General features: G+C 41.7%; 2 protein-coding genes, 2 long non-coding RNA genes and 1 pseudogene across 11 annotated transcripts; 2 read left to right on the top strand and 3 right to left on the bottom strand.

Annotated features, from left to right (window-relative positions):
* Positions 1-36,700: 36,700 nt before the first annotated feature.
* Positions 36,701-79,990, bottom strand: BTNL9 (butyrophilin like 9). Its single transcript, XM_072840367.1, has 11 exons — positions 79,755-79,990; positions 75,122-75,256; positions 73,233-73,580; positions 71,679-71,960; positions 65,150-65,278; positions 64,899-64,931; positions 64,581-64,601; positions 46,464-46,484; positions 46,205-46,231; positions 43,471-43,497; positions 36,701-42,451 (listed from the first exon to the last, which is right to left on the bottom strand). Exons 2-11 carry the CDS (start codon positions 75,231-75,233, stop codon positions 41,826-41,828), a joined length of 1,626 nt encoding a protein of 541 aa, XP_072696468.1. The 5' UTR covers positions 75,234-75,256; positions 79,755-79,990; the 3' UTR covers positions 36,701-41,825.
* Positions 79,991-88,752: 8,762 nt separating this feature from the next.
* On the bottom strand, positions 88,753-89,502 carry LOC140641076 (10 kDa heat shock protein, mitochondrial pseudogene; annotated as a pseudogene).
* An 842-nt stretch (positions 89,503-90,344) lies between these two features.
* On the bottom strand, positions 90,345-108,771 carry LOC140641078 (uncharacterized). Of its 2 annotated transcripts, none has more exons than XR_012037607.1 (3): positions 108,366-108,771; positions 96,071-96,157; positions 90,345-93,079 (listed from the first exon to the last, which is right to left on the bottom strand). It is a non-coding gene; the product is annotated as an uncharacterized lncRNA (long non-coding RNA). The 2 variants fall into 2 exon arrangements; XR_012037606.1 differs by lacking the exon at positions 108,366-108,771 and adding an exon at positions 96,903-98,586.
* LOC140641080 (uncharacterized) lies at positions 98,720-104,586 on the top strand. Its single transcript, XR_012037608.1, has 4 exons — positions 98,720-98,807; positions 99,401-99,474; positions 103,386-103,489; positions 104,361-104,586. It is a non-coding gene; the product is annotated as an uncharacterized lncRNA (long non-coding RNA).
* Positions 108,772-116,375: 7,604 nt separating the features above from the next.
* On the top strand, positions 116,376-139,207 carry ZFP62 (ZFP62 zinc finger protein). 7 transcript variants are annotated; one of them, XM_072840356.1, is made up of 3 exons: positions 116,378-116,803; positions 118,688-118,784; positions 135,364-139,207. In XM_072840356.1, exons 1-3 carry the CDS (start codon positions 116,498-116,500, stop codon positions 138,141-138,143), a joined length of 3,183 nt encoding a protein of 1,060 aa, XP_072696457.1. In that variant the 5' UTR covers positions 116,378-116,497; the 3' UTR covers positions 138,144-139,207. The 7 variants fall into 7 exon arrangements, with proteins under 7 accessions (XP_072696456.1, XP_072696457.1, XP_072696458.1 ...); XM_072840355.1 differs by lacking the exon at positions 118,688-118,784 and having other exon boundaries at positions 116,376-117,041; XM_072840357.1 differs by lacking the exon at positions 118,688-118,784 and having other exon boundaries at positions 116,379-116,807.
* Positions 139,208-144,179: the final 4,972 nt, after the last annotated feature.

Genomic DNA, 144,179 nt, shown 5'->3' with positions numbered 1-144,179 from the left:
ATCAAGTGGGGGAGGGGCCCCGTGAGGAATCAGGCTAAAGCCAGGCAGCAAAAGCTCCGAGACAGGAAAGCCCAGCCCCAGAGAAGCAGGAACTTTAAAAAGTCTGCATAGGATTCTTCCTGGATGGAAAGGCACCTGGCAGGGAAATCCAGCAGAATCGCAGGAGAAGGCAGTGGAGCCTCCAGTTTCCCGGAGTCACTAACAGAGGAAGTGCACCCCAGGGGAGAGCAAGCCACACACCCGGGCCCAACAGGGAACCCGGGAGAAGCCTGTTGGTCAGGCGGGGGATCCAGGTGGAGGTGTCTGTCCCCTGGTGCCTTTGGGAACCACGCCCCCGGAGCGCAATTCCAGCAGTGCAGACCCTGGATCCCAGGGTGCCAGTGGACACAGCCCATGATCCTGCACTCTCCCCGGGACAGGTGGAGGAGGGGAGGGCACAGGATAGCGAGGACTCTCCTGCCACTGGGCACCCCCAATCTGTGCAGATCAGTGCCCCCTGCCCCTGGAGCACCTAGGCCAGTGCGAACTGGGGGACTGTGGTAGTTACTGTGGGGAGCTTACTCCAGAGCTGGAGACCTGGCCACCCTCAGTGTTGTTGTTCCTCCTTGTTTCACCTTGTGCCTAGTGGGTGGGGGGCAGGGCTGTCAGGGAACAGGGGCCTCACGGGGTAAACAGCTCCCACTGAGCCCAGGAGGGGGCGGGGCAGCTCTCCCAGGTGCACACACCTGAGAATCAGCAAAACAGGCCCTTCCCCCCAGAAGACCAGCTGGGAGGACAGGGGAAGAGCAAGATCTTGACCAAGAAGAGCTGGAAACTTCCAGGGGAAGTTGAGGGATTTACAGTATATAGAACCAGAGGGTACCCCTCCTATTTTTTCTTCCTTTTTCCATTATAACTCGTTTTTATATCAGACTGTAAATTTCAAATTTTTTTCTCTTTTCCCACCTTAACTACAATATTTTACCACCTCTTCATTTTCAACATTCTCCCTTTTTGACTCTCATATTTCTACAATTACAGGTTCTAGATATATGTTCCACTTCTAGATTCCCTTCAACATACTCAACTTAATTTTGGGAGATATACAAGATATGTTTTTTGTTTTGTTTTGTTTTGTTTTGTTCTTGTTTTGTTTTCTCTGCAAATGAAGCAGTTCTACAGTGGCGAAAGTTAATACATTCTAAAACATGACCAACATGTACCTGGAACCAAGTGGTATACCATGCTGGTTTATTCTGTGACATTGCTCAATCCCATTCTGCCCCTGCTTTTATTTCATTTATGTTTTGGTGGTCAATGTTGGGGCCTTCTACAAGTATTTCTGGTTTATATAAATTTCAGACTGAGCATCTTCTAACATATAGAACTTACTATACGCAGAACCATACTCACCCTCTAGAACCACTCAGGTAGGCTACATTCTCCCTCCACTATGCTTTGTCACCACCACCAACTCCCAGTCCTCCCCTTTTATTTCTTCTCCTTTTTTTCTCTCTTCTTTGGGATTCTTGGCCTTTTATTTTTTACTACTCGGTTTTAAATTTTGTTTTTCACTTTAGTGGTCCTTTTGTTTTATTTTGTTCTAATCTTTGTTTTCATTTTATAGTCTCTGAACTCATCAGAATCATCTAGGGCGAAATTCACGTAGATCATGGTTGATATTCTTGACTCTTCCCACTCATACAGCCACTCTGCACTGAACAAAATGACTAGAACGAAGAACTCACCACAAAAGAAAGAAGCAGAAACAGTAGTCTCTGCCACAGAGTTACAGAATTTGGATTACAATTCAATGTTAGAAAGCCAATTCAGAAGCACAATTATAAAGCTACTGGTGGCTCTGGAAAAAAGCATAAAGGACTCAAGAGACTTCATGACTGCAGAATTTAGATCTAATCAGGCTAAAATTAAAAATCAATTAAATGAGATGCAATCCAAACTGGAGGTCCTAACGGCAAATGTTAATGAGGGAGAAGAAAGAGTAAGTGACATAGAAGACAAGTTGATGGCAAGGAAGGAAGCTGAGGAAAAAAGAGAAAAACAGCTAAAAGACCATGAGGAAAGGTTAAAGGAAATAAATGACAGCCTCAGAAGGAAAAATTTACATTTAATTGAGGTTCCAGAGGATGCCGAGAGGGACAGAGGACGAGAAAACATATTTGAAGAAATCATAGCTGAGAACTTCCCTAATTTGGGGAGGGAAACAGGCATTCAGATCCAGGAGATAGAGAGATCCCTCCCTAAAATCATTAAAAACCATTCAACACCCTGACATTTAATAGTGAAACTTGCAAATTCCAAAGATAAAGAGAAAATTCTTAAAGCAGCAAGAGACAAGAAATCCCAAACTTATATGGGGAGAAACATTAGATTAATAGCAGACCTCTCCACAGAGACCTGGCAGGCCAGAAAAGGCTGGCAGGATATATTCAGGGTCCTAAATGAGAAGAACATGCAACCTTTATCCAGCAAGGATCTTATTCAGAATAGGAGAGATAAAGAGCTTCCAAGATATGCAGAAAGTTAAAGAATATGTGATCACCAAACTAGCTCTGAAGGAAATATAAAGGGGACCATGTTAAAAAAAAAGAGGAAGCCCAAAGAAATAATACACAAAAAAACACAAAAAACGGGGACTGAATAGATATTAGGATGACACTGAATTCATATCTTTCTATTGTAACTCTGAAGGTGACTGGGCTAAATGATCGGTTCAAAACATGCAGGGTTTCAGACTAGATAAAAAAGCAAGACCCATCTATTTGCTGTCTACAAGAGATTCATTTTAGACTTAAGGACACCTCCAGCCTGAAAATGAAAGGTTGTAGAACATTTACCATTCAAATGGTCCTCAAAAGAAAGGAGGGGTAGCAATCCTCATATCAGATAAAGGTTATCCCAAAAACTGTAGTAAGAGATGAAGAGGGACAGTATATCATACTTAAAGGGTCTATCCAACAAGAGGACCTAACAATCATGAATATATATGCCCATACTGTGGAAGCGGCCAAGTATACCAATCAATTAATAACTAAAGTAAAGACATAGTTAGATAATAGTACCCTAATAGTAGGAGACTTCAACATGGCGCTTTCTGCAAATGACAGAACTTCTAAGCACAAAATCAAAGAAACAAGAGCTTTAAATGATTCCCTGGACCAGGTGGATTTCACAGATATAGACAGAACTTAGCATCCGAACCCATCTACACATTCTTCTCAAGTGCACACGGAACCTTCTTCAGAATGGACTACATACTGGGTCACAAATCAGGTCTCAACCAATACCAAAAGACTGGTATTGTCCCTTGCATATTTTCAGACCATAATGCTTTGAAACTTGAACTCAATCACAAGAAGAAATTTGGAAGAAACTCAAACATGTGGAGGTTAAAGAGCATTCTGATAAAAGATGAATGGGTCAACCAAGAAATTAGAGAAGAATTAAAAAGATTCATGGAAACTAATGAAAATGAATACACAACCATTTGAAATCTTTGGGATAGAGCAAAAGCAGTCCTAAGAGGGAAGTACAACACAATACAGGCCTCCCTCAAAAAATTGGAAAAAACTTAAATACACAAGCTAACCTCGCACCTACGGAACAAAGAAGGAACAGCAAATAAAACCTACACCAAGCAGAAGAAGAGAGTTGATAAAGATTCGAGCAGAACTCAATGAAAGAGAGACCAGAAGAACTGTAGAAAAGATGAAAAAAACCCAGGAGTTGGTTCTTTGAAAGAATTAATAAGATAGATAAACCATTCACCAGCATTATTAAAAAGAAAAGAGCAAAGACTCAAATCAATAAAATCACGAATGAAAGAGAGATCACGAATACCAAGGAAATACAAATGATTTAGAAAATATATTATGAGCAGCTATGCACCAATAAATCGGGCAATCTAGAAGAAATGGACACATTTCTGGAATACCACGAACTACCAAAACTGGAACAGGAAGAAACAGAAAACATGAACAGGCCAATAACAAGGGAGGAAATTGATGCAGTCATCAAAAACCTCCAAGACACAAGAGTCCAGGGCCAGATGGCTTCCCAGAGAATTCCAGCAAACGTTTAAAGAAGAAATAATATCTATTCTACTAAAGCTGTTCCGAAAGATAGAAAGGGATGGAATACTCGTTCTGTGAGGCCAGCATCACCTTTATTCCAAAACCAGACAAAGACTCCACCAAAAAGGAGAATTATAGACCAATATCCCTGATTAACACAGATGCAAAAATTCTCAACAAGATACTAGCCAATGGGATCCAACAGTACACTAAGCAGATTATTCACCATGACCAAGTGGGATTTATCCCCGGGATGCAAGGCTGGTTCAACACTCATAAAGCAATCAACATGATAGATCATATCAACAAGAGTAAAAACAAGAACCATATGATCCTCTCAATAGATTCAGAGAAAGCTTTGACAAAATACAGCATCCATTCCTGATCAAAACTCTTCAGAGTGCAGGGATAGAGGGAACATTCCTCAGCATCTTAAAAGCCATCTACGAAAAGCCCACAGCAAATATCATTCTCAGTGGGAAACACTGGGAGCCTTTCCCCTAAGATCAGGAACACGACAGGGATGTCCACTCTCACCACTGCTGTTCAACATAGTACTAGATGTCCTAGCTCTGAAATCAGACAACAAAAAGAAATAAAAGGCATTCAAATTGTCAAAGAGGAAGTCAAGCTCTCCCCTTCGCAGATGACATGATCAGCCCCTACTGTGGTTCTCTGGAAATGGATCACTTCTTCTGTTAGGTCCCTGCTCTGCTGAGTCTCTCCTGCGCTGACACCTTGCTCTTTGATGATCTCATGTATGCTTGCTGTGTAGTCATGCTGCTGCTGCCCCTTGAGGTCCTTGCGGTTTCCTATGCCTGAGTCCTCACAGCTGTCATTAGGTTGCCTTCCACAGATGGTAAACAGAAGGCTCTGACCACTTGCTCTTCCCCTGTGGCTGTGGGGGGGCCTGTACTATGGAGTAGCCATGTTTAGCTACATACAGAGGACCTCCAGTAGGACACCAGTGAGTGACTGAGCCACTTCCATCTTCTACACAATCCTCACTCCAATGCTCAACCCACTCATTTACAGTCTGAGGAACAGGGAGGTAACAAGTGCCCTCAGGAAGGTGCTGGGGAGATAGGCAGTATAGGCATGCCTATACTTCTGAGGCTTCCTGTCTTGATCTTCCCCTTCCTCTGCAAGCTCAGGCTCTTCTGTGGTTCATCCTCTTCCTGTGTACTCATTGGGCCTCTCTGACTGGTTGGGGCAAGGATGTGAGTTGAGTAATCAGAAAATTATTTGGATGGAAAATGCCAGGGTAATAGATGCTACATGACCAGTTGCATGATGAATCTTTCCCCTCAATTCCACAGTTTCCATGGAACGAAGGCCGACAGATGCATTAGTTATACTCTCACCAGGGTTGATAAGGACAGTCTTTATTTTGAGTTGCATGTTGAAAATGAGTGAGGAAGAGGAACCAATTCAGAACTCATTTGTGCACTGAAATGTGGAGCATGATGGCAGAGTCTGGCATACAGGAACTGTGCTACCTTGGGCAAGATTTTTTCTCTCTCTGGAGTTCGCTTTATTATCTGTACCCTCAGAGCTACCAGTAAAGTAAGTTCAACATTTCTGGCACTAATTACTCACTGGAACACAAACTCCATTTCTGTGTATCTTATGTTATTAAGAACATAAGACTTTTTTTGCCTTCTTGCCATTGTACTTTGCATACAAGTATCAAAGTGTAAAATCTCAAAGAAAAATGGCCAGGACATTATGCTGACAGCATCACACTGCAGAAAGTAGAGGATACAAACTTGTCACTCTATGTAATGAAGGAATTTGGGGATCAGATTGATTCTTGATCATTGAGACTAAAGATGAAATGGGAGTAAGGTGTGAGAAGACCTTGGCAGGAACTGGCTTCTATAGTTTCTATCACAGGGGTTCTGGAGGGGTTTGTGAAATAATCTCTTGAAATATGTCTTATACGAAGATCTTTTTTAACACACTGGACCTAAAATCTCCCCTCCATCCTTCTATCACTCATTCACACTGCTCCCAAGAGACCTACATTCATTTCCTGAGAGTCCCCAGAAATGTCAAGCACTATATGGGGGTGCACACTGAATTGTTGAGGGAAAGGGCATCATCCAGCCCTGTGGGATTCTGGCCACAGATATAAAGTGTTTTGGGCAGAGGGGACAGTATTCTTGGGAAGAGAGAGCCAGGGATAAAGCTAGAGAGAGCTTGCCAGAGGGAATGGGGCCCACACTGCCTAGGGCCCAGTAGGTCAGTGTAAGATGGTCAGACTTTGAGCAGAGGGGAGATATAATCCACCCTAAATTTTCATAGAACCACTGTGGCTGTTGTGTAAGGTTCATAGTGATGCTGACATAGTAAGTCAGATGAGAAATAATGGCACTTGGACCAGGGTAGACTTCAAGGAGGTGGCAGAGGGTGACAGTTTTCAGATACATTTTGAAGGTGAAGCCCATAGAATTTTCTACTTTACTGGAGTTGAAGATATTTTTAGTTCACAAAACTTTATGAAGGATAAAATGAGAAATTACATTTAACTTGCTTGGCACTCTGCGCTCTTTGTTAGCTTCTTTTATTAAAATGCCCAAGTGCTTCAGTAATCAATCTTTTTCTTTAAAAACATATACAACTTTCCCAACACAATTTGTTGAAGAGACTGTCTTTTTTTCACTGGATATTCTTTTTTGCTTTGTGGAAGATTAGTTGACAATAGGGTTGAGGGTCCATTTATGGGTTCTCTCTTCTGTTCCATTGACCTATGTGTCTGTTTTTTGGCTCGTTCCATACCGTCGGGATTAGGGCTGTAATAGTTAAAGTTGAAATTCTGATGCGTCCAGCTTTGGTTTTATTTTTCAACATTCCTTTGGCTATTCAGGGTCTTTTCTGGTTCCATACAAATTTCGGAATTGTTTATTTTTTATTGTTTTTATTTTCTTGTTTTTTATAAATTTATGTTTTACTGGTGTTCAATTTGCCAACATACAGAATAACACCCAGTGCTCATTCCGTCAAGTGCCCCCCTCACCCAGTCACCCCCACCCCCCGCCCACCTCCCTTTTTACCACCCCTAGTTCGTTTCCCAGAGTTAGGAGTCTCTCATGTTCTGTCTCCCTTTCTGATATTTCTCACTCATTTTTTCTCCTTTCCCCTTTATTCCCTTTCACTATTTTTTATATTCCCCAAATGAATGAGACCATATAATGTTTGTCTTTCTCCAATTGACTTTTTCACTCATAATAATACCCTCCAGTTCCATCCACGTCGAAGCAAATGGTGGGCATTTGTCGTTTCTAATGGTTGAGTAATATTTCATTGTATACATAGACCACATCTTCTTTATCCATTTATCTTTCGATGGACACCAAGGCTCCTTCCACAGTTTGGCTATTGTGGACATTGCTGCTATAAATATCGGGGTGCAGGTGTCCCGGCATTTCATTGCATCTGTATCTTTGGGGTAAATCCCCAGCAGTGCAATTGCTGGGTCATAGGGCAGGTCTATTTTTAACTCTTTGAGGAACCTCCACACAGTTTTCCAGAGTGGCTGCACCAGTTCACATTCCCACCAACAGTGCAAGAGGTTTCTTCTTTCTCCACATCCTCTCCAACATTTGTTGTTTCCTGCCTTGTTAATTTTCCCCATTCTCATTGTGGTGTTGATTTGTATTTCCCTGATGGCAACTGATGCAGAGAATTTTCTCATGTGCTTGTTTTGTTGGCCATGGCTATGTCTTCCTCTGTGAGATTTCTGTTTACGTCTTTTGCCCATTTCATGATTGGATTGTTTGTTTCTTTGCTGTTGAGATTAATAAATTCTTTATATATCTTAGATACTAGCCCTTTATCTGATTAATCATTTGCAAATATCTTCTCCCATTCTGTAGGTTGCCTTTTAGCTTTGTTGACGGTATATTTTGTTGTGCAAAAGCTTCTTATCTTGATGAAATCCCAATAGTTCATTTTGCTTTTGTTTCCCTTGCCTTCATAGATGTATCTTGCAAGAAGTGCTGTGGCCAAGTTGAAAAAGGGTGTTGCCTGTGTTCTCCTCTAGGATTTTGATGGATTCTGTATCACATTTAGATCTTTAATCCATTTTGCGTTGATCTTTGTGTATGGTGTAAGAGAATGGTCTAGTTTCATGCTTCTGCATGTGGCTGTCCAATTTTCCCAGCACCATTTATTGAAGAGACTATCTTTTTTTAGAGTGGATAGTCTTTCCTCCTTTGTTGAATATTAGTTGACCAAAGAGTTGAGGGGCCTTTCCTGGATTCTCTATTCTGTTCCATTGATCTATGTGTCTCTTTTTGTGCCATTACCACACTGTTTTGATGACCACAGCTTTGTAGTACAACCTGAAATCTGGCATTGTGATGCACCCCGCTATGGTTTTCTTTTTTAATATTCCCCTGGCTATTTGGTCAACTAATATTAGATAAAGGAGGAAAGACTATCCATTGGAAGAAAGACAGTCTCTTCAATAAATGATGCTGGGAAAATTGGACATCCACATGCAGAAGAATGAAACTAGACAACTCTCTTTCACCATACACAAAGATAAACTCAAAATGGATCAAAGATCTAAATTAGGGGTCTTTTCTGATTCCGCAGAAACCTTAAGATTATTTCTTCCAACTCTCTGACGAAAGTCCATGGTATTTTGATTAGGATTGCATTGAATGTGTAAATTTCCCTGGGTAGCAGAGACATTTTCACAATATTGGTTCTTCCAGTTCATGAGCATAAAATATTTTTCCATCACTTTGTGTCTTCCTCAATTGCTTTCAGAGTGTTCTATAGTTTTTAGGGTATAAATCCTTTACCTCTTTGGTTAGGTTTATTCTTAGGCATCTTATGATTTTGGGTGCAATTGCAAATGGGATTGACTTCTTAATTTCCCTTTCTTCAGTCTCATTGTTAGTGTATAGAAATGCCACTGATTTCTGGGCATTAATTTCATATCGTGACATATTGCTGAATTGTTGTATGAGGCCTAACAATCTTGGGGTGGTGTCTTTTGGTTTTTCTATGTACAGTATCATGTCATCGGCAAAGAGGAAGAGTTTGGCTTCTCCTTTGTCAATTTTATTTATTTTCTTCTATTTTATTTTAGTTCAACTTGCCAACATATAGCATAACACCCAGTGCTCATCCTGTCAAGTGCCCACCTCAGTGTCCGTCACCCAGTCACCTCCACCCTCCGCCCACCTCCCTCTCCACCACCCCTTGTTTGTTTCCCAATGTTAGGAGTCTCTCATATTCTGTCTCCCTCTCTGATATTTCCCACTCATTTTCTTTCCTTTCCCCTTTATTCCCTTTCACTATTTTTTATATTCCCCAAATGAATGAGACCATATAATGTTTGTCCTTCTTTTTTTTTTTTTTTTTTTTTTTTTTTTTTTTTTTATTTATGATAGTCACACACACACAGAGAGAGAGAGGCAGAGACACAGGCAGAGGGAGAAGCAGGCTCCATGCACCGGGAGCCCGACGTGGGATTCGATCCCGGGTCTCCAGGATCGCGCCCTGGGCCAAAGACAGGCGCCAATCCGCTGAGCCACCCAGGGATCCCCAATGTTTGTCCTTCTCCAATTGACTTATTTCACTCAACATAATACCGTCCAGTTCCATCCACGTCAAAGCAAATGGGGGGTATTTGTTGTTTCTAATGTTCTATGCCAATTTGAATGCCTTTTATTTCTTTTTGTTGTCTGATTGCTGAGGCTAGGACTTCTAGTACTATGTTGAAGAGCTGTGGTGAGATGGACATCCCTGTCTTGTTCCTGATCTTAGGGGAAAGGCTCTCAGTGTTCCCCATTCAGGATGATATTTGCTGTGGGCTTTTCATAGATGGCTTTCAAGATGCTGAGGAGTGTTCCATCTACACTACACTCTGAAGAGTTTTGATCAGGAATGGATGCTGTATTTTGTCAAATGCTTTGTCTGCATCTATTGAGAGGATCATATGGTTCTTGTTTTTTTTCTCTAGTTGATATGATCTATTACGTTGATTGCTTTATGAATGTTGAAATAGCCTTGCTTCCCAGGGATAAAAATCCCACTTGGTCATTGTGAATAATCTTCTGAATGTACTGTTGAATCCCATTGGCTAGTATCTTGTTGAGAATTTTTTCATCTGTGTTCATCAGGGACATTGGTCTCTAATTCTCCTTTTTGGTGGAGTCTTTGTCTGGTTTCGGAATTAAGCTGGCCTCATAGAACGAGTTTGGAAATATTCCATTCCTTTCTATCTTTTGGAACAGTTTAGGTAGAATAGGTAATTGTTTCTTCTTTAAATGTTTGATAGAGTTCCTGCTGGGAAGCCATGTGGCCCTGGATTTTGTGTCTTGGGAGGTTTCTGATGACTGTTTCAATTTCCTTCCTGGTTATTGGCCTGTTCAGGTTTTCTATTTCTTCCAGTTCCAGTTTTGGTAGTTTGTGGTATTCCAGAATTGCCTCCATTTCTTCTAGATTGCCTAATTTATTGGCATATAGCTGCTCATATTATATTTTTAAAATCTTTTGTATTTCCTTGGTATTGGTGGTGATCTCGCCCTTTTCATTCATGATTTTATAATTTGAGTCTTTTCATCTTTTTAATAAGGCTGGCTAATGGCTTATCTCTCTTATTAATTCTTTCAAAGAACCAACTCCTGGTTTTGTTGATCTGTTCCACAGTTCTGGTCTCTATTTCATTGAGTTCTGCTCAAATCTTTATTAACGCTCTTCTTCTGCTGGGTGTAGGATCTATTTGCTGTTTTTTCTCTAGCTCCTTTATGTGTAAGGTTAGCTTTTGTATTTGAGTTCTTTCCAGTTTTTGGATGGATGCTTGTATTGCGATGTATTTCCCCCTCAGGACTGCTTTTGCTGTATCCCAAAGATTTTGAACGGTTGTATCTTCATTCTCATTAGTTTCCATGAATCTTTTAAATTCTTCCTTAATTTCCTGGTTGACCCTTTCATCTTTTAGCAGGATGGTCCTTAACCTCCACGTGTTTGAAATCCTTCCAAACTTCTTGTTGTGATTTAGTTCTAATTTCAAGGCATTATGGTCTGAAAATATGCAGGGGACGATCCCAATCTTTTGGTATTGGTTGAGACCTGATTTGTGACCAATACGTGTTCTATTCTGGGGAAAGTTTCATGTGCACTTGAGAAGAATGTGTATTCAGTTGCAGGTGGATGTGAAATTATGTAAATATCTGTGAAATCCATCTGGTCCAGTTCTCTTGTTTCTCTGGAAATGTTGTCCTTAGAAAATCTGTCATTTACAGAAAGTGCCGTGTTTAAGTCTCCCAGTATAAGTGTATTATTATCTATGTCTTAACTTTGGTTATCAATTGATATCCTTGGCAGCTCCCACATTTGGTGCATAAATATTCATGATTGTTAGATCCTTTAAGTATGGTATAGTGTCCCTCTTCATCTCTTACTACAGACTTTGGGATAAACATAAATTTATCTGATATGAGGATTGCTACCTCTCCTTTCTTTTGAGGACCTTTTGAATCGTAAATGGTTCTCCAACCTTTCATTTTCAGCCTTGAGGTGTCCTTAGGTCTAAAATGGGTCTCGAAAGATGGCGGAAGAGTAGGGTCTCCAAGTCACCTGTCCCCACCAAATTACCTAGATAACCTTCAAATCATCCTGAAAATCTATGAATTTGGCCTGAGATTTTAAGAGAGAACAGCTGGAATGCTACAGTGAGAAGAGTTCACGCTTCTATCAAGTTAGGAAGACGGGGAAAAAGAAATAAAGAAACAAAAGGCATCCAAGGGGAGGGGCCCCGCGAGGGGCCAGGCTAAGGCTGGGGCGAGTGCCCCCAGGAGAGGAAAGCACCGCCCCGGAGAAGCAGGAGCTTCACCAATCTTCCAGGGCAGAAAGGCGCTCGCAGGGAGTTAGAGCAGGACCCCAGGAGGACGGGGATGCCCTCAGGTTCCCAGGGTCACTAACAGAGCACCTGTGCCCCGGGGAGAGTGTGCCACACGCCGCAGCCGAGCTCCCTAAAGGGCTGCAGCCGGCGAACAGCTGGACCGGGAACAACTCGGAGGGGCTTGGGCGAAGGCTCCACGTGGAGGGGTCTGCGTGCCCCGGGAGCAGCTCAGAGGTGGCTCCCGCAGAGGAAGAGGCTCCGCGCGGAGAGGGCTGCCCAGCCAGGAGCTCGAATCCAACAGCTCTGCTGGGGAGCACAGGGCACCGGGGACACAGCCCAGGATCCGGCCTCCCCCCCGAGACAGGCAGAGGCCAAGAGGACACAGGACAGCAAGGATGCTGCTGCCCCAAGCTGAGCAGATCAGCCGCCCGCCCCCGGAGCATCCAGGACCCTGCAGACAGAGAGCTCCGTAGTTACTGTGGGAGCTGAATCCAAGGCCCCAGAGCTGGCCACCGCCACTGTGGTTGTTCCTCCTGGGACCTCACAGGGTAAACAACCCCCACTGAGCCTCATAGTGGCCTCACCAGATAAACAGGATAAACATCACTCACTGAGCCCTGCACCAGGCAGGGGGCAGAGTAGCTCCCCCAAGTGCTAACACCTGAAAATAGCACAACAGGCCCCTCCCCCAAAAGACCAGCTGGGTGGAAGTTCCAAGGGAAGTCAAGGGACTTACAGTATAATCAGTATAATCAGAGGATACATCCCCTTGTTCTTTTTTGTTTTTGTTTTGTTTTGTTTTGTTTTGTTTTTATTTGCTTTTTGATTTCTGTTTGCTTCCCACACCCCTTTTTTCTTTTCTTTCCTTCTCTCTCTTCTCTCTTTTTCTCCTTTTCCCAGTACAACTTGTTTTTGGCCACTCTGCACTGAGCAAAATGACTAGAAGGAAAACCTCACCTCAAAAGAAAGAATCAGAAACAGTCCTCTCTCGCACAGAGTTACAAAATCTGGATTACAATTCAATGTAAGAAAGCCAATTCAGAAGCACTATTATACAGCTACTGGTGGCTCTAGATAAAAGTATAAAGGACTCAAGAGACTTCATGACTGCAGAATTTAGATCCAATCAGGCAGAAATTAAAAATCAATTGAATGAAATGCAATCCAAACTAGATGTCCTAACGACAAGGGTTAACGAGGTGGAAGAATGAGTGAGTGACATAGAAGACAAGTTGATGGCAAAGAGGGAAGCTGAGGAAAAAAGAGACAGACAATTAAAAGACCATGAAGACAGATTAAGGGAAATAAACGACAGCCTGAGGAAGAAAAACCTACGTTTAATTGGGGTTCCCGAGGGCGCCGAAAGGGACAGAGGGCCAGAATATGTATTTGAACAATCATAGCTGGAAACTTTCCTAATCTGGGAAGGGAAACGGGCATTCAGATCCAGGAAATAGAGAGATCCCCCCCTAAAATCAATAAAAACCGTTCAACACCTCGACATTTAATAGTGAAGCTTGCAAATTCCAAAGATAAAGAGAAGATCCTTAAAGCAGCAAGAGACAAGAAATCCCTGACCTTTAAGGGGAGGAGTATTAGGGTAACAGCAGACCTCTCCACAGAGACCTGGCAGGCCAGAAAGGACTGGCAGGATATATTCAGCGTCCTAAATGAGAAGAACATGCAACCAAGAATACTTTATCCAGCAAGGCTCTCATTCAAAATGGAAGGAGAGATAAAGAGCTTCCAAGACAGGCAGGAACTGAAAGAATATGTGACCTCCAAACCAGCTCTGCAAGAAATTTTAAGGGGGACTCTTAAAATTCCCCTTTAAGAAGAAGTTCAGTGGAACAATCCACAAAAACAAGAACTGAATAGATATCATGATGACCCTAAACTCATATCTGTCAATAGTAACTCTGAACGTGAAGAGGGCTTAATAACCCCATCAAAAGGCGCAGGGTTTCAGACTGGATAAAAAAGCAGGACCCATCTATTTGCTGTCTACAAGAGACTCATTTTAGACAGAAGGACACCTACAGCCTGAAAATAAAAGGTTGGAGAACCATTTACCATTCGAATGTTCCTCAAAAGAAAGCAGGGGTAGCCATCCTTATAGAAGATAAACTAAAATTTACCCCGAAGACTGTAGTGAGAGATGAAGAGGGACACTATATCATAATCAAAGGATCTATCCAACAAGAGAGCTTAAGAATCCTCAATATATATGCCTCGAATGTGGGAGCTGCCAAACATATCAATCAATTATCAATCAATATCAATATCGACATATCAATCAGTTATCAATCAATAACCAAAGTTAAGACATACATAGATAATAATACACTTTTACTTGGTGACTTCAATCTAGCGCTTTCTACACTAAATAGGTCTTCTAAACACAACATCTCCAAAGAAACGAGAGCTTTAAATCATACACTGGACCACATGGATTTCACAGATATCTACAGAACTTTACATCAAACTCAACTGAATACATATTCTTCTCAAGTGCACATGGAACTTTCCCCAGAATACACCACATACTGGGACATAAATCAGGTCTGAACCGATACCAAAAGATTGGGATCGTCCCCTGAATATTCTCAGACCATAATGCCTTGAAATTAGAACTAAATCACAACAAGAAGTTTGGAAGGACCTCAAACACGTGGAGGTTAAGGACCATCCTGCTAAAAGATGAAAGGGTCAACCAGGAAATTAAGGAAGAATTTAAACATTCATGGAAACTAATGAGAATGAAGATATAACCGTTCAAAATCTTTGGGATGCAGCAAAAGCAGTCCTGAGGGGGAAATACATCACAATACAAGCATCCATCCAAAAACTGGAAAGAACTCAAATACAAAAGCTAACCTTACACCTAAAGGAGCTAGAGAAAAAAAAAAAAAAAGCAAAGAGATCCTACACCCAGCAGAAGAAGAGAGTTAATAAAGATTCGAGCAGAACTCAACGAAATTGAGACCAGAAGAACTGTGGAACAGATCAACAAACCAGGAGTTGGTTGTCTGAAAGAATTAATAAGATAGATAAACCATTAGCCAGTCTTATTAAAAAGAAGAGAGAGAAGACTCAAATTTATGAAATCATGAATGAGAAAGGAGAGATCACTACCAACACCAAGGAAATACAAAAGATTTTAAAAACATAGTAAGAACAGCTATATGCCAATAAATTAGGCAATCTAGAAGAAATGGACGCATTCTTGGAAGAAATGGACCCACAAACTGCCAAAACTGGAACAGGAAGAAATAGAAAACCTGAACAGGCCAATAACCAGGGAGGAAATAGAAGCAGTCATCAAAAACCTCCCAAGACACGAGTCCAGGGCCAGATGGCTTCCCAGGGGAATTCTATCAAACGTTTGAAGAAGAAACCATACCTATTCTACTAAAGCTGTTGGAAAGATAGAAAGAGATGGAGTACTTCCAAACTCGTTCTATGAGGCCAGCATCATGTTTGTTCCAAAACCAGACAAAGACCCCATGAAAAAGGAGAATTATAGACCAATATCCCTGATGAATATGGATGCAAAAAATCTCAACAAGATACTAGCCAATAGAATCCAACAACACATTAAGAAAATTATTCATCATGACCAAGTAGGATTTATTCCCGGGGCACAAGGCTCATAAAACAATCAATGTGATTCATTATATCAGCAAGAGAAAAATCAAGAACCATATGATCCTCTCATTAGATGCAGAGAAAGCATTTGACAAAATACAGCATCCATTCCTGATCAAAACTCTTCAGAGTGTAGGGATAGAGGGAACATTCCTCGACATCTTAAAAGCCATCTATGAAAAGCCCACAGCAAATATCATTCTCAATGGGGAAGCACTGGGAGCCTTTCCCCTAAGATCAGGAACAAGACAGGGATGACCACTCTCACCACTACTATTCAACATAGTGCTGGAAGTCCTAGCCTCAGCAATCAGACAACAAAAAGAAATTAAAGGCATTCAATTTGGAAAAGAAAAAGTCAAACTCTCCCTCTTCGCCGATGACATGATACTCTATGTAGAAAACCCAAAAGTCTCCACCACAAGATTGCTAGAACTCATTCAGCAATTTGGCAATGTGGCAGGATACAAAATCAATGCCCAGAAGTCAGTGGCATTTCTATACACTAACAATGAGACTGAAAAAAGAGAAATTAAGGAGTCAATCCCATTTACAATTGCACCCAAAAGCATAAGATACCTAGGAATAAGCCTACCAAAGAGGTAAAGGATCTATACCCTAAAAACTATAGAACACTTCTGAAAGAAATTGAGGAAGACACAGAGAGGTGGAAAAATATTCCATGCTCATGGATTGGCAGAATTAATCTTGTGAAAATATCAATGTTACCCAGGGCAATTTACACGTTTAATACAATCCCTATCAAAATACCATGGACTTTTTTTCAGAGAGTTAGAACAAATTATTTTAAGATTTGTGTGGAATCAGAAAAGACCCTGAATAGCCAAGGGAATTTTCAAAAAGAAAACCATAGCTGGCGGCATCACAATACCAGTTTTCAGGTTGTACTACCAAGCTGTGGTCATCAAGACAGTGAGGTAATGGCACAAAAACAGACACATAGGGATCCCTGGGTGGCGCAGCGGTTTGGCACCTGCCTTTGGCCCAAGGCGCCATCCTGGAGACCCGGGATCGAATCCCACATCGGGCTCCCGGTGCATGGAGCCTGCTTCTCCCTCTGCCTATGTCTCTGCCTCTCTCTCTCTCTGTGACTATCATAAATAAATAAAAGTTAAAAAAAAACAGACACATAGATCAATGGAACAGAATAGAGAACCCAGAAGTGGACCCTCAACTTTATGGTCAACTAATATTCGATAAAGGAGGAAAGACTATTCACTGGAGGAAATACGGTCCCTTCAATAAATGGTGCTGGGAAAATTGGACATCCACATGCAGAAGAATGAAACTACACCACTCTCTTTCACCATACACAAAGGTAAACCAAAAATGGATGAAAGACCTAAATGTGAGACAAGATTCCATCAAAATCCTAGAGGAGAACACAGGCAACACCATTTTGAAACTCAGCCACCTTAACTTCTTGCAAGATACATCCACGAAGGCAAAAGAAAGAAAAGCAAAAATGAACTATTAGGACTTCATCAAGATAAGAATCTTTTGCACAGCAAAGGATACAGTCAACAAAACTAAAAGACAACCTACAGAATGGAAGAAGATATTTGCAAATGATGTATCAGATAAAGGGCTAGTTTCCAGATCTATAAAGAACTTCTAAAACTCAACAGCAAAGAAACAATCCAATCATGAAATGGGCAAAAGACATGAACAGAAATCTCACAGAGGAAGACATAGATATGTCCACCACACACATGAGAAAATGCTCTGCATCACTTGCCATCAGGGAAATACAAATCAAAACCACAATGAGATACCACCTCACTCCAGTAAGAATGGGGAAAATTAACAAGGCAGGAAACCACCAATGTTGGAGAGGATGTGGAGAAAAGGGAACCCTCTTACAATGTTGGTGGGAATGTGAACTGGTGCAGCCACTCTGGAAAACTGTGTGCCGGTTTCTCAAAGAGTTAAAAATAGACCTGCCCTATGACCCAGAAATTGCACTGATGGGGATTTAGCCCAAAGATACAGATGCAGTGAAACGCCGGGACACCTGTACCCCTCTGTGTATAGCAGCAATGTCCACAATAGCCAAACTGTGGAAGGAGCCTCCATGTCCATTGAAAGATGAATGGATAAAGAAGATGTGGTTTGTGTATACAATGGAATATAACTCAGCCATTAGAAATGACAAATACCCACCATTTGCCTCAATGTGGATGGTACTGGAGGGTATTATGCTGAGTGAAGTAAGCCAATCACAGAAAGACCAACATTATAACTTCTCATTCATTTGCGGAATATAAATAATAGTGAAAGGTAATAGAAGGGAAGGGAGAAGAAATGGGTAGGACATATCAGAATGGGAGACAGAACATGAAGACTCCTAACTGTGGGAAACGAATTAGGGGTCGTGGAAGGGGAGGAGTGGGGGGCTGGGAGTGAATGGGTGATGAGCACTGAGGGGGGCACTGGACGGGTTGAGCACTGGGTGTTATTCTGTATGTTGGCAAGTTGAGCACCAATAAAAAATAAATTTATTATTTAAAAAATAGATAAAATGGGTCTCTTGTAGACAGCAAATTGATGGGTCTTGCTTTTTTATCCATCCTAAAATCCTGTGCCTTTTGAGGGAATCATTAAGCCTATTCACGTTCAGAGTTACTATCTATGATATGAATTTAGTGTCATTATAATACCTATTCAGTCCCTGTTCTGCAGATTGTTTCCTTGGACTTCCTCTCTTTTACAGAGTCCCCCTTAATATTTCCTGTAGAGCTGGTTTGGTGGTCACATATTCTTTTAGTTTTTGTCTATCTTGGAAGCTCTTTATCTCTCCTTCTATTCTGAATGAGAGCCTTGCTGGATAGAGTATTTTTGGCTGCATCTTCTTCTCATTAAGGACCCTGAATATATACTGCCCTCCCTTTCTGGCCTGCCAGGTCTCTGTGAGAAGTCTACTGTTAACCTAATACTTCTTCCCATTAGGTTAGATATTTCTTTTTTTTTAATAATAAATTTATTTTTTATTGGTGTTTAATTTACCAACATACAGAATTAACACCCAGTGCTCATCCCGTCAAGTGCCCCCCTCAGTTCCCATCACCCTTTCACCCCCACCCCCCATCCTCCTCCTCTTCCAGCACTCCTAGTTAGTTTCACAGAGTTAGGAGTATTCATGTTCTGTCTCTCTTTCTGATATTTCCAACACATTTCTTCTCCCTTCCCTTATATTCCCTTTCACTATTATTTATATTCCGCAAATGAATGGGAACATACAATGTTTGTCATTCTCCGATTGACTTACTTCACTCAGCATAATACCCTCCAGTTCCATCCACGTTGAAGCAAATGGTGGGCATTTGTCGTTTCTAATGGCTGAGTAATATTCCATTGTATACACAAACCACATCTTCTTTATCCATTCATCTTTCGATGGACACCGAGGTTCCTTCCACAGTTTGGCTATTGTGGACATTGCTACTAGAAACATCGGGGTGCAGGTGTCCCGGTGTTTCAGTGCATCTGAATATTTGGGGTAAATCCCCAACAGTGCAATTGCTGGGTTATAGGGCAGGTCTATTTTTAACTCTTTGAGGAACCTCCACACAGTTTTCCAGAGTGGCTGCACCAGTTCACATTCCCACCAACATTGTAAGAGGGTTCCCTTTTCTCCGCATCCTCTCCAACATTGGTAGTTTCCTGCCTTATTAATTTTCCCCCTTCTCACTGGTGTGTGGTGGTATCTCATTGTGGTTTTGATTTGTATTTTCCTGATGGCAAGTGATGCAGAACATTTTATCATGTGCATGTTGGCCGTGTCTATGTCTTCCTCTGTGAGATTTCTCTTCATGTCTTTTGCCCATTTCATGATTGGATTGTTTGTTTCTTTGGTGTTGAGTTTAATAAGTTCTTTATAGATCTTGGAAACTAGCCCTTTATCTGATACGTCATTTGCAAATATCTTCTTCCATTCTGTAGGTTGTCTTTTAGTTTTGTTGACTGTATCCTCTGCTGTGCAAAAGCTTATCTTGATGAAGTCCCAATAGTTCATTTTTTGCTTTTGTTTCTTTTGCCTTCGTGGGTGTATCTTGCAAGAAGTTATGGTGGCTGAGTTTCAAAAGGGTGTTGCCTGTGTTCTCCTCTAGGATTTTGATGGAATCTTGTCTCACATTTAGATCTTTCATCCATTTTGAGTTCATCTTTGTGTATGGTGAAAGAGAGTGGTGTAGTTTCATTCATCTGCATTTGGATGTCCAATTTTCCCAGCACCATCTATTGAAGAGACTGTCTTTCTTCCAGTGGATAGTCTTTCCTCCTTTATCGAATATTAGTTGACCATAAAGTTGAGGGTCCACTTCTGGGTTCTCTTTTCTATTCCATTGATCTATGTGTCTGTTTTTGTGCCAGTACCACACTGTCTTGATGACCTGAGCTTTGTAATACAACCTGAAATCTGGCATTGTGATGCCCCCAGATATGGTTTTCATTTTTTTTTTTTTTTTTTTTTTAATTTTTTTTTTAATTGGTGTTCAATTTACTAACATACAGAATAACACCCAGTGCCCGTCACCCATTCACTCCCACCCCCCGCCCTCCTCCCCTTCCACCACCCCTAGTTCGTTTCCCAGAGTTAGCAGTCTTTACGTTCTGTCTCCCTTTCTGATATTTCCCACACATTTCTTCCCCCTTCCCTTATATTCCCTTTCACTATTATTTATATTCCCCAAATGAATGAGAACATATAATGTTTGTCCTTCTCCGACTGACTTACTTCACTCAGCATAATACCCTCCAGTTCCATCCACGTTGAAGCAAATGGTGGGTATTTGTCATTTCTAATAGCTGAGTAATATTCCATTGTATACATAAACCACATCTTCTTTATCCATTCATCTTTCGTTGGACACCGAGGCTCCTTCCACAATTTGGCTATCGTGGCCATTGCTGCTATAAACATCGGGGTGCAGGTGTCCCGGCGTTTCATTGCATCTGTATCTTTGGGGTAAATCCCCAGCAGTGCAATTGCTGGGTCGTAGGGCAGGTCTATTTTTAACTGTTTGAGGAACCTCCACACAGTTTTCCAGAGTGGCTGCACCAGTTCACATTCCCACCAACAGTGTAAGAGGGTTCCCTTTTCTCCACATCCTCTCCAACATTTGTTGTTTCCTGCCTTGTTAATTTTCCCCATTCTCACTGGTGTGAGGTGGTATCTCATCGTGGTTTTGATTTGTATTTCCCTGATGGCCAGTGATGCAGAGCATTTTCTCATGTGCATGTTGGCCATGTCTATGTCTTCCTCTGTGAGATTTCTGTTCATGTCTTTTGCCCATTTCATGATTGGATTGTTTGTTTCTTTGGTGTTGAGTTTAAGAAGTTCTTTATAGATCTTGGAAACTAGCCCTTTATCTGATATGTCATTTGCAAATATCTTCTCCCATTCTGTAGGTTGTCTTTGAGTTTTGTTGACTGTATCCTTTGCTGTGCAAAAGCTTCTTATCTTGATGAAGTCCCAATAGTTCATTTTTGCTTTTGTTTCTTTTGCCTTCGTGGATGTATCTTGCAAGAAGTTACTATGGCCGAGTTCAAAAAGGGTGTTGCCTGTGTTCTTCTCTAGGATTTTGATGGAATCTTGTCTCACATTTAGATCTTTCATCCATTTTGAGTTTATCTTTGTGTATGGTGCAAGAGAGTGGTCTAGTTTCATTCTTCTGCATGTGGATGTCCAATTTTCCCAGCACCATTTATTGAAGAGACTGTCTTTCTTCCAATGGATAGTCTTTCCTCCTTTATCGAATATTAGTTGCCCATAAAGTTCAGGGTCCACTTCTGGATTCTCTATTCTGTTCCACTGATCTATGTGTCTGTTTTTGTGCCAGTACCACACTGTCTTGATGACCACAGCTTTGTAGTACAACCTGAAATCTGGCATTGTGATGCCCCCAGATATGGTTTTCTTTTTTAAAATTCCCCTGGCTATTCGGGGTCTTTTCTGATTCCACACAAATCTTAAAATAATTTGTTCTAACTCTCTGAAGAAAGTCCATGGTATTTTGATAGGGATTGCATTAAACGTGTATATTGCCCTGGGTAACATTGACATTTTCACAATATTAATTCTGCCAATCCATGAGCATGGAATATTTTTCCATCTCTTTGTGTCTTCCTCAATTTCTTTCAGAAGTGTTCTATAGTTTTGAGGGTATAGATCCTTTACATCTTTGGTGAGGTTTATTCCTAGGTATCTTATGCTTTTGGGTGCAATTGTAAATGGGATTGACTCCTTAATTTCTCTTTCTTCAGTCTCATTGTTAGTGTATAGAAATGCCACTGACTTCTGGGCATTGATTTTGTATCCTGCCACGCTACCGAATTGCTGTATGAGTTCTAGCAATCTTGGGGTGGAAACTTTTGGGTTTTCTATGTAGAGTATCATGTCATCGGCGAAGAGGGAGAGTTTGACTTCTTCTTTGCCAATTTGGATGCCTTTAATGTCTTTTTGTTGTCTGATTGCTGAGGCTAGGACTTCCAGTACTATGTTGAATAGCAGTGGTGAGAGTGGACATCCCTGTCTTGTTCCTGATCTTAGGGGAAAGGCTCCCAGTGCTTCCCCATTGAGAATGATATTTGCTGTGGGCTTTTCATAGATGGCTTTTAAGATGTCGAGGAATGTTCCCTCTATCCCTACACTCTGAAGAGTTTTGATCAGGAATGGATGCTGTATTTTGTCAAATGCTTTCTCTGCATCCAATGAGAGGATCATATGGTTCTTGGTTTTTCTCTTGCTGATATGATGAATCACATTGATTGTTTTACGGGTGTTGAACCAGCCTTGTGTCCCAGGGATAAATCCTACTTGGTCATGGTGAATAATTTTCTTAATGTACTGTTGGATCCTATTGGCTAGTATCTTGTTGAGAATTTTTACATCCATGTTCATCAGGGATATTGGTCTGTAATTCTCCTTTTTGGCGGGGTCTTTGTCTGGCTTTGGAATTAAGGTGATGCTGGCTTCATAGAACGAATTTGGAAGTACTCCATCTCTTTCTATCTTTCCAAACAGCTTTAGGAGAATAGGTATGATTTCTTCTTTAAACGTTTGATAAAATTCTCCTGGGAAGCCATCTGGCCCTGGACTCTTGTGTCTTGGGAGGTTTTTGATGACTGCTTCAATTTCTTCCCTGGTTATTGGCCTGTTCAGGTTTTCTATTTCTTCCTGTTCCAGTTTTGGTAGTTTGTGGCTTTCCAGGAATGCGTCCATTTCTTCTAGATTGCCTAATTTATTGGCGTATAGCTGTTCATAATATGTTTTTAAAATCGTTTGTATTTCCTTGGTGTTGGTAGTGATCTCTCCTTTCTCATTCATGATTTTATTAATTTGAGTCTTCTCTCTCTTCTTTTTAATAAGGCTGGCTAATGGTTTATCTATCTTATTAATTCTTTCAAAGAACCAACTCCTGGTTCTGTTGATCTGTTCCACAGTTCTTCTGGTCTCGATTTCGTTGAGTTCTGCTCGAATCTTTATTAACTCCCTTCTTCTCTTGGGTGTAGGATCTATTTGCTGTTTTTTCTCTAGCTCCTTTATGTGTAAGGTTAGCTTTTGTATTTGAGTTCTTTCCAGTTTTTGAATGGATGCTTGTATTGCGATGTATTTCCCCCTCAGGACTGCTTTTGCTGCATCCCAAAGATTTTGAACGGTTGTATCTTCATTCTCATTAGTTTCCATGAATCTTTTTAATTCTTCCTTAATTTCCTGGTTGACCCTTTTATCTTTCAGCAGGATGGTCCTTAACCTCCACGTGTTTGAGGTCCTTCCAAACTTCTTGTTGTGATTTAGTTCTAATTTCAAGGCATTATGGTCCGAGAATATGCAGGGGACAATCCCAATCTTTTGGTATCGGTTCAGACCCGATTTGTGACCCAATATGTGGTCTATTCTGGAGAAAGTTCCATGTGCGCTTGAGAAGAATGTGTATTCAGTTGAGTTTGGATGTAAAGTTCTGTAGATATCTGTGAAATCCATCTGGTCCAGTGTATCATTTAAAGCTCTCGTTTCTTTGGAGATGTTTTGCTTAGAAGACCTATCGAGTATAGAAAGAGCTAGATTGAAGTCACCAAGTATAAGTGTATTATTATCTAAGTATTTCTTCACTTTGGTTAATAATTGATTTATATATTTGGCAGCTCCCACATTCGGAGCATATATATTGAGGATTGTTAAGTCCTCTTGTTGAATAGATCCTTTAAGTATGATATAGTGTCCCTCTTCATCTCTCACTACAGTCTTTGGGGTAAATTTTAGTTTATCTGATATAAGGATGGCTACCCCTGCTTTCTTTTGAGGACCATTCGAATGGTAAATGGTTCTCCAACCTTTTATTTTCAGGCTGCAGGTGTCCTTCTGTCTAAAATGAGTCTCTTGTAGACAGCAAATAGATGGGTCCTGCTTTTTTATCCAGTCTGAAACCCTGCGCCTTTTGATGGGGTCATTAAGCCCGTTCACATTCAGAGTTACTATTGAGAGATATGAGTTTAGTGTCATCATGATATCTATTCAGTCTTTGTTTTTGTGGACTGTTCCACTGAACTTCCTCTTAAAGGGGAATTTTAAGAGGCCCCCTTAAAATTTCTTGCAGAGCTGGTTTGGAGGTCACATATTCTTTTAGTTGCTGCCTGTCTTGGAAGCTCTTTATCTCTCCTTCCATTTTGAATGAGAGCCTTGCTGGATAAAGGATTCTTGGTTGCATGTTCTTCTCATTTAGGACCCTGAATATATCCTGCCAGCCCTTTCTGGCCTGCCAGGTCTCTGTGGAGAGGTCTGCTGTTACCCTAATACTCCTCCCCATAAAAGTCAGGGATTTCTTGTCTCTTGCTGCTTTAAGGATCTTCTCTTTATCTTTGGAATTTGCAAGCTTCACAATTAAATGTCGAGGTGTTGAACGGTTTTTATTGATTTTAGGGGGGGATCTCTCTATTTCCTGGATCTGAATGCCTGTTTCCCTTCCCAGATTAGGAAAGTTTTCAGCTAGAATTTGTTCAAATACATATTCTGGCCCTCTGTCCCTTTCGGCGCCCTCGGGAACCCCAATTAAACGTAGGTTTTTCTTCCTCAGGCTGTCGTTTATTTCCCTTAATCTATCTTCATGGTCTTTTAATTGTTTGTCTCTTTTTTCCTCAGTTTCCCTCTTTGCTATCAACTTGTCTTCTAGGTCACTCACTCGTTCTTCCACCTCGTTAACCCTCGTCGTTAGGACTTCTAGTTTGGATTGCATCTCATTCAATTGATTTTTAATTTCTGCCTGATTAGCTCTAAATTCTGCAGTCATGAAGTCTCTTGAGTCCTTTATACTTTTTTCTAGAGCCACCAGTAGCTGTATAATAGTGCTTCTGAATTGGCTTTCTGACATTGAATTGTAATCCAGATTTTGTAACTCTGTGGGAGAGAGGACTGTTTCTGAATCTTTCTTTTGAGGTGAGGTTTTCCTTCTAGTCATTTTGCTCAGTGCAGAGTGGCCAAAAGCAAGTTGTATTGGGAAAAAGAGAAAAAGAGAGGAGAGAAAGAAGGAAAGAAAAGACAAGCGAAAAAAAAACGAAAAAAAAAAAGGAGAAAAAGAGAAAGAAAAAGAAAGGAGAAAAAAAGGGGGTGGGGGAAGGAAACAAATCAAAAAGCAAAACAAAACAAAAACAAAAACAAAAACAAACAAACAAAAAAAGAACCACCGGGGAGTATCTTCTGATTCTGTGTTCTTTAAGTCCCTTGGCTTCTCCTGGAAGTTGTCCGTCTAGCTGGTGTTCTGGGGGAGGGGCCTGTTGTGCTGATTTTCAGGTGTTAGCAGTTGGGGGAGCTGCTGTGCCCCTGCCTGGTGCAGGGCTCAGTGGGGGTTGTTTACCCCGTGAGGCCGCAGGAGGAACAGCCCCAGTGGCGGGGCAGCTCTGGAAACCTGGATTCAGCCCCCGCAGGAACTCCGGAGCTCTCCGTCTGCAGGGCCTGGAGGCTCCCGGGCGGGGCCGCTGATCTGCTCAGCTGGGGCAGGAGCGTCCTCGCTGTCCTGGGCCCTCCCGGCCTCTGCCCCTCCCGGGGGAGGCCGGATCCTGGGCTGAGTCCCGGCGCCCTGTGCTCCGGAGCCTGCGCTGGTGGATTCGCGCTCCCGGGCCGCGCAGCCCCCTCCGCGGAGCCGCCGCCCGAGCCCCTCCGAGCTGCTCCTGGAACCGCGCAGCCCCCTCCGCACGGAGCCTCTTCCTCTGCCCGAGCCCCTCCGAGCTGCTCCCGGGGCCGCGCAGCCCCCTCCGCGGAGCCGCCGCCCGAGCCCCTCCAGCTGCTCCGGGTCCCGCCGGGTCCCGCCGTGCGCGCTGCAGCCCTTAGGGAGCTCGGCGCACTCTCCTGGGCGCGCAGTTGCTCTGTTACTGTCCCGGGGAACCCGAGGGCATCCTCGCCCTCCTGGGTCCTGCTCCAACTCCCCACGAGCCCCTTTCCCCCGGGAAGGTCGGTGCAGCTCCTGCTCCTCCGGGACGGGGCTCTCCTGTCCTGGGGACACTCGCCCCGGCCTCAGCCCGGCTCCTCGCGGGGCCCCTCCCCCTTGGAGGCCTTTGTTTCTTTATTTCTTTTTCCCCGTCTTCCTACCTTGATAGAAGCGCGAACTCTCCTCACTGTTGCATTCCAGCTGGTCTCTCTTTAAATCTCAGGCCGAATTCATAGATTTTCAGGATAATTTGAAGGTTTTCTAGGTAGTTTGGTGGAGACAGGTGATTTGGAGACCCTGCTCTTCCGCCATCTTGCTCCTCCCCCTGGTTTTCATTTTTAAAATTCCCCTGGCTATTCGGGGTCTTTTCTGATTCCACACAAATCTTAAAATAATTTGTTCTAACTCTCTGAAGAAAGTCCATGGTATTTTGATAGGGATTGTAATAAACGTGTAAATTTCCCTGGGTAACATTGACATTTTCACAATATTAATTCTGCCAATCCATGAGCATGGAATATTTTTCCATCTCTTTGTGTCTTCCTCAATTTCTTTCAGAAGTGTTCTATAGTTTTTAGGGTATAGATACTTTACCTCCTTGGTTAGGCTTATTCCTAGGTATCTTATGCTTTTGGGTGCAATTGTAAATGGGATTGGTTAGGCTTATTCCTAGCTATCTTATGCTTTTGGGTGCAATTGTAAATGGGATTGACTCCTTAATTTCTCTTTCTTCAGTCTCATTGTTAGTGTATAGAAATGCCACTGACTTCTGGGCATTGATTTTGTATCCTGCCACGCTACTGAATTGCTGTATGAGTTCTAGCAATCTTGGGGTGGAGACTTTTGGGTTTTCTATGTAGAGTATCATGTCATCGGCCAAGAGGGAGAGTCTGACTTCTTCTTTGCCAATGTGAATGCCTTTAATGTCTTTTTGTTGTCTGATTGCTGAGGCTAGGACTTCGAGTACTATGTTGAACAGCAGTGGTGAGAGTGGACATCCCTGTCTTGTTCCTGATCTTAGGGGAAAGGCTCCCAGTGCTTCCCCATTGAAAATGATATTTGCTGTGGGCTTTTCATAGATGGCTTTTAAGATGTCGAGGAATATTCCCTCTATCCCTACACTCTGAAGAGTTTTGATCAGGAATGGATGCTGTATTTTGTCAAATGCTTTCTCTGCATCCAATGAGAGGATCATATGGTTCTTGGTTTTTCTCTTGCTGATATGATGAATCACATTGATTGTTTTACGGGTGTGTTTACGGGTGTTGAACCCGCCTTGTGTCCCAGGGATAAATCCTACTTGGTCATGGTGAATAATTTTCTTAATGTATTGTTGGATCCTATTGGCCAGTATCTTGTTGAGAATTTTTGCATCCATGTTCATCAGGGATATTGGTCTGTAATTCTCCTTTTTGGTGGGGTCTTTGTCTGGTTTTGGAATTAAGGTGATGCTGGCCTCAGAACGAATTTGGAAGTACTCCATCTCTTTCTATCTTTCCAAACAGCTTTAGGAGAATAGGTATGGTTTCTTCTTTAAACGTTTGATAAAATTCCCCTGGGAAGCCATCTGGCCCTGGACTCTTGTGTCTTGGGAGGTTTTTGATGACTGCTTCAATTTCCTCCCTGGTTATTGGCCTGTTCAGGTTTTGTATTTCTTCCTGTTCCAGTTTTGGTAGTTTGTGGCTTTCCAGGAATGCGTCCATTTCTTCTAGATTGCCTAATTTATTGGCGTATAGCTGTTCATAATATGTTTTTAAAATCGTTTGTATTTCCTTGGTGTTGGTAGTGATCTCTCCTTTCTCATTCATGATTTTATTAATTTGAATCTTCTCTCTCTTCTTTTTAATAACGCTGGCTAATGGTTTATCTATCTTATTAATTCTTTCAAAGAACCAACTCCTGGTTCTGTTGATCTGTTCCACAGTTCTTCTGGTCTCGATTTCGTTGAGTTCTGCTCGAATCTTTATTAACTCCCTTCTTTTCTTGGGTGTAGGATCTATTTGCTGTTTTTTCTCTAGCTCCTTTATGTGTAAGGTTAGCTTTTGTATTTGAGTTCTTTCCAGTTTTTGAATGGATGCTTGTATTGCGATGTATTTCCCCCTCAGGACTGCTTTTGCTGCATCCCAAAGATTTTGAATGGTTGTATCTTCATTCTCATTAGTTTCCATGAATCTTTTTAATTCTTCCTTAATTTCCTGGTTGACCCTTTTATCTTTTAGCAGGATGGTCCTTAACCTCCACGTGTTTGAGGTCCTTCCAAACTTCTTGTTGTGATTTAGTTCTAATTTCAAGGCATTATGGTCTGAGAATATGCAGGGGACAATCCGAATCTTTTGGTATCGGTTCAGACCCTATTTGTGACCCAATATGTGGTCTATTCTGGAGAAAGTTCCATGTGCGCTTGAGAAGAATGTGTATTCAGTTGAGTTTGGATGTAAAGTTCTGTAGATATCTGTGAAATCCATCTGGTCCAGTGTATCATTTAAAGCTCTCGTTTCTTTGGAGATGTTGTGCTTAGAAGACCTATCGAGTATAGAAAGAGCTAGATTGAAGTCACCAAGTATAAGTGTATTATTATCTAAGTATTTCTTCACTTTGGTTAATAATTGATTTATATATTTGGCAGCTCCCACATTCGGGGCATATATATTGAGGATTGTTAAGTCCTCTTGTTGAATAGATCCTTTAAGTATGATATAGTGTCCCTCTTCATCTCTCACTACAGTCTTTGGGGTAAATTTTAGTTTATCTGATATAAGGATGGCTACCCCTGCTTTCTTTTGAGGACCATTCGAATGGTAAATGGTTCTCCAACCTTTTATTTTCAGGCTGTAGGTGTCCTTCTGTCTAAAATGAGTCTCTTGTAGACAGCAAATAGATGGGTCCTGCTTTTTTATCCAGTCTGAAACCCTGCGCCTTTTGATGGGGTCATTAAGCTTGTTTACATTCAGAGTTACTATTGAGAGATATGAGTTTACTGTCATCATGATATCTAGTCAGTCCTTGTTTTTGTGGACTGTTCCACTGAACTTCTTCTTAAAGGGGAATTTTAAGAGTCCCCCTTAAAATTTCTTGCAGAGCTGGTTTGGAGGTCACATATTCTTTCAGTTCCTGCCTGTCTTGGAAGCTCTTTATCTCTCCTTCCATTTTGAATGAGAGCCTTGCTGGATAAAGTATTCTTGGTTGCATGTTCTTCTCATTTAGGACCCTGAATATATCCTGCCAGCCCTTTCTGGCCTGCCAGGTCTCTGTGGAGAGGTCTGCTGTTACCCTAATACTCCTCCCCATAAAGGTCAGGGATTTCTTGTCTCTTGCTGCTTTAAGGATCTTCTCTTTATCTTTGGTATTTGCAAGCTTCACTATTAAATATCGAGGTGTTGAACGGTTTTTATTGATTTTAGGGGGGGGGGATCTCTCTATTTCCTGGATCTGAATGCCTGTTTCCCTTCCCAGATTAGGAAAGTTTTCAGCTAGAATTTGTTCAAATACATATTCTGGCCCTCTGTCCCTTTCGGCGCCCTCGGGAACCCCAATTAAACGTAGGTTTTTCTTTCTCAGGCTGTCGTTTATTTCCCTTAATCTATCTTCATGGTCTTTTAATTGTTTGTCTCTTTTTTCCTCAGTTTCCCTCTTTGCTATCAACTTGTCTTCTATGTCACTCACTCGTTCTTCCACCTCGTTAACCCTCGTCGTTAGGACTTCTAGTTTGGATTGCATCTCATTGAATTGATTTTTAATTTCTGCCTGATTAGCTCTAAATTCTGCAGTCATGAAGTCTCTTGAGTCCTTTATTCTTTTTTCTAGAGCCACCAGTAGCTGTATAATAGTGCTTCTGAATTGGCTTTCTGACATTGAATTGTAATCCAGATTTTGTAACTCTGTGGGAGAGAGGACTGTTTCTGATTCTTTCTTTTGAGGTGAGGTTTTCCTTCTAGTCATTTTGCTCAGTGCAGAGTGGCCAAAAGCAAGTTGTACTCGGAAAAGGAGAAAAAGAGAGGAGAGAAAGAAGGAAAGAAAAGAAAAAGAGAAAAAAAAAGGAAGAAAAAAAAACGAAAAAAAAGAAAAAGAGAAAGAAAAAGAAAGAAAGGAGAAAAAAGGGTGGTGGGGGAAGGAAACAAATCAAAAAGGAAAACAAAACAAAAAAAAAAAAAAAAAGAAAAAAAAGAACCACGGGGGAGTTTCTTCTGATTCTGTGTACTTTAAGTCCCTCGGCTTCCCCTGGAAGTTGTCAGTCTAGCTGGTCTTCTGGGGGAGGGGCCTGCTGTGCTGATTTTCAGGTGTTAGCAGTTGGGGGAGCTGCTGTGGCCCTGCCTGGTGCAGGGCTCAGTGGGGGTTGTTTACTGAGTGAGGCCCCGGGAGCAACAGCCCTAGTGGCGGGGCCGCTCTGGAGCCCTGGAGTCAGCCCCCGCAGTAGCTCCGGAGGTCTCCGTCTGCAGGGCCTGGAGGCTCCGGGGCGGGGCCGCTGATCTGCTCAGCTGGGGCAGGAGCGTCCTTGCTGTCTTGGGCCCTCCCGGCCTCTGCCTGTCCCGGGGGAGGCCGGATCCTGGGCTGTGTCCCGGCGCCCTGTGCTCCGGGACCTGCGCTGGTGGATTCGCGCTCCCGCCCCGCAGCCCCCTCCGCGGAGCTGCCGCCCGAGCCCCTCCGAGCTGCTCCTGGAACCGCGCAGCCCCCTCCGCACGGAGCCTCTTCCTCTGCCCGAGCCCCTCCGAACTGCTCCCGGGGCCGCGCAGCCCCCTCCTCGGAGCCGCCCCCGAGCCCCCCCCAGCTGCTCCGGGTCCCCCGTGCGCGCTGCAGCCCTTAGGGAGCTCGGCGCACTCTCCTGGGTGCGCAGTTGCTGTTACTGTCCCGGGGAGCCCGAGGGCATCCCCGCCCTCCTGGGTCCTGCTCCAACTCCCCGCGAGCCCCTTTCCGCCGGGGAAGGTCGGTGCAGCTCCTGCTCCTCCGGGACGGGGCTCTCCTGTCCTGGGGACACTCGCCCCGGCCTCAGCCCGGCTCCTCGCGGGCCCCTCCCCCTTGGAGGCCTTTGTTTCTTTATTTCTTTTCCCCCATCTTCCTGCCTTGATAGAAGCGCGAACTCTTCTCACTGTAGCATTCCAGCTGTTCTCTCTTAAATTCTCAGGCCGAATTCATAGATTTTCAGGATAATTTGAAGGTTTTCTAGGTATTTGGTGGAGACAGGTGATTTGGGGACCCTGCTCTTCCGCCATCTTGCCCCTCCCCCTTTGGTGAAATTTCTGTTCATGTCTTTTGCCCATTTGATGGATTGGATTGTTTGTTTCTTTGCTGTTGAGTTTAATAAGTTCTTTATAGACCTTGGAAACTAGCCCTTTATCTGATATGTCATTTGCAAATATCTTCTCCCATTCTGTAGGTTGTCTTTTAGTTTTGTTGACTCTTTCTCTTGCTTTGCAGAAGCTTCTTATCTTGATGAAGTCCCAATAATGCATTTTGCTTTTGTTTCTTTTGCCTTCATGGATGTATCTTGCAAGAAGTTGCTGTGGTTAAGTTCAAAGAGGGTGTTGTCTGTGTTCTCCTCTAGGATTTTGATGGAATCTTGTCTCACATTTAGATCTTTCATCCATTTTGAGTTTGTCTTTGTATATGGTGTAAGACAGTGGTCTAGTTTCATTCTTCTGTATGTGTGGGGCCTTGTTTCTTTAGTGATGTTCTGCTTAGGAGATCTGTCATTGGCTGACAATGCTGTGTTGAAGTTTCCTACGATTAGTGTATTATCAAAGTATCTCTTTACTTTGGTTATTAATGGATTGATATACTTGGTGGCTCCCACATTAGCAGGATAAATATTCATGATTGTTAGGTCTTCTTGTTGGATAGATTCTTTAAGTATTATATAGTGTCCCTACTCATCTCTTAGTACAGTCTTTGGTTTGAACTCTAATTTATCTGATATGAGGATTGCTATACCAGCTTTCTTTTGAGTACCATTTGAATGGTAAATCATTCTCCACCCATTCATTTTCTGGCTGGAGGTGTCCTTATGTCTAAAATAAGTCTCTTTTAGACAGCATACGGATGGGTCTTGCTTTTTTTTCCAGTCCAATACCCTGCATCTTTTGATGGTATTATTTAGTTCATTCACATTCAGCGCAACTATTGAAAGTTATGAATTTAGTGACATTGTATTATCTATCCAGCCCCTGTGCTTGTGGATTGTTTCTATGGGCTCCCTCTTTCTTTTACAGGATCCCTCTTAATATTTCTTGCATAGGTGGCTTGGTGGTCACATATTCTTTAAGTTTCTGTCTCTGTTTGAAGCTCCTATCCCTCCTTTAATTCTGAATGACAGCCTTACTTGATAAAGGATCTTAGCAGTATGTTTTTCTCATTTCATAGACTGTATATATCATGCCTGCCCTTTCTGACCTGCCATGTCGCTGTGAAGTGGTCTGATGTTAATCAGATATTTCTCCCTCTACAAGTTAAGAATCTTGTCTCAAGCTGCTTTACAAATTTTCTCTTTATCTTTGTATTGTGCAAGTTTCACTATTAAATGTTGACGTGCAAAAAAAAATAAATAAATGTTGACGTGCTGAATGGTTTTTATTGATTTTGGGGGTGGTCCTTTCTTTCTCTTGGACCTGAATGCCTATTTCCTTCCCAAGGTTAGGGACACTCACAGCCATCATTTGTTCAAATATACCTTGTGGTGCCTCTCTTTCTCTCTCAGCCTTCTCTGGAACCCCAATTAGACATATATTCTTCCTTCTCAAGCTATCATTTATTTCCTTAAGCCTTTCCTCATGGGTTCTTAATTGTTTTTCTCTTTTTTTCTCAGCTTCCATCCTTTCCATCAACTTGTCTTATAATTTTTTTAAAATTTTTATTTATTTATTTATGATAGTCACACAGAGAGAGAGAGAGGGGCAGAGACATAGGCAGAGGGAGAAGCAGGCTCCATGCACCGGGAGCCCGACGTGGGATTCGATCCTGAGTCTCCCGGAGCCCAACGTGGGATTCGATCCTGGGTCTCCAGGATTGCACCCTGGGCCAAAGGCAGGCGCTAAACCGCTGCGCCACCCAGGGATCCCTCAACTTGTCTTCTATGTCACTCACTCTCTCTTCCACCTTATCAAACCTAACAGTTAGAGCATCCAGTTTGGATTGCATCTCAGATAAAGTATTTTTAATTTCAGCCTGATTAGATTTTAATTCTGCAGTAATTAAGTCTCTAGAGTCCTTTATGCTTTTTTCCAGAGTCACCTGTGACTTTTTAATTGTACATCTGAATTGAATTTCTGATGTCATATATAAATCCACATTCTGTAACTCTGTGGCAGAGTATTGCTTCTGGTTCTTTCTTTTGTGGTGAATCCTTCCTTCTAGTCATTTTGTCCAGTGCAGAGTGGCTGTATGAGTGATCTGAGTCAAAAATATCAACCATGATATAAGTAAATTACACCCTAGATGATTCCAAAGAGGTCAGAGACCAGAAAATAAAAACAAAAGTAGCACAAAAGAAAAGGACCACTAAAGTGAAAAACAAACTTTAAAACAAAATAGTAAAAATAAACCAAAACAAAGAAGAAAAAAAAAGAAAAAAAATAAAGGGGGGAGCATGGTGGTGGTGAGGAGTGATGGTGGAGAGAGAATGTAATCTCCCTGAGAGCACCTAGAGAGGTTGATCCTCTTGGTTCTGAGTGTATTTTGTTCTTTATGTTAAGAAGATGCTCATTTTCAAATTTATATAATCCAGCAGTACTTACATTAAGACCCAACATTGACCACAAAAATATAAAAAGATAAAGTGGGCAAAATGGGAAGGAAAAGAAAATATAGTTTCACAGAATGAACCAACATGGTGTTTCACTTGGTCCTGGGTGTATTTTGGTTGTTTGTTAGAAGGTACTAACCTCCACAATTGTAAAACAATATGAGACAGAAAAAACAAAAAGCAAAAAACAAAAACACATATCTCATATATCTACAAAAATTAAAATGAATATGTTGAAGGAATCCAAAAGTGAAAAATATATCTAAGACATGTAATTGTAGAAATATGAAAGTGAAAAACGAAACAACTTAAAAACGAAGAGTTGGTAAAATATTATATGTAGTTAAGGTAGGAAAGAGAAAAAATATTGGAAAATTTTAACCCAATATAAAAATGAGTTGTAATGGAAAGAAAAAAAAAGAAAAAAGGAAAGAAAGGAAAAGACCCTCTAGTTCCATATACTATTTTCCCTCAGTCCTGGAGCTTTGCAGTGCTGCTTGTTCAGTAAACTTGCTTTTCCCTTCTACTTCCAGCTGGTCTTCTGGGGTAGGGGCCTGCTGCCCTGATCTCAGCTGTGTGTGCCTTGGGGAAATGGTTCTGCCCTCTGCCAGGTGCCGGTCTCAGTGGGAGCTGTTTATCCTGTGAGGTCTTTGTTCCCTACAGGCCCATCCTCTCCTAGGTGCAAAGTGAAAAGAGAAAAAAATGGCGGTGGCCAGATTTCCAGCTCTGGAGTGTAGCTCCCCAGGAGTATCTAGCTGCAGTCTCCCAGTCCACCCTGGCCTAGTTGCTCCTGGAGGCAGGTGCGGGTGCACTGGCCTGCACAGTTTGCAGGGCACCCAGTGGAAGAAGAGTTCTCGGTTTCCTTTGCTCTCCTACTTCCAACTGTTCCAGGGTGAATGGAGTATCTCTGGCTTTGTCCACTTCAGTGACCTCGAATCTGTGGCCTTGTGCCACTAGACCCATGCTCCCAGGCAGCTCCCATGCTGCCTCTCCCGAAGGAATAGAGGGCAGTTGCCTCCATCCGTTGCTGTACTCTAGGGTGAGGAGAGCTCTGGAGCCAGTCCACCTAACTGACTGGCTTCTCCCAAATGCCCTGGAGGGGTGTGGTGCTGTAGCCCATTTACTGAGATTGGACCATGGTTTGTGGTGAGCTTTCTCCCAGGCACCCCTAGTCTTATAGTGTCTCTGGGAATCTTGATGCTTCACTGCCCCTCCTGGGATTCTGCCTAATTTCCCTGCTAAGCCATTTTCTGTCAGGGAAAACTCAGGCACAAATTTTTAAAGTTCCCCCTTGTCCAAGGCTGAGCTTTTGTGCCCTGAAGGCTTTCACAGCTCAACTTTTGCCTGGCTTGTCATGGCTCCCTTCCCACACTTTATTTATTTATTTATTTATTTATTTATTTATTTATTTATTTATTTCACCTTCCTACCTTCCAGCTGTTCTCTCTTTACATCTCAGGTCAAATTCATAGGTGTTCAGGATATTTTGAAAGTTTTCTAGGTCAATTTGTGGGGCTAGATGAGTTGAGGACCTTACTCTTCCACCATCTTGTCTTGACTCTGCATTGTCCTTTGAAACAACATCTACTGGGTCTCTTGTTACTGTGTATGTATGAATGAGTCTGCTTTTATGCTTGAAATTTTTGTGTTGAGTATTTATTTTGAATTTGCATGATTATGCTTTAATTCTTCATAATTTCTTATAGAATTGATTTGCATTGATCATAAACTGTAAATTCAAAAGTGTGAAATAAGTAGGTGGGCTAAAAAAGGAACTCATTTGCTTTGTGGGGGTGCAGAGAACGGGAAAGACACTGGGTGTGGTGAATGGGTCATCAAATCTTGAGAGTGGAATGTTCATGTTGAGAGACAATTCCCTGTCCTCCATGGAGAGGAGGATTGGGGTACTTGCTATTCTCCTAAGCCAACTCTAAAAGAATTATATATAATTTGGAGGGATGTCCTCCCAAAAATGTTTGACATCTTGTTTGATATGACTATTGATTTACCCAGAGAAAGAGAAAATTGAAGGTTTAGTCCTTGGAGGTAGCCTGCCTAATTCCTGCTTAACATAGCCAACACACAAGGTGTGAGTTTCCTCTGTCAAAAGAATATCTCAGAAGCTATCTAAATTGAGCCACTTTGCCACACCATCCTTCCCAAGAATGTAGTCTGCCAAGTGAGGGGACCAACATCACAGGAGCATTGGAGTGTTCTGGCATGAATAAATGGAGCAGAGGTTAGGGATTCAGCTAAAGCTGGGGAAGCTGAAGAATGGGGAGGACTCAGGGAAGATTGTACCTGCACTGCTTCCTTCATCTCTCCTTCTTGTCTTCGTGTTGCAAGAATAGCAAAAGTCTTGTGAGGGAGGAAGTGGAGGCTTCTAGGGGCAGAAAAAACCCTCCCCATAGCAAGCACATAGGCTGCCAGGTGCCAAAATTATATATGAGACCAGAGTTTGCAAACTGGACAGATCACTTAGTAATTAAAGTTATGTGGAATCTGTTACTGAGAAATAAGAAAGAAGGATCCATGTAGGCAATCAAAGGCAGTGATTTAAAAACTATGAAAGACATGAAACATGTTACTGCCTTGTAGTGTTCAATCAGATGGTTTTGATTTTCAATTATATATTTTTAAAATATTTTCTTGTGATTGTTTCTCATTGGCATGAGGCAGAAGGAAAAAACATTGGCTTCCTTTTTTATTTTTTATTTTTTTGTATATTTTTTATTAAAGCTCAATTTGCCAAAATATAGCATAACACCCAGTGCTCATCCCGTCAAGTGCCTCCCTCAGTGCCCGTCACTCAGTCATCCCAACCCCCCGCCCACCTCCCTTTCCACCACCCCTTGTTTGTTTCTCAGAGTTAGGAGTCTCTCATGTTCTGTCACTCTCACTGATATTACCACTCATTTCCTCTCCTTTTCCCTTTATCCCCTTTCACTGTTTTTTATATTCCCCAAATGAGACCATATAATGTTTGTCCTTCTCTGATTGATTTACTTCACTCAGTATAATACCCTCCAGTACCATCCACATTGAAGCAAATGGTGGGTATTTGTCACTTATAATGGCTGAATAATATTCCATTGTATACATAAACCACATCTTCTTTATCCATTCATCCATCTTTTGATGGACACCGAGGCTCCCTTCACAGTTTGGCTATTGTGGACATTGCTGCTAGAAACATCGGGGTGCAGGTGTCCTGCCATTTCATTGCTTCTGTATCTTTGGGGTAAATCCCCAGCAGTGCTGCTGGGTGGTAGGGCAGTTCTATTTTTAACTGCTTGAGGAACCTCCAAACAGTTTTCCAGAGCGGCTGCAAGAGTTCACATTCCCACCAACAATGCAAGAGGGTTCCCTTTTCTCAGCATCCTCTCCAACATTTGTTGTTTCCTGCCTTGTTAATTTTCCCCATTCTCACTGGTGTGAGGTGGCATCCCATTGTGGTTTTTTTGATTTGTATTTCACTGATGGCAAGTGATGCGGAGCATTTTCTCATGTGCTTGTTGGCCATGTGTAGGTCTTCTTTGGTGAAATTTCTGTTCATGTCTTTTGCCCATTTGATGGATTGGATTGTTTGTTTCTTTGCTGTTGAGTTTAATAAGTTCTTTATAGATCTTGGATACTAGCCCTTTATCTGATATGTCATTTGCAAATATCTTCTCCCATTCTGTAGGTTGTCTCTTAGTTTTGTTGACTGTTTCTTTTGCTTTGCAGAAGCTTCTTATCTTGAGGAAGTCCCAATAATTCATTTTGCTTTTGTTTCTCTTGCCTTCGTGGATGTATCTTGCAAAAAGTTGCTGTGGCCAAGTTCAAAAAGGGTGTTGCCTGTGTTCTCCTCTAGGATTTTGATGGAATCTTGTCTCACATTTAGATCTTTCATCCATTTTGAGTTTGTCTTTGTGTATGGTGTAAGAGAATGGTCTAGTTTCATTCTTCTGCATGTGGCTGTCCAATTTTCCAGAACAATTTATTAAAGAGACTGTCCTTTGGCTTCCTTTATTTTGCTTCCTTTTTAAATTACAAAAGCAATAACACACATTCTGTGTAAAAATTTTTGGTGCCACAGTAGCCATAGTATAAATGGACTATATTTTATTTATTCTCCTAATAGCAAGTGGATGGTATTCCACCCTTGCTTTCACTGCTTAATGAATATCTTCTTATATTTTCAGGTGTTGGTATGAATATTTCTATATATCAGATTCCTGAATTTGGAACTACTGGGTCAGAGGATGCTCACATTTAGAAATTGGCAGACATTAGCAAAATTGACCTCAAAATGTGCCAATTTATAAGCTCACTAAATATGTATGGAAGTATTCAATTCATGGGAACATTTGTCTCCCCATGTAAGATTCCCATGGGGCCCATAATAACTTGATTCCCACCCACTGTTGTAGTTAAGGTCCTCTCTCAGCTCTGCCTGCCCCTGTGAGTAAGCCACCCTAAGCTGCCTCAAGCAAGCGCATCCTCACTTCACGTTGTATTCTGTACACTGGATTGGGATACACACATAAGTGCCATGTTCACCATTTCCCAGTTTTGAAGAATAGCTCTATGGAAAATGTAAACAGTGGGGAGAAATGAACATATGGTGTCCTATTTTTAGAAACTTTCAAGAGAGTAATGAGGTTTGGATGGAGGCTTGGGTTTCTACTCTGAATATTCTGGCCCTTTGAGTGGCCTCCAGCATGGCCATTATGGTTCACAAAACATGTAACCGAAAGTCTAAGATCCTTCCAGCATTAAAGCTGGGCTTCCCCATTATTTAAAATGCACAAGTACAGCTATCAGCTATTTAAAAAGAATTTAACTTGCTTTTTGTATCAGCTATATGTTTGTTTTTCTTATTTAATGCATAAAACAATCTTAAAGGAATATATAATCATTGTATACAGTCAAGGAATGTATTTTTAATGTTATCATATAACATTTGTGAGTAGAACCCCAAAATGTTTGCACATCAATGCAAATGATTATAGAAAACCAGCTTTCTCTGAATATCATGCATAGTATGTTAACAAGGCTATAATTTTTTTTTTAGTTTTTGTTTTAATTCCAGTTGTAACATAGTGTTGAGTTAGTTTAAGGTGTACAATACAGTGATTCAACAATTTATACATCAACAGGTACTCATTATGACATGTTTCCTCCATAATCCCCATCACCTTTTTCACCCATCCCACCAACTCTTTCCACTCTGGTAACCATCAGTTTTTTTCTCTATAATTAAGGTCTCTCTTTTTGCTTGTATCTCTTTATTCCCCTTTTGCTCATTTGTTTCTTAAATTCCACATATGAGTGAAATCATATGTTTTTCTCTGATGTATTTCACTTAACATTTGTAAAATTATTTTATTATTTTTAAATTTTTTTAAAGTTTTTATTTACATTCTAGTTAACATAAAGGATAATATTAGATTCAGGTGTACAATAATATAGTGATTCAATACTTCCATACAATAGCAGTACTCATTACAGCAAATGCCCTTCTTAATCCCCATCACCTGTTTAACCCATTCTCCCATCGTCTGGTAACCATCAGTTTGTTCTCTATAATTAAGAGCCTCTTCCTTGGTTTGTCTCTCTTTTTTCCCTTTGCTCATTAAAACAAATGAAATTCCTCATAAGAATGAAATTGTATGGTATTTTTCCTTCTCTGACTTATTTCCCTTAGCATTATACTCTCTAGCTCTATCCATGTCATTGCAAATGGCAAGATTTCATTTTTTCATGGCTTAGTAATATTCCTTGTACATATATACACCCTCTGATTTATCCATTCATCAATTGATGGACATTTGGGCTGCTTCCATATCTTGGCTATTGTAAATAATGCTGCAATAAACATGGAGATGCATGTAACCCTTTGAATTAGTGTTCTTGTATTATTTGGGTAAATACCCAGTAGTGCCATTGCTGGATAAGATAGTCGTATTTTTAACTTTTTGAGGAAACTTCATACTATTTTTCAGGGTGGCTGCATCAGTTTGCATTCCCCCCGAGTGTAAAAGGATTCCTTTTTCTCAACATCCTCACCAACACCTGTTGTTTCCTGTGTTCATTTTAGCCATTCTGTTAGGTGTGAAGTGATATCTCACTGTAGTTTTGACTTGCATTTCCCTGATGATGATTGATGTTGAGCATCTTTTCATTTGTCTGTTAGCCATCTGTATGTCTCCTTTGGAAAAATGTCTCTTCCTGTCTTCTGCCCATTTCCTAACTAGATTATTCGTTTCTTGGGTGTTGAGTTTGATAAGTTCTTTCTAGATTTTTGTATACTAACCCCTTTATCAGGTATGTCATCTGCAAATATCTTCTCCCATTCCATAGGTTTCCTTTTTAGTTTTGTTCACTGTATTCCTTGCTATGCAGAAGCTTTTTATCTTGAAGTCCCAGTAGTTTCTTTTTCTTGTTTCCCTTGCCTCCAGACGCATGTCTAGTAAGAAGTTGCCATGGCCAATGTCAAAGAGGTTACTGCCTGTGTTCTCCTCTAGGATTTTGATGGTTTCCTGTCTCAAATTTAGGTCTCTCATTCATTTTGAGTTTATTTTTGTGTATGGTTTAAGAAAATCATTCAGTTTCATTTTTTAATGTTGTCCAGTTTTCTCAACCCCTTATGTTGAAGGGACTGTCTTTTTTCCATTAGATATTCTTTATTGCTTTATGGAAAAATAACTGACCACATATGTGTGGGTCCAGCCTCTCTTCTCTCCCTGAGTTTAGGGATGGATGAGAGGTAGGGGAAGACTAAATTTCAACCTTTTTAATCATGTACTTGGTTCTCCTGAAAACCAGCTCCACCCTTAGAGGGCTTTCCAGAAGTCATCTTATTAACACAAATGAGATGTGGTTGAAAAGTCCTTGTTATGACTATCAAGAGACATCTTGATAGCTCTTATCGCTTAGGAAATTCTAAGAGTTTTAGGAGTTTTGTGCCAGAATCTAGGTGGAAGACCATATATTTCTTATTAATCATAATATCACACCTATCTTGTGTTCTCCCTGCCTTAGCCTTGAAGTTCACCCCTTATCTAAGGAGACTTGGTTCTTTTTATTGGAACATAGTACTAAAAACTAAGTTCTGGATGCTAGGTGTGTTCATTGGTACTGGAATGTTATTGTTCCAAAGCTGTCAAAACTGACAGAGCTAGGAACCATATGCATGCACACACAAATCTATTTACCTATTTATTGTGTGTGTATGTGTGCTCCATCTAACTGTACATTATAAAAACCATGAGTTCACAGATCTACTCTTACATTTTCTTCTTTCCTCTTTCATATCTCTGTATTTCATCTCTGACTGAAAAACCTCTCAGCACACATAAGGCATTTTCTTATTTGTGAAATATCTTGTTGAGCAATTCTTGTCATTATTCATCCTTGTCATGATTCATTTGAAAGTTCAAATCATCCCATAACTGATCAGTGGAGCCTCTTCACCCTGGTTCTTATGGCTTTATCACTTTCTGAGCACATTTGAATACAAGATATTCCAGATTCACCTGTACCTTCTCTGTTCCAACCCTGGAATCAGCCGTTTCTCCAAGTTCATTTCAGTGGGAAATGTCATTTAAAACTGGGATCTAAGCCCCAGGTAAAATCACTGTTTATGAGGTATCATTGCTTCTAGACATTTTAGAGCTAGAAAACACATACAAAAAGTATTTTTTAAAAATATGTTAATTGATACCTCTTATCCAATCCAGTAAAGTTTCCCTCTACCTTTCCCCCAGTCCTGTTTCTTTCTGATCTCCAGTGCACGCCATGGCTCCCAACAACATAAATTTATTGTTCCTCCTTTGCTTAGTCCTACCATATACACAAAGGAGCTTTGGAATTCACTCTTTTCATTAAAGAAAATCACATACATATATGCATACATCTATAGACAAAGGTTCCTCTTTTTGTTCCTCTTCTCCGTGGTGAGTCCTTAGCCTTTGCCAACATTTTGGTGATGTTTCCTCCACTCTAGAGGAAGTGGGAGAGCAAATCCCAGCCAGGTATCTAGGAAGCTGCCAAGGACTCAAACCTGTAGGCAAGAGAGTGCCTCACCACAGGCCCAGGGTGGGATCCGAGGGCCCATAGGGCTGTAACCAGGCATCTCTCTCATCCTCTTCAAGGATGCATGTTCTTCTAACAGGCAATGGGCAGATGGTGAGGGGATCTGGGTGTTCACCACCGTCGTGAGCTCTGGGCCTGAAATACGCACAGAGTGTCCCTGAGAAGGTGTCGGTGAAGGTGAAGATATGGGAGCCGTCTGACACATTGAAGAAGGACAGTTTTCCTGCCTCCCAGTCCAGGAAGATACCCACACGCCGTGGTGGCACACGCAGGGTGAGCGCGATGCGGTGCGGGTCCAGGACAAAATACTCACTGTGGTTCCACAGCCCCATCACCCAGTAGCCACTGGCCGGGCTTAGTTGTGCTGGCCCCATGCGTGGCACTGTGGCCAAACACACACCCAGGAACCAGCGGCTGCGCCTGCCAACATGCACTTCCCAGTAGTGGCGGCCACCAGAAAAATGCTGACAGCTCAGCACACACGTCTGCTCAGAGAACCGCTGGGGGTCTCCCATCACAGGGCCAGGCACTGCTGTGCAGGAGGACACACTCTTGCCATCCTCGGAGACTTCCAGGCTGTGGTGGGCGGAGGCTGGATCAAGGGTTACATCCACTGTGCAAAGGCACATGGTTAGTACCTGTGAAGGGTGGTTCTGGGCCTTGTCTGTCCCCTTTTCTGACAGGTAAACCTCCTAGTGCTCCTGGTGGTCACTCCCACCCCTGAAACCACCCCTGTGTACTGAAGCAGCTTGCAAGGCACTTCTGAGCACCTGAAAGCCATAATAAGAATCATATTTCTTTCCTAAACTGGAAGTTTCCTGAATGCCATACCAGGTGCCATGGAGATCGGGAGATAGAAAAGTTTCTAGTCTCTCCCAATTCCTCAAGGGAAAGGGACTCTGGGCTGGTTCAATTCCTCACTGACACACCATTCTGTGTGACCTTGAGATCATCATGTGAGCTCTGAGCCTCAGTTTTTTTAGAAGATTTTATTTATTTATTCATAAGAGACCCACACTGAGAGAGGCAGGCAGAGATATAGGCAGAGGGAGAAGTAGGCTCTGTGCAGGGAGCCTGATGTGGGACTCGATCCCGGGACCATGGGATCATGCTCTGAGCCAAAGGCAGATGCTCAACCACTGAGCCACCCAGGCATCCCTGAGCCTCAGTTTTATAGCAATGTTATGATTTTAAAACTGAAAGGGGCCTCTGAGATCATCCAGTCCAGTGCCTTCCACTCAAATACTCCATCCCTCAAAGCACACCCATTTGATAGATGGGAGCCCTAAGGATCTCTTCTATCTAACGAGGGGTTCCTACAAACTGGCACTAGCAGCCTTCCTGCCAGATGGAAACAAATCTAGTAAAACCCAGAAAGTAATGTGCTTTTAGGACAATATATGTGCACATAAAAAAGCGCGTGTGTGAATGTAATCAGATGTATGCATGCAAGCATGCAGGCACATGTGTCATGTTGTGTATGTGCAAAAGTAGGCTTATGTGTTTGTGTGTGTAGGCTCCATACTTGGCTCCTGGACACAGCCTTCCTCCAATCTCAGTTGTCTCCTCTTCCCTTCTGTTTAAGATCCAACCAACCCAAGTCACAAGTCACAGTCCCTTGACTTCAGTTACCTGCATATTGTTGGGCCGCTCTCCACTCTGAAAGCAAACAGAAAGGGAAAAGACTCAAAGATCTGATTCAGAACTCTGGAACCTTGAAGGGAGGCTCAAAATGCATGAGGGGGTGCCACAAACCTAATGATCTCATTCCCACCATGACAGCTAATTGGAGTCCAGACTGGTCTGGGTTCACAATAGCATTTCTCTAGGAATTTAGGATTAAGTAGGTGGCAGATGTCAGTGCTGGGTTATGCCAGATCTGCAGGCAGTCTGATCTTGTACTGAAAAAAGGCAAGAAAACAAAGCATGTGGGCAAAGAGAACCAATACAGGTGGCTAGGATGCCCTGAAGGTTACACAAGATGTTTTAATCTCTGATCAGCAGAATAAGTCCAAGGAAGTCTGGCTGAACATGGCTTCTGTCCTAAAATGTCCTTTAGATATCCTGATTTGCCTCCTTTCATAACATGAACCATCCTGAGTGGATTTCTGTTTTATTTTATCTTATTCTATTTACAACAGAGCGATCAACAAGTCACAAAATAGCAAAAGTTTATTGCTTCTATTAAGTTTTCAGAGCTCCATAAATTTACAGCAGGGGCTTTAAATCCTGGTTTTACATCAGAATCATTAGTAGACTTTTCAAAACATATAGCTCTTGCATAGTATAACTCAATTCTATAAAGATGTTTATTCTTTCTAAATTTATCTAAAAAGGAGGTGAATGGGTGACAGGCACTGAGGGGGGCACTTGACGGGATGAGCACTGGGTGTTATTCTGTATGTTGGCAAATTGAACACCAATAAAAAATAAATTTATTATTAAAAGAATAAAATAAAATTTAAAGCAATCCCATATAAAACTGCCTTGGGATTTTTAAAGGAATTTTGTAAATTAATCCTAAAATTTGAAATGGACCTAAAAAGGTCCATTCATTTTCAAAAGGAAGCATAAAGGAGGAAAACTTGTACTTTTGGGTATTATAACAGTAAAAACAATGAAGTAATAGGTGGTCAAGAGATAGACTCATCTACATATGGGAACCAAATATGAACTAAAGGCAGTACCTACATCAATAGGAAAATCATGGATGGTGTGGTAGACGTTACTAGGAAAACTCACTCACCATGTAAAGAAAAATAGCTATATCAGCTATATCCTCACATAGCACCAAATAAAATGGCAAATTTCAGGTGGATTAAAGACATACATATAACACATGTAAAGTGAATAGAAGAAAGTGGAAGAGAGTATCTTTATGACCTAAGTGTGAGGAAGGCTTTCTTCCACAAAACTTCAAAAAAGACATGCCATAAGGTACAAATTTGATGAATATATATCTGTATAAAGATATATGTGTGTACACACACACATATATGTCTTATTGATTCAATAAAAGAAAGATAGCAACCTCATACACATACATATATACACATCAACAAAGTTTCAAAACCACAAGTCATTAGGTAAAAATTTGATGACTTAGATTTTATCAAAATTAATGGTTTCTTTTCAATGGAAAACCATGGACACACACACACACACATAAACATATACATATATGTATGTGTGTGTGCTAGTGTATGTGTGATATATGTGATATACATAAGTATCAGGTTCCCTTGAATCAATAAAAGATAGCAAACTCATACTAAAAACAGCAAAGGGGACACTGAGTGGCTCAGTTAAACTTCTGATCCTTGATTTCAGCTCAGGTCTTCATTTCAGAGTCATGAGTTTGAGCCCCACGTTGGGCTCCACATTGGGCATAGAGTGTACTTTTAAAAAAATGGCCAAAGGACAGGAACTGTCAACGTTCAAAAGAGGAAGCCCCAAAAGTCAAATAGCATATGAAGGGATGCCCAAACTTCTTAGTATTCAGAGGAATGCAGACTGAAAGAACAATGAGCAATCACTCATCCCCATTGACTGGCTAACTAAGAAATCTGGCTTATATGGGATGTGGACACATGGAGCCTCCATGCACTACCAATGGCAAGATGATAACACTACCTTCGGGGGATCCCTCTATCCCACTTAGTGACATATTTCCCATTGGCCAGCAATTGCCTTCCTGGGTATACATCCCAGAGAAATCGCCACATAAGGCCAGAAGGTGACAAATTTGAGGCCATTCATTCAGCATTGTGTGCAGTGATGTGGAGTTGGAGGCAGGCTGGATATCTATTCCAAGAAGGTAGCTGACTAAAATGGAGTATACTGCAGCAAGAAGACACAGACCAGATATGGTAACAGGGGTGTATATTAAAACAGGGATGAGTAAGAAAAGCAAGGACTAGCACAAGATGGTAAACATCATTTAAAAAACTGAAATGCTTGTGCATGAAGCAGAAATTCACCCTTTGCAAGCATACAAAATAAAGATGTGCATTAGACTATTTGCTTTATGTGGGGAATGGAGGAAAGGACAGGGGAAAATATTTGCAGAGAGACTAACATGCCCACTCTAGCCCCACAGGTCAGAGTCTTTGAGGGTGGGCACAAAGATCCAGGTGATTCTGATGTGCAATCAGAATTGGCACCAATGGTTTTAATATGCTTACATCTCAGGACAAATGTAAAGTAAATAGGAAAGTAAAACTTGAATATAGCCTCTACTAAGTGACATATTTTAATACATGCCATGTGCCTGTGGAAGAAACTAGAATAAAGTTGGTTAGTCAGAGTGAGTGACTGGGATGTTGGATGTAAAGTGGACAGTGGGAAGGAGATGGACTTCACTCACCAGCCTGGCCTTCAGCCCTTCTCCAGTCTGAAGCAGCCATGGAAAAACAGAATTAAAAACACCAGGTCAATGCTGCTTCCCTGCTCACACATTGCATTTTGCACTCCCCCCGCCCTTCTCCCCTTTCTCCTGCCACCCACATGGCTAGCAGTGTTCCAACCTGGCTATCATACCTGGTTAGGAAATGAGATGGATATATATGGAAAATCAGATGCTAAAAGGTAGACAGGAAGAAATAACCTGAAGAGGGGTCACTTACCAAGCTCTGTCTGAAGCCTCTCTGTAAGCAAAATACACAGAGAAAATGTCAGTCTTTGGGTGAGGGAAACCACCTTCCCAGGGCAGTTAGGCCACTAGGAGGAGATTTCTTATTCTTAAACCACTGCTCATCTCAATCCCATCTTAGTCTCTGTACCACTCATCTGCATGATTCTTATGACTCATCCTATTCTTTGTTCTAAGGCAGAAATCTGCCTGGGGCTAGAAAAGGAAAACAGATCCTGGTACTGAGGGGTCTCTTCCCAGGGGTAATGTCTAGTTTGAGAGGCTACAGTTCATTTACCCTGGATTCAGAAACTTTTCCTGGGGAGGAGGTCTTTCATTAATTCAGGCACTGAGCACAGCCTCTGTGATCCTCAGGGTCACTTACTGTGTCCATTACTTAAAGGACTGGGAAAATTATAAAGGGAAACAAACCATGAGGCTCCTAACCCTGGGTAACAAACAAAGGGTTGTGGAAGGGGAGGTGGGGGGGTGGGGTAACTGGGTGACAGGCACTGAGGAGGGCCTTGATGGGATGAGCACTGAGTGTGATAATATATGTTGGAAAATTGAATTTAAATAAAAACAATAAAGGACTGAGAAGATATCATAGTCAATTATCTCCCCTGGCCAGATATTAAGACTTGGATATTTTGTCACTAGGAATGCATTGCTTTGACTTCTCCACTCAATGCCTTGTTTTAAAAGTAAATCATTCTGCCTAGGAGCTTGGGAAGTTAGTGAAGTAGGAGGACTCTGAGCTCACTCCTTCACATGTTTTCAACTAGATATCATCCATATCCAAAGACTGGCAAAGAGATCTGAAGACTGGCAGAAAAAAAATTCACAACTAAATATAGAGACAAAGCTTTATCTGAAAGATTAAGATGGTCAGAAAGATGGAGGGATGCTCCCTGCACACATGGAGAGAGTAGGGAAAAGGGTCCTCACACAAGGAGGACTGATCCTCATAACATTTGGTTTTAAAAACCAGAGGGGTTGAGTTATGTGAGTTTATAAAACCAGTGGGATTTGGAAGCTGGAGCATTTTTTTGTTATTGTTTGTTTGGGTTTTGTTTTTGTTTATCACAAGTGAAAGAACAGGACAAGGACAAGGCAGAGAACTAAACAAAACAGATAGAAGTAACATGTCTGATAGAGAATTTAAAGCAATGATCCTAAGGAACTCACTGGATTTGAGAAAAGACTGGAAGACATGACTGAGTTCCTTAGCACAGAAATAAGAAGAAACAGCAGAGGGCAAATGAAATGAAAACATGCTTGATGGAGCAAACAGCAGGCTGGAAAAAGCAAAGGAATGAATTAGTGACCAGAAGACAGAGTAACAGAGAACCAACAAGCTGAACAAAAGAGAGAGAGAAGAATTATGCAAAACAAGAATAGACCTAGGGAACTCAGTAACTGCATCAAACATAATAACGTTTGTATTATAGGAGTCCCAGAACAAGAGAGAGAGAGAAAGGGGGACAGAAAATTTATCTGAAGAAATAATAACTGAAAACCTCCCTAAACTGGAGGAGGGAACAAATATCCAGCCTAGGAAGTACAGAGAATTCCCATCAAAACCAACAAGAGCAGATCGAACTAAGACTTACAGTAATTAAATTCACAAAATACAGTCATAGAGGAGGTAAGATGGTGGAAGAGTAGGGGAACTCATTTCATCTGGTCCCCTGAATTTAGCTAGATAACTATCAAATCAGTATGAATACCCATGAATTCAACCTGAGATGTAAGAAATGAATTGCTGGAACTTGACAAGTAGAAAAGCGACCACTTTCTGCATGATAGGAGGTGCAGAGAAATGAATCCAAAGCAATATATTGGAAGATTAATGGTGGGGGGAGGGAGCCTCCATAAGCCAACTACTGGAAAGTAATACAGCCCCAGAGCACAAAATCAGAACCCTTAGAAGTCTGCTCTAGTGAGAGACTTCCCTGCCTGAAAGGTGCTCTGGTGGTGAAATAGGGAAGAATCTTGGTTGAGACAGTGTGGTCTCAGGACCCTTGGAGTCACAGAAAGAACAGGGGTTCCTGAGCTGGTGAGTTCCCAAGCATTGGAGTGGGGAAACTGGTTATTGTCAGCGAGCCAGGGAAGGGGCTCTCAACTCAGTTTACCATAAACCACAAGCCATGGGCTGATTGGGTGACCACTCTCCATGTGAGGATTCTGCAAAGGACAGGAATACAGGAACCCTCCACCTTCCCCTGGGAAGGGTGGACTGGATGGGCACATGACTAGGCAATAGCTCTCAGTGTGGGGACCCTGTAAAGGACAGTGATGGGGCAACCCCCCCCTTCCCCCAGGTGGGGTGAAGCGGGTATGCAAATGATCAGGCAACTGTTCTAAGGACCAAGTCACTACAAAGTGCAGAAACAGGGGACCTTCTGCCTTCCCCAGGAGGATCAGTGTGGGTGCGCACCACAGGAGTCTGCAGGATTTGGCATACACAAAAGTGAAAGCAAATGGTTTACTGAAGAGAGGGGACTGTGATCTTTCTGCTCTGGGGCTAGAGATCAGGGCACAGCCATTTTTGTTTTGGTCCTCTAAAGGGGTGTATAAAGCCCTCAGGGAACAAAAAGCCACACAGATCAACCAAAAAGAGCTTACACTGAGACCAATCATCCAACAAAAGGGAGTGTGCAACTCTGCCCAGAAAAATCACCATAGCAGGCACGTATCAGGAGGTTAGCTGGAACAACAGGCCTGAATAGCAGGTTTATGGACCTCGAAGGAGTGCAAAACTCCAGCATTAGGGGAAAACAGTATAAAGAATTTGTGGTATTTTCTCATAATTCATTTATCTTTCGGTTTAAAATTTTCCTTTTTATCTTTTTTCAACTAGTTTCTTGTTTTATCAACTCTTATTTTAAGTCTTTTTAAAACTTCTATGTTTTACATTTACATTTTCTAGATATATTCTTCATTTTTGGCTTCCTTTCACTCTTCAATTGAATTTTGTATATATGTGTGACTTTTGCTTTCTTTAAAATTTTGGGACTTAGAGTCTTCTAACGCATAGACCAAACTATATTCAGGACCAAGTGAATCACCGTTTTGTCCACTTGTGAGATTACATTCACTCTCCCTCCCCCAATGTTTTCTCTCTTTTTTTTAACCCCTTTTCCCTTTTCTTTGTCTTTTTTCTTTCTTTCTTTCTTTCCTTTTTGTTTGTTTCTGATCTCTTTGGATTTGTCTAGTGTGTATTTCACTTGGGTCATGATTGATATTTTTGACTTTGTTCACTCATTCATCTATTCTTCTTTGGGCAAAATGACTAGAAGGAGGAATTCAAAACAAAGAAAGAACCATCACATCATGTGATTATGAGCACTGGGCATTATACACAACTAATGAATTATTGTAAACTACATTTGAAACTAATGATGTATGATATGTTAGCTAATTGAATTTAAATTTTAAAAAGGATGCTAAAAAAAGAAACAGAGCCAATACTCTCTATCACAGACCTAATAGATATGGATATAAGTAAAATGTCAGAGCTGGAATTCAGGATAACAGTTATAAAGTTACTGGCTGAACTTAAAGAAAGCATAAAAGACTCTAGAGAATCTTAGTACAGAAATGAACTAATCAGGCCCAAATTTAAAATGCTCCAAATGAGATACAGTCTAATTTGGATGCTCTACCAGCTAGGGTAAATGAGGCAGAAGAGAGAGTCAGTGACATAGTAGATAAATTGATGGAAAAGAAGGAAGTTGAGGAAAAGAGATAAAAACAACTAATGGATCATGAGGGGGAATTTTCAGAAATCAACGATTTCAAAATATGAAAAAATATTAGAATTATTGGTGTCCCTGAAGAGGAATAAATACCCACCATTTGCTTCAACGTGGATGGAAATGGAGGGTATTATCCTGAGTGAAGTGAGTCAATCAGAGAAGGACAAACATTATATGTTCTCATTCATTTGGGGAATATAAATAATAGTGAAAGGGAATATAAGGGAAGGGAGAAGAAATGTGTGGGAAATATCAGAAAGGGAGACAGAACATAAAGACTCCTAACTCTGGGAAGCGAACTGGGGGTGGTGGAAGGGGAGGAGGGTGGGGGGTGGGGGTGAATGGGTGGCGGGCACTGAGGGGGGCACTTGACGGGATGAGCACTGGGTGTTATTCTGTATGTTGGTAAATTGAACACCAATAAAAAATAAATTTATTTAAAAAGTCCACAATAGCCAAACTGTGGAAGGAGCCTCGGTGTCCATCAAAAGATGAATGGATAAAGAAGATGTGGTTTATGTATACAATGGAATATTACTCAGCCATTAGAAACGACAAATACCCACCATTTGCTTCAATGTGGATGGAACTGCAGAGTATTATGCTGAGTGAAGTAAGTTAATCGGAGAAGGACAAACATTATATGTTCTCCTTCCTTTGGGGAATATAAATAATAGTGAAAGGGAATATAAGGGAAGGGAGAAGAAATGTGTGGGAAATATCAGAAAGGGAGACAGAACATAGAGACTCCTAACTCTGGGAAACGAACTAAGGGTGGTGGAAGGGGAGGAGGGTGGGGGGTGGAGGTGAATGGGTGACGGGCACTGAGGGGGGCACTTGAGGGCATGAGCACTTGGTGTTATTCTGTATGTTGGCAAAGTGAACACCAATAAAAAATAAATTTATTATAAAAAAATTAAAAAATAAATTTATTTAAAAAAAATGACCCAGGGGGAGAGGAGGGCAGAGTATATTTGAGCAAATCAGAGCTGAGAACTTCCCTAATCTGGGGAAAGAAACAGGCATTCAAGTCCAAGTGGTAGAGAGGACCCCCTCCCAAACTCAATAAAAATAGATCGACACTCTGGCATATCTCTGAAGCTTGAAAATTTCAGAGATAAAGAGAAATCAGATAAGAGAAAATATGAAAGCAGGTTGAGACAAGAGGTTCTTAACCTATAAGGGCAGGAACAGTAGACTGGCATTAGACCTATCCACAGAGACCTGGCAGGCCAGAAAGGGCTGGCATAACATATTCAAGGTACTACATGAGGAAAAAACGACATCAAAAATACTTTATCCAACAAGGCCATCATTCAGAATGGAAGGCAAGATAAAGAGCTTCCAGGACAGACAGAAACTGAAAGAATATGTGACCACCAAGCCAGCCCTCCAAGAAATACTAAAGAGGATCCTGTAAGCAAAGAGGGAGCCCAAGAGCAACATAGGCCAGAAATAAACAGAGACAACTTGCAGAAACAGAGACTGTACAACGACACTAAATTCATATCTTGCATTATTTACTCTGAATGTGAGTGGGCTAAATACTCCACTCAAAAGACACAGGGTATCAGATTGAATAAAAGAGCAAGACCCATCCATATGCTGTCTACAAGAGACTCTTTAAACCTAAAGATACCTTAAAACTGAAAATGAGGGTGTGGAGAATGATTTACCATGCAAATAGACCTCAAAAGAAAGCTGGAATAGCAATTCTCATATCAGATAAATTAGATTTTAAACCAAAGACTGTAGTAGGAGATGAAGAGAGACACTATATCATACTTAAAGGGTCTATCCAACAGTAAGATATTAAAAATATAAATAATATAAATATTTAAAATATTTATAATTGTTAGATCTCCCAATCTAGGAGCAGCCAATTATATAAACCAATTAATAACCAAATTAAAAAGAAAACACATAGATGATAAGGCATTGGTAGTAAGGGACTTCAACATCCCACTCATAGCAATGGACATATAATCTACTAAACAGAAGATCACCAAAGAAACAAGGACTTTGAATTACATACTGGACCAGATGGACTTCACAGATACATAGAGAACATTCCATCCTAAAGCAACAGAATAGACATTCTTCTCAATTGCACATGGAACATTCTCCAGAATAGACAACATACTGGGTCATAAATCAAGTCTCAACCAATACCAAAAGACTGGGATTATTCCCTGCATATTTTCAACCACAGTGCTTTGAAACTTGCACTCATTCAGAAGAGGAAAACTGGAAGGAATTCAAACACTTGAAGGTTAAAGAGAATCCTACTAAAAAATGAATGAGTCAATCAGGAAATTAAAGAACTAAAAAGATTTATGCAAGTATTGAAAATGAAAGTACAACTGTTCAAAACCTTTAGGATATAATAAAGGTGGTCTTAAGAGAGAAGTACATTTCAACAGAAGCCTCTCTCAAAAAAACTAGAAAAATCTCAAAAACACAAGCTAAACTTCCAACTAAAGAAATTAGAGAAGAATAGCAAATAAAGCCTAAATCAAGCAGGAGAATAGAAATATTAAAGATTAAAGCAGAAATCAATGAAATAGAAACCAAAATAACAGTAGAACAGATCAACTAAAGTAGGAGGTGGTTCTTTGAAAAAATTAATAAGATCAATAAACCCTTGGCCAGACTTATTAAAAATGAAAGAGAAAGGACTCAAATTAGGAAATCATGAATGAAAAGGGAAAGATCACAAACACCACCAAGTAAATGTAAATGATTTTAAGAACATATTATGAGCAAGTATATGCCAATGAATTAGGGCAATCTGGGAGAAATGGATGCATTCCTAGAAAATTATAAACTACTAAAACAGAAACAAGAAAAAATAGAAAACCTGAACAGACCCATAACCAGCAAGGAAATTGGAGCAGTCATCAAAAACCTCCCAAGAAACAAGAGTTCAAGACCAGATGGCTTCCCAGGGGAATTTTGTCAAACATTTAAAGAAATAATACCTATTCTACTGAAGCTGTTTCAAAAGATAGAAATAGAAAATATCTACAGTCATTCTATAAAGCCAGCATTATCTTGTCCCCAAACCAAAGACCCCATCAAAAAGGAGAGTTACAGACAAATATTCCTGATGAACTTACCAAGAAATGAGCCAATAGGATCCAATAGTACATTAAAAGGTTTATTAACCACAACCAAGTGTGATATATTCCTGGGACGGAGGGTGGTTCAACATCCCCAAATCAATTGTGACAGATCACATTAATAAAAGAAAAGATAAGAAACATAAGACCCTCTCAATTGATGTAGAAAAAGAACTTGAGGGATGCCTAGGTGGCTCAGTGGTTTAGGGCCTGCCTTCAGCCCAGGGTGTGATCCTGGAGTCCCTGCCTGAGTCCCACATCGCCTTCCTGCATGGAGCCTGCTTCTCCCTCTGCCTATGTCTCTGCCTCTCTTTCCCCCTGTGTCTCTCATGAATAAATGAATAAAATCTTAAAAAAATAAAAAGCACTTGACAAAATACAGTATCTTTTCTTGCCAAAAACTCTCCACAGTATAGGGAAAGAAGGAACATACCTCAATATCATAAAAGCCATCTACAAAAATCCCACAGTGAATATCATTCTCAAAGGGGAAAAACTGAGAACTTTCACCCCTATACTTAGAAACACAGCAGGGATGCCCACTCACACTCTCACTGCTGTTGTTCAACATAGTACTGGAATTCCTAGCCTCAACAATAAGACAGAAAAAAGAAACAAAAGGCATTTAATTTGGCAAAGAAAAACTCTCTTCACAGATGATATGATACTGTATATGTAGAACCCAAAGACTCTGCCCCCAAATTGCGAGAACTCATAAAGCAATTCAGCAACTTGGCAAGATTTAAAATAAATGCACAGAAATCAGTTGCATTTCTATACACCAAAAATGAGACAGAAGAAAGAGAAGTTAAGGAATTGATCCTATTTACTATGTGGGATAAAATCCCACATCAAGATCCTCATTGGGAGCCTGCCTCTCCCTCTGCCTATGTCTCTGCCTTTCTCTGTGTGTCATAAACAAACAAACAAACAAACAAACAAACAAACAAACAAACCTGGAGGGTATTATGCTGAGTGAAATAAGTCAATCGGAAAGGGACAAACATTATATGGTCTCATTCATTTGGGGAACATAAAAATTAGTGAAAGGGAATAAAGGGAAAGGAGAGAAAATGAGTGAAAATATGAGTGAGGGTCACAAAACATGAGAGACACCTAACTCTGGGAAATGAACAAGAGGTAGTGGAAGGGGAGGTGGGCAGGGGGCTGGGGTGACTGGGTGATGGGCACTTGGTGGGATGAGCACTGGGTGTTATGCTGTATGTTGGCAAATTGAACTCCAATAAAAAATTAAAAAAAAAAAGAAAATAGAATTTCAACATCAAAAAAAAGTCCCACACCAGGCTCCTCACGGGGAGCCTGCCTCTCCCTATTTCTCTGCCTCTCTCTGTGTGTTTTAAACAAACAAACAAATAAATAAATAAATAAAATCTTTAAAAAAACCTAACATAGGAAAAAAGAAAAAATATTCCAAAAATATATGGAGGAAAAATTTTATTTTTTTTTAATTTTTATTTATTTATATAGTCAGAGAGAGAGAGAGAGAGAGAGAGGCAGAGACACAGGCAGAGGGAGAAGCAGGCCCCATGCACCGGGAGCCCGACGTGGGATTCGATTCCGGGTCTCCAGGATCGTGCCCTGGGCCAAAGGCAGGCGCCAAACCGCTGGGCCCCCCACGGATCCCTGGAGGAAAAATTTTAAAAGGAGCAAACAAAAGAAATCAATAACTTGTAAGTGAAAATAAATACGAGTCTCAGAACATTTTCAACAGAAGCTTTGCAAGCCAAAAGAAAGTAGCCTTTTTTCTTTTTTTTGAAGTGCTGAGTGGGTAAGATATGCAACCAAGATACTCTATCCAGAACTCTGAACTCTGACTATTGTTCAGACTAGAAGGAGAGATAAAGACTTACCCAACAACAATTAAAGGACCTCATGACCACTAAACAAGTGCTTTAAGAATTGTTAAAATAGAGGAGGGGCAGGATGGCGGAGGAGTAGGGTCCCCGAGTCACCTGTCCCCACCAAATTACCTAGATAACCTTCCAATCATCCTGAAAATCTACGAATTCGGCCTGAGATTTAAAGAGAGACCAGCTGGAATGCTACAGTGAGAAGAGTTCGCGCTTCTATCAGGTAGGAAGACGGGGAAAAAGAAATAAAGAAACAAAAGGCCTCTGAGGGGGAGGGGCCCGCGAGGAGCCAGGCTGAGGCCGGGGCGAGTGTCCCCAGGACAGGAGAGCCCCGTCCCGGAGGAGCAGGAGCTGCACCGACCTTCCCGGGCGGAAAGGGGCTCGCAGGGGGTTGGAGCAGGACCCAGGAGGGCGGGGATGCCCTCGGGCTCCCGGGGACACTAACAGACACCTGCGCCCCGGGAGAGTGCGCCGAGCTCCCTAAGGGCTGCAGCGCGCACGGCGGGACCCGGAGCAGCTCGGAGGGGCTCGGGGGCGGCTCAGCGGAGGGGGCTGCGGGGCGGGAGCAGCTCGGGGGGCTCGGGGGAGGCTCCGCGGAGGGGGCTGCGGGGCGGGAGCAGCTCGGGGGGCTCGGGGGAGGCTCCGCGGAGGGGGCTGCGGGGCGGGAGCGCGAATCCAACAGCGCAGGCCCCGGAGCACAGGGCACCGGGACACAGCCCAGGATCCGGCCTCCCCCGGGACAGGCAGAGGCCGGGAGGGCCCAGGACCGCGAGGACGCTCCTGCCCCGAGCTGAGCAGATCAGCGGCCCCGCCCAGAGCCTCCAGGCCCTGCAGAGGCAGAGCTCAGTAGTCACTGCGGGAGCTGAATCCAGGGCTGCAGAGCTGCCGCCGCCACTGGGGTTGTTCCTCCTGGGACCTCACGGGGTAAACAACCCCCACTGAGCCCTGCACCAGACAGGGGGCAGAGCAGCTCCCCCAAGTGCTAACACCTGAAAATGAGCACAACAGGCCCCTCCCCCAGAAGACCAGCTGGACTGACAACTTCCAGGAGAAGCCAAGGGACTTAAAGTACACAGAATCAGAAGATACTCCCCCGTGTTTTTTTTTTTTTTTTCATTTTGATTTCTGTTTGCTTCCCCCACCCTTTTTTCCTTTTTTTTCTTTTTCTTTCTCTTTTTCTTCTCTTTTTTTCTTCCTTTTTTCTTTTTCCCTTTTCTTTCCTTCTTTTTCCCTCTCTTCTCCTTTTCCCAATACAACTTGTTTTTGGCCACTCTGCACTGAGCCAAAGGACTAGAAGGAAAACCTCACCTCAAAAGAAAGAATCAGAAACAGTCTTCTCTCCCACAAAATTACAAAATCTGGATTACAATTCAATGTCAGAAAGCCAATTCAGAAGCACTATTATACAGCTACTGGTGGCTCTAGAAAAAAGCATAAAGGACTCAAGAGACGTCATGACTGCAGAATTTATTTATTTATTTATTTATTTATTTATTTATTTATTTTTATTTATGATAGTCACAGAGAGAGAGAGAGAGAGAGAGAGAGGCTGAGACACAGGCAGAGGGAGAAGCAGGCTCCATGCACCAGCAGCCCGATGTGGGATTCGATCCTGGGTCTCCAGGACCACGCCCTGGGCCAAAGGCAGGCGCCAAACCGCTGCGCCACCCAGGGATCCCATGACTACAGAATTTAGATCCAATCAGGCAGAAATTAAAAATCAATTGAATGAGATACAATCCAAACTAGAAGTCCTAATGACGAGGGTTAACAAGGTGCAAGAACGAGTGAGTGACATAGAAGACAAGTTGATGGCAAAGAGGGAAACTGAGGAAAAAAGAGACAAACAATTAAAACACCATGAAGACAGATTAAGGGAAATAAACGACAGCCTGAGGAAGAAAAACCTACGTTCAATTGGGGTTCCTGAGGGCGCCAAAAGGGCCAGAGGGCCAGAATATGTACTTGAACAAATCCTATCTGGAAACTTCCCTAATCTGGGAAGGGAAACAGGCATTCAGATCCAGGAAATAGAGAGATCCCCCCCTAAAATCAGTAAAAACCGTTCAACACCTCGACATTTAATAGTTAAGCGTTCAAATTCCAAAGATAAAGAGAAGATCCTTAAAGCTGCAAGAGACAAGAAATCCCTGACCTTTATGGGGAGGAGTATTAGGGTAACAGCAGACCTCTCCACAGAGACCTGGCAGGCCAGAAAGGGCTGGCAGGATATATTCAGCGTCCTAAATGAGAAGAACATGCAACCAAGAATACTTTATCCAGCAAGGCTCTCATTCAAAACAGAAGGAGAGATAAAGAGCTTCCAACAGGCAGGAACTGAAAGAATATGTGACCTCCAAACCAGCTCTGCAAGAAATTTTAAGGGGGACTCTTAAAATTCCCCTTTAAGAAGAAGTTCAGTGCAACAATCCACAAAAACAAGGACTGAATAGATATCATGATGACCCTAAACTCATATCCTTCGATAGTAACTCTGAACGTGAACGGGCTTAATGACCCCATCAAAAGGCGCAGGGTTTCAGACTGACTGGATAAAAAAGCAGGACCCATCTATTTGCTGTCTACAAGAGACTCATTTTAGACAGAAAGAAGGACACCTACAGCCTGAAAATAAAAGGTTGGAGAACCATTTACCATTCGAATGGTCCTCAAAAGAAAGCAGGGGTAGCCATCCTTATATCAGATAAACTAAAATTTACCCCGAAGACTGTAGTGAGAGATGAAGAGGGACACTATCTCATACTTAAAGGATCTATCCAACAAGAGGACTTAACAATCCTCAATATATATGCCCCAACTGTGGGAGCTGCCAAATATTTAAACCAATTAATAACCAAAGTGAAGAAACACTTAGATAATAATACACTTATACTTGGTGACTTCAATCTAGCTCTTTCTACCCTCCATAGTTCTTCTAAGCACAACATCTCCAAAGAAACGAGAGCTTTAAATATACACTAATGATACACTAGACCAGATGGATTTTGCAGATATCTATAGAACTTACATCCAAACTCAACTGAATACACATTCTTCTCAAGTGCACATGGAACTTTCTCCAGAATAGACCACATACTGGGTCACAAATAGGGTCTGAACCAATACCAAAAGATTGGGATCGTCCCCTGCATATTCTCAGACCATAATGCCTTGAAATTAGAACTAAATCACAACAAGAAGTTTGGAAGGACCTCAAACACGTGGAGGTTAAGGACCATCCTGCTAAAAGATAAAAGGGTCAACCAGGAAATTAAGGAAGAATTAAAAAGATTCATGGAAACTAATGAGAATGAAGATACTACCATTCAAAATCTTTGGGATGCAGCAAAAGCAGTCCTAAGGGGGAAATACATCGCAATACAAGCATCCATTCAAAAACTGGAAAGAACTCAAATACAAAAGCTAACCTTACACATAAAGGAGCTAGAGAAAAAACAGCAAATAGATCCTACACCCAAGAGAAGAAGGGAGTTAATAAAGATTCGAGCAGAACTCAACGAAATCGAGACCAGAAGAACTGTGGAACAGATCAACAAAACCAGGAGTTGGTACTTTGAAAGAATTAATAAGATAGATAAACCATTAGCCAGCGTTATTAAAAAGAAGAGAGAGAAGACTCAAATTAATAAAATGAGAATGAGAAAGGAGAGATCACTACCAACACCAAGGAAATACAAACGATTTTAAAAACATATTATGAACAGCTATACGCCAATAAATTAGGCAATCTAGAAGAAATGGATGCATTCCTGGAAAGCCACAAACCGCCAAAACTGGAACAGGAAGAAATACAAAACCTGAACAGGCCAATAACCAGGGAGGAAATTGAAGCAGTCATCAAAAACCTCCCAAGACACAAGAGTCCAGGGCCAGATGGCTTCCCAGGGGAATTCTATCAAACGTTTGAAGAAGAAACCATACCTATTCTACTAAAGCTGTTTGGAAAGATAGAAAGAGATGGAGTACTTCCAAATTCGTTCTATGAGGCCAGCATCACCTTAATTCCAAAACCAGACAAAGACCCCACCAAAAAGGAGAATTACAGACCAATATCCCTGATGAACATGGATGCAAAAATTCTCCACAAATTACTAGCCAATAGGATCCAACAGTACATTAAGAAAATTATTCACCATGACCAAGTAGGATTTATCCCCGGGACACAAGGCTGGTTCAACACTTGTAAAACAATCAATGATTCATCATATCAGCAAGAGAAAAACCAAGAACCATATGATCCTCTCATTAGATGCACAGAAAGCATTTGACAAAATACAGCATCCATTCCTGATCAAAACTCTTCAGAGTGTAGGGATAGAAGGAACATACCTCGACATCTTAAAAGCCATCTATGAAAAGCCTACAGCAAATATCATTCTCAATGGGGAAGCACTGGGAGCCTTTCCCCTAAGATCAGGAACAAGACAGGGATGTCCACTCTCACCACTGCTATTCAACATAGACTCGAAGTCCTAGCCTCAGCAATCAGACAACAAAAAATATTCAGGGCATTCAAATTGGCAAAGAAGAAGTCAAACTCTCCCTCTTCGCTGATGACATGATACTCTACCTAGAAAACCCAAAAGCCTCCACCCCACGATTGCTAGAACTCATACAGCAATTTGGCAGCGTGGCAGGATACAAAATCAATGCCCAGAAATCAATGGCATTTCTCTACACTAACAATGAGACTGAAGAAAGAGAAATTAAGGAGTCAAGGCCATTTACAATTGCACCCAAAAGCATAAGATACCTAGGAATAAACCTAACCAAAGAGGTAAAGGATCTATACCCTAAAAACTATAGAACGCTTCTGAAAGAAATTGAGGAAGACACAAAGAGATGGAAAAATATTCCATGCTTATGGATTGGCAGAATTAATACTGTGAAAATGTCAATGTGACCCAGGGCAATTTACACGTTTAATGCAATCCCTATCAAAATACCATGGACTTTTTTTTCAGAGAGTTAGAACAAATTATTTTAAGATTTGTGTGGAATCAGAAAAGACCCCGAATAGTTAGGGGAATTTTAAAAAAGAAAACCATATCTGGGGGCATCACAATGCAGATTTCAGGTTGTACTACAAAGCTGTGGTCATCAAGACAGTGTGGTACTGGCCCAAAACAGACACATAGATCAATGGAACAGAATAGAGAACCCAGAAGTGGACCCTGAACTTTATGGTAAACTAATACTAGATAAAGGAGGAAAGACTATCCACTGGAAGAAAGACAGTCTCTTCAATAAATGGTGCTGGGAAAATTGGGCATCCACATGCAGAAGAATGAAACTAGACCACTCCCTTGCACCATACACAAAGATGAACTCAAAATGGATGAAAGATCTAAATGTGAGACAAGAGTCCATCAAAATCCTAGAGGAGAACACAGGCAACACCCTTTTTGAACTTGGCCACCGTAACTTCTTGCAAGGTACATCCACGAAGGCAAGAGAAACAAAAGCAAAAATGAACTATTGGGAGTTCATCAAGATAAGAAGCTTTTGCACAGCAAAGGATACAGTCAACAAAACTAAAAGACAACCTGCAGAATGGGAGAAGATATTTGCAAATGACATATCAGATAAAGGGCTAGTTTCCAAGATCTATAAAGAACTTTTTTAAATTTTTATTCATTTTATGATAGTCACACAGAGAGAGAGAGGCAGAGACACAGGCAGAGGGAGAAGCAGGGTCCATGCACCGGGAGCCCCCACGTGGGATTCGATCCCAGGTCTGCAGGATCGCGCCCTGGGCCAAAGGCAGGCGCTAAACCGCTGCGCCACCCAGGGTTCCCTATAAAGAACTTCTTAAACTCAACACCAAAGAAACAAACAATCCAATCATGAAATGGGCAAAAGACATGAAGAGAAATCTCACAGAGGAAGACATAGACATGGCCAACATGCGCATGAGAAAATGCTCTGCATCACTTGCCATCAGGGAAATACAAATCAAAACCACAATGAGATACCACCTCACACCCGTGAGATTGGGGAAAATTAACAAGGCAGGAAACCACAAATGTTGGAGAGGATGCGGAGAAAAGGGAACCCTCTTGCACTGTTGGTGGGAATGTGAACTGGTGCAGCCACTCTGGAAAACTGTGTGGAGGTTCCTCAAAGAGTTAAAAATAGACCTGCCCTACGACCCAGCAATTGCACTGTTGGGGATTTATCTCAAAGGTGCAGATGCAATCAAACGCCGGGACACCTGCACCCCGATGTTTCTAGCAGCAATGTCCACAATAGCCAAACTGTGGAAGGAGCCTCGGTGTCCATCGAAAGATGAATGGATAAAGAATATGTGGTTTATGTATACAATGGAATATTACTCAACCATTAGAAAAGACAAATACCCACCATTTGCTTCAACATGGATGGAACTGGAAGGTATTATGCTGAGTGAAGTAAGTCAATCGGAGAAGGACAAACAGTGTATGTTCTCATTCATTTGGGGAATATAAATAATAGTGAAAGGGAATATAAGAGAAGGGAGAAGAAATGTGTGGGAAATATCAGAAAGGGAGACAGAACATAAAGACTCCTATCTCTGGGAAACGAACTAGGGGTGGGGGAAGGGTAGGAGGGCTGGGGGTGGGCGTGAATGGGTGACGGGCACTGAGGGGGGCACTTGACGGGATGAGCACTGGGTGTTATTCTGTATGTTGGTAAATTGAACACCAATAAAAAATTAATTTATTAAATAAAAATAAAAATAAAACACAACCTCATACATTTGAATTTTAAAAAAAAACTATAAGAAAATGTATGATTCCCAGTTTATAGATAAATAAATTCAGATATTGAAAGTATAAAAAAAAGACAGAAAAGACCGTGAATAGGCAACGCTATCTTGAAACAGAAAAGCAAAGCTCGAGTAATCAAAACAGTATGGTACTGGCGCAGAAATCAATAGAGAGCCTAGAAATGAACCTACACCTATATGGTCTATTAATTTTTGACAAAGCAGGAAAAAATATCCAATGGGAAAAAAGATAATCTTTTCAACAAATAGTGTTGCAAAAACTGGACAGTAACACGCAAAAGAATGAAACTGGACCACTTTCTTAAGTCACACACAAAAATAAATTCAAAATGGATGAGAGACTAAAAGTGAGTCAGGAAACCATAGAAACATTTGAGGAGAACACACCAATAACTTCTTTGACATTGGCCGTAGCAACTTCTTCTAGATATGTCTCCTGAGTCAAAGTAAACAAAGGAAAAACAAACTGTTTGGACTTCATCAAATTAAAAGCATCTGCACAGCAAAGGAGACAATAAACAAAACTAAAAGATGACAGAATGGGAGAAGATATTTGCAAATGACATATCTGATAAAGGGTTAGTATCCAAAATCCAGAAAGTACTTAAAAAATTCAACACCCAGAGGATCCCTGGGTGGCTCAGTGGTTTAGCGCCTGCCTTCGGTCCAGGGTGTGATCCTGGAGTCCCGGGATCAAGTCCCACATTGGGCTCCCTGCATGGAGCCTGCTTCTCCCTCTGCCTGTGTCTCTGTCTCTGTCTCTCTCTCTCAGTCTGTGTCTCTCATGAATAAATAAATAAAATATTTTTTAAAAATTCAATACCCAAAAAACAAATAATTCAATTTAAAAATGGGCAGAAGAAAAAAATCCCCCATTTTTCCAAAGAAGACATACAAATGGCCAACAGACACATGAAAAGATGCTCATCATCACTTATCATCCAGGAAGTGCAAATCTACAATGAGATATCTCAAATCTACAATGAGATATCTCATACCTGTCAGAATGGCTAAAATCGACAACACAAGAAGCAACATAAGTCAGAGAAAGACAAATATCATATGATTTCTCTCATATGTGGAATTTAAGAAACAAAACAAGCGAGGGGAAATAGAAAGACACACCAAGGGTATTATTCTGAGTGAAATAAGTGAAATAAGTCAATCACAAACATTATATGGTCTTATTCATTTGGGGAATATAAAAAATAGTGAAAGGGAATAAAGGGGAAAGGAGAGAAAATGAGTGAAAATATCAGTGAGGATGACAAAACATGAGAGACTCCTAATTCTGAGAAACGAACAAGGGGTAGTGGAAGGGGAGGTGGGCGGGGGGTTGGGGAGGCTGGGTGGCAGGCACTGAGGGGGGCGCTTGACAGGATGAGCACTAGGTGATATGCTATATGTTGGCAAATTTAATTCCAATAAAATTTTTTAATTAAAAATAAATAAAAATAATATCTAGGTTTGCGCAGAAAAAAAAAACGACAAACCAAGAAAAAGGCTTAATTATCAAGAACAAAGTGATGGTTACCAGTGGGTGTGTGGGTTAAAGATGTGATGGGGATTAAGGAGAGCACTTGTCTGTATGAGCATAGGGTGATATATGGAAGTGTTGAATCACTCTATTGTACACCTGAAACTAAAATAACACTGTATGTCAACTAACTGGAATTAAACACTTTTTAAAAAGGTACTGTCTCCTGGGAAAGGCAATGCTGTACACTAATTCAGACTATGGTGTTAATTACTCATTATAGTTGGCCTTCCACAAGATTAAGGGGACTACAAACCAAGCTTCTCTAATCTCATAATTTCTTCTGGACGTTTACTGGGACATACGAAGTGGTTCTTGAGGTCTTCCCCACCCCACCTGCCCCCTTGGTAGCCTTTTCCTCCATGCTACTCTTCCTTTGGATTTACTGTCCCCTCCTCTGTACAGACACACACAGCCCATGGTTTCAAGGTCTTGAGTCCCCTGGAGGAAAAGTGAACCTGAAAAATTAGTCACACTTTGGTGCAAATTAAAGGTACCTTCCTTCGCAGTGGCATTTGAATTAAAAAGAGAAAGTCGGGGGCTCCTGGGTGGCTCAGTGGGTTAAGTGCCTGCCTTAGGCTCAAGTCATGCTCCCAGGGTCCTGGGATGGAGCCCTGGGACAGTGGGCTTCCTGCTCAGTGGGGAGCCTGCTTCTCCCTCTCCCTCTGCCACTATCCCTGCTTGTGCTCTCTCTCTCTCTCTCAAATAAAATCGTTTTAGAAAGAGAGAAAGATACCTAGGAAGATGAACCAGTGGGAGTAAAACGTTTAATGGTGGAACTGCAAACAAATTGTATAATTTGCAGGAAAGGGGCAGGCAGGGTTCGTCTGAGGGTCTGAAGTCAGTCCTCAGCTGCAGATGAGTCATGTGGGAGTGGAGAGATGGGAAGTGCACACGGATGGCTCTAGAATTAGATTGTTGCCATCCTCTCCACTGGGAGCCTAAACCTACTGAACACCTTCCACAGCTCACTCATCTGGTTACCCCGCTAGTCCGCAGCCAGAACTGTGGGCGTGGCACCCAGAACTTACCCAAGTTCGCTGTGAGTATCTCTGGAAAAGAAACGAAGAAAAAAGGAAAAATCTCAGTTGATGAACACTGAGGCCTCACTTCCTCCGAAGTGCACAGACTGGGCCCTCGTGCGCTCTGGGGAACCTGGACGGACCGCATGCATTGGTGCTTACCGAGAGCGCTCGGTGGCAGGGGAAGCGGCAAAGCAAATCAGCACACGGAGTTTCTGTCCCGCTTCCAAGCGCCCGGGTCTGAAGCACCCAGCAAAGTTCTCCTCCCCGCACCACTTTCTGCTACTTGGGGAAGCGGGCAAAGAGTGTGCCTTTTTCCCAGCTTACCTTTGTCCTTGTCAGCCTGCTCCTTCAGTTTTTCTGGAAGAACGGAGGAAGGGGACCGTGCGTGACGGTAAGCGCTAGCCTTTCCTCTCCGTGTCCCACCCAGCTCCGCGTTCCCGCAGGAGGTCGCCCCCGAGCTACCCCCGCCGCCCGCCTCCAGCGCCTTCCTCCAAGCAAAGCCGGCGCCAGGCGGGAGACCACCTCCCACCTCCCACCTCCCACCTCCCACCTCCCACCCCCAGCTGGCCCTGTACCTTGGGACCTCCGTTGCTTCTGAAAGAAGTACAGCGCCAGAGTCACGAGGAGAGCCAGGAGGAGCGACAGGCCCACCAGAATCCCGAGGAAAGCCCTCTTCCAAGGGGAGTTTCCGGGTAAAAATACGTCTGGAAAATACCTCACAGGGAGTTGCTTCACTTTAGGCGCCACTAAACACTAAGTGATAAGCCTATTCTGGACCCAGCGTCCCGGAAATCATTCCAAGGTGGCAGGCGTTAAGCCTCCTGGGCAGCACCATAGCAATCCGTAAAATGGGCATGAGAGCGGCCTCACTGGGCGCCCTTCCCAGGTAGGAGAGCCTGAGGAATGGTAGGGGACTTGAACTCGCTTAGCAGAAATGGAAAATGCAAACTGAAGGACATGGAAGGAACCCCCACCCTCTCCCCCAGCTTTTGACCATGGCCCTGCCGGCCCTAAACTTCTCTCTATAATTGCCCTATTTCTGAAGAACAGGAGGTCCAAGGTGTTGGTATCCAAAAGCCAGTGAATTATTGCTATCTCCACGGTCAAACCCACAAGTCATTGTTCTTGCAGACATTTGCTTCTACTTCTCATCACCCTTTGGAAGAATTGTTAGCAGAAACCACCCATACCCTAACTGCCAGTTCCCTCTTGTCCTCTCCAGACTCGCTGGGGAGACTTTGCCCTCAGGCAGGCAGTGGCCCAGGCCACCTCTGCCAGGGGCAGTAGGCAAAGAGATACATGCAAGATGGAAAGTAACCCTGTAGAAATACAAATCAAAACCACTTTACACCGGTGAGAATGGCTAAAATTAACAAGACAGGAAGTAACAAATGTGGTGAGGATGTGGAGAAAGGGGAACACTTTTACCCTGGTGGAAATGCAAGCTGGTGCAGCTACTCTGGAAAATAGTATGGCAGCTCCTCAAGAAGTTAAAAATAGAGCTACCCTATGACCCAGCAATTGCACTACTGGGTATTTACCTCAAAGATACAGATGCAGTGAAACCCCAGGACACCTGCACCCCAATGTTTATAGCAGCAATGACAACAATAGCCAAACTGTGGAAGGAGCCTCGATGTCCTTCAACAGATGAATGGATAAAGAAGATATGATCTATATGTACAATGGATATATACAATGGAATATTATTCAGCCATCGGAAAGGACGAATACCCACCATTTGCTTCGATGTGGATAGAACTGGAGAGTATTATGCTAAGTTTTGAAATAAGTCCATCAGAGAAAGACAATTATCATATGGTTTCACTCATATGTGGAATATAAGAAATAGTGAAAGGGACCATAAAGGAAAGGAGGGAAACTGAGTAGGGGAAAAATTAGAGAGGAAAACCATGAGAGACCTGGGACTCTGGGAAACAAACACAGGGTTTTGGAAGGGTGGGGAATGGGTAGCTGGGTGCCGGTCATTAAGGAGGGTACATGATGTGAGGAGCACTGGATGTTATACTATATGTTGGCAAATTGAATTTAAATTAAAAAAATAAAATAAGTTATAAAAAAAGAGACAGTAACCCTTTAGAAAATCTTGTGGAAATTTAACAATAATTTGGTGTCTGTTGGAGATAATTATTTAAAAAATAATTTTTATCTCAGCTTTATCTTGGTGGTCTTTTTAGAAATACATTTTTCTTCTTTAACTGCAGTAAAATATTTGACAAAATTCACCATCTTAACCATTTTTAAAGGTACAATTCAGTGGCATTAAGTTGCTTTCACATTGTTGTGGATTATCATCACCATCCATATCCAGAACTCTTTTGGTCTTCCCAAACTGAAATGAACACTAACTCCTCATTTCCTGCCCACCCCCTCCACTCTCTGGCAACTGGCAACTTCCAGTCTACTTTCCATCTTCATGAATTTGAATACTCTAGGTACCTCCCTGTAAGTGAATCAAACAATATTTGCCCTTTGGTGTATGGCTAATTTCACTTAGCTTTATATGTTTTTGTGCTTTTCAAATTAGTTTTTCTGGTAGTGCATTTTTATTGTCTTGTACAAAAAGTATTGGGCCACAGGGCCAATGTCCCTCACTACACATGATTTGCAAAGCTCAGACCTATAAGTCAAGTACATGAGAAAATGCTCCACATCACTTGCCATCAGGGAAATACAAGTCAAAACCACAATGATATACCACCTCACACCAGTGAGAATGGTGAAAATTAACAATACAAGAAACAACAAATGTTGGAGAGGATGTGGAGAAAGGGGAACCTTCTTGCACTGTTGGTGGGAATGAAAACTGATGCAGCCACTTTGGAAAACTGCGTGGAGATTCCTCAAGAAGTTTACAACAGAGCTTCCCTATAAACCAGTAATTGCACTGCTGGGGATTTACCCCAAAGATACAGATGTAGTGAAATGCCGGGACACCTGCACCCCAATGTTTATAGCAGCAATGTCCACAATAGCCAAGCTGTGGAAGGAGCCTCGGAATCCATCGAAAAATGAATAGATAAAGAAGATGTGGTTTATATATACAATGGAATATTATTCAGCCATCAGAAAGGACGAATACCCACCATTTGCTTCAACGTGGATGGAACTGGAGGGTATTATGCTGAGTGAAATAAGTTAATTGGAGAAGGACAATAATCATATAGCTTCACTCATAGGAGGGATATAAAAAATAGTGAAAGGGATTATAGGGGAAAGGAGGGAAAATGAGTGGGAAAAATCAGAGAGGGTGACAAAGCATGAGAGACTCCTAACTCTGGGAAACGAACAAAGGGTAGTGGAAAGGGAGGTAGGCGGGCAGATGGGGTGACTGGGTGACGGGCGCTGAAGAGGGCACTTGATGGGATGAGCACTATATGTTGGCAAATCAAACTGCAATAAAAATAAATAAATAAATAAAAGTAAGGAAAAGAAAACATTTCACATATGTCCTTTTTTTGTAAGTTTCCTTATAGATTATTTTTGCTGCATTCCCCCCTATCTTTGTACTGTGACTTTTGGTCTCTTCTTTCCATGTAAAGACCCTTTTAATATTTCTGGCAAGGCCAGTTTAATGGTGATGAACTCCTCTAGTTTTTGTTTGCCTGGGAAACTCCTTATCTCTCCTATTCTGAATGTAGCTTTGCTAGATAGTGTATTCTTTCCTGAAGATTTTTCCCATTCAGCACTTTGAATATATCATGTCATTCCATTCTGGCTTATAAAGTTTCTGTTGAAAAATCTCTTGCTAACCTAATGGCTCCTTTGTAAGTTACTGACTACTTTTATCTTGTTGCCTTAAAGATTTTTTTCTTTATCACTATATTTTGGAATTTAATTACAGTATTTTGGGGATCTCTGGGTGGCTCAGCGGTTTACCGCCTGCCTTTGGCCCAGGGCGCGATCCCACGTCGGGCTCCCAGCATGGAGCCTGCTTCTACCTCCTCCTGTGTCTCTGCCTCTCCCTCTCTCTCTTTCTCGGTCTATCATGAGTAAATAAATTTAAAAAAATAATTACAGTATTTCTTAATGTGGGTCTCCTTTTGTTGATTTTGATGGAGTCCTCTGTACCTCCTGGGTCTGGATATCTGTTTATTTTCCCAGCTTAGGGACGTTTTCAGGAATTATTTCTTCAAATAAATTTTGTGCCACCTTTTTTCTCTCTCTTCTTCTGAGACTCCTATAATATGAAGTTACTAAGTTTGATGGAGTCATTGAGTTCCGTAAGTCTATTCTCATTTTTTTCCATTTTTTTTCTCATTCTTTTTTCTTCTCTTGTGTTCACCTTGTTGCTTTCCATTACTCTATGTTCTAGGTCACTACTTCATTCCTCTGCTCCTTCATGCTTGCTGTTTTCATCAAGCATGTTTTGGTTTCATTTATTGTGCCCTCTGCTATGTTTTTCCTTATCTCTGTGTTAAGTGCTTCATTCATGTCCTCCAGTCTTTTCTGAAGTCCAGTAAGTACCCTTATGATCATTGCTTTAAATTCTGTATCATGCATGTTACTTTTATCTGTTTCACTTAGATCTCTTCCCTGGCCTTATCTCATTCTTTCATTGTGATAAATTTCTGTCTCTTCATTTTATCTCCCTCTTTGTGTCTATTTCTGTCTGTTAAGAAAGTTTTCTGCTATTGAAAATAGTGCTTTGTGAAGAGTAGGTCCTAGAGTGCCCTGCAATAGAGTGTCCCCCATTTCCCAGGAACTGGCACTTCAGGGAAACATACTACGTGCTTCACTTATGTCTTGCTGTTGTGTTTGAATCACTATCTTTTCAATGTAGTTCTCTACCCTCACTCTCTTCCTGTTGTGGTTGTGCTTGCTCTCTGTGATGTTAGTGGAACCCAGGCATGCTAGTTCTGAGCGGATGTACCCACTGGGGAACATGGGAGTGGTGGTGGTATTAGCAATATTTGCATTGGGCCACTAGTCCAATGCCAGATCCCCTAAAGCACTATGGTGGCTGGGGGCTCTTGCCAGACTGGTTGGGAGTATAAGGCTGGTGACAATGCTCAATGATGGCTGGGTGCAGCTGGGCCTGGCATGTGATGATGGCTGGTGATGCATGGCTGGGCACTGCACTGCAGCCTGGCATGGTGTCTTGTGGCAGTTATGCATCTGTTGGCTGGGCAGGGTGCATGTTCAGCTTTAACAAAATTTGCCCTGAGCTCTGGGTTGAGACTGTGTGTCTGTGCAGTCTTACTCCAGCACCTGTCTCTGTGTTTATGCTGGGATTGGGGGTGGGAAATAGTGCCTGCCAGCTCCCTTATTTTTAGAGAAGTCCCCCAACACCCTCTGAAATCAGTATAAATAGATATGACTCCCATTTACCCCAGCTTTGTTAAACTGCCTTTTCTTTCTTTTATTAATAATAAATTTATTTTTTATTGGTGTTCAATTTGGAAACATACAGAATAACACCCAGTGCTCATCCCGTCAAGTGCCCCCCTCAGTGCCTTTTCTATGTTGCCTCTCTGTGCAGGCTACTGTCTCTTTAAAGGCAGCGACCCACCTGTCACTTGCACTGCCAACTTACCCAGTGCTGAGTCAGCTGACTTTTAAAGCTCTAGGCTCCAGGGGCACCTGGGTGCCTCAGTGGTTGAGCATCTACCTTTGGCTCAGGACATGATCCTGGAGTCCTGGGATCGAGTCCCTCATTGGGCTTCCTGTGAGGAGCTTGCTTCTCTCTCCGCCTGTGTCTCTGCCTCTTTCTCTGTGTCTCTCATGAATAAATAAATAAAATCTTTTTAAAAATAAAAGATAAAAAAATAAAGCTCCAGGCTCCAAATCCTATTATTTTTACAAACTCACAGAATGCACTCTATTTAGTTTTTAATGACAAACATTATGGGAAATAGTCTTCCCGGTGGAAACTCCTTGGTGTGAGGGCCCATTTTTCTGCCTTCTCCATGTATGCATCGTCCCACTGCCTTTCTGGATGTGGATGATATCTAGCTGTGAACATGGGACAAGGTGAGCTTAGGATCTTCCTACTTCACCATTTCCTCAAGCTCCTTATGTTTTTTCTTTTTCTTTTTTAAAGATTTTTATTTACTTATTCATGAGAGAGAGGGAGAGAAAGGCAGAGACATAGGCAGAGAGAGAAGCAGGCTCCATGCAGGGAGCCTGATGTGGGACTCAATCCTGGGCGCTTAACCACTGAGCCACCCAGGCATCCCTGTTTTTTTTCTTTTTAATAACATTCTCTTATCTCTAGTTTACCTGATTGTAAGAATACAGCATGTAATACATATAACATACACAATCTGTGTTAAGCTTCTACTTATATTAACAGTCAACGTATATTATTTATTAGTAGTTAAATTTTGGGGAGTCAAAAGTTATATGTGGATTTTCAAACATGCAGGGCTGAGGTTGGTCAGCACTCTTAACCCCCTGAATTGTTCAAAGGTCAATTGTAATAAAGTTATTGATTTTTACCAATGTGAAGTATGGCCCATAGGTTAGGTTTTTCCTCAAGACTTAAAACAACTGGTTTTAAATCATTAAACCCTCAAAATAAGACTTTGGTCCTAGATAATGGCCTCACCCTTCAATTCACTGCCTATCTTCTTCCCTAACCTACTACTTTTAAATCTACACGCGCACCGCACAACACCTTAGCACCGTTCCCTGCTTCGTTTTTCTGTACAGCAACTAATGTCTTCTAACCTTATAATTCACTCTTTTGTTTGTATTTTCACCACAGGAATGTGAACCTTAAGGCAAGAGTTTGGGGCACATTGTAGATATTTACACCTATCATTTGAGGGATGAAATTAGGAGCATATGAGCTCTCATTATGATCTCTAATGAGTAGTTCCTGGGTTTTAGGGCAAAACCTTTGGTGCATAATGATGATTCCCTGGGGCTTCCCCAGCATACTGTTTGGGTGAGAGGTAAGCTGTTGTACTCTTAGTAGGTTCCTGATATCCAAAGGGCTGACTTTTCAAGTATCAAGGTCAGTCCACCCCAGAGACAACCGGGCCCCAGTACCATTGTGCTCCTTTAGATGGCCTTTGGAACAATGCACATGGAGCACATGGTGAGCAGGAAAATTAGAGTTAGTCAGTATCCACTAACCTGCTATCTGGATGGTGAACTCTTTCTTTTGGATCAGGAAGGAGTTCTGGATGGAGCAAGACACATTGTTGTGGGCATCCCCTTGGACAACCACGGACGTTTCCAGATTGAACAGGCTCTGGGCATCCTGGACAATGGCTTCCATCTCTGGAGACAGGCACTGTCCTTTATGATCTTTCCACTGTGCCTGGGGTTTTGGGTACCAGCCACTGGAGCTGCACCTCAGCTGAATGCCTCCCTCCTTGAAGCCCTCAAGGGAGATGTGAGGGTCTGAGCCAAGCCCTGAGAGAGGCAGGAAGAGTGGGAAAGATCAGGCTCCCTCCCAGAAGTTGTACAGGAAGTTAATGCCACTGTGCAATGTCTGCAGTCATTATAAGGTATCACAAACTGTGACTGCTTTTAACACCCATGTGGGTTCACAGCCCTCAACTGTGGACTATAAATGGCAGTCTAAATTGGTGGTGGCATGTGGGACATGTGGACAGCAGTACCCCAAGGGACATTTGGAAATACTGTGGGGGGCCATTTGGCCAGAAGGGCTACTGGCATTTAGTCATATTATGCAAGAGACAGTCCCCTGAAGTAAAGAAAAATCCCACTCCAAATTTTCATAGATTGTCCTCTGTCTCTCATGAATCCCACCATAGTTTAGGTGCCTGTATCATACACACTCCTGCATCTTCCCATCCTGTGGAGCTAACCTCACATTTTGAATATGCAAAACATTGATATGTTTAAACAGCCATAATGTAACCTTTGTCCATCCAATGCTCCCTCCTCTCCCTTAAGTAACCAATTTCATTAGTTCCTAGTGTATCCCTTCCTGTGTTCTTTTTGTGCAATGTTTCTTCTTTCTTACACAAAAGGTTACATACTATACAACCTCTTTTGTATCTTGCTTTTATCTCTTACCAATATCCTAGAAATCACTCTACATCACTTCCTAGAGCTCCTCTTCATTTTTTTCAGGTTCATAGAGTGGATCAGTCCATTGTGTGATGGACCATACTCAACACTTTTGCTTAGATAAAGCACTGTTGTATAATTACAAATGATGCTGTGATGATTAAACTTATATGTACACTTTTTTCATATTGGAGCTATAGGAGGCTTATCTTCAGGTAAACTCCTAGAAGTGGGGTTGCAGTTCAAAGAGCAGATGTACAGGCAGTGCTGTTAGCTGCTGCCAAATTCCCATGCACTGGAGTTTTGCTTTGAGCTCCAGGGTACAGATTTCTTCTTCCCCACGGCTCTACCAAGTGTGTATGCTCAACCTGTTGAATTTTTGCCAGTCTCAGAGGTAAAAAAAAATCCATCTCAGTGTAGCTTTAATTTGCTTTTCTTTCATGATGGGTAAGGATGATCATCTATTTGTATGTTTAAGGGTCATTTGTGTATCTTTTTTTGAACATTTATTTTGTTCATTTTGTAACAAATTTTCCTTTTTAAATTAAAAAAAAATTAGATGTGTTTTCCCTTTCTCTGTCTACTATTGAGCAAAGCAGCTGTGTCCAAACGGGCACTTTTCTCTATCACTTTCGCCAAGTCACATACCTGCTACCTCTAGCTCCCAGATCGCTTCCCTGGAGAAGTTGGTGGAGAGGAAACGGCATCCATACAGGCCCTCATCAGCAGGAATGATACCATGGAGCTTTAGGTTTACCATACCATCCATGATAAAATCCTTGATGAGTTTGGTCCTGTTCTGGAACTGCACCATCTGCTGGCTGTGGAGCTCCTGCCCACCACGGTACAGGTGCACCACATCAGAGGTCTGACTCCGGAACCAGCGGATCTCCATATCCTCGGCATCCAAGTATGGTGACAAGTAGCATGAGAACTCCACCTCTTCCCCTACAAGTGCCAGGATGGGTTCCCCAGGGCCTATGACCTTGACCTCCTCTAGGATGAGAAACCAGAATGACAGCCAACATCAGCTCTCTTCAAAAGTAAGTTTTTATAACATATCTTTACAGCTCAGGAATCTACAGTAAACCATTCAAATGATGAAAGACACTTTACAGGACAACTGGCTCAAGTAGTTGTCATGAATATGCCAGATTAAAATATACACAAAGGATATTACAACCAGATACAATGTGTGGTGCTGGACTAGTAATTAGTTTGAACCAACCAGCTGCAAATGTCCTTTTGGAGACAGTTATGTAAATATAGCCAGGACATTAAATGAAAAGGAGTCTTTGACCAAAAAAACCAAGTTAAAAAATATGTATACTATTGTTCTCTTATTTGATTAAAAAATGACATATTTGCATGAAAACATATGTAGGAAAAAAGGTCCAAAATGAGATGTACCAAATGGTTGATGGAATGCATGATGGGAATAAATATTTTCTTGTTTTTTCCTTGTCTGATTTTCTAATTTTTTTATAATGCACATGTATAGCTTCTGTAATAATAAAGGGTATTAATATAATCTGTGGGGGCTCCTTGCTTCATGTGTTTTCCTATCTGAAGGCCAAATCTTATCTTCAAGATTTTGATTAAAATTTTCTATTTGATAATCCTCTTAAATGGTGCCTCTTAAAACATGGCTCCATGGCTCCTCTACTCCCTGTTTTCTTCAATTCCCATGAGTTACTATTCCTGTTGCAGTCCCTTTGCATGTGTTGTTTATTCATGCCATTCAAGTTGCCCTCACTTTTCTTTATGGCTTCGTCTTTTCTTGTACCTCCTTTTCTTCCTTTGAAGCTCAACTAAAACCTATTCCCAAAGCTCCCTCTTCATGGATCCCTCCTATACTTCACTTTGCTTATAGAACATAGTGGTTCTTTTGTTTTTGTTCACTCCATTTGAGATACCTTATTGCCCACTGGGTATAGCCCCAATACCCTCCTTACTAGCTGTTTTCAGGTTGTCTCAAGCTGCTTCTTCCCTTATACTTGATGCCTGGCCCTCTTCCTGGGGTATGGCCTGCCTCAGTTTACCCTCCATCTGTCATCTTGGAAATTAAATATCCTTCAGGGGCCTACTCAAGCAGTACCTCCTCTCTAGGGTTCTTCTTGGCTTTTTGGAAAAAAAATAAATTTCTCTCTTAGTTGCAATCACACATCTCTGGTTAATGTTTATCTTGCAGTCATACAGCTGAAAAGCTTTTATGTCATTTCTGTCCCCCTCTCTTGACCTTTTTGAGGACCTGGAATGTACCTGGTCATTTTGGTTTCCCTAGTTTCCAGCACAGGGAATCAGAGAATTGCATTTGCCTAATTAGTTTATACTCTCTGTTGGTTGCTTCTTTCATGAGAGAAGTTAAGCCTGAGATCCTTCCTGCCCTTCAGAAGCTGCAGCTTATATGTGGGAGTGGAGCACCTGACATAGCCTGGTAGACCGTGGATCTCAGCTTGGGAGCACCTGGGAGGCAGGTGGGCAGAAGCTGAGGTGCTCATGGCCTGGCTGGCTAGGCCACAGGTTTGACATACTACCTGAGTTCAGCTCTACAGGCTGGAGGAGAAGAGTCAGATGGGTGAGGAAAAAGACACCACTGAGCATAGGAACTTGCTGGGAGAGGTCCAGGAAGACTGGGAAATACATCATTTCTTCTCAGTGGTGGAGGCCACCTAGAAAGGAACAGAGAGATGCTGGAGTGGATGCAGGAGAGCTGGAACACAGCCCAGCAGGCCCAATGTCTGTGCTGCTTCAATTTTTTAAAATAATAGTTCTTACCAATCCCAGGGCTTGGCTTCTTTTAAACTATAGCCAGATGTGAGAGCTGCATCTAATTTTACCAGGTGTCACTGCTAGTGGTGTGTCTGACCTTGCTTGGACTCATGGAGCTCCAAGGGTACAAGGCCAAAGGGTCCCAGAGGAAGCAACTTCTTAACTTTGCATTGTTTAGAGCCAGGAATAGATCCACAAATTGTGTGTGAGTTCAGCTGAGATTAAGTGACTTTTCCCAAACAAAAGGAAATCTATAAGGACTCTCAGAGGCATTTTTGTTCTCCCTGCTCCACTTCCTTTTGGCCTAGAACATGAAGTTCACAAACAGAGGAACGCACGCAGAGATCTGACCTTTCAGAAGGGGGATGCTTGCCTGGCAGCAGCCTGCCAGCTCCAACCACAGCTGAAACACCTTCCTCTAGGCCTGAAACCTCAGGTGGAGCCTCCAAGAGGTCATCTAGGGTCTGTCCCTCTCCCTGCAAGACTGTTTCTTCTAGGCCACATTAACAGAGTTGTCCCATCTAGCTATATCCCCATTTGTGGTCCATTTGACCCAGCCCTGGCACAGGCAAGGACCGTCCCCTTTCAATCCTGAAACCCCCTTGGGACCTGTGGTGACATCTCACAGACTGATAGCCAGTGAGCATGGGCAGCCCATATGTCTTGGGGTACATTCAAGCCTCTCCACATTTCTCCTCTGTTTGGTACTGGGACTTTAGACAGATTCTATAACTGACTGAACCTTGATTTCTTTGCCCAAGCAATGGAAGAAATTGGTTCCAATTCAGGAGGTCATTAAGCCTTCCTTAGGTTGGCTAGGTGCTCTTTAATCAATAAAAACCAGTACCTTCTGCCTCTGCCTCTACCTTCCAAACATGCTTTCCATCTTCTTTTAGAGACTGCACACTTCCCCTTTCTCTCCATCATAGCACCCACAGGGGGAAGGCAGATTTCTTCAACCCCCAGTCTCCTCTTCTCCCTTCTTCTGCCACCTCACCCTTTTCCTTCATTCTCCTCTTCCTAAAAACATGTTCTTGGTGTCCTGTGGCTGCAAAGTCCTATTCACACAGCAACAGCATCGCCAGGGTGTAGACGAAAGACTTTTTTTTTCAGGTTAATCTATTTTATTCAGTGAAGATGAACAAGCTCTCTATTACCTCAAAAATGTATATAATTCTATTTTTTTAATTTATTTTTTATTGGTGTTCAATTTGCCAACATATAGAATAACACCCAGTGTTCATCCCATCAGTGCCCACCTCAGTGCCGTCACCCAGTCACCCCGACCCCCTGCCCACCTCCCCTTCCACCACCCCTAGTTCATTTCCCAGAGTTAGGAGTCTTTCATGTTCTGTCTCCCTTTCTGATATTTCCCATGACGAAAGACTTTAAAAGTTGCTGGGATGCCCCCAGCTATGGTTTTCTTTTTTAATATTACCCTGGCTATTTGGGGTCTTTTCTGATTCCAGACAAATCTTAAAAACAGATGTGGATGGAACTGGAGGGTATTATGCTGAGTGAAATAAGTCAATCGGAGAAGGACAAACATTATATGGTCTCATTCATTTGGGAAATATAAAAAATAGTGAAAGGGAATAAAGGGGAAAGGAGAAAAAATGAGTGGGAAATATCAGAAAGGGAGACAGAACATGAAAGACTCCTAACTCTGGGAAACGAACTAGGGGTGGTGGAAGGGGAGGTGGGCGGGGGGTGGGGGTGACTGGGTGACGGCACTGAGGTGGGCACTGACAGGATGAGCACTGGGTGTTATTCTAAATGTTGGCAAATTGAACACCAATAAAAAATAAATTTATAAATAAAAAAAAACAGACACATAAATCAATGGAACAGAATAGACAACCCAGAAGTGGGCCCTCAACTCTATGGTCAACTAATATTTGACAAAGCAGGAAAGATTATCCACTGGGAAAAGGACAGTCTCTTCAATAAATTGTTCTGGGAAAATTGGACAGCCATGTGCAGAAGAATGAAACTAGACCATTCTCTTATACCATACACAAAGATCAACTCAAAATGGATGAAGGATCTAAATGTGAGACAAGAATCCATCAAAATCCTAGAGGAGAGCACAGGCAACACCCTTTTTGAACTTGGCCACAGCAACTTCTTGCAAAATACATCTATGAAGGCAAGGAAAACAAAAGCCAAAATGAATTATTGGGACTTCATCAAGAGCAAAAGCTTCTGCAAAAGAAACAGTCAACAAAACTAAAAGACAACCAACAGAATAGGAGAAGATATTTGCAAATGACGTATCATCAAGTTCCAGACTCCGAGAAGACAGTCCAGCCTCTCTTGCCTGATGTCAAGAAACTGGCAGCAAAGGACTCCAGAGCAGGAAGACCACCTGGCTCTGCATTTTTTCTCCTTCTCCCTGTTTCCTTCTCTTCTCTTTTATGTCTCGGTATTTTCTTCTGGACTTTCAAGATAGAGCCCCATGAAGGCAAAAGCCATGATGGTATATCAGCACCAGCTAGTACTTTTCAACACAAGAGGGGCTCAGAGGGCATTTATGAATCCATTTAGATAAGTCAGATTTTGAAGATTTAGTCAAGACTTGTGTTAGATGGTAAGTTGGGTTCTCCTACCACACAGTGACAGAACATTAGACAGGCTCACAGGTGGGGGCAGGTGTGTCTCACAGGAGGAGCACACACCACACTTCCCTGGGCTAAGAGGCTCCTGGGTGACAATCCGTGTATTTCAGACCCTGGAATTACTAGTGGGACCTCAGTTTTCTATTGTGATACAACTATGTGAATTCTATCACTGAGGAGGTTGCAGGGGAAGGAGGTCATGAATACATATACACACAGGCCTACATGTGCTTATGCCCACAGTAATAAAGACTAATATGTGTTGAGCACTTAGTATCTGCCAAGCACTTACTTATACTAGAAGTATTTATTATTATTATTATCATTAACAGGTCCAGATCACAGACAAGGAAACTGAGGCACAGGAAGCTAGGCAATTTGCCCACACATACAGCTAGGAGGTGGTGGAGAGGGGTTTCTCCTAAGCTCTGCACTTGTGCGGATACAGATTCCTCACCAGCTGTGCTGTGTGTCAGAGCTGGATTCACCTCCTGTTTTCCTATCCTCCAGAACATGACTCGAGTTAGGGAACACCTGACCACAGATGACAGCACTCACCCCAAGAGCATCTCACATGCACTGAAGAAGCAGACTGAGTGCTTGGGTCTCAGCCACAAGACCAAACAAGCAAGCATGAGCAACCAGCCTGCAAAAGAATAAAAATCCCAAACTCCTACTGCTGATAAAACAACTTAAAACTGAAGTCTCCCTAAGACCTTACCAACAGCATCTTCTTGGATAGGACGTACATGTGCTGTGTTCCCCTTGCTTCCAATGCACAGGTATTGAAAAGCTTTTAACTTGGAAGGAGACTGATGATTTCCTGAAGTGATTTCAGAGGGGTTGAGTGCTCCTTTGTACCCTATAGGGACCCCTCCTGCCCACCTGCTGCAGAGGTTTTGCTGGGGACAGAGTCTGGACCCACTGGATACTGGGGGGAGATGGAGACCCAGGGAGGAGAAGGACAGCCAGAAAGAGGTCTCAGACTGGAGGTAGCCTTTCCGGGGCGGGGGGGGGGGGGCGGGGGACACATATTCTCTATACTCTTCTGGGAGCCTCTGGAATGTCCCTTGAAGATACAGAGCAATAAAGGTCATACACACTGATGATGAGGAAAAGCCGCCACCCTCCACTCAGGGGAATCCTGTTCCTTTACATTTTCTCCTTGGCATCTCTCTAACCCCATTCCACTCTTCTCTTTTCGCAACTCCAATTCTTGAACTACACTCTCTTAATTTGCAGTCCCTGAGCTCTTGGGTATCTCTTTAAAGCTTTTTTTTTTTTTTTTTTTTTTTTTTTTGCTCTTTCCACTTCTGTGACCTTGAGCTGTGTAACAGCAGAGCGTTTGTCCTTCTCCCATTCCTGCTTCCTAAGCTGTACACCTGCAGAGGACTCTCCCACTCTCTCCCCCTCCAGTATCCACTGCAATGTTTTGCCCTCCACAAGCTTTCAGTTAATGCTCACTGGCTTACTCTGGTTTGATTTCTATTGGTCCAGAAGAGGATTTCCACTGTTAGTCTCAAAGGTAGATGAACTGCCCCAAGAAGGAACCTCAGGGAGGCTGGAGGGAAAATGGGGTATGTCAGAATCCTACCTTCTCGGGTGAACCTGCCTGAATGAATATCTCCCCTTAGCCACACTTGAAACAACCCATCCTGCAGCCAGGTTCAGCCTATGAGGTGATGCCAACCCATCTTGTCCTCTCTCCAAAGCCATCATTTTCTGCTTCCCATTCCTGAAAGGTGGAGGTTTAGACAGGTGTTGAGAGTGAGCCACATACCTGGCAGGTAGCAGCAAGGGGTCTGAAGTGGCAGATGGTTCCTGGTGAGCTCAACTCCCTGCAAAGGCAAGGCTGTAGTAAAACGTCTTGGTCCCAGGTATTAAGGTCCCCTGGACATGAGCTGGCAACTGAATTCAGGGAGCCAACTCATCTGTGGCAGAATTATCCACCCCCCCCCCCACCTTAAGACACACACTGCTTGCTCTGCCTTTTGCTATAAAAACCAAAGTGGTCAGAACAAAACAAGGAAGTCTCTGTCACATCCTGTCTCTGTAAGAGAAGTCATGAATTAAATTTCCATGGACAATATATCCCTAAGGTATTAGAAGGAGAGGAAAGGTAGCTGGAAGCTTTGAAGACACTGAATTGCAGAGACTCTGAGCCGGGAGAAAATGCTCCAATTGGCTTCCTGGGATCTTTGGGACCCCAGGGAGAGGATGGCCATCCCCAGCTAGCCCCTCTCTCCTCAGTGTCACAGTGAAAGATGTAGAGACTAGACTGGACTATGCATGAAGGGTTGGTGCCCAACTCCTAACCAGCTATGCCCTTCTCGGCATGGTAAGGGAAGTAAGGAAGATCGCCTTGGAGTATTGCCATAAGTAAAACCTGCAAGAGCTAGTCATATACAACTTGGAAATAGGGTAGGGGCACTGTAGTGGGATTTCTCTAATGGAATGGAGCTCAGCAAAGAAGCAAGCACTACCTCACACCACCACAGTGCCACAGGCCACAGTGCAGCCACCTGGTTGAACCCCAGACTTATATCTCTCCTAGGGGACAGGTCGGAGCTGCGGCACAGTGTAGTTCATTCACATGCAGGACACTCTCAAAGACTCCCAGAATTGCCTGATTTTTCCAAAAAGAGAATGACGTCTGAATTCCCGGGGGGCTCTCAGTGGGAAGGGAAGGATTTCTGTCTGCCCTTGGACAGTAGAGAACCTACTCTATCCAACCCTCTCCATCGTGTCATTTACAGCAACTCTCCTTGGCTTACACTAGCCCTTCCTAGGGGGTTGTCTAAAGGAGCTTGGGAGTGGGGCAGTGAGAGAACCCCCTCTGCAGCACGAGGATCATCCTCAAACACAGCATGGGGCCCAGAGGAGAGGGAGCAAAAAGTCATGCTTAACTAATAAGTGGATGAGTTAATCCTTCCCTGCCCAGGAAAGATGGCAGAAGAAATGTTAGTAAGAGGGGCTTAGCATGAACTTGTGAGTACAGAGGCAGGCTTGGGAAGGCTGGGGAGTCATCTCCTCTCCTGAGTTTGAAAAAACCTGTTTTCCCTAATTTTCATGGAGAACTGTGTGTCATGCCTATCTCCACCTCTCTTCTCAGTGCTTCTCTCTCTATTCCCACCCCTGATCTTTACCAGGCAGCACCTGCAGCCATCATGCTCTTTCATATGGCATTCTACCCATCTCTTCTTTCTGCTAATCCATACTCTTTTCCCAAGATCCTTATTTAAACTGCTTCTTCCAGTGTCTGCATGGGTGAACTCCACCTTTCTTTGTGTACACATCTCTTCTTTCTCATTCTTCAAGTTGCCCCTAGAGTTTGAACTTGTGTACCTAATAGGGGCATACTTGGCAAATGTCTTTGTGTGGTGGTATTTTCATCTACAATTTTGGAATTTAGGGATCAAGTTTCCTTAGCCTTTGGCATTTCTCATACACCAGCAAATTACTGCTTTCAAAGGAGACTAGTCAGTTGCATGGATTGACATACAAAAGAGGAGACAGTTATCACATAGATGCACTTTGCTCTGTACTGTTCACGGTCAGAAAGAACAGATTTGCTAATTTCTCATCACCCACTCTCCCCATCCCTCTCAGCCCAAAGCATGGTCCTCTGAGCTTCCTCATTACATAACTTCCTTTGTTGTTCTCCAACAAGCTCAGACTGAAACTCCTGTGCCTGTTAACTGGCACACACCCACCATTGTACTTTTGTCCCACTAACAGTAAATATTGCACACACACGCATTGAGAAAGTGAAGGAAGTACACTGTCTGCTCTCAGAGCTGCAGGTGCACATCTTTAGCTGGGTCCTGGGGTGAGGTGTGGAGCAACAAGGGCTGCACACACTGCCCAACCAGCAAAGTGTCCAAGGTTAATGGGAATTTCTGGGATGATTTGGAGTGTGCTGCCCAAAGGCATCAGCATTGAGCACTCCCACCTCAGAAGACTTCCTTTGTGGTAGAGCTAGCCAGCACCCTATCATAATATGCAGAACGGTGTAGAACGAGACTTGATTGTAAAGAAGCCCCCAGCTGAATGTAGGCCCTATGAGAACAGTGTTCACATGAATTCTTTCTATTTGGAGGAGGGAAGTGGATGAACTCCGGTTAGTATACCTTGATTATGCTTTTTGAGAGGGCCAGCTCAAGCTTACAGTTGGACAGAGAGTGAATTATATAAAGAGATTGTAATGAAAAAAAAAAAAAGATTAGGCTGTTCTTAAAGATGGTGCTTCACACCATGGGCACCAAATCTGTGCTTCCTACCCCAGCTCCAAATGGGCTTCATTATGTCATCTACACTATTGCTGAGCCATTCTCGTATTCCTAGAATAAATTCTACTTAGTCATAGTGCAGTACTTTTACAATATTCTCTATTTGCATACTAATATTTAAGATCAGCTTTTCTTTTATATTCATCAGTGAGGTAGGATATAATTTCCTTTCATTTGTCTTTCTCACCACTCCCCACCCCCAGCGTTTTTCTCATTCAGTTTGGAATAAAGATTGTGTGGCTGGGGCACCTGGCTGGCTCAAATGGTGGAGGATTCAACTCTTGACTTCAGTGCCATGTGTTTGAGCCCTATGTCAGGTGTGGACGTTACTTAAAAATAAAATCCTAAAAAAAGTAAAAGGAATGTGTAGCTGTCTTAGAACAAGTACGGAAACTTTCCATCTTCTCTGCTAAGAACTTTTTTTTATGTGCCACAGAACTGTTGTTTAGAATTAACTCAGAGCCATCTGGACATGGGCTTTGGGGACAATAGATGTGTAACTATTGTAAAACTGTATACTGATAGTGTCTATTCAGATACAGAATACACAAACAAATCATATTGGATCTTTTATATTCTCCTGGAAAATTATTCATTTTGCCAGTGTTTTCACATTTATTGGTTTAAACTATGTGTGGTAATCTCATGATGAGTAAACCTCTATACCTATTGTTTCTGATGTTAATGTGTTCCTTTTTAAATTCCTTCTTTCTTTTGAAGTCCTGCTTAAAAGTTTGCTTTATTCACTTTTTGGATAAAAAGCTATTGTTTTCATTGAGCCTATTTCATTATTTCTCTGATAGCTATTTTCATCTTAGATTTTTTCTTTTCTTTCTTTTGGAGGAAGTAATTTTATTATCCTTATTCTGACATTTTGGTTGATATGCCCATGATCTCATTTATTTTGTATCAGAGCTTTCTAATAAGTACACATAAGACAAGTCATTATTCTCTGTGTATCTCTTAGACCACATCCCATATATAGTTTACTCATTGTTGTTTATTATCAAGTAGGCTGTAATTTTAGTTTTGTTTTCCTCTTTTTAAAAAAGAGGAAAATAAAAAAAGGATTTTATTTATTTATTTGAGAGAGAGCAGGAGGAGGGAGAGAAACAAGCAGACTCCTTTCTGAGTGGGGAGCCTGACATAGGGCTTGACCTCAGGACCCTATGATCATGACCTGAGCTGAAACTTAGAGTCGGAGGCTTAATTGACTGAGCCACCCAGGCGCCCCTCTTTTCCTCTTTAATGCAAGAATTACTTAGAAGAATACTTTTTGAATGTCCACTACTTTTTTTTTAAATAAACTTTCTCTGTGATCTTGTTTTAGATATTACTCTAAATAAGTTACTATATACAATGTATGTAGAATAATGTCTGGCACATAATAAGTGTTTGGTCTTTTTTTAAAGATTTTACTTATTTATTCATGAGAGACACACAGAGAGAGGCAGAGACACAGGCAGAGGGAGGAACAGACTCCCTGTGGGAAGCCTGATATGGGATTTGATCCCAGGACCCTGGGACCAGGGCCTGAGCTGAAGGCAGACACTCAACCACTAAGCCACCCAGGCATCCCAGTGTTTGTTCTTTTCATCATTATTATGATCTATTATAAGACACATGGGATTTTTTTCTTCCGGAAGATAAAGCCTATCTTTTAATAGGGTGCCTTAATTTGTCACATTTGTTGTGGTTACTGATTTTCTTGGACTTATTCTCCCTTATTTTATGTTTCTATGAAACATGCTTTCTTTTGTGTATTGTCTTTCCTGACTAGATGGGTCATGGAGTTCTTTCTTCCTGCCCCTTCTAGTGGTTTGAAAGTTCTATAATCTATTTTTATCAATACTTCTCCTTAATAATTTATACATTTATATATTTTTTCTCAATGTCTAGAAGTATGGTAACTTCTGAATGAGACAAAATATTGAGCTTGCCTTTCTTTCTCTTCCTTTATTTTCTGCTTTTCTTCCTCCAAACTCCTAGGTTTGTGGAAACCATCTGAAAATTTCATTTCAGGTGCTCTTGCATATAATTTACCTTCTACTTTAGGAACTACTTTCTAGAAATTACATTAAAAATCACAGCCACATTAACAGCAGTTATGGTAACAATCACCACTTGGGAAATGTTGTTGTTCATCTTGGTTTCCTGTTACATGACTTGTCCATCTTTCCTTGGGTTTATTTTGTTTCAAAAAATCCGCCAGTATTTTATTTCTATAAATTTCTTTTGGAAATATAATTTCTCCGATTCTCTTCATTTCTGAAGATTTTCTTTCACTCTCTTAATTGGAAGATGATTGCTTAAAAATGTAGATGTGACCATGGGAGGAAAGAGATCATAACAGAGTCAAGTGGGAAGAGGAGTGGGAAGTTACAGGGTAGGATAAAGGAGATGATCCTCATCCCTCAGAGCAGAGAGTCAACAGACAGGGAGTGGTTATGTAAACACATACTTTAGACATGTGAGAGGTAAGTGAAATGGAGGAGTCACTTAGGTTAAGGAGTTTTTTAAAAGACCTGAGAGGCCACTAGAGGTCACCAAGGAGCTGGGCTTTATGCACATTCTTACCAGATGAAACCATAAACTTTGAAATGAGCTAAACTGTAAATATTCCAAGGACTCTGCCCAAACACCTGCAACTTGCTACAGTAAGAGACTTTGCTTAGTGATAGCCTCACCAACCAAAATGAGTTTTCTGCTGCCAACAGAAACCAAGAGTCTTTGGAAACAACCCATACAAACATTTCACTTTGTCTTTTGAAAATCGCTGACTTTTGTTCATTAGGGGGGCACAATTTGTATTGCTTCCCAAATCTGTGCTTCCCAAAATGTAATTCTGAGACCTCAAATAAATGCTTTTGTTTTATTTCAGCTCTTCCTTTTTTCTCATTCAACACACATAAGGAAGTAACTACAGAAAAATCAAAATTAAAAGCCACAAAGTTCTCCCTCTGGGCGAAAAGAATGAGATGGGTAGAAGAGAGAAGGAGAGAAGGAGGTTAGGGGACTGTTGCTTTTTATCACAGTGCTTTTTCCCGGTTTCATTCTTCAGAAATGAACCTGCCTTACTTTCATTAGAATAAGTTTTTTAAAATACAAAGAAAAATACAAAGGAGCTTCCTGCTTCCAACCAGATCTGGGATGTGAAGTTAGATTTTGTGTGTAAGTGACTTAGCTAGTGACCCCAGCTGCATAACTTTGAAGGCTTTGTCTTCATTCCTGATTTACTGATTGGGAATATATTGGTGAGTCTGACTCCTGATCCAGTGCTCTGAAAAATAGGTCTATTGAAGCCAGTAAGAGAACATTTTTTTTTTATGCATAAGATTCTGAGTGTATTCTAGAAGCTGAATTAGAATCTGGGTTAGAGTCCCAGACTTCTCTGTTCAGAAGACATAAAGCCTGTGTTAAAGGCAAGCTTCTTTGTTTGCTAGATACCATTAAGAATATGGCAGCTTTTCAGTCAACTGAAATTTCTCCTTCCCAAACCCTCACTAACTATATGCTTCATCAGTATGGCAATTCATTCTATTTACTTCCTTTTCTGTTGGCATTACTTTACTAAGGGTAATTTGCCATTTCGATGGCTCCTTTGGGAAACTTAGTATCTCCCCAAACTGTCTCATCTAAGATGTATCCTCTCTCTCTCTTTTTTTTTAAAGATTTATTTATTTATTCATGAGGGACACAGAGAGAGAGAGAGAGAGAGAGAGAGAGAGAGTGGCAGAGGGAGAAGCAGGCTCCTCGAAGGGAGCCCGATGTGGGACTTGATCCCGGATCTCGGGATCACCACCCGAGCCAAGGGCAGGCGCCCGACTGCTGAGCCAGCCAGGCGTCCCAAGATGTATCCTCTCTCATCCCTTCATGCCTTCATCCTTTTATCACCTCCAATCTTCTCTTCAGCTCCCTTAGATCTTTTGATATGTCACCCTTCATACCGCTAACTCCTGCATCCCTCTGCTCACAGACCTTCCCTTCCCATTCTAGCTCCTCAACTCCTTGTAATCACTCAAACTCTATGCTCCCCCATCAGGGGTCTCAAAGACCCAGGGATCCCAAAAGCAATCACTTATTGCTGAAAAGGAAAAAAACTAATTGGAGGTAGACTGGCTATTTTACCCACTCATATGGGATTTGGATACACCCAAATGTCTAGTGTCTCCTCAATCCCTTAGCCCAGATTAGCTCCACAGCTTCTGTAAGATTACATATTGGGGCAATGACAATCTTAAAACTCTCCTCCCACAAATACAGTGAAGAGTTTTAGCCCCCATATTGAGCCTGTAACTGTCACTTCTTCCATCTATCAGAAACACAATTTAGATAAAAATATAAAGAAGGGCAGGGGCAAGGACAAACACTTATACACAGTAGGGAGTTTTGTATTCTGTATTTATACCTGACTCCTGGTTAAAATTTTAGAATGAAAACCACAGAATCTCTACTTATGTCTATCTGTATGTATATGTGATATTTTCCCACCTCCAGATGGTGTTACCAAATTAATTTATAAAATTCCTTAAAGAAACTCTATCTTCATTGGTTTAGATAAAAGTAAGTGCTTATATAAATTAAATATTCCTAAAATTCCTGGGAATATAGAACTATTTTTCAAATTCACTTGATTTGAGTAAATCTTTGATAAAGATTATTTTGATATTGTAGGTTTCATTAGAAAACAACCATGTCTTCCTAATTGTTAGCATTACATAAAATACAGGCATACATTCTTATTTTACTTGGACTTACTAAGCAGATAAGCAAATATTATATCTGTTAAGTGTATAAGACTATAAAATTATAAATTTGACTTTAATTAAATAAAGTCATTCTATCAAACCTTATTTCAACAAAAACTTATGTCTACTTAAAAGTAGTTTCCAAAATCATTTTGTATCATTATTGAGATATAATTGACATATGGTGTTATATTAGTTTCAGGTGTACAATATAGTGACTTGACAATTCTATACACTGAATTTAGTGTAATAACTTCTAGGTCTATCCATGTTGTCACAAGTGGCAAGACTGCATTTTTTATGGCTGAGTAATATTCCTGTATGTGTGTATATGCCCATGTGTGTGTGTTACACCTTCTTTATTCATTCATCTATTGATGGACATTTAGGTTGCCTCCATATCTTGGCTACTGTAAATAATGCTGTGATGAACATAGGGGTGCATAAATATTTTTGATTTAGTGTTTTCATTTTCTTTAGGTAAATACCCAGTAGTAAAAGTATTGGATCATATGTAGTTCTATTTTTAATTTGGGGGGGAACTTCTATACTCTTCTCCACAGTGACTGTGCCAATTTACATTCCCATCAATGCATGAGTGTTTCCTTTTCTCCATATCCTCACCAACACTTGCTATTTCTTGTCTTTTCGATACTAATCATTCTGACTTGTGTAAGGTAATATTTCATTGTGGTTATGATTTGTGTTTCCCCAGTGATGAGTGATATTGAGTGTTTTCATGTGTCTGTTGACCATCTGTACTTCCTCTTTGGAAAGATATCTATTCAGGTCCTCTGCCCATTTTAAAATCAGGTTATTTATGTATTTATTTTTTGGTGTGGAGTTGTATAAGTTCTTTATATATTTGGGGTATTACCCCTCATCAGATATATGATTTGCAAATATTTTCTCCCATTCAAGAGGTTACTTTTTTGTTTTGTCAATGGTTTCCTTCACTGTACAAAAGCTTTTTATTTTGGTGTAGTCCAATAGTCTGTTTTTGCTTTTGTTTTGTTGCTTGAAGAAACATATCTAGAAAAGTATTGCTAAGGTTTATGTCCAAGAAATTATGTCTTGTTTTAGGAGTTTTTATGGCTTCAGGTCTCATATTTAGGTCTTTAATCCATTTTTTAGTTTATTTTTGTGTATCATGTAAGAAAGTGACCCAGTTTTTAAAAAAAGTGGCCTAGTTTTTATCCTTTTCTATGTAGCTGTCCAGTTTTAGCAACACCATTTATTGAAGAGACTGTTGTATATTCTTGCGTCCTTTGTTATAGATTAACAAAGGAACAAAGGAACAAAAATTCTTGCCTCCTTGGTTATAAATTAGTTGGCCATATAAGCATGGGTTTACTTTTGGGATCTCAATTTTGTTCTATGATCTATGTTCTATTTTATGCCAGTACCATAATGTTTTGACTACTATAACTTTGTAGTATATCTTGAAATCTGGGATTGTGGTAATCTCCAGTCTTGTTCTTCTTTCTCAAGATTTCTTAGGCTATGTCTCAATAAGCATGTAGGCACTGAAATTTAAAATACAGTACCACTTACAACTGCTCAAGAAAAGAGAAATACCGTGATATAAATCTCCCAAAATATGTACAGGACTTATCTTCTATATACAATGCACATAACTGAATTGTTTTTGTATTCTTGGAATACAAAAGTGATGCATAACATTTTGGTGTTTGCAAGTTGTCAGGAATGTGAGGGTCAGGAAGGGAGGTGGTCACTTTTTTTTATCATTAGTTTGAATACCATTAGTTTATTATAAAAGAGAGACATGAAAATTATTTACAATGATGCAAGATTTCACTACTTCACTGGAATGGGCAGTTTCGCTTCATCCCGTTTTAAGAATGATTTCAGTCCACATACTTTCCGAGAATGTCACCATCTCTAAATAAGAAATAGTCCTTGTCATCTAGGACTACTTTGGTGCCTCCATATTCTGGGAGAAGAACTTTATCTCCAACTTTCACACTAACTGGTTGAATCTCTCCACCCTTTCCTTTGGAACCCGATCCAACAGCCACTACTGTTGCTTGCGACACTTTCCCTTGAGATTTTTCTGGTAGCATGATACCTCCTTTGGTTACAGTTTCAGCTGCACTCCTTTCGACTAAAACCCAGTCAAAGAGGGGAAGAAACTTCCTAAACGCCTGCCCTGCCATGCCTCTGGCCGCCGCAGTCCCACCCGCTCTGGAGCCGCCGCCGCCGCTGCCGCCAGGAGACCCGCAGTCCCTTTCTTTGGTTTTCAGTAGCCTGCATTTTCCTTCCAGCCTCTGATGCTCAGGTGTCAGCCAAGTCTAGCAGAACCGGAAGGGAAGGGGAAAGGGGATTGGGCCTGTGACAGCAGGAGCAGGGAGGCTTAGCTCTTCAGCTTCAAGTGCAGGGGAGAGATGACCCAGAAATGCCCAGCATGAATGCTAGCACAAGGTCATTGGCCATCCTGCACGATGGAGACCCCTCTGCTTCTCTCATCGTTGTCAGAGTGCTGAACCAGGGGATTCAGGACAGCTTAAACCTGTGAACTTTGAACACAACAAGTTTATTTAAACCTAGCTGTAGAATCTGAGACCATAACCATTAGCCTCATCTAGAAGTTGGCAATTATAATAGTCCCTGCCTCAGAGTTAATGTGAGGATTAAGTAACAAATATAGCTGATCTTGAATATTTCCCACATATTATAATCCTTTGTCTGCTACCCTGGGGAACTACCGATGTTTGTATGCACATAATGGCATCATCTGTACCCTGAGAAAATGACTTATTCCCAGAAACTAGCCCACAGCTTATCATGCCATAGCTCTCAGGATATTCCTAAAAGTTCCTTAATGCCTACAGCTTCAGCTGTACTATACAGCTTCTCAGACTTTGCTGTTCATGCAAATCATGTGGGTATTTTGTTAAAATGTCCTCACTATTCAAAGTATGGTCCATGGACCAGGAATACTGGCATCACACGGGAATTTGTTAGAAATGTAGAATCTCAGGATCCAGCTTGACCTGTTGAAGCAGAATCCGTCTCTACCTAGCTCCACAGGTGATTTGTATGCATGTTAAAGCCTGAGAAGCCCTGGCTCAGAGAGGACTGCTAGGAAACATGCTCTGGTCAGGGTTTTAGAGGCTACAGCTATGAAAGGGCAACAAGAGGAATCCTTATTAATGATAGAACTGTTCTGTGTTTTGTCTGTATCAATATTAACAATCCAGTTATGATATTGTACTATAGATTTGCAAGATGTTACCATTAGGTTAAGCACATAAAGTGTATATGAGATATTGCTGTATTATTTTTATAACTACACATGAATCCACAATTACCTCAAAATAAAAAGATTGTTTATTACAAAATTTAAAAATACATACATGCGTAAACCTCATGTTCCCACCTTTAGTTCTAGCATGACCTTGAATGTCTTCAGAATGCCTGGGGATTACAGAAACATGCTGTTTCAGAAACTGGTATCAGTGCACTTCACAGAAATGGAATGGGAGCTTTGACCTAGGCTGCAAGTTTATTCTCACACTTTTTACAGGATGTTTTGATAGATTGTGCTTGGGGTATGAGAGAAAGAAAGCAGCTCATGTTTGGTACCTGACCAACTGGTTCAACAGTAGGGCTGTTTCCTGAAGACTAGGGAAAAGCAAAAAAGACAAATATCTAATGTGATGTCAGGTGTTGATATGTGTTAAGGAGAAACTAAAGGAGAGTCCCAAGCTGGATTGTGGCAGAGTGGGATTGGGGAGGTGAATTCAGATAAGATGCCCATAGGGGTAAAGAGGTATTAATGGGTGCTCTATGTAAAAGAGGTTTCTATGAGAAAAAAATTGGAAAACAGTTAAATGTTCATTCATCTTTCGATGGACAAAATTTTTTTATAAATTTATTTTTTATTGGTGTTCAATTTGCCAACATATAGAATAACACCCAGTGCTCATCCCGTCAAGTGCCCCCCTCAGTGCCCATCATCCAGTCACCCCCACCCCCGCCCTCCTCCCCTTCCACCACCCCTAGTTAGTTTCCCAGAGTTAGAAGTCTCTCATGTTCTATCTCCCTTTCTGATATTTCCCACTCATTTTTTCTCCTTTCCCCTTTATTCCCTTTCTCTACTTTTTATATTCCCCAAATGAATGAGACCATAAAATGTTTGTCCTTCTCAGATTGACTTATTTCACTCAGCATAATACCCTCCAGTTCCATCCACGTTGAAGCAAATGGTGGGTATTTGTCACTTCTAATGGCTGAGTAATATTCCATTGTATACCTAGACCACATCTTCTTTATCGATCTTTCGATGGACACTGAGGCTCCTTCCAGTTTGGCTATTGTGGACATTGCTGCTAGAAACATCGGGGTGCAGGTGTCCCGCTGTTTCATTGCATCTGTATCTTTGGGGTAAGTCCCCAACAGTGCAATTGCTGGGTCGTAGGGCAGGTCTATTTTTAACTCTTTGAGGAACCTCCACACACTTTTCCAGAGTGGCTGCACCAGTTCACATTCCCACCAACAGTGCAAGAGGGTTCCCCTTTCTCCACATCTTCTCCAACATTTGTTGTTTCCTGTCTTATTTTTCACCATTCTCGCTAGTGTGAGGTTGTATCTCATTGTGGTTTTGATTTGTATTTCCCTGATGGCAAGTGATGCAGAACATTTTCTCATGTGCTTGTTAGCAATAGCCAAACTGTGGAAGGGGCCTCAGTGTCCATCAAAAGATGAATGTATAAAGAAGATGTGATATATATATATATATATATATATATATATATATATATACACACAATGGAATATTACTCAGCCATTAGAAATGACGAATACCTACCATTTGCTTCAATGTGGATGGAACTGGAGGGTATTATGCTGAGTGAAGTAAGTCAATTGGAGAAGGACAAACATTATATGGTTTCATTCATATGGAGAATATAAAAAATAGAAGGGATTAAAGGGGAAAGGAGAGAAAATGAGTGGGAAATACCAGAGAGGGTGACGGAACATGAGAGACTCCTAACTCTGAGAACAAAGGGTAATGGAGGGGGAGGTGGGCAGGGTGATGGGGTGACTGGGTGACAGGCACTGAGGAGGGCACTTGAAGGGATGAGCACTGGGTATTATACTATATGTTGGCAAATTGAACTCCAACAAAAAAATATACAAAAAAAAAAAGAGGAAGACAGTCAAAAAAAAATTAGTTACTGCAGGATTTTCAGATCCATGACTAGACTAATGGCACCATGAATCCAAGAAGGGGCACATAATCTGAATGAAAAGGCCATGCTCCTGTGGTTGTGTGTCCCTTCTGGGAACAGGAAGGCTGCCATAGATTGAAGAATGCTGTTGCTGTGCGGTAGGGAAACTGAAGGAACTCCATTTTTAGAAAGGCTCTCTCTCTGTCGTTTCTATGCTAGGCCCCACTCGTGTTCTATATTTCACCTTGCATCTGAATAAACCAAAGAAACTATGTTCCTACTCCAAAAGCAAAGCAAGAAAGCTAAATCATTTTCTAAGTTTCATGGAGGACCCCAAACACCTGGTAACATCTAAAAACTAGATCCCAAACATGTTCCAGGACATTCAAAGAAATTTCAGCTGGAAATGTCATCAATACCCACTTCCTTCAATGATTTATAAAATAACACCTGTTGTTTTACCTGTCACTTGCCCTTGATCAGAACCTACCCTGGATTCCTGAATGAACATGTACCCCGGACCCCTTTCCAATATAAACTCCTAGCCCTAAGCAACAAAGAGACTTACACTCCCTTCCTTTCCAAGTCTCCCAGACAATCACCTGCTATACTGTATCACTTACACGATTTAATAAACCCTACTTTCACTTCTTCCTGGCTCAAGTTTGATTTCTATCCTGAGTGAAGTCAAGGACCCTCTTTGCTGGTCCTGTGTGTCCCCTTTGGGTCCTTGGATCAGATCTGCCTATGTCACTTGTTCTAAGGTCTCTGAACCAGGGCACGGGAACCCCTGTACGATCCTTCATGGCCTTCACCGTCTCTTTGGTTTTTTCCTTTCCTGCACAGATGTGGCACCATCTGCCAGCTGGAATCCTGAAAGTAATAAAGGAAATTTTCAAGTTTTAATGTTTGTGGGCCCTGCCCCTGGGCTCCCAGGGAAGCTATACTTTTACTAAGGTCAGGATGTCTTCACCAAACTTCAAAGTATGAGCTCTTTTCCGCTCTGAGCACACATCCTACATCTCATACATCTCTTCATTAGCCAATAACCTAAAAGAAATGTTCCAAGCTAAAGATAAGAGTAAAAATCTCCCTAAATTCTATTCCCACACTTCCAAAGCTAGCAACCTTGCACATACTAAAAACAAAAGATAAAGTTTGTAATTGTCTGAAAGGTCCTTCATCATGATGATTTGTAACTCTTGATGTAACAAAAATAAACAAAAAACCCAACCCCATATATAAACGGGATTAAACATCCTTTCTCTGGAGCACTCTCTGTGAAATTTGTGTATTTCTGGTCACTGTCCTCACTTGAGCTTGTGATCTTATAAAACTCTCTTCCTTTATTTTTAGAAATCTAAATGGAGTGTTCATTTTGCATGGACAAGAGCACTCCTTGCTGTGGATTTGAAAGGGGCTGTGAGAGCAGAGGCCCAGAGGCCCACCCTGGAGGGTGAAGCTGCAGAGCCTAGGTATCCACCAAATACGTTCATTTCTGTTTTCCTCTTTCCAAAATGTGATTGAGAACATTCTCATTTAACACACCCTCTGATGCTCTTGAACTTAGGAAAAGCCTTCACTTTCATCATCCCCTGCGGAGAATGACCTGAATTGTGTGCTTCCCTTGGCTGCTGAGCAGTGAGGGCAAAGGCTAGTGCCTTCCCCTAACCACACCTTCCCTCTGCTGCTTTTTAACTTTTAATTTTGAAATGTTTGAACATACAAAGTAAAATATAATGAACCCTAGTATTCCTATCCACTGGCTTCAAAAATCACCAATTCCTGGTCATCTACTGTCACCTAAATTCCCATCTATTCCCCTCAACTTCCCATATAATTTTGAAGCCAATTGCAGACATCATTTCACCCACAAATATTTAAGTTTTTTTTTCTTTTAATTTTTATTTATTTATGATAGTCACAGAGAGAGAGAGGGAGGCAGAGACACAGGCAGAGGGAGAAGCAGGCTCCATGCACCGGGAGCCCGACGTGGGATTTGATCCCGGGTCTCCAGGATCGCGCCCTGGGCCAAAGGCAGGCGCTAAACCGCTGCGCCACCCAGGGATCCCCTATTTAAGTTTTTATCTCTAAAAGTATTATCTCTAAAGATATGATATAATGTGATAGTAACCATAAATGTCTCTTTAAAAAAATTAGTAATACCTACTTTCTAGCTTCAGATATCCAGTTATTATTCTGATTTCTACAACTGTCTTTGGTCAGTGTGCATAATCAGCATGCAAATAATTTCCAAATTTATAATAAATTGTAATTAGTTGATTTATCTCTTAAGTATCTCTTACTCTGTTAGTTTTCTCTCCTTTTATTTTTCCTTGCAATTTTTTTTGAAAGAAAATGACATTTTTTTCTGGTAGTTTCTTGGGCTGTATGTTGCTGGCTAAATCACTTTCAACATGTTTCTCTGTCCCTATGCTTCCTGAAAATTGGTAACTTGGTCTAGAGCCTTGATAAGATTCAGGGTTTTTTTGTTGTTGTTGTTTGGTTGGTTGTTTTTTGTTGGTTTATTTTGTGTTTTGTTTTTGTTTGGCCTACAACCATCCATTTATTAGCAATGGCAAAGACATCCTATTAGCTAGGAAGCAATGGAGGGATATTTAGATCAGAAGGCTATCTGCAGAAGGGAGGAGGGAGAAGGGACAAAAGCAGGGAAAGAATGTATCTGTTTTGCAGAATAAGAAGCTCCCATCAAGGAGACATATAACCAGGTGTTCCAACTGATACACCCTTACTTGAGCCAGTTTGGAGCTGAGGACCTGGGCAGAAGGCTCCTTTAGAACCTATCATACTAAGATCTCCTTCTATGGGTAGGGTTTTCTGCTATTTTTTGAACATACAGTGTATATATTAGCATGCTGACATGCTAAGTTTGCACAGTGAATCAAAGTGCCTAAGTAACAAAATACTTAAAATAATGTATCAAGCACCATGCCCACCCCCCCCAACACACTGAATAAAAGCTCCCTGCACTAACCCCAAAGGGAAACAGTGCTTTCAGAACCATCTCCCTGTTTCCTTACTTGTGGCAAGCAATAAAAGTTTTTGCTCAAACTAAGAACTACTGGCTGAAGCACCCCAAGCAGCAGACACTGTTCAGTGACAATCCTAACCTCATCCTTACCCCACTGATCATTAGGAAAACATTTCTAAAAGAAACTTCTGGTTAAGTATTTGGTTATACTAATGTACAGGATAAATGCTTGATTTTTTTCTCCCTTTACTTACTGGTTTTCTAAAGAATGACGTGGCACCAAAATGAGGTGTCAGGTATTTTTTTTAGTGCCATTATAAATTGGTGGATTTAAACATATTAGATGTGTTTTAGTCCACTGCACTTATAATTCTTGCTAAAGCACAAATCAGTTGGCCCAAAGGGAGCCGCTTCCGGCAGATCCTCATTCCTCTCGCCTGTACCAGGCACTCATGTTTCTGGGAGACCCCTGGTTTCTTTGTGCACAGAATGGAATTTATATAGTCATTCTCATGTACAACCCTTTCACTTCTCCATTCCTGTTTATGATTCCCTTTTTTTAATTTTTAAAAACTTTTTAAAAGATTTATTTATTCATGAGAGACACTGAGAGAGAGAGAGAGAGAGAGAGAGAGAGAGAGAGAAGCAGAGACACAGGCAGAGGGAGAAGCAGGCTCCATGCAGGGAGCCTGACATGGGTCTCGATCCCGGGTCTCCAGGATCAGGCCCTGGGCTAAAGGTGGCAGCAGTAAACCGCTGAGCCACCCAGGCTGCCCCTCTTTTTTTATTTTTTAAAGATTTTATTTATTTGAGGGAGAGAGAGAGCATGAGTGGGGTTGGGTGGGGTGGGGGAGAAGGAAAAGCAGACTTACCACTGATCAGGGAGCCCAACTTGCCCCTGGGATCATGACCAAGCAGAAGGCAGCTGCTGTTTAACCAAATGAGCCATCCAGGTGCCCCTAAAGAACATTTTAAACATTACTGGAATAAGTACAGGACCTTACAAGTTATCTACTTTGAAAGGAAATGTACATTTGGATAGAGGAGTTGGGTAACTTTTTTTTAAAGACGATAAAAACATAACTACTATAAGCCAACCATAATCAAAAGCCACAGTAAAAAGCAAAAATGACTTACAGGTATTTCATTACCCCCACACCTTGCATTATTTGCCTATGTTAAGGGACATCTAACATTATTTTAACGTCACGATCTAACATCTTAATCTCTTGGCTTAATTTCACTTTTCTAGCCGACATAGAAAAATGTACAACTCATATCAATGCCAGAAGGCATCCTATTTTCCTGGTAGCCTAAATTATTAATAAATATGTCAAGGAAAGAAAACTAGCATCAACACTTTTCTGTAGCTTAACTACTTCTTAAGTCAATGCATGCATACTATTGACCCTAAAGTCAGTTTCCTACAGGGTGTAGTGTTTTGAAAGCTAATTTGCCCCTATCTGTAGGGAAGCAGATGGTGCAGTGACTAAAAACATTGTCTGGGAGACAAGGGACAGGGTTTTCAGTCCTAATACTGCCACAAAGGCACCTTTCCTTATCTCTCCCTGACTTTGCAAGCAAAGGAATGGCTATAATTAGGACTTGCAATATCCCTCCCATTTCAGGATTCAGTGCTAAAATGCTCCTTTCAATGTGAGAGGCAGGGGTCCGTAATTAGAAATCTAGACAAACATTTTCCACCAGGGTTTGTAGGACTCTGGAGCAATCTCCTCTTCATCTGTCTTGATGGCTACACTGGACAAGTTGCTAGGAGAAGACCCAGTATAAGTATGAGGCCAGAGCTTCCACTGTCTCCTCAGATTCATTGTTAAACCCTCCCTGGGTCATTCTTTGAGAAAGATGAAAAGATGATACTGAGCACTGAGAGAGTCCTTGCTCAATTCAGGTGTAAGAGAACCAACCCAAAGATCAAACAGAATTTCCTTGGCATGTCCTCTGACATTGTGATGATAAAATCCCATTTAAGGTAAGCATTGTCACTCCCCTTGCAACGGACGAGGTAAACCAGGCTTTCAAATGTTAGGGAACTTGAGTAGGGCCCTGGCGTCTCTTCAAGCATGATGCCGTTTCTGATGTTGTGCAACTCCCATAGGTGGGGTCTTTCTTGTGGAATCATACCTCCTGCAGTCAGTTTCTTCCCAAGGTCAAGATTCTCAGAGCCTTCAGTGTCACCACAGATAGAGAGCTACTCCAGTCTACCAAAGAGTCAATGTCTCTTGAGTGTGTTCGAGTGTGTCTAGGTCCTTGTCCACATGACAGATTCCTATCCCACAGGTGTGCCCCAGCCTGCAGGACATAATCTGGTCACCATCTTCTTCATTCCAAACACTGTTCTCTGAGAATGAAGCCTGAAACCTTACGCAGCTCTCTTTGTGGTCAATTCGTATCTTCAATTTATTAAATGATACGATACTTGATACTTTTTTTTTTTATCCTGTGCGGCAGATCCACAGCCTGTTTTCTTTGAAAGTTCTATCTGAGCCACCTGAAGGAAGGCTGGGCTATTCACACCATCAGCATTCATCTCTGAAAAGTAGACTCAGTTCTGGTCTGTTGGTATCTTTTGCAGGAGTTGGTATCTTTCTGATGAGTTGACGGTAGACGAGTTCGGAAATGTTCAAGCACAGCTTTTATCAGACAGCTAAGAGTAAACATGAAATTCTCGGCAGGAAGGGAGTCCACTAAGACGTCACAGACTGATGGGTCTCCAGGTGGGTCTTCCTGCAGGTGTTCAAGTGTTGGTCATCCACTGAGTCATCCAAAAAGGCTCCACAGCTCCCAGGTACTTAGTACTGTTCTAGATACTTGCTCTGTGCTTCTGACCAAAGGGTCCCACGCCAGCTTCCATGGTTTCCATTAATCTGCTTGAGCGCTCACCGACCTCAGAGACACACGCTCTTTGCTACATCTCCGCTTTACTACTAAAGGATAGAACTCAGGAACAGCCAGCTGGACAAGACCCGCAGGACCAAGTGTGGGGGAAAGGGCAGGAGCTTCCACGGTCTCTCCAAGTGCTCCTCGCTCCCCACGTGGTCACCATCTACGTTACCATTCCTAACAGTATTACAGCCGCCCTGCCCTCCGTTTTAGGTTTAGCTGTAAGACATCTTAAGCTAGAGCTCGCCGCAGGAACCTAAGCTCTCTGGGTCAAAGGGCAGCGGGGCGGCCAGAACCAGTGAGACAGGGTCCGCCCGGCCTCCTAGAGCGGAATCGGAACCGCGCTGGGGGGCCTCACGAGCGCTGCTCCGCCGCAGCCCCTCTGCCTCAGTTCCGCGTGCGCCAAACCCGGGCCAGGGACCACCGGTGGTCCGACGCGCAGGCCTGGACCCAGCCGCCGCGCAGCGGGCGGGAACATGCCTCCGGGTTGGGCGGGCCAGACGCAGGGCGGGGGCGGGCTGCGGGGGCGTGGCCGGAAGGCGCGCTCTGCCCGAGGGCGGGGGCGGGGGCGGGGGCGGGGGCGTGGCCGGAAGGCGAGCTCTGCCCCGCCCTCTCCGCGCCTCTGCTCAGCGTCCTGAAGGTCACAGCTGTGGTGCCCGCTCCTCGGCGCCCCAGTCGGAGGAAACTTCACACGTGGCGGGGTGGAATGTTGGTTTATTTTACCCTCGGGAAAGTGGAAGAGTCGTTTAAAGGGGGACCGGGGAGGGGGCTCCCGGGTGGCTGAGTGGTTGAGCGTCTGCCCTCCCTCAGGTCCCTATCCTGGGATCCTGGGATCCTGGGATCCTGGGATCAAGTCCCCCATCGGGCTCCCCACAGGAGGATCAAGTCCCCCTCTGCCTCTCTCTCTGTGTCTATCATGAATAAATAAAATCTTTAAAAATAAACAAATAAGGGAGGGAGGTACAAGGTAGAAGAGATGATGGAACTCTCCCTTGGTTGGCCCTTGCAGCCCCCGACCCCCCTACATTTGCGGTGCAGAGTGTTCAAGCTGCTGTGTGCTGAGATCACCTCCACTGTGCACCTTCCTCCCCTGAAGGTGTGCTTCTATGTGAGGGAAGCAGACTTAGTCTCCCTCATATAGAAGTTCCGGAGTCTAATTTGATGCGATTTCGCTTTTCTGTGTATTCCACTGTGTGTAAAATTTGAATAAGATTTCATGCCGTTTTCTCCTATGAGTCTGTCTTTTGTGAGTTAACTTCACATGTTCCCAGTCGCTAAATCTTTTTTTTTTTTTTCCCCAGGCGCTAAATCTTAAAAGCACAAAGGAAAAGGTTTTTCCTCCTTGACACGTGTGGTCCATAGTTACCAAGTCAAAGTGAGTCCTAAATTCCTTTTAAGCTCACAGGCCAAATGCATCCCATCAGAATGCTAGAGCGCTCCCTAGTATCTGCAAAGTCTGGGGTTGTGTTTCCATGGAAAACTTTGGTCTGTTCTCCCAACACTTATTTCTGTGGCTTTCACATTTCCACCTACATTTTTATCTTTGCGTCAATGGGGAATCAGGCTTACCTGATGTATTAAAGTTCTCCAGAGAAACAGAACCAATAGGGGGACAGAGAGTTAAGAAACTGGCTCATGCTTTCCCCTAAGATCAGGAACAAGACAGGGATGTCCACTCTCACCACTGCTGTTCAACATAGTACTGGAAGTCCTAGCCTCAGCAATCAGACAACAAAAAGACATTAAAGGCATTCACATTGGCAAAGAAGAAGTCAAACTCTCCCTCTTCCCTGATGACATGATACTCTACGTAGAAAACTCAAAAGTCCCCCCCCCCCCCAAAGATTGCTAGAACTCATACAGCAATTTGGCGGCGTGGCAGGATACAAAATCAATGCCCAGAAATCAGTGGCATTTCTATACACTAACTATGAGACTGAAGAAAGAGAAATTAAGGAGTCAATCCCATTTACAATTGCACCCAAAAGCATAAGATACCTAGGAATAAACCTAACCAAAGAGGTAAAGGATCTATACCCTGAAAACTATAGAACACTTCTGAAAGAAATTGAGGAAGACACAAAGAGATGGAAAAATATTCCATGCTCATGAATTGGCACAATTAATATTGTGAAAATGTCAATGTAACCCAGGGCAATTTACACATTTAATGCACCCTATCAAAATACCATGGACTTTCTTCAGAGAGTTAGAACAAATTATTTTAAGATTTGTGTGGAATCAGAAAAGACCCCGAATAGCCAGGGGAATTTTAAAAAAGAAAACCATATCTGGGGGCATCACAATGCCAGATTTCAGGTTGTACTACAAAGCTGTGGTCATCAAGACAGTGTGGTACTGGCACAAAAACAGACACATAGATCAATGGAACAGAATAGAGAATCCAGAAGTGGACCCTGAACTTTATGGGCAACTAATATTCGATAAAGGAGGAAAGACTATCCATTGGAAGAAAGACAGTCTCTTCAATAGATGGTGCTGGGAAAATTGGACAAACACATGCAGAAGAATGAAACTAGGCCACTCTCTTGCACCAGACACAAAGATAAACTCAAAATGGATGAAAGATCTAAATGTGAGACAAGATTCCATCAAAATCCTAGAGGAGAGCACAGGCAACACCCTTTTTGAACTTGGCCACAGCAACTTCTTGCAAGATACATCCACGAAGGCAAAAGAAACAAAAGCAAAAATGAACTATTGGGACTTCATCAAGATAAGAAGCTTTGCACAGCAAAGGATACAGTCAACAAAACTCAAAGACAACCTACAGAATGGGAGAAGATATTTGCAAATGACGTATCAGATAAAGGGCTAGTTTCCAAGATCTATAAAGAACTTCTTAAACTCAACAGCAAAGAAACAAACAATCCAATCATGAAATGGGCAAAAGACATGAACAGAAATCTCACAGAGGAAGACATAGCCATGGCCAACACACACATGAGAAAATGCTCTGCATCACTTGCCATCAGGGAAATACAAATCGAAACCACAATGAGATACAACCTCACACCAGTGAGAATGGGGAAAATTAACAAGGCAGGAAACCACAAATGTTGGAGAGGATGTGGAGAAAGGGGAACCCTCTTACACTGTTGGTGGGAATGTGAACTGGTGCAGCCCCTCTGGAAAACTGTGTGGAGGTTCCTCAAAAGAGTTAAAAATAGACCTGCCGTACGACCCAGCAATTGCACTGCTGGGGATTTACCCCAAAGATTCAGATGCAATGAAACGCTGGGACACCTGCACCCCGATGTTTCTAGCAGCAATGTCCACAATAGCCAAACTGTGGAAGGAGCCTCGGTGTCCAACGAAAGATGAATGGATAAAGAAGATGTGGTTTATGTATACAATGGAATATTACTCAGGCATTAGAAACGACAAATACCCAGGATTTGCTTCAACATGGATGGAACTGGAGGGTATTATGCTGAGTGAAGTAAGTCAATCGCAGAAGGACAAACAGTGTATGTTCTCATTCATTTGGGGAATATAAATAATAGTGAAAGGGAATATAAGGGAAAGGAGAAGAAATGTGTGGGAAATATCAGAAAAGGAGACAGAACATAAAGACTCCTAACTCTGGGAAACGAACTAGGGGTGGTGGAAGGGGAGGAGGGTGGGGGGTGGAGGTGAATGGGTGACGGGCACTGAGGGGGGCACTTGAGGGCATGAGCACTGGGTGTTATTCTGTATGTTGGCAAATTGAACACCAGTAAAAAATAAATTTATTATTATTATTAAAAAAAAAAAAAGAAAGAAACTGGCTCATGCAATTATGGAAGCCAGGAAGTTCCAAGACCTGTAGCACAAATCACCCTTGAAACCCAGAAAAAGCTACACTTTCAGTTCAATCCAAAATAGGGGAAAAGGATAATGTCTTAATTTGAAGGCCATCAGGCATGAAGAATTCTCTTATTTACCGAAGGGTTCACCTTTTTGTTGGATTCAGACCTCAACTAATTGGATGCGTCCCACCCAAATCAGGAAGGATAATCTGCTTTACTCAGTCTACTAATTAAAATGTGAATCTCATCAATAAACACACGTTCATGTGATTAATGTTTGACCAAATATCTGGGCACACTGTGGCCTAGACAAATTTGATACAAAATTAACCATTACACCACACCCATCACCAGCAAGTTGTCTTTAGATCCTCCTGTTCACTGCTTTATGGTTACAGGAAGACAGGAGGAGCTCTAGGCATCAAATGTATCTTGAGGCAGGAAAAAGAGAGAACAGGCAATATTAGCCAGCTCTCTTCTGTGCTGGTTTTCTTTTTTTCTTTTTCTTTTTTTAAATTTAAGAAAAACCATTCCTCACTACATCTGAAACGAATGATGGACTATAGGTTGGCTAATTCAATTAAAAAAGCAAGCAAGCAAGAAGGAAAAACCATTCCTGAAGTCCACAGAAGACTTCCTCACACACCTCAATGGCCCAAAATAGTCACCTGGCCCTTGGCTGCAAGAAGGGGGGGGGGGGGAGAGGGGAAATTGGATATCAGGAAAAGGCAAGTAAGAACCATTATGTTTGGCCATCTTACAGTAATCATCATTGGATTGGGTGTATTGCTACCCCTTATAATCTGGGGGCTCTATTAGCCAAGAAAGGAGATGGAATGACTAAGGGAGGGAGTGGGGCATACAACAGTATCAGACATAGTTCACAAATAGGAATCCCAATGTAGCCCTGCCTCTCTGAGACTGTATTCTTGGCATCTTTAGGGTTTGGGACGTCTATAAATTCAATCACATTTTATAGATAATTTCTTGGCCTATTTCTAAAACTTGATTCTCTTTATAATGCTTGAACTTTAATATTTTAATTCCCTTATGGCAGCCTTCTTTCTCCTGTTTCTGTGTCTCTTGGGGTTGGGTGAGGGTGTCTTGCTGTGGACCCTTTGCATGGTTGAATCAAAACTTCTCAAAGTGGAAGATGGGGGTCCTGGCACTGACCACTGACCATCTGTCTTGGTGGCTCTGTGGATCCTCCCAGATCCCAGGGCAAATCACTAATTTCCAGAGCAGGTCCCTGCTTTCTTGCAGTCAGAAGACTCTGACCTCACCTCCCATCTGGTTCTGGCAAATGGCCTGGATGTGCTTGCAGGTGATGCCTTTGCCACCTCTCTCCCCCTACCAGCCCCTCTTTGGACCCAGTGCCCTGTCTTAGACTGGACCAGGGGCCATTTCTGTGGGATACAGATGAGACATTGCTGCTTTCATGATTTGGATATTTTATGGTGCTCCACACCTGCAGAATGAAATCCCAGGACCTGAAGTTTAGGACTTCGAACGAAAGATGGAGTCCAGCTGCAGTTCTTCCCGCCACCTTCCGCACAGTCTGTCTGATCTATCACCAAGGTCTGTCTGTGGAGCTCTTCCTTCAAAACACAGACACACACACACACACACACATACACACGTCTAGTTCACCCCACCCTAGGCATGATCACTGCCTGGGCTGCTTTAGTTGTTGCTCCATCAAGGATAGTTGGTGTTAACTTTCTCCCTTGGGGAGGCTTTACTATTCACTTCTCTCAATTCCCCATGCTACCACTTCATTGTTGCACTTAGTAGTGTATGTTGCAATCACTTATATGTCTAAAGCCTAGAATACTAGGAATTTTTGGTCTGGGTTAGTTTTAGGACTGCTGCAATAATTAATACTACCTAAACATGAAAACGGCAGACAGGTCAATGTCCATAACAGACTCTTTTCTAAATAATAATTTTTTTTAAAGATTTATTTATTTATTATAGCAGGGGAGGGGCAGAGGAAGAGAGAGAATCTCTAGCAGACTCTTCACTGAGTATGAGGCCTAATACAGGGCTCAATCTCATGACCCTGAGATCATGACTGAGCTGAAACCAAGAGTCAGATGCTTAACCAACTAGACCACCCAGGTGCCCCTCTCAATAATAATTTATATGATAAAAAAGTATTTCAAATCAATAGGGGATATAAACAATATGGCAATCAGCTCTTTGAAAGGGAGAGAAATTCATATTCTAAAATGAATTCTATGAAGACTATTGTGGTTTTGAAATATGCTCATTAATTCTTTTATATTCTTCCTTTCAAGAGATTGAGCTTAAATCCCCTTTTCTTCAGGGTGGGCTGGACTTAGTGATTTGCTTCTAACAAATAACATAGTGCAACTTCCAAGACTAGAGCATAAAAAGCACCATGGCATCTGCCTGTTCTCTCTCTGATCACTTGCTGCCATGCCAGGAGGACACTGAAGAAGGTCCATAGAGAAATCCATGGTGAGGAACTGAGGCTGCCTGCAAACAGCCATGTGAGGAGCCATCTTGGTAGCAGATCTCCATCCACACCTTCAAATGGATGCAGCCCCAGCCAACATCTTGACTGCAGTCTCATGAGAGAACTTGAGTCAGAACCACTCAGTTAAGACGCATTCAAATCCTGACTCAAAGAAACTGTGAGATAATAAATGTTTGTGGTTTTAAGCCATCAAGTTTTGAGAAGTAGTATGTTAGACACCAACACAACTAATACAAAGATTAAACAGCAAACTATTAAAAAAAATAAAATACAACATAAGTGGGCCTTGGCGGGGAAAGAACCCTCTAAAGACTAATGAAAGATTCCTGAGTACCTGAATGTAAGTGTCAGCAGCCTGTGTAATAGATGGGGCCTCACTGACCACCTTATTGGATGATGCCAGCTCAGGGTGCAAGAGTTCAGTGTGGCGATAGGGCCTCTCTCTTTCTTCCTTGTTGATATTTCCTGACTGTGGCATGATTACTAGTGTCCACCAAATATCCACAAGCTCCTCCACTTCCCAAACACCTTTGTAGTTAGAATGGAGCTTTGTGACTTGGTTCTGGACCAAGAGACATGGGCCTTAGTGATATAAGGCACTTCTAGGCCTTCCCCCTTGAAAATATCCCATAGGATCTTCTAGCTTTCTGTCCCCCTACAGTAACAACACTGAAGTCCACATGTTCCAGATGTTATAGCTGCAAGGTGGAGGAGGACAGTCTGGTCTGTGTAGAACTTTATGTGAGCAACAAAAATAGACCTTGCATTCAGCCCCTGAGATAAAGGGTTTGTTTGTTACTGCCACCTAGTCTAGCTCATCCTGATGAAACCATTGCCTCTTTCTAGTATCTGTAGTAGTACTTAGAGTGCCTCTAGTTCTGTGCCTTTTTAGTATCTGTTTCTGGGTCATGGGGATATATTCCATATACTCCCCAGGGCCAGTCCAGGTTGTGTGTGTGTCTATACTGCTGTCCCCTCCAGCTTAGTTACAGTTCTTTGTATATATAGATTATCACCATAGTTGTAGGGACTGTAGTGCTCACCACACAGGTACAGATATGGACCTGAGGCTTGCCCATGATTTTCTATAGCCAAGACCAGGCTACGATGTTTCATAAGACTTCAGTATTGGGAGAACAACCTGGCTATACTCAACACCCACAGACCCTGGGCAGTCCTAAGGGGTCCCAACAGGGTACCTCCTGATAGCTCCCGGCCTTCTCCCCTAAGTGCTTCTCTGGACTCCAAGAAAACAAGATCCAGGGAGAAGAAGTCAACCTATGTCCCAGTATTAAGTCTCTCTTCCAAGTCTTTGGGTCTTGTCTCTTCCCCAGTGGATATAGGGGGATGATCCACTCTCCTCAGGACCCAATGTCTGCAGGAGTGTGACCACAGTAACAATGGTAGTTAATACTGAGATAGTGTTTATTGTATGACAGGCCTTGTTCTTTATATATAATACTTTATAGTATATATATACTGTTTTATATATACTACTCTAATTTTCACAATAACCCTATAAAGTAGGTACTGTTGTTACCTGTTTTCCTCAAAAGGAAGCTGACACCCAGGGAAGTTAAGTACCAATTTTAAGGTTTACACAGCTACCTAGCCACATGAGAAATGTGGCCAGAGACCTACATTAATTTAAGAGAAATATCTTAGAGCAGATACCATTTTCCAAGAATTCACTCTCCAAATTAGGGAAATGAAGTACAGTTCCCTTGATTTTCAGCTTCCCCAAGGTCTTATATAACTGTGAATTAGTCCATGTATACTACAGGGAGTTCCTCTTTTTAAAAAACACTTCCCTCCCCCTGCAAAGTTGTCAGAGGCCTGCATGGCATCTCAGTGGCCTCCTCCTTGGTCTTGGTGCCCTGTGGACTGTGAATGAAAACCAGAGGAGAATGGCATCTCCAAGAGACCAGGCAGCTGGGCTTGGACCGGCAGTTGCCAAAGATGTTAAAGATTGATTTATTTATTTACTTACTTACTTATTTACTTGCTTGTTTATTTGTCTGTTTGTTTTAGAGAGACAGAGGAGGGGTGTTGGAGGGGCAGAGGGAGAAGGAGAGAATCTCAAGCAGACTCCGAGCTGAGTGGAGCCTGATACAGGACTCCATCTTTCCACACTGAGATCATTACTGAACTGATATCAAGAGTCAGCCACTTAACTGACTGAGCCACCCAGGCACCTTGAAAGATGTTTAAGATTCCAACTTAAGAACTTCCCGACTGTGTGTCCTTGGGCAATTGCCTACCTTTTTTGTTTCCTCAGTTGTAGAATGGGGTTATATATACAGTGCCTTCATCATAGGGTTGTTAAGAAGCAATGTATCAATATATGTCAACCACTTCAAATAGAATCTGGCAGAAAATAAGCACCATAACAATGCTCAGTATTGGGGCACCTGGGTGGTTCAGTTGGTTAAGCATCTGTCTTCAGCTCAGGTCATGATTCCAGGGTCCTGGGATCAAGCCCCATGTTGGGCTTCCTGCTGAGTGGAGAGCCTGTTTCTCCCTCTCCCTTTACTGCTCTCCCTGCTTGTGTGCTGTCAAATAAATAAATAAATAAAATTTTTTTTAATTGCTCACTATTGTTAAGTATCATCATAGATGCCAGTTTCAGTCAGGACTTCAGGGAAAAAGATACATCCCCTTTTACACAGGACCCAAAAATTTGAATGGTAGTTGGGCTGCTATTCCCTCTAGATCTTTTTCCAGATATTGTGAGTGATCCTTACGAACCACTGATAATTCAAATATCTCCCAGTGCATTCCTGTCTTCTGGCAGCTCAACAGTGTACCGGTCACACACAGATTTTACATATCCCTTTAAATCTTTCATGTGTGGGGGCACCTGGGTGGCTCAAGGGTTGAACATCTGCCTTCGGCTCAGGGTGTGACCCTGGGGTCCTGGGATTGAGTCCTGCTTCCGGCTCCCTACAGGGACCTCACTTCTCCCTCTGCCTGTGTTTCTGCCTCTGTGTCTCTCATAAATAAATAAATAACACCTTAAAAAAATCTTCCATGTGTGAACGGAACTCACTGACGTTAAAAACATGAGCAACATTTAATGCAAATTCAAAAGATGAATTTCTTTGATACAGAATGTGTTCCTATGACAGACAAAAATTCCACAAAAGATGTTAAGACTGTGCTTGATCTAAGAAGGGAAGGTGGCTCCTGGGGATATCACTGTAATGGTAAGCAAGTTAAACAATCAAATATGATTTTTTTCTTTTGTCTGCAAATTCAGGAAAAAATAAACCTGCTAAAACCCAATCCTGGGGAGATGAGCGGGTAAAACACTGTGTACTCATGGTTGGGGACCTCATAAATTGGTATAATTCTTGTTGAGAGTAGTTAGCAGTCTGATTCGATTTGTTTTATTACGCTTAAATATATTTTTTGAATAAATAGTACATTCTCATGGTTCAAAATGCAAGGAGTATAAAAAAAGGTAAGCACTAAAAATTCTCCTTCCCAACCTCCTCCAGCAACTCAGGTACCTCCCCACAGACACCCATGTTAGTGATTTCTGGTGTAAACTTGCAGGGATATTTTTATGAATGTATACAAATTGTATATATCCTTTTCATCCTTTCTTACACAAAGTATAGCATATTATAATTTGGAATATTGATTTCTTTGCATCTTAGAGATTTTCCCACACCATTTCATAGAGACTCCTCCTTCTTTTTATGGCCAAATATTAGTCTATTGCATGGTGTTACAGGTTGCATCATTCCCCTCAAAATTTCATATTTGACCTTAGTGGGAAATAGTGTCACTGCAGTCACCATTATTTAAGATGAGGTCATTTTGGAGTGGGTTGGAATCCTAATCCAATATGACTGGTTTCCTTATAAAGGGGGAAAATTTGGACACAGACATGCAAACAGGGAGAATGCTCTATGGAGACGAAGGTGGAGATGGGACATTACATACCCAAGCCAAGGAACACCAAAGATTGTCAGCAAACCACTGTGAGCTGGGTGAGAAGCGTGGAAGAGATTCTTCCTTGCAGCCCTGGGAGAAACCAGACCTCTTGACTCTGATATTAGTCTTCTAGCCTCCAAAACTTTGAGACAATACATTTCCATTGGTTAAGCCACCAGTCTGTGGTGCTTTGTTATGGCAGCCCTGGAAAACTGATACACATGGAATTATAATCATTTCTTTTTATCACTTCTTTAGTTCAGACTTTTAGAGATTTTTTCAATTGTTACTTCAAAACATGTTGCAGTAAATAACATTTTCATACACCATATCATGGGTGTGTAAATACACCAGTGTGGTGAATTTCTAAAAAAGAATTAATGCAGCAAAGGCTGTGTGTGTGGTGATCCATATGGCCAAGTACCTCCTTGGAGGTTGAGAAAGTCTGCAGTCCCACCAAGGGCAAGGAGAGAGTCTTCCCCCTGCTCTTATGATGCAATTTGTTATCAAACTTTTGGATATTTGCCATCCTGATAAGAGAAAAATGGTATCTCTGTGCTTTGAAATTTGCATTTTTTTATTATAAGTCATTTGAATATCTTTCTGTGAGCCTATTTTTCTATTGTGTTGTGGGTCTTCCTCATCAGTTTTGGAAGAGTTTTTTTGTGTATCAGGGGCATTCACTCTTTTTAAAAAGTTTATTTTTTAATTCCAATTAGTTAACATATAGTGTTATATTATTTTCAGGTGTATAATTTAGTGACAACAATTCCATACACAGCTGGTGCTCATCATGAGACATGCACTCTTTAATCCCCATCATCCTCCCACCTCCATCCCTCTCCCCTCTGGTAACGATCAGTTTGTTTTCTTTAATTAATAGTCTGTTTCTTGATTTCTCTCTCTCTCTCTTTAATGTTTCCCACTTTGCTTGTTTGCTTTGTGCCTTAAATTCCACATATGAGTGAAATTATATGGTATTTGTCTTTCTCTGACTTATTTTGCTTAGCATAATACTCTAGCTCCATCTGTGTCATTGCAAATGGCAAGCTTTCATTCTTTTTTTATGGCTGAATAAAATTGCATTCCATATAAATGTATACACATACACAAACACACACACACACACACACACACACACACACACACACACCATATCTTCTTTATGTACTCCTCAATTGATGGACACTTGAGCTGCTTCCATACCATGGCTATCATAAATAATGCTGCTATAAACTCAGGAGTGCATGTATCCCTTCGAATTAGTGTTCTCATATTCTTTGGGTAGTCAGTAGTACAATTGTTGGATCATAAGGTAGTTCTTTCTTTTTAAGATAGGGAGGGAAAGAATGAAAAGGGGAGGGGGAGAAGGAGAGGGAGAATCCCAAGCAGGCTCCATGCTTGCATCAGCAAGAAGCCCAATGCGGGATTTGATCTCATGACCCTAAGAGCATGACCTAGGCTGAAAATAAGAGTCAGACACCCAATTGACTGAGCCACCCAGGTGCCCCAAGATCACTCTATTTTTAACTTTTTGAGGAACCTCCGTCCTGTTTTCCACAATGGCTGCACCAGTTTCCATTCCCACCAACAGTGCAAGAGTGTTCCTTTTTCTTGACATGCTCACCAACACCTGTTGTTTCTTGTGTTGTTAATTTTTGCTATTTTGACAAGTGTAAGGTGATATCTCATTGTAGTTTTTTTAATTTAAATTCAATTAGCCAACATATAGTACATAATTAGTTTCCAATGTACTGTTCAATAATTTATCAGTTGTGTATAATACCTAGTGCTCATCACATCACCTGCCCTACTTACTCATAATTTTGATTTACATTTACCTGATAAGGAGTGATGTTGAGCATCTTTTCATGTGGGTGTTGGTCATTTGTTTTTGTTTTTTTTTTTAAAGATTTTATTTATTTATTCATGATAGTCACAGAGAGAGAGAGAGGCAGAGACACAGGCAGAGGGAGAAGCAGGCTCCATGCACCGGGAGCCCGATGTGGGACTCGATCCCGGGTCTCCAGGATCGCTCCCTGGGCCAAAGGCAGGCGCCAAACCGCTGCGCCACCCAGGGATCCCAATTTGTAGGTCTTCTCTGGAAAAATACATATTTATGTTTTTTGCCCATTTAAAAAAATATATTTACTTGAGAGAGAGAGAGAAAGAGAGCAGGGAGGGGCAGAGGAAGAGAGAGAATCCCCGCTGAGCATGTAGGGCTCAATCTCATGACCCTAAGATCATGACCAGATGCTTAACAGACTTAGCCACCCAGGACCTCTCTTTCTTCTTTTTCTGGGACTCCCATAATATATGTTATAGCACTGATGCAGTCACTGAGGTCCCTAAGTCTATTCTCATATTGCATAATTCTTTTTTCTCACTTTTGTTCAACTTCATTTCTTTTCATTACTCTTTTCTACATCATTAATTCATTCCTCTGCTTCTGCCTGCCTGCTGTTCCTTCCAACAAGTGTGTTTTCATTTTGTTTATTGTGCCCTTTTATCTCTGCTTTGATATTACTTATCTCTCTGTCTTGCACTTTCTTCTCAAGTCCAGTGAGTTCCTTATAATCATTGTTTTAAATTCTCCATCAGGCATTTTACTTATATTTGTTTCATTTAGATTTCTAACTGTGGCCTTGTTCTGTTCTTTCATTTGGAAAAAATTTCTCTATCTCCTCATTTTTGTTTCCTTGTCTGTCTGTTTATGTAGGCTAAGAAAGTCAGTTTGTCTTCTGCTCTTGAAAGTAATAACATTATGAAGAAGAGGTCCTGGAGTGCCATGTCCTCTGTTCACCAGAACTTGGCACTTCAGCAGAGTATCCTATGTGTGTTACTTACACCCTGTTCTTATGTGTGAATCACTTTTTCTTTCAGTACTATTGTCTGTGCTGTCTTCCTCTTGTGGGATGCGCTTGCTTTCTATGGTATTAGTAGGATCAGGGTAGACTAGCTCTGAGGAGGCCAGAGTTTTAGGGAGTATTTGGAGTGGGGCCAGAGTTTTAGCAAAACTTGAGTTGGGCTACTAGTTCTATGCCAGATCCCCCAAAGCACTACAGTGGGTGGGGACTGTGTGCCAAGGCAGCCATGTGCATGAAACTGGTTGTGGTACACATCAATAGCTGGGCACAGTGCATGATGGTGGCTGGGGAGGCTCTGCTGGGTGTGGCACGGAGGCTGGGCAGGGTGTGCTGTGGCAGCTGGGCACTAGGTGACTGTTGGGATGCTGGCACAGCTTTGAAAACAATGTACCCCAAGCCTAGGGCTGAGGCTAGTGGGCTTGGAGTGGGTGAATCTTTAGAACTGGTGGGCTTGGTGCACTGATAGCAAGTCAGGTAGCAAGTGTCTGGGCAGCCCCACCTCCCTTAGATGGCTCTGTTTATGCTGGGGACTGAGGGAGGAGAATGGCACCTGCCAGCTCCCCCCTTTTTTTGGAGAAGTCTCCCAACACTCTCTGAAATTCGTATAAACAGATCTGTCTCCTGCTTGCCCCTACCATTCTGCAAACTCCACTTTTATGTTGCTTCTCCACACAGTCTGCTGTCTCTGTAAGGGCGGTGACCCAGCTGTCACTCACCCTCCCAGCCTGACCAGTCCTGAGTGAGCTTTTAAAAATCCACACTCAGCTCCAAGTTCCACTGTTTTTACAAACTCATGGAATTCAGCCCCTCTGGTTTTTGCAGCCAGACATCATAGGGATTAGTTTAACCCATGTGAGCTCCCTGGTGACAGGAGCCATTTCTCTGTCTCCTCCACACACACAGTTCCATCTCTCATGTAGGCAGCCTCCCTCTACGTTACTGAACTTCCTAACCTTGCAGCTTCTCCTTTATATTTAGTTGTGGAGTTTGTTCTACTAGTCAGATTGCTTTCTGGTTTATTGACTTGGATGTGGATAGTATCTAGTTGTAAATGTGGGATGGGGTGAGCTCAGGGTCCTCCTAGTCTGACATCTTCCCAAGCCCCTTCAACTTACCCTTTTTGATATAAGATCTAAATATTTTTTCCCAGTATTTTTTTTTTTTGCTTATGGTGATTTTGCCATACAAAAAATTTTATGTATATGAATTACTTTTATGATTTCTGTATTTTGTGTTATAGCGGAGAAAACAAAACAGAACCTTCCCCACTCCAAAATGATCAAAGATACCTCCTGTGTATGTGTGTGGGGTTTTTTTGTCCCCTAATACTTTTATGAAGGTAGTAGAAACAGCAGTATTTTTTTTATGTTTATGGATCATTAATGTGGGTACATTTTATGTCTTTGATACATCTGGAATTTATCCTGATAAAGACTCAGGTTTAAATTCAACCTTATTTTTCCTTAATACTTCATAGTTGTTCTTACACCATCTATTCTCTCCAACTTGTAATGCTACCTTTATCAAATACAAAATATCTGACTAGGTTTATTTTTAGACTTTGTGTCTCAGAACTACACTAGCTGGTTAATATGCTATAATAGTGCCCCCTCATCACTTGTATTTCTTTATTTTTAGACATTTTCTAGCTAGAAACAAATGATCTTTATTTTTCCATGAGAACTTTGGAATCAATTGTATGTTGTTGAAGATTTTGTTGCTATTGTTTATTGGGATCATTACAGTTATAGATTAATTTTGAAAGATATAACATTGTTCTTCATACCAAGTCTTTCCATTGATGCAAATAGTGCATCCAAGAATCTTTCCATAAGTTTAGTCTATCTTTTGTGACTCCTAGAGCATTAACTTTTCTTCACATAGGTCGTAGATGTGTCTTCTTCATTCCTGGCATTTGGTCTTTTGCTTCTTTTTTTTTTTAATTTTTTTTTTTTTTATTTATTTATGATAGGCACACAGTGAGAGAGAGAGAGAGGCAGAGACACAGGCAGAGGGAGAAGCAGGCTCCATGCACCGGAAGCCCGACGTGGGATTCGATCCCGGGTCTCCAGGATCGCGCCCTGGGCCAAAGGCAGGCGCCAAACTGCTGCGCCACCCAGGGATCCCTGGTCTTTTGCTTCTATTCTAAGTGTATTCTTTCCTTTCATTATTTTAATTATAGTTTGTACAAAAGGAAAATATTGATTTATGATAATTTTGAAACCAACACCTCTTACAGAATTTTTTTGTTTATTCTAGAGTTTTTTTTTTTTCATGAGTGTCACGGCTTTCCATAAATAAAATCCTTTTACCTACAAATAGGTTATATTCTTGCTTTTCATTATTTATAGTCTGCTTTTTTTTTCCTTTATCCAGCTGCAGTAGGAAATAATGATAGTGATGGGTTATATCCTTGTCTGATTCTCTATTCTTCTTGCCAACTGTTCCAAGGAAAGCATGGAAAAAGCCTTTATACCCTATTTATTATAGTATTTATTTATACAGCATATAAAAATTGCAGATATAGTGCTATTACAACCATCTGAAAAGCATCTGCAAATTGGTAATAGAAAAGGAAGTTTATTTAAATGTTAACAGTAGCTGTCACTAGGTAACAGGATTAAAAGTGGTTAGTTTTAATTTTTCTTTCTTTTCCAAATTTTACATATTGAGCTTGATATATATGCTATAGTGGGAGGGAGACTTTTAATAATTCATGACCAAATTCAATGACTAAAAGTGGAGTTGGAGTTAAGCCCTTTTGGGGCTTTACATTAATCTGTATTTGAACTAATTTAGAGGAAGTAGATGAACTCCAAAGCAAGAGCAAATTCAGAACAATGTTATTGCTGTACCTGTGGACTCTTACAGCTGCACTAATAGAATGTAATGTGATCCTTATAAATGATTTCTGATTTTTTGGCAAATGAAATAAAAAGAAACAGGTGAAATTCATTTTAATGATATTTTATTTCGGGATCCCTGGGTGGCTCAGCAGTTTGGTGCCTGCCTTCGGCCCAGGGCATGATCCTGGAGTCCCACATCTGCTCTCTTCATGGAGCCTGCTTCTCCCTCTGCCTGTGTCCCTGCCCCTCCCCCCCTCCCTCTATGTCTCATGAATAAATAAAATCTTTAAAAAATTATATTTAACCCTATAAAACCAAAATATTATTTGACATGTAATCAACATTTTAAAATATTATTTTACATTCTCCTTTCCTACCAAGTCTTAGATATCAGATGTGGATTTTATATTCACAGCACATCTCAATTTAGACCAGGCACATTTCACATGCTTAACACCCATATATAAATAATGGCTTTCATACTGATCAGTGGCAGGCTAGATGCTCTGCTCTGATTTGTAGATATCCAGAAAAGACAGGTATTGGAAAACCTAGCATGTGTATGTAGACACAAGGCCAAACAAAAGGTGCCTGAAGTATGACCAACCTCATGGAGGAAAAACTACCACCTAAAATAAAAATCACTTTAGTGATTTTATGTGGCTTCCCAATGATTTCTCCTACATGCATACAACCTTTCATTGAGCAAAACTTCTCACCCTGGACATAAACTTTAAGCACTTTGCTGCCTAAAGTGAAAAACCATCTTCCCTGCCGCCCATGGCCAACACCACAACTTTTAATCACGTGAATTTTTCTGGCAGCATGGCGAGGACTCCCTGAAGCAACATGTGCTATCCAATATGGAGGGCAGTAGCTATATGTGCTTATTTATTTGAGAGAGAGAGAGAGAGAGAGAGAGGAAGCACCAGTGTCAGGGAGGAACACAGGTGAGAGGGAGAGTGGAAGCATCACTCAGGGCTCCAGCTCACAACCCTGAGATCATGACCCCAGCAAAAACCAAGAGTCCCATGCTTAAGGGACTGAGACACTCAAGCGCTCTTACATGTGCCTCTTTAAATACAATTTAATTAAAAACTTAGATCCTCAGCTGCACTAGTCACATCTCAAGTGCTCCATACAACTACATGTTGGCCAGGGTACCTGTTGGGGTAGCTCTACAGGGATCCACTCCCAGCCTCCAATCCCTGCATGTGCTTTTGCCTAAAACGGCAGGGCTTGAGAAGGGCTTGGGTCTCTGCTCCTTTCTGGTGTCTCCTAACTGTCCCGGGTCTCCTCCAACACAGAACACACACACTTCACAAGGGCTCAGACTCACACTGAGATGCATGCAGTTCTGACATGGAGCTGAATGTAATCAATAATCCATTGCTGCAAGGAAAGCCCTTCTATTCCCTGTATTTACCTTGCATCTACACATATAAAAAATGAAACTTAGACATGGAATTGACGAACAAGGGTCCATTCCAGCCAGAAGTGAAATTCATCCAAACACTTTGATAACTTGGACTGTTTTTTAAAAATTCATCTTATTAAAAGTTTACTTCCAAACATTTCACCTCTTAAAAACTGACATGAAAATTTAGCAATATACATAATTCTATTAATAATTGAGAAAAGAACATTTGAGTGAGGAAAACATATAAACTGAATTCCACTAGAGATGTATGCTACAGTAAACAACAAAACTTAAAGAATTAACTATTTTACGTTAGGTAAACATTCAGTGAGAATGAAAATATTTCAGGTTAAGATACAAATCTTGTGAGAGATATAAAATAAAAAGATTCAAGGAAAAATCCGAAATGATGTAAAATTTGTTAAACGTTAACGATAATATTAAATTATCGTGGGTTTGGAGTCCGTTGTCGACATCTGAAATGAGCGATTTTGTTTTTTAAGTGCCAGCATTCACAATGTGCCAAATTATGTTCTTTGCAATTACTTAAACTTAAGAGGAAAGACATTTAGATGTTCCTTCAAAAAGAGGGGTCACTTTTTAAAATCCTTTCAGGCCAGGGCTGGGGCCGAGTCCGGGGGGTGCCGCCCGGCCCCGCCCCGCGCTCCGGCCCCCGCCCCGCGGCGCCCCGCCCCCCCCCCCGCCCCGCGCTCCCGCCCCCGCCCCGCGCTCCCGCCCCCGCCCCGCGGCGCCCCGCCCCCCCCCCGCCCCGCGCTCCCGCCCCGCGCTCCCGCCCCCGCCCCGCGCTCCCGCAGCCCTGCGCTCCGCCCGCCGCCCCCCGCGGGCTGGGGCTCCCCGGCCGCCGCGCTGGCCCAGGGCGGGGGCGGACCCGGCCTGCAGGCCCCAGCTCCGCTCCGCCCCCCGCCCGCGGGCTTCCCCGCACGCTCCAGCCGAAAAGTGCTTCGAGTTTAGGTACACAGGTCGTTCGGGGCTCATTCGCCTTACTGTATGCCCCACCCAGGAGAACAACGTCCAGGGAAACTGGAAGCTTCGTCCGCACCCTCCCGCCCGCAGGCCCAAGCGCGCTCGCCGCCCGGCGCTCGGCAACCAGCCCGCACGCCAGCCTCCCCGTCTCCCAAGCCCTCCGAGCGCCCCTCGGGTCACGTGCCTGGACGGGAAACTATCATCGAGTCCGTCCTCCCGCCTCCCAGAGAGGACTCGGAAGTACCCGGGAGTCGGCGCGGGCCCTTCCGGCCGGGCCGTCCGCGCTTTTGTCCCGCCGGCGGCCGGGCTTCCGCGCCAGCGCCACAGCCAGTACGTGAGTCCGCGGCTGCCCGCGCTCCCGCCCCCGGCCCTCGCCTGCCACGCCCTTCCCTGGGCGGCCAGGTCTTGGCTGCCCCTCGGGTCTCGGGCGGGATCTGGGGGAAGCGTCCCCCTCCCCCCTCCGCACTTCGGGAGGCACGTTCCGGGGGAGCGGAGCCGGTGTGCGGCGTGCCCTGCAGCCGGCTGGTTGTCTGGGCCCCAGCTCTGGAGGCGCGAGCGGCTGGGCCGGGTAGGGGCTGCACAGCGTCCGGACGAAGGCCGAGGCCTGGCTCTCGGCGCTCGGTACTGTTCGCTGCTTTCTCGGGCCGAAGGGGAGCCGAGCCTCGCGGGCTCTCCAGTCCTTGCCCCAGCGTGCCCCGAGCTCCTAGTGAACTTGGCCCCCGGACTCGAGAGTGTGGAGCGTGAGAGGGACCCCTAGGGGTGATGTGAGCGGCTCCTGCCCCGGTGCGAATGGAGCCCTGGCGAGCCCTCCCGGGCCGCGTGTGCACCTGCGGTGGGGGCGCTAGGAGGAGGGGCAGGTGTCCTCGGGATGCGGAAGGTGGGCGCCGAGCGCCCTGAGACGTGCGGACTGCGGCCGCGGGCCGCTTCCTTTTTGAGAACACGAAGGTTTGGTTTTGTTAGTTTTAAGAATATGGTTAATATTCATGTGGTTCAGGTGTTTAAGATATAAGCAGGTATCAGTGACAGAGTTTGCTGCCGCTCAGTCCCTTCCCATGCCCAAGCCCCTAGATAATCACCTTCGTGAGAATGTAGCCATCCAGTCTTTTTTTTGTTTGTTTTTTGTTTTTTTAAGATTTTATTTATTAATTCATGAGAGAGAGGGAGAGAGGTGGAGGGAGAGGCCGGCTCCCTGAGGAGCAGAGAGCCTTATGTGGAGCTTGATCCTAGGACCCTGGACCCCAGGACCCAGGGATCATGACCTGAGCCAAAGGCTGACTTAACCCTGAACACCCTGAATCATCCAGGCTCCCCGTCTAGTTCTTTATGCAAATACTGGCCTATTGAATACAGTCAGTTCCCCTATTTTCACACAGGTGGCAGAATACTCTCCAGAAGTCTATCTCCTCTAGTCCTTCTTCCCCTGTATTGTAAAGGATCATCACCACACAGAGAGCTTAAAAAACAAGAAGCAGGGACCCCTGGGTGGCGCAGCGGTTTGGCGCCTGCCTTTGGCCCAGGGCGCGATCCTGGAGACCCGGGATCGAGTCCCACGTCGGGCTCCCGGTGCATGGAGCCTGCTTCTCCCTCTGCCTGTGTCTCTGCCTCTCTCTCTGTGTGACTATCATAAATAAATAAAAATTTTTTTAAAAATTAAAAAAAAAACAAAAACAAGAAGCAGCACTGTGGTAGTGCACCGCATATCGTTTGGATGTTTTTAATGTTCCTTAATTTTTTCGATCTATTCAGAGCCATTCAGGTTGTTTCCAGTTTGTTGTTACTTCAGCAGTGGTGCACTCAATGATGTTCTCCTAGGACATATTTTAGCAAGAGTTTTTTTTGGTTTCGTTTTGTTTTAAAGATTTTATTTATTCATTCATGAGAGACACACAGAGGCAGAGACACAGGCAGAGGGAAAAACGGGCTCCATGCAGGAAGCCTGATGTGGGACTCAGTCCCAAGATCCCAGGATCACACCCTGTGCCACCCAAGCGTCCCATCAAGAGTTTTTAAAGAAGGCATCAGCCAATATAATTTTTGTCTTACCTTAGCCACTTATTGGCAAATTGTTAAATATGCCAATCATTATTGTAATAGCTCCTATAGAGTGTTTAAAGAACAAATAAAACTAAATAGATTTTCTCTTCTGGATCTTGTGTTTATGATGCTTGGCCAGACTAGTCTAATAAACTAATTCTATTAATGACTCCCTTCCAGCCATTGTCTGCCCCTTTAGCTTCAGAAAATCTCTCAGCCTCCCTTTCAGAATGTCCTTTACTACCTATCCCCCAAGATGACTCTTCATTGCTACCAGGTATGAGAATTTTCTGTTTCATTTTTTACTTTAAGGGAAAAAAATCACCTTTAATCCTTACTTCTACTTTTAAGCAATAGAACCAACTCATGTTAATCATTTATACTTCTGGGTATAAAGAAACTAAATGCCAGTAATCACTAATGCACACACCATATGCTCTCCTTTCATCTGTATATCATTCTCACTTCACCTTGGTTCTATATTTCACCAATCCCATCTGTAACTTTCTATGTATGCTTTATTCTGAATTGGTAAGCATTTTGTGCTCACATGTGTTGTTTTCTTTTTCTTTCTTTGGTCTTTTAAGGTTTTTGTTTGTTTGTTTTTGTTTTTTTTACATTTGTTTCTATAGGTTCCACTTACCAACACATAGTATAACACCCAGTGCTCAGCCCATCAAGTGCCCCCCCCAGTGCCCCTCACCCAGTCATCCCATCCACCTGCCCGCCTGCCCTTCTACTACCTCTTGTTCGTTTCCCAGAGATACGAGTCTCATGTGTCACTTTTCTAAAATTTCCCACTCAATTTTACCTCCTTTCTCTTATAATCCCTTTCACTAATTCATGTATTCCCCGCATGACTGAAACCATGTAATGATTGTTCTTCTCCAATTGACTTACTTCACTTAGGATAATACCCTCCAGTTCCATCCACGTTGAAGCAGATGGTGGGTATTCGTCCTTTCTGATGGCTGAGTAATATTCCATTCTGTATATAGACCACATCTTCTGTATCCATCTTTCAAAGGACATCAAGGCTCCTTCCAGAGTTTTGCTATTGTGGGAAGTGCTGCTGTAACATTGGGGTGCAGGAGTCCCAGCAATTCACTGCATCTGTATCTTTGGGGTAAATACCCAGTAGTGCAATTGCTGAGTCATAGAGTAACTCCTTTTTTAACTCTTTGAGCAACCTCCACACGGTTTTCCAGAGTGGTGACAACACTTCACAACCCACCAACAAGGCAACAGGTCTCCCCTTTCTCCGCATCCTCTCCAACATTTGTTGTTTCCTGTCTTGTTAATTTTAGTCATTCTCACTGGTGTGAGGGTGGTTACCTCATTGTGGTTTTGATGTGTATTTCCCTGATGGCAAGGGATGTGAAGCATTTTCTCATGTGCTTGTTGGTCATGTCTATGTCTTTAGTGAAATTTCTGTTCATGTCTTCTGCCCATTTTGTGATTGGATTGTTTGTTTCATGGGTGTTGAGTTTAAGAAGTTCTTTATAGATCTTGATACGTCATTTGCAAATAATCTTCTCCCATTCTGTAGGTTGTCTTTGAGTTTTGTTGACTGTTTCTTTTGCTGTGCAGAAGCTTTTTATCTTGATCAAGTCCCAATAATTCACTTTTGCTTTTGTTTCCTTTGCCTTCATAAATGTGTCTTAAAAGATGTTGCTGTAGCCAAGTTTAAAAAGGATGTTGCCTTTGTTCTCCCCTAGGATTTTGATGGATTCTTATCTCACATTAGAGCTTTCATCCATTTTGATTTTATCTTTGTGTATGGTGTAAGAGAATGGTCTAGTTTCATTCTTCTGCATGTGGATGTCCAATTTTCCCAGCACCATTTATTGAAGAGACTGTCCTTTTTCCAGTGGATAGTCTTTCCTGCTTTGTCAAATATTAGTTGACCATAGAATTGAGGGTCCACTTCTGGATTCTCTATTCTGTTCCATTGATCTGTGTGTCTGTTTTTGTGCCAGTACCACAACTGTCTTGATGATCACAGCTTTGTAGTACAACCTGAAATCTGGCATTGTGGTGCCCCCAGTTATGGTTTTCTTTTTTAAAATTCCCCTGGCTATTCGGGGTCTTTTCTGATTCCACACAAATCTTAAGATTATTTGTTCTAACTCTCTGAAGAAAGTCCAAGGTATTTTGATAGGGATTGCATTAAATGTGTAAATTGCCCCGGGTAGCATTGACATTTTCACAATATTATTTCTTCCAATCCATGAGCATGGAATTTTTTTCCATCTCTTTGTGTCTTCCTCAGTTTCTTTCAGAAGTGTTCTGTAGTTTTTGGGGTATAGATCCTTTACCTTTTTGGTTAGGTTTACTCCTAGGTATCTTCTGCTTTTGGGTACAATTGTAAATGGGATTGACTCCTTAATTTCTCTTTCTTCAGTCTCATTGGTTAGTGTATAGAAATGCCACTGACTTCTGGGCATTGATTTTGTATCCTGCCACATTGCTGAATTGCTGTATGAGTTCTAGCAGTCTTGGAGTGGAATCTTTTGGGTTTTCTATATAGAGTAACATATCTAAGAAGAGGGAGAATTTGACTTCCTCTTTGCCAATTTGAATGCCTTTTATTTCTTTTTGTTGCCTGATTGCTGAGGCTAGGACTTCCCAGTCATATGTTGAATAGCATTGGTGAGAGTGGACATCCCTGTCTTGTTCCTGATCTTAGGGGAAAGGCTCCCAGTGTTTCCCCATTGAGAATATATTTGCTGTGGGCTTTTCGTAGATGGCTTTTAAGATGCTAAGGAATGTTAGCGTCCTCTATCCCTACACCCTGAAGAGTTTTGATCAGGAACGGATGCCGTATTTTGTCAAATGCTTTCTCTGTATCTATTGAGAGGGTCATATGGTTCTTGTTTTTTTTTTTTGGTTCTTGTTTTTATCTCTTGTTGATGTGATCTATCATGTTGATTGTTTTAGGAGTGTTGAACCACTTTTGTATCCCAGGGGTAAATCCCACTTGGTAACGGTGAATAATCTTCTTAATGTATTGTTGGATCCTATTGGCTAGTATCTTGCTGAGAATTTTTGCATCTGTGTTCATCAGGGATATTGGTCTATAATTCTCCTTTTTGGTGGGGTCTTTGGTTTTGGAGATGCTGGCCTCATAAAATGAGTTTGGAAGTATCGTGTCCCTTTGTATCCTTCAGAACATCGTCAGTAGAATAGGTATTATTTTTTCTTTAAAAGTTTGATAGAATTCCCTGGGAGGCCATCTGGCTCTGGACCTTTGTATCTTGGGAGATTTTTGATGACTGCTTCAATTCCTCCCTGGTTATTGTTCTGTTCAGGTTTTCTATATCATCCTGTTCCAATTTTGGTAGTTTCTGGTTTTCCATAAATGGATCTATTTCTTCTAGATTGCCCAATTTGTTGGCATGTACCTGCTAATAATGTTTTTAAAATCGTTTTTATTTCCTTGGTATTGGTTGTGATCTCTCCTCTTTTGTTTGTGATTTTATTAATTTGAATTTTTCTGTGTTTTTTTTAATAAGGCTGGGTAATGGTTTATCTATCTTATTCTTTCAAAGAACCAACTCCTGGTTTTGTTTTTTTGTTTTTTGTTTTTTGTTTTTTGTAAGATTTTACTTATTTATTCATGAGAGACATTGAGAGAGAGGCAGAGACACAGAGGGAGAAGCAGGCTCCATGCAAGGAGACCGATGTGGGACTCAATCCCAGGACCCCAGGATCTCGACCTGAGCCAAAGGCAGATGCCCAACCACTGAGCCACCCAGGCCTCCCTGTTGATGTATTCTACAGTTCTTCTGGTCTCTATTTCATTGAATTCTGCTCGAATCTTTATTATATCTCTTTTGCGTGGTGTATGTTTTACTTGCTGTTCTTTCTACAATTCATTTAGGTCTAAGGTTAGCTTGTGTATTTGTGGTTTTTCCAGTTTTTCAAAGGAGGCTTGTATTGTGATGTATTTCCCTCTTAGGACCGTTTTTGCTGTATCCCAAAGATTTTGAATGGTTGTATCTTCATTTTCATTAATTTCCATGAATCTTTTTAGTTCTTCCTAATTTCCTGGTTGACCCATTCATCTTTCTGCAGGATGTTCTTTAACCTCCTTGTGTTTGCGGTTCTTCCAAATTTCCTCTTGTGGTTGAGTTCTAGTTTCAAAACATTGTAGTCTGAATATATGTAGGGGACAGTCCCAATATTTTGGTATTGGTTGAGACCTGATTTGTGACCCAGTATGTGGTCTATTCTGGAGAGAGTGCCATATGCACTTGAGAAGAATGTGATTTTAGTTGCATTCAGATGGAAAGTTCTGTATATATGTGAAGTCTATTTGGTCCAGTGTATCATTCAAGGCGCTTGTTTCTTTGGTGATCTTCTGCGTAGAAGATCTGTCTTTAGCTGAGACCACTCTGTTGAAGTTTCCTACTATTAGTATATTATTATCAAAGTGTCTCTTTACTTTGGTTATTAATTTATATACTTGTCAGCTGTCACATTAGGGGCATAAATATTCACTATTGTTAAGTCTTGTTGGATACAGTCTTTAAGTATGATGCAGTGTCTCTCTTCATCTCTTACTGCTGGTATAAACTCTAATTTATCTGATATGAGGATTGCTATGCCAGCTTTCTTTTGAGGACTCTTTAAATGGTAAATAGTTCTCCACCCCTTCCATTTTCAGGCTGGAGGTGTCCTTAGGTCTCAGATGAGTCTCTTGTAGACAGCAAATAGATGGGTCTTGCCTTTTTATCCATTCCAAAACCCCGTATCTTTTGATGGGATCATTTAGCCCATTCACATTCAGCGTAACTATTGAAAGATAGGAATTAGTGTCATTGTATATCCTGGAAGATCTTATTCCTCCTTCCATTCTGAATGACAGCCTTGTTGGATAAAGTATTCTTGGCTGTATGTTCTTCTCATTTAGTACCCTGAATATATCATGCCAACCCTTTCTGGCCTGCCAGGTCTCTGTGAAGTCTGCTGTTAATCTTCTCATATTTCTCTCCATATAAATTAAGAATCTCTTGTCTCTCGCTGCTTTACACATTTTCTCTTTATCTCCAAAATGTGCAAGTTTCACTATTAAGTGTTAAGTTGTTGAATGGTTTTATTGATTTTTGGGCGGTTGTCTCTATCTCCTAGATCTGAATGCCTCTTTCCTCCTCCAGATTTGGGAAGTTCTAAGGTATGATTTGTTCAAATATACCTTGTGGTTCTCTGTCTCTCTCTCAGCCTCTTCTGGAATCCCAATTAGATGTATATTCTTCCTTCTCAAGCTCTCATTTATTTCCCTAAGCCTTTCCTTGTGGGCTCTTGTTTTTCTCTTTTTTTTTCTCAGCTTCCTTCCTTACCATCAACTTGTCTTCTATGTCACTCACTCTCTCTTCCACCTCATTAACCTTAGCAGTTTGAGCATCCAGCTTGGATTGCATCTCAATAAAGTATTTGTAATTTTGGCCTGTTTAGATCTCAGTTCTGCAGTAATGAAGTCTCTAGAGTCTTTTATGCTTTTTTCCAGAGCCCCCAGTAACTTTATAATTGTACATCTGAACTGAATTTCTGACATCGTATTTAAATCCAAATTCTGTTGCTCTGTGGCAGAGAGTATTGCTTCTGGTTCTTTCTTTTTGGTGAGTTTTCCTTCTAGTCATTTTGTTCTGCAGAGTGGCTGTATGAAGGGGCTGAGTCAAAAATATCAACCATAACGTAAATAAAATGCACCCTAGATGATTCCAAAGAGGTCAGAGACCAGAAAATAAAAGAAAAAGAAGAACAGAACAAAGTAAAACAAAGGGACCACTAAAGTGATAAACAAATTTTAAAACAAAGTAGTAAAAATAACAAGCCAAGAACCAAAAAGAAAGAAGACGGAAAAAAAAAAAAAAGGTAAAGAAAAGAGAAAAAGGAAAAGAGGAGGATGGTGGTGGTGAGGAAGTGGTAGTGAAAAGAGAATGTAGTCTACCTGAGGGGTCCTAGAGGGTGATCCTCTTGGTTCTGAGTGCATTTTGTTATATATGTTAGAAGATGCTCAATTCCAAATTTATATAAACCAGTAATACTTATGTAAAGCCCCAACATTGACCACAAAAACATAAACAAGATAAAAGAAGGGGACAGAATGGGAAGGAAGAGACTATAATCTCACAGAATGAAGCAGCACTGTATTCCACTTGGTTCTAGGTGTATTTGGTCGTGTGTTAGAAGGTACTAACTTCTACCATTGTAGAACAAAACAAGGCAGAAAAAACAAATCTCCATTCTCGTGTATCTATCAAAATTAAATTGAATACGTTGAAGGGAATCTAGAAGTGAAACATATATCTAAAATGTATTTGTAGAAATATGAAAGTCAAAAAGGAAAAAACTTAAAAATGAAGAGCTAGTAAAATACTGTAGTTAATAAGGTAGGAAAAGAAAAAATATTGGAAATTTTTAGTCTGATATAAAAACGAGTCTTAATGGAATAAGAAAAAAAAGGACCCTCTAGTTCTATATACTATTTTCCCTCAACCTGGAGCTTGTCAGTGCTGCTTGTTAGGAAACTTGCTTTTCCCTTGTACTTCCAGCAATTCTTCTGGGAGTGGGGTGTGCTGTGCTGATTCTCAGGTGTCTGTGCCTGGGCAGAGATGCCCTACACCCCTGGCCAGGTTCCTGGCCCAGTATGACCTGTTTATCCTGTGAGGCCTTTGTTCCCTTGAGGCTCCGCCTCTCCCAGGCACAAGGTGAAACAAAGAGGAAAAAAAATGGTGGCAGCCAGATTTCCAGCTCTGGAGTGGAGCTCCCTAGGAGTAACTAACCGAAGTCTCCCGGTCCACACTGGCCTAGATGTGCTTGGGGTCAGGGGCAGGTGCACTGATCTGTACAGCTGTGGGGTGCACAGTGGCAGGAGAGTTCTCGCTTTCTTGTGCCCTCTCTGCTTCTGTCTGTCCTAGGGGGAACAGAGGATTGCTGCTTTGTCTGCTTTGGCACCCTGAGATCTTGTGGCACTGGACCCACACTCCCAGGGACCGCCTCTCCCGAAGGGAACACCTCTGTCTGTTGCCGGTCTCTACTGTAAAGGCCACTCTGGAGCCGTCCCACCTAACTGACTGGCTTCTCCCAAATGCCCTAGAAGGTTGTGGCGCTCCAGCCCTTTACTGAGATTGGACCGCGGTTTGTTGTGAGCTTTCCCCCAGGTGCCCCCTGCTCTAATAGTGACTCCAGAAATCTTAAGGCTTCACTGCCCTTCCTGTGATTTTTCCCAATTTCCCTGCACACTTTTCAGTCAGGGAAAACTCTGGCGTGGATTTTTAAAGTTCCCGCTTCTCCCGGCCTTGGCTTTCCTGCCCCAGAGGCTTTTGTCCCTCCACTTTAGCCCTGCTAGTTGCAGTTCTCCTCCCCCACTTTATTCTTTTTTTATTTTTATTTTTCGCCTTCCTACTTTGTTAGAAGCAAAAACTTTTCTCTTTGTAGCATTCCAGCTGTTCTTTTTTTAAATCTCAGGTCGAATTCATAGGTGTTCAGGATGTTTTGAAGGTTATCTAAGTAAGTTTGTGGAACCACATGAGTTGAGGACCCCACTCTTCTGCCATTTTGCCCCTCCCTCTCTAGTCATTTCCAATTCAAATATAATATCCAGGAATTAAGGTACCAAATCCAGGTATCGTATTTGTTGATTAAGTTTGGTAATCTGGACATCCAGAGTAGCTGCTGATGTGTTGCTTGTTGCAGCCTGTTCATAGGCAGGACTTTTTTGCTGGAGTGAGCCAGAATTCTTTTGTGAGTTATCCAGGCTCTTGAGAAGTGGCCCCTGACTCCTGGGGCAGGGACAGTGAGAACTAGGGGCAGGGTCTTACTATGTACCCAGGCTTTTTTGGGCATTGACAGTAAAACATGAACAGCAAGTGCAGAGATGTCCAGATGTGGGACATGTGTAATTTGAAAGGAGTGGATGGCATTCTAAAGTTGGCACTTTTGACTGATGTAACCAGGCTGTTGGATCATGCTTCCTGCTGACAACTAGAGAGTTAGAGATCAGTTTCCCATCTAGCTTATAGAACTTTTAAGAAATTAAACCTTTCTAGACTGCTCTGCAGGAGTTGTGCTTTTGGAATGATTATTTTCTTGTGTCGTAGGGGATATATGACTTAGCTATAACATCAGTCATCAGTCTTTTTTTGGTAAGTTATTTAAATTCCAGTTAGTTAACACAGAGTGTAATACTAGTTTCAGGAGCACAGTATAGTGATTCACCACATCATACAACACCCAGTGTTCATCACAACCAGTGCCCTCCTTAATCCCCATCACCTGTTTCCTCCATTCCCCCACCCACCTCTCCTCTGGTGACCATCAGTTTGTTCTCTATAGTTAAGAGGTTAGCAGTCTGTTTCTTGGTTTGCCTCTCTCTCATTTCCTCCTTTGCTCATTTGTTTTGTTTCTTAAATACCACTTATAAGTGAAATCATATGGCAGTTTGTCTTTCTCTGACTTATTTCACTTTGCATAATACTCTAGCTCCATCTATGTCATTGCAAATGGCAAGGTTTCATTCTTTTTTGTGGCTGAGTAATATTCTGTGTGTGTGTGTGTGTGTGTGTGTGTGTACACCACCTCTTGTTCATCAGTTGATGGACACTTAGGCTGTTTCTATATCTTAGCTATTGTAAATGATGCTACTATAAACATCAGGGTGTATGTGCCCCTTCGAATCACTATTTTTATATTCTTTGGTTAAATACCTAGTAATGCAGTTGCTGGGTCATAGGGAAGCTCTATTTTTAACATTTTCAGGACCCTCCACACTGTTTTCCGGAGTGGCTACACCAGTTTTCATTCCCACCAACAGTGTAGGAGGGTTCCCCTTTTGCCACATCCTCACCAACACCTGTTGTTTCTTGTATGGGTAATTATAGCCATTCTGACAGGTGTGAGGTGGTGTCTCATTGTACTGTTGATTTGTATTTCCCTGATGATGAGTGATGTTGAGCATTTTTTATGTGTCTGTTGGCCATGTGTATGTCTTCTTTGGGAAAATGTCTGTTCATGCCTTCTGCCCATTTTTCAATTGGACTATTTGTTTTTTGGGTGTTGAGTTTCACAAATTCTTTGTAGATTTTGGACACTTACCCTTTATCAGGTATGTCATTTGCAAATATCTTCTCTTATTCTGTAGTTTGCCTGTTAGTTTTGTTGATTATTTCTGTCCCTGTGCAGAAGCTCTTTATTTTGATGAAGTCCCAATAGTTTCTTTTTGCTTTTGTTTCCTTTGCCTCAGGAGACATACCTAGAAAGAAGTTGCTCTGGCGGATGTCAAAAGAAATTACTACATGTGTTCTCCTAGGATTTTTATGGTCTCAAGTCTCATATTTAGGTCTTTCATCCATTTCTTAAAAATATTTATTTACTGATTTTAGAGAGAGCATGCGCAAGTGCGGGGAGGGGCAGAGGGAGAGAAAATCTCATGCAGATTGTCCACTGAGCAGATTTAAAGGTATATTAAAAAGCTCCGGTGAACAAAACAGTATGGTACTGGAACAAAAAGACACATAGGTCAGGGGAACAGAATACATAACCCAGAAGTGAACCCATAGTTATATGCTCAATTAATCTTTGACAAAGCTGGAAGGAATATTCAATGGGAAAAAGACAGTCTAGTCTCTTCAACAAATGGTATTGGGAAAGCTGGCCAGCAACATGCAAAAGAATGAAACTGGACCGCTTTCTTACACCATACATAAAACTAAATTCAAAATGGATGGAGAGCCTGGGTGGCTCAGGTGGTTAAGCATCAGACTCTTGATTTTTGTCACAAGTCATGCTCTCAGGGTCATGAGATGGAGCCCCATGTCAGACTCTGCTCAGTGGGGAGGGCAGGGAACTAGTTCCTTTGCACCTCTTCTTCCCTCTGCTGGAAGTATTCTGTTTCTGAAGTTTTTCTAATCCTTCAAAGCAGAGTCAGTCCTCTCCCTCTCCTCTCTCATCTGTGTCCTGTGTCTGTTATTTTTATCATGTGTTGTTTTTTTTGTTTTGTTCCGGGTTTGTTTTTTTTTTGCCAGATTTTTATTGCCTGCAGATCCACTAGCTGCAGTCTGCCAGCTCCTTGATGACAAGATCTTACCTATCTCTCAATCCCCAGGACCAGCCCAATGCCTGGGGAAAAAAAGCAGGATATGGATCATAATCTAAATTCTTTGGGCAACATTAAACCTCAGAGGTAATAGATACTAGAATACATTTTGTTTCTTGTAAAGATAACTTAATATTTTGTTAGAAACTCTTTTTTTTTTTTTTTAATTTATTTATGATAGTCACACAGAGAGAGAGAGAGAGAGAGAGAGAGGCAGAGACATAGGCAGAGGGAGAAGCAGGCTCTATGCACCGGGAGCCCAATGTGGGATTCGATCCCGGGTCTCCAGGATCGCGCCCTGGGCCAAAGGCAGGCGCTAAACTGCTGCGCCACCCAGGGATCCCCTTGTTAGAAAACTCTTGATTGTCTTTATATTTTAGCAGATGTCTTGGTCTATCTGGGCTTCTATAACAAAATATACACTGGATGATGTATAAACAGCAGAAATATATTTCTTATAGTTCCAAAGGCTATGAAGTCCAATATTTTTTTTTAAATTTTTATTTATTTATGATAGTCACAGAGAGAGAGAGAGAGAGGCAGAGACACAGGCAGAGGGAGAAGCAGGCTCCGTGCACCGGGAGCCCGACGTGGGATTCGATCCCGGGTCTCCAGGATCGCGCCCCAGGCCAAAGGCAGGCGCTAAACCGCTGCGCCACCCAGGGTTCCCTGAAGTCCAATATTAAGGCACTGAAGAAATCAAGGCACCAAAGAAGGTCATCACAGAGGTGATGACTTTTTTTTTTTTTAATAAGAACACTAATTCCATTCGTGAAGATTCTGCTCTCCTGACCTAAGCATGTCTGATAGCCCCACCTCCCTCACCTCTGCCCCAGTACTGTAATCTTTGAGGACTAGGATTATAACATGAATTTGGGAGGAGGGGACACAAACATTCAGACTATAGCAGCAGCATTTATCCTATTGCTGGCTTTTTATGTCTTGGCACTTTTCTGCCTGTGTTTTGACTGATCTTTTCTTAGACTGGTGTTGATTCATACGAATCTCATTGCAAACCATCAATTTTTAGTAAAGAGGCACATTTATATTAATCTGCTTTGATTTCAGTCATTTCACCCAAGAGGTTGGGTGAACTATGTGGGGTGATAATACACTGTGCCTCCATCCAAACAAGAGGTTAATTTAAGTAAGGCTGAAATAGGGATACTCCTACACCAGGAGTTAGACATGAAATATTTGTGATTTCATGCAGACCAGACCAGTCAGCAGCCACACAGGGAATCCCAGAGAGTATGAAGTAGATGAAGAATTAGCTTATCAGAGAAAGTCAGGAAAAAGGGTCCAGCTGGGCCAAGGATCAGTGAATATAGTAGCAGTGATGGGTAGTGGGTAGGTTAGCATGGTGCATTGGTGTCCAGCAAGTCACTTGAGGTGGCCAGATGCAGAAGGCTTCAAGTGTCATACTAAAAGCCTGAGAAGACTTAATATTGGGAAATGACCAGGTGTGCATCTTTCAAAACTTAAGGTAAGGAGACCATGGCAGAAGTTCAAAGTATAATTTAGGAAGGCTTAAACTAAGGCCTTTAGCAGTAGGAATAAAATTAGGAGTAGGGACTTGAGAACTATTGAGGTAATAGAATCAGCTAGTCTTAGGGGCTCTTTTGGATGTGGAAGGATGAGGAGAAGACAAGTGCTCACTTCTGATTTAGGTAAAGGGGAGGACAGGGATGGGCATGAGGGCCTATAATTGAAGAGAGCAGTCTGGGCCAGAGATGATCCGAGAGGTGGCTTGTAAGAGTGGTAGGAGCCACATATATAGAAATGACTGCCCAGGGAGAATATGTAGAGTCAGAAGAAGAAAGATTTAACATGGAACATGATGGCCAGGAACATCTAAGAGACAGCAGGTGGGGAATTTGTTCCTGGCCCCAAAGAAGCTAATGCAGGGTGGTGTGGGTGAAAGAAATAAGATTTAGTAGAGGAGGCATGAGGGAAAGTGAGATGTGAAGATGACTTTTTCAAGAGATAACTGAGCAGGAGGCAGGATGGCAAAAGCAGTATCTGGAGGGGAAGGTATAGTTGAGGGATTTTTTTTTTTTTTAAGATTTTATTTATTTATGAGAGACGGAGAGAGAGGCAGAGACAAAGACAGAGGGAGAAGCGGGCACAGGCAGGGAGCCAGATGCAGGACTTGATCCTGGAACCCCAGGATCACACCATGAGCCAAAGACACACTGAACTACTGAGCCACCCAAGCATCCCAGTTGAGGGAATTTTTAATTTACATTTTGACCTTTTTAAAACTTTTTATTTGAAAATCATTTTAAATATATAGGAAAATGTCAAGAATAAGAATGGTAAAAGGATAGCCTTTAGCCATATTTACCTATAGTTAACATTTTACTTCATTTTGTCTTCTCTTTTGCTCTTTCATAATACATACTTTTTTTTTTTTTTTCTGAACCATTTGGAAATAATGCATGCATCATGGCCTCCTACCCCTAAATACTATAGTATGTATTTACTAAGGATAAGGGATGTTCTCTTGCATGAGTAGAGTACAACTGTCAACTTCAGTACATTTAAAGTTGATACTATGTGATCTATATTCCAGTTTTGTCAGTTGACACAATTACTTTTTTTATAATTTTCCTTCCAGTACAGACCCACTACAGGTATAGTGTTCAAGTCTCTTTAGCCCTTTTTAATCCGGAACATTTCTATAGCCTCTCTTGTCTTTCATGAAAATGCTATTTTTGAAGAATACAAATAGTACTTGGAGTAGAACAGTCTTCATTTTGGATTTACCTGATGTTTGCTTGTGATTCTGAAGCTCAGGTGATGAATTTTCACAGGATGTCACTTCTGGAAGCATATGATGTCCCACTGCCACCATTGATGATATTAATTTAGAACACTAAAATGAGGCACTAATTTCTCCACTGTGTAGTTATTGTTTTTTCCCTTTCATTCTGGGGGGAATATTTTAAGATCATGCATATATACTGCCCCTTCTCAAAATTTTCCCCACATTTAGAATTCAGTGATAATTCTCCCCTAATCCAGTCTGCTCAGATAGTAACAAAATGCTGATTTTTTTTTTTTCAACTCTACTATTTTCCCCACATTTACCAACTGGCCCTGGCATTCTGCTGTAAGTAAGCAGCCTCTCTTTCTCCCATTTATATATGTATGGACTCACGAAATCCTATTTGCAATGCTTTATAATTCATATTATAAATAATTATTATGGAACCTAAATTGAGTGGTCAAGCTGGCTTATGGTCTTGTGGTCTTGTGACATGCCCCTGTTGTTTTTACTTATTGGTGGAACAAGATGCCCCAGCTCATCTTGTGTGTATTCTGCCCCTGCCTAGAGTCTGCCATTTCTCTGAGGAGCTCTGGTTCCTTTTAGTAGGCGTGGGCGTAGAGACCAAGACCAGGGTGCCGGATGTGCTTATTACCACTAAGTTTTTTTTCCTTCTTAGCTTTTCAGGAAAGAGGTTGGAAATATTTATACATACACAAACACAAATATGTGCACACACATAATTTAGAAATCATGAATTCACACCAATGCTTCTGATTCCTCACAGGGTTTTTCTTGCCTTCCTCACGGTTTTTCTTGCCTTCCCCTTACTCCATATTTTTGTTTCTTCCTTCAGGAGAGCCCTGGCTTGCAACTAAATGAACACATTTACTTAGTCCCCTAATACATATAAAATTGTTTCAAAATCACCTTGCCCATACCTCTGCAAAAAACAAACCTGCTTAAAAAGAGTACAGTTGTTTTTAGGACTTCACCATCCTCTTCCAGCCTCCCCAAGACTGAGAGTATATAGTATATGATTACATATTCTGTGATACATGCCTAAATTATGGGTTGTACTTTTTAAATTTTTGTTTCTTTCTGTGGTTATAGAATCCATGTGAAACACAAATGAACTCTTTTTGCCATTTTTTTTCTGGCTTAGCTGCTTTTCCTTTTTCCAATTCCCATTTATCTTTGAATATGTAGAACATTATCATGCTTCCATAAGTAAAAAACTGTGCAAAAAGCTGTACTTAGAGTGTCTCTCTTCCCTATCCCTTTGCTCTGTTCTCCCCATTTCACCACTTAGAGATAATGGGACTTTACTGATTTCTGATTTCTCTCATTACTGTAAAGATAAGCAGTTACATGCTTGTTTTCTTATATGTGCCTTTTTTATATAAAGATATATATATGTATATTTATCTATATCTATATATACTCTATATAAAGAGTATATACATACTTTTTTAATATAAGATATATCTTACATATATGTACTCTATATAAGGCATATCATATATCTTATGATTGTGTATATGTATAGTGATTATATATATACATATATATATATACACACACACACATACACACACACACACACACACAATTTTTTCTTTTCATGTATCCTGAAAATTGTTTCTTCTCAATCAATAGAGTTGTTCCCCATTCTTAGTACTCCATTGTATATATGTGTCGTAGTTTATTTAACCAGTCTTCTATGCTTAGACACTAATTTTTCCAGATTCTCTACTTAAAAATAATGCCCCTGTGAATAGCTTTGTGTACATAACTTTTTTGTATTGTTGGAATTTCTATAGGAATTTTAGTCTTTTTATTCTCAACTCCTGAAAAAATTTTATATGAGGGATTATTAGCCCTTATACATGATGCACGTTGCAAATATTTTCTTTCATTTTGTCATTTCTCAATTTTGCTTATAGCATTTTTGCCATGTAATTTATACAGTCAAATTTATCCATCTGCTCTTATTGCATGTGAGTCATAGTTTGAAAACTTTTTCTTTTCTTTTTTTTTTTTTTAAAGAATTTATTTATTCATGAGAGAGAGGCAGGCAGAGGGAAAAGCAGGCTTCCTGCAAGGAGCCTGTTGTGGGACTCGATCTCAGACCCCAGTGTCATGTGCTGAGCCAAAGGCAGACGCTCAACTGCTGAGCCACCCAAGCATCCCTGAAAACTTTTTCTATACTTAGGTTATGGAAGTATTCACTTGTATTTTCTTCTAATATTTATATAGTGTCACATTTTTTATATTTAAAACTCTGCACCATTTGGAGTTTATTCTTAAATATGGTATAAAGACTGATCTATTTTTATATTTTTCCAAATGGCTTTATAGTTGTTCCAACACTATTCTCAAGACCATCTTTGCACCAATAATTTGATATGTCATCTTTATCATATGCTTGATTTCTGTGTGTAATCAGGACTATTTCTGGGCTTCCTATTCTATTCCATTTGTCTGTCTATACATTGGTGCCATCCTGCTTTAGTTATCAGAGGCTTTGTGGCATATTTTAATACCTAATGTGACTAGTCTCTGCATTCCTTTTCTGTTTCTCTCTAGCAATTTTTGTGTGTTTATTTTTTAAACTTTAATTAGGCTCCATGCCCAGCATGGGGCTTGAACTCATGACCCCAAGACCAAGAGTTGCATGTTGTACTGGCTAAACCAACCAGGTCGTATGTTTACTTTAGAAGATTTGCTGTTATGGCTGTAGGAATATGAACATCTTTCTCTCCTGAGGGTGGAGGATGAATAGATGTGGAGGGACCGAGGTGAAAGAGAATGAATAGAGCATGGTCCCTGATGTGTATGGGAGCAGGATTCAGAGCACAGATAAAAGCCATGTTACTCTTGATGGTTATGGAATTCCACTGCCTGTCCAGTAGCCCTCACATTTAAGCAACATGGACTGCTCTGCCCAAAGTAGTAGAGACCAGAGGAGTGCTTTCAGAGGAAACAAAGAATCCCTGCCTGAGCCCTAAAATCTGTTTTAGGAAGAAGTTTACCTTTCCTAAGTCCTGTGCTTTATACCAGGTTCCAACTTTGATCAAATAACCAGACCTCAAATAATAAATAGTAATAATTATGCATATAGCACTCACCAAGTAGTAGGCAACACTTATATTATCTCATTTTATATTCATGTCAACCCTATTGACCTCATTTCAGATGAGAAAACTGGCACAAAGAAGTTAAATAATTTTCTCAAGGTCATGCAGCTAGGTATTTGAACCCAAGTAGTATTTCCTTTGCTTGTGGTTTCTAATCTTTGATATGCTCTGATTGCAGTTAGCCTGTTTATAAAGTGAGAATAGAAAGTATTTTTGCCTGGCATGCTGGAGCATGCTCTTCCATATAGAATTCCTCCCTCACTACTCACTTTCCAGGATCCGGTTTTCTTTGGAGGGGAGGTCCAGGAAGCCAAACCAACTCCAGGAAGCAGCAGTTTGCTTTATTTCTCATGTCTGTCGTGACTGTCTTTATGCTTTCATTACCATCACCCCAATAGTACAACTTGGGTATTGACTTCTTCCCTTTTTTAGTTTTGCCTATGTAGTTCTGCCTTACTTATTAATTTTTCTGTTTCTTTTATTCAGAGATTTCTTCTACTCTTTTTTCATGACTAAATGATTGTTTCCAAAAACTGATCAGTGTTGTCCTTGATTCTGTGCATCTTTTCAACCCATTTCAACTTGCCCTCATGCTAAATTGTTATGTAAGAATAGAAAAACTCTTTGTTCTATTGAAAATCCAGGGCTCTAACATTTTAACTTTAGCTCCACAGGGGCAGAAATTTTGGCATGCCCCCTGTTGTGTCCCCTGCAGTTAAAAATGGTACTTAATCACACACCATGCAGTCAATAAACACTTGTCAAGTATATGAGTAAATTTGGATGTAATTCTTCCAGTTTCCTCTAAATAAAGTGAACAGGTATCATTTTCATTTTCTTGGTTTAGTGTCACATTTGAAGACGAGGGGCACTGAGGATGAGAAATCAACTGAAAAGTATGAAAATGTTGGAAATGCAGAATCTATGTGGCCAAAAGTGGAAGGTCTTCACAAGGATAATATATTGGAATCTAAGGTTGGTGAAACTTGTGATTGGAATAGCAAGGTAGAGAATCAACTGGAAAATCCTGAGGGAAAAAGAATGAAGGAAGACAAAAGTGGCATGAGGGAAAAGATTGGCAAAGCCAAGAACGCAGCAAATATAAAGACAGAACAGGAAGACGAGGCATCTGAGGAAAGCCTACATCCAAGCTCAAAACATGTTATACACCAAACTGTCTCTGTAGAACAGATAAGTAGTGAACAAGACAAATGTATGGAGAACATTAATGGAACCTCTCATCCTGGTCTACAGCAGAAAACCAGTATTGTTAAGAAGTCACACAAATGTGATGAGTGTGGGAAATCATTTAAATATAATTCCCGCCTTGTTCAACATAAAATTATGCACACTGGGGAAAAACGCTACGAGTGTGAGGACTGTGGAGGGACTTTCCGGAGCAGCTCGAGCCTTCGAGTCCACAAACGGATACATACTGGGGAGAAGCCGTATAAGTGTGAAGAATGTGGGAAAGCCTACATGTCCTACTCCAGCCTTATAAACCACAAAAGCACCCATTCTGGGGAGAAGAACTGTAAATGTGATGAGTGTGGGAAATCCTTCAATTATAGCTCTGTTTTGGATCAGCATAAGAGGATCCACACAGGAGAGAAGCCCTATGAATGTGGTGAGTGTGGGAAGGCCTTCAGGAACAGCTCTGGTCTCAGAGTCCACAAAAGGATTCACACAGGGGAGAAGCCCTACGAATGTGACATCTGTGGGAAAACTTTCAGTAATAGCTCTGGCCTTAGGGTGCACAAGAGGATCCATACAGGCGAGAAACCTTATGAATGCGATGAATGTGGGAAGGCCTTCATTACTTGCAGAACACTTCTAAACCATAAAAGCATCCACTTTGGAGATAAACCTTATAAGTGTGATGAGTGTGAGAAATCGTTTAATTATAGCTCTCTCCTCACTCAGCATAAAGTGATCCACACTGGAGAGAAACCTTATGAATGTGATGAATGTGGGAAGGCCTTCAGGAACAGCTCAGGCCTTATAGTACACAAAAGGATCCACACAGGAGAGAAACCTTACAAGTGTGATGTATGTGGCAAAGCATTCAGCTATAGCTCAGGCCTCGCAGTTCATAAAAGCATTCACCCTGGGAAGAAAGCTCATGAATGTAAGGAGTGTGGAAAATCCTTCAGCTATAACTCCCTTCTTCTTCAACATAAAACCATTCATACTGGAGAGAGACCTTATGTATGTGATTTGTGTGGGAAAACTTTCAGGAACAATTCAGGCCTCAAAGTCCACAGGAGGCTCCATACTGGGGAAAAACCATATAAGTGTGATGTGTGTGGGAAAGCCTATATCTCACGCTCTAGCCTTAAAAACCACAAAGGGATCCATCTTGGGGAGAAGCCCTATAAATGTACCTATTGTGAGAAATCTTTCAATTACAGCTCTGCCCTTGAACAACATAAAAGGATTCATACAAGGGAGAAACCTTTTGGGTGTGATGAGTGTGGAAAAGCCTTCAGAAATAATTCAGGCCTTAAAGTACATAAACGGATCCACACTGGGGAGAGACCTTACAAATGTGAAGAATGTGGGAAAGCCTACATCTCACTCTCAAGCCTTATAAATCATAAAAGTGTACACCCTGGGGAAAAGCCCTATAAGTGTGATGAGTGTGAAAAAGCCTTCATCACATATCGAACCCTTATAAACCACAAAAAAATTCATCTTGGGGAGAAGCCCTATAAATGTGATGTATGTGAGAAATCTTTTAATTACACCTCACTCCTTTCTCAACACAAAAGGGTCCACACTAGAGAGAAACCTTATGAATGCGACAGGTGTGAGAAGGTCTTCAGAAACAACTCAAGCCTTAAAGTGCATAAAAGAATCCATACTGGGGAGAAGCCCTATGAATGTGATGTGTGTGGAAAAGCCTACATCTCACACTCAAGCCTTATTAACCATAAAAGTACCCATCCTGGCAAGACACCCTACACCTGTGATGAATGTGGAAAAGCTTTTTTCTCAAGCAGAACTCTTATAAGCCATAAAAGAGTCCATCTTGGGGAGAAACCCTTCAAATGTGTTGAGTGTGGGAAATCTTTCAATTACAGTTCACTTCTTTCTCAACACAAGAGGATCCACACAGGGGAAAAACCTTACATATGTGATAGATGTGGAAAGGCATTTAGGAACAGTTCAGGTCTCACAGTACATAAAAGGATTCACACAGGCGAGAAACCCTATGAATGTGATGAGTGTGGGAAGGCATACATCTCACACTCAAGTCTTATTAACCATAAAAGCATCCACCGTGGACAGCAGCCCTATAATTGTGAGTGTGGGAAATCCTTCAATTATAGATCAGTTCTTGACCAACACAAAAGGATCCACACTGGAAAGAAGCCATACCGGTGTAATGAGTGTGGGAAGGCTTTTAATATCAGATCAAATCTCACCAAGCATAAAAGAACCCATACTGGAGAGGAATCTTTAAATGTGACAAGTGTGGGAAGTCACAGTGACACATCACAGAAGAGAACTCATGAGGGAGGCAATGCTCTGGATGGGACCAAGATGAGCATATCTGTACAAGGCAGAGCTTACAAAGTCTCGACTCAAATGGAAGAAAAACCTTATGAGTGTATGAATATCTGAGCTCTTTGTTCATGGCTTGTAATTTATATATGTAACTATGAGTACTCTTTGGTGTGAACTTCATCATAGCCAGCAAGGAAGCCTCCAGTGTCAAGGTAGTTGAACCTTTATGAAACACAAAATAGTTTATACTGGGGTTAAAACCTATGAAAGTGACAGAGTGATTTAAAAACCTTCAAAATAAGCAGACATTTCTGGACATAAAACACATGGATGAGGAAAGGACTTAGAAGTCATATAGTTACCATCAGAAAGTTCATATTTGAGTAAATTCTGTGAATAGAAATGGGGGAAATTCAGGCATAGCTTTGAATCCTAATTATACATTGGTTAGTGGAGAAAATACAAGAAGGGCTTCCCAACAGGCAAATTCAGGGAGAGATAGGCTTCAGGGAATATAAACTTAATAGTAGTGATCATGAAGTATAAATTTGATATAATTGAATTATTTGTGAGGGATGATGATAAAATTTGAAACAATTGGATTTTGTTGTAGGAAGAGTAAAAAGTATAGACATGAATCTAGCAGGAAATAGTCATTTAAAAAACGTAAGTTGATTGGACTATGGTTGTAATGTGATACACTGGTTGAATGGGCAAAACTTTTAAAAAATTTCAAGTGAACCCCTTCAGTGAATGATGAAGTGTGATGAGTGAAAACCCTACCTATGCTACAATTATGAGATTCTACAGAAATTCAGCACATTAAATAACTAATGGAACATGTCTTCAATGTGAATTTGCACTTATACAAAAATAATTGATTCAGGGATTCCTATGAATAGGAATGCTGAGAAGGTCATTTTACTAGAAGAGCTAGAAAGCTAAGTAGCTATTGACAATTGAGGGATTGGAAGAAATTCATGCTCCTTAATAATCCTGTTAAATGTTTGATTGTTTTGGAATGTGTTATTGTAAAGATTTCATGTACTACATGTGTGTATTGTCTGTTATAAAATGTTATGAATACTTTGTTCAGGGCTCACTCTGTCTTGGCCATGAAAAGGAAGATAGTTGTGGTGAGGTAAGGTGCAACTCCAATAAAAAAATTACTTAAAAGTAAACAGGCTCTGACTGACTTTAGATGGAGCAGTATGCATAGAACACAGTTTGTGTGTCCCATCTTTTGTAGAGTAAGTGAGACCAGATGCAAAACAGGAAGGGGGCTTATCCCACAGGGCTAGTAGCTCAGGTTTCACAAGAAATTAGGTGGTGTCTCCACCAGAAGAAGTGAAGAATGGATTGATCCTCATACTGGACCTAGATCATAGTTCCTGGGAGTGGGCATGCTGTGGGACTGATCTGTCACCTCATAGAAATAGTTCTCTTCGGAACAGAATTTAACAAATGTTTTATGTGTAAAGCTGTTAACTAGGTGGCTCACAGGGTAAAAGGAGAGTCTTCTGAGAGTTAAGTAAGCTGTCCAAGAATACTCTGGGTGGGGCTTGTCTTTAGAGGCTGAATTCTAGTCCTGTGTTTTGGCTCCAAAATCCACTCTCTTTACCAGAGAGAGCTAGATAGCTTCCTGGCCTTCTAGGGTTTGTCTCTTGCCTTGCTGTGTGGCCCTACATAGTTTCCATGCCTCCTCTTTAGGGGTATAAATCTTTTTTAAAAAAATAAATTTATTTTTTATTGGTGTTCAATTTGCCAACATATAGAATAACACCCAGTGCTCATCCTATCAAGTGCCCCCCTCAGTGCCCGTCACCCAGTCACCTCTACCCCCTGCCCACCTCCTCTTCCCCACCCCTAGATCGTTGCCCAGAGTTAGGAGTCTCTCATGTTCTGTCTCCCTTTCTGATATTTCCCACTCATCTTTTCTCCTTTCTAGGGGTATAATTCTTTCACTTTGTCTTCCACCAGTAAGTTTTGATGGAAGGAGAGGGACAGAAATAGGAAAGGGAGAGGGAAAGAGTACTTATGCCATTCAGCTCCACTTAAGAACACCACAACAGCACTTCCTTCTCTACATGGAACACTGACCCTCTCCACAGACTTGGATTAATGGATTCAGCAAATACTCTGTTGATGATCTGCCAGGCACAATCCCCTGTCCTAGCAACTAGGCAGCAGGAGTGAATAAAGAATAGGTAACGGAGAAAGTCCACAAGCAAAACCACACTAATGGAGGCTGAAGTGAGTGTAGAGAGGAAGGTGACCACCATCAATGGGGAAGGAGGAGGCAGTGATGGGACAGTTGCTTTTTAAAAAGGGAGGAGTGGGAAGTAGGATGGTCTGATTAAAGGCATTCGAAAAGCTCACATATCCTCAAAAGGGGCTGGTTGTTTCAGGGTTGGTGCATCACAAGCAGAAAGGAAGGCTGTAGAATATCAATTTCAAGGAGTAGCCAGGTATCGATCTTTCATTTACTTGAGGCCACCATTGGCTTGAACATCCCTCCATGCACACACCCCCATGTACTTGAGCTCCACCTGGACCTAATGTACCACCTGCAGTTGGGAGAGAAATGGTAAATAACAAGGGAGAAGATGGCAACCACTTAAATGGGGATTCTGAGTGCCCCAGTCTGCTGAGTACTGGGACATGCTCCCACTGAGACCTCCACTGACTCTGACCCACAGGAAATGGGCCTCCAGCCCACCTAGGGCTAAATAGCATATGGCTCAAGCAGATCTCAAATAAATTTCCAGTTGTGCCAGGTGGACTTTGTGGTACAGATCCAATGAGCTGATGCAGCTGCACCTGTTCAGGTTCACTTGTGCTTGTTTAGTGAACACCATCCCCCACCACTATAGAGAAAATGCCTGATGTGCAAGAAGAGAATTAAACTTGCAACATATAGGTAAATCAAAACACTATTATTTTATTTTATTTTATTTTTTAAACACTTTTTTTAAAGCGGTGTCTAATACAGAGGACTTAAAGATAGAATTGAAATATTAGATAATAGTAGGTAAATTGAAAGCTGGAAGATCTGCATGAAAGTGGCCTAAAGTGCTTGTATTATTTCTGAGGAGGTCAGGATGCTCTTAGCTCTTTATTTTGTTAACTATGTATGGTAAGTGGCATGAGCAAACCAGAAGGATGGAAGTCAAGTATCTAAAGATCTGGACTGGAAAACCTCAAAGTCTGGAAAAGAGAAAAACCAATATTGAAAAGACAGGACAGTATCTTCTGGTAAAGGCTCAATTTCATACCAACAACAATGAAAAGCTGCATTTAAAAAAATCTAGATGGCATGCTGCCCCTTCCCCTCAAGAAAGCATTGAGAATAAAAAAAATCGCTTAAACAAGACAGTTTAAAAATGAGATCCTGTCATCAGAGAAGGGAACACCAAAGCAACTTATGTCCTACACTGTTAGCTGATTTTGCACAGCTGGGTCCCACTTAACCAGCCATAGGGAGTGAGGACTACAAGGTCAGGGCCAGGCCCACCTGAGGTGAATCTTACATGAGAACTTTCCGAAGTTAAGCTGGCTTCCCAAAGTGCTACATCCTCAAGATAAACCATCCTTCAGACCCAAGGGAATGTAGAGACAGTGGCCTTGTAACTGAACAGAGCAATAGAAAGGGAAGAGAGGGATGCCTGGGTAGCTCAGCAGATAATTGGCTGCCTTTGGCTCAGGGTATGATCCTGGGGTCCTAGGGATTGGTCTGCATCAGACCCTGTGGGGAGCCTGCTTCTCCCTCTGCCTGTGTCTGCCTCTGTGTGTGTGTCTCTCAAGAATAAATAAAATCTTTTTAAAAAGGGGGGAAAGAAAATACCCCTAACACCTTGTAGGTTACTGACCAACCCTTATGATCCAGGTAAACACAACCTGAGCCCTGGCTAAAGCAAACACAAGGCATCTTTGGTAGAGGATTTCTTCAATCTAGACCTCAGGAAAACTTTTTAAAGGTAATTTTTCAGGAGCAGTTAATAAGCAAGCAAAGATAATCAGGCACGAGGGGAAAAGGCAATATGACACAATCAGCAGAAAAGATTCACATGGGCTTTGCATGTTATCAGATACATGTTTTTGTATTGGGTTTTTGTAAAAATATCTTGGTAAAATATTTAAAGATGTATTTGGCTACAGATTGTGACAAAGTTAGAAGTAGAATTGGTGAGCTGAAAGATGAAGGTGAAGAAATTATCCAGAACACAGACAACATGGGGTTAGAAAAATGACTGGGTGATGGACACTGAGGGGGGCACTTGATGGAATGAGCACTGGGTGTTATATGTTGGCAAATCGAACTTCAATAAAATATATTTAAAAATATGGTAAAATAGAGAAGGTAGGATTTCACTGGGAAGTTTTACATATATGTAAAGTCACAGTCTCAGAAGGCAAGGACAGACAGAGAAAAGGGCCAAAAATTCACAACTGGGGCTGTGAATTTTCCAGAGCTGATGAAAAACAAGTCTACAGATTCAAAAGCCTAAAGAGTGCATTTACAGAAATCACATCTAGACACATCATAGTGTAACTGTAGAAAAAGGGGGAAAAATTTAACAGCTAAGGACAAATTACTTCAAAGAACAACAGACTTACCAGCAACAATAGAAGACGAAAGAGTGGAATGAAAACCTGAGTATAAAGACAGAAAATAACTGTCAGCCTAGATGTTTACACCCAGTGGAAATATCCTTCAAGAGTGAGGACAAAGGGAACCCTGGGTGGTGCAGCGGTTTGGCGCCTGCCTTTGGCCCAGGGCATGATCCTGGAGACCGGGGATCGAATCCCACGTCGGGCTCCCGGTGCATGGAGCTTGTTTCTCCCTCTGCCTCTCTCTGTGTGTGTGACTATCAAATAAATAAATAAAAGTTAAAAAAAAAAAAAAGAATGAGGACAAAATAAACACATTTTAGGACAGAACTTGTTTCTTTTTCCCCTGCTGACCCTCACTAAAGGCAATTCTAAGGAATGCATTTTAATACCGAAAGAAAGTGATCCTAGATGATGTTCTGTGATGCAAAAAGGAAGAGCAAAGAGTAAGAGATATGTAGGCAAATGTAAATGAGCATTTTTATACAAAACAATAAAGATTTAGAGTTGTTAAAATAGACTCAATATACCAGACAACAATAATATCTGTCGGGAGAGAGTCAAAAGAATTTATTATATAAAGTGAGATTTTGGTTAATCTCCTACATATTGTAAAATCTAGGGTAATCATAAAATACAATGTATATTTTTAATACTAGTAGAGGAAAAAATGAATTTTTAAAAAAGTAAAAGATGGAGTGGCAGAAGGAAAAAAGTGTTAGATCTTAATCCAAAAATAATATTTCCATTTAATTTAAATGACAAAGATTGTCAAACAATGACTTCGTTTATTCAAGCCACTATAACAAATACCGCAGACTGGGTGGCTTATTAACAGCTGAACTATTTCTCATAGTTCTGGAGGCTGGAAGTTTAAGATCAGAGTGGTTGGAGATCAGCATGGTTGGGTGAAGGCTCTCTTTTCTAGATTGCAGATTTCTAATTGTACCCTAATGTGGTGGAAAGGGCTGGGAAGTTCTTTTGGGTCTCATTTTTTTTTTAAGATTTTATTTATTTATTCATAATAGACATAGAGAGAGAGAGGCAGAGACACAGGAGGAGGGAGAAGCAGGCTGCATGCCGGAGCCCGATGGGGACTCGATCCCAGGTCTCCAGGATCATGCCCTGGGCCAAAGGCAGATGCTGAACCCCTGAGCCACCCAGGGATCCCCTGGGGTCTCATTTAATAGCATTGATTTCATTCATCATAGCTCCACTCTCATGACTTCATTTCCCAAAGCCCAACCCCCTAATACTACCACACTGGGCATTCAGATTCCAACATGTGAGTTTAGGGGAAATATAAACATTCACACTGTAGGAGATGGGACAGAAGTATAAAACTCCACTGTATACTGTATACAGGAGACTCACCTCAAATATGAGGATACTCAACATTTGAAAGTGAAAGAATGTGAAAGTTATTTGAAGCAAACAGTAACCAATAGAAACTATTGTAGTTCTAATATTAGATGAAATAGATACTTTAAGTCATAAAGAGATGTACTCCTACAGATAAAGGGAATCATTCATTACATTAAG

This window comes from Canis lupus, chromosome 10 (assembly GCF_048164855.1).
Source record: "Canis lupus baileyi chromosome 10, mCanLup2.hap1, whole genome shotgun sequence".
Taxonomy (NCBI): Eukaryota; Metazoa; Chordata; class Mammalia; order Carnivora; family Canidae; genus Canis; species Canis lupus.
Note: the sequence above shows the minus strand (reverse complement) of the source record. Positions and strands in the feature narration are given on the sequence as shown.

Excerpts from the sequence above, each read along its gene's own strand:
- ZFP62 (XM_072840355.1), top strand. The coding sequence starts at position 116,498 with ATGCCCCACCCAGGAGAACAACGTCCAGGGAAACTGGAAGCTTCGTCC. Across the intron at positions 117,042-135,363 it reads GGCGCGAGCGGCTGGGCCGG|TGTCACATTTGAAGACGAGG; the intron begins GTAGGGGCTGCA and ends TTCTTGGTTTAG.
- BTNL9 (XM_072840367.1), bottom strand. The coding sequence starts at position 75,233 with ATGATGTATTTCCCAGTCTTCCTGGACCTCTCCCAGCAAGTTCCTATG. Across the intron at positions 64,932-65,149 it reads GAAGCAACGGAGGTCCCAAG|AAAAACTGAAGGAGCAGGCT; the intron begins GTACAGGGCCAG and ends CCGTTCTTCCAG. Across the intron at positions 43,498-46,204 it reads AAGGGCTGAAGGCCAGGCTG|AGTGGAGAGCGGCCCAACAA; the intron begins GTGAGTGAAGTC and ends GTTTGCTTTCAG.